We start from the raw sequence: 140,683 nt of genomic DNA on the forward strand, positions 1-140,683 counted from the left end.
TAAACACAAAAAGGTTATGATAGGACATACAAACTTAAACATTCTTATTATTGAAAGGAAAAATCCCAAGTTCTAACTAGCTTTTTACTAGGTTAATAAAATACAAACTAGCTTTTTAGATGTTATGTTAATAAATGCATTTACAGAACAAAAGTAAAAAAAAAAAGGTTAAAAAAGAGTTGGATATTTAGATGTTGATGTGGTAGTAATATCAATGAATATTATTCGAGAAGAGATGGCAGGTGGTGTGCAGAGTGTCACTCCCACCGTCACCGCAGCAGCACATGTGTGTGTTGTTTTTCCTACGCCTTTGATCTGCTCTGCCTTTTGCCTTAAATACAATACATTTTCAGAAGTTAGTATAGTGGACATTGGGTAATGCAATGACTTTGAAGCTCTCTTTTCTTGTATTATGCCTCTTTCTTCCTCTTTGCTTGGCGGCCAATGTCACCTATGACCGCCGTTCCCTCATCATCGACGGCCACCGCAAGCTCCTCATCTCTGCTTCCATTCACTATCCTCGCAGCGTTCCTGCCGTGAGTTCATAATAATTTAGTTTACTCTATCTACTGCTTTCTCCATTTTATAATTAACCTTTTCCTTCCTCTCAGATGTGGCCAAGTCTTATTCAAAACGCCAAGGAAGGAGGTGTTGATGTCATTGAGACTTATGTCTTCTGGAATGGTCATGAACTCTCTCCTGACAATGTAAGGCAACCCCCAAAATTACTTCCCTCATTTCTTCCATTACTAACTCTTACTTACTTTACTCTCTTCTTCCTCAGTATCATTTTGATGGTCGATTTGATCTCGTAAAATTCATTAACATCGTTCACAATGCCGGATTGTATCTAATTTTGCGCATTGGTCCCTTTGTTGCAGCCGAGTGGAACTTTGGGTAAACTTTACTTGAACTTCATCTTTTAACTAACCTTCAACAAATTCAGTTTTAGGCTTACCCTTTCTCTTTCCAGTGGAGTACCTGTTTGGCTGCATTACATTCCTAATACTGTATTTCGAACAGACAATGCATCTTTCAAGGTATGTAAACTGACCACTAACACCATTGATGTGTTCTGTTTTTAACGCGCTTCATTTAACTGTTTCTCTGTCATTGTGCCTCTCCTTGTGACTATGCGGGAGTTCAGTTTTATATGCAGAAGTTCACTACATACATAGTGAGCCTAATGAAAAAGGAGAAGCTTTTTGCTTCGCAGGGGGGTCCTATCATCTTGTCTCAGGCAAGTACTTTCGCTATTCTAGCCATAGATTGAGCTGGTTTTTATCTCATGCCTGCAACCAAGTGCTTTTTGATAGAATGTGAAGACTTTCTTATAATGAAAATTGTTTACAAGTATAGTGTAAATAAAAAGCTGCGTGCTGTACTTTTGTAATGTGTTATGTTTCTCATGTAGGTAGAAAATGAGTACGGGGATATAGAAAGAGTTTATGGAGAAGGAGGGAAGCCATATGCTATGTGGGCTGCTCAAATGGCAGTTTCTCAGAATATAGGCGTTCCATGGATAATGTGTCAGCAATATGATGCTCCTGACCCTGTGGTTAGAGTCCCCTTCAATGATAACTTCTTTTGTCTATTTAATTGGTTAATTCACCCTTTAATCTAAAGGCTTAGGTGGATGGTTTATGATAAATCTAATCTTATATCACTGTTTTAACATTTCCTTCACTTGTGGGTTTGAAAATTTGCACAATGGCCAACAAGTAATAAGTAGGAAATGACTTTTATGGAGCTTGAACATAGGACCATCCAATTTACTAACTTGTTTACGTACATGTTTTATTATAAGGGTAAATGATTGTTTTCCACATTCCAGAAGCTAAAACCAATAAGCTCAACCATCTACAATGAGCTTCATAACTTGTGTTCATCTTGCCATTATTTAATATTTCTGGTTTATGGCATGATGTTTCATATTACGTGTGTTGTTACATTGCAATGGAGTTTTTTTTAAAGGATACGAGTCTCGGTATTATTAATATTGAAAATAGAGAGACAAAACTTAATGTACATGAGGGTTATACATAGAGCAATAAGGGAGGAGGATCAACGGGCGCACCCAGGCATCTCAACTAGGTTGACACCCCCTTAGCGAAAATAAATGGCCACAATACAAAACGTGAAAATAAAAACCCATATACAAGGTTTCCAAAAGCAATACAATATCAAATCAAAGGCCAGAATACAAGGCCAAACATTACAATGGAGTTCCAGTTATGTTTTGTACAATAGCATAAGTATGTAGTATTTGTTAAGAATTTGTATGATGTATTCTTGTTTTATGCTGGCTGAACTTTGGCATGTGCACAATGTATAGCTTCATACGAATGAGCAGTACTAGGTTCTTACTTTCTATAATAACGATGTTCCTGATACTTGAGATTGTCCATCCATATACTTTAAACTAGTAACATTTGAATAATTGAGATTAACAATATTTCTCTGCATCAAGATGAATAGTTTTCGTCTGCCTTCCAGATTAATACTTGCAATTCATTCTACTGTGACCAATTCACTCCTAATTCTCCAAACAAGCCCAAGATGTGGACTGAGAACTGGCCTGGATGGTAATATAATTTTTATCACTTGATCGTTTAGTCTGATTTCATTCTTGACTAAGTAGTTTTTCTTATTATGCACTTCTTTAATATAATACATTCTACTTTGTATAATTAGTTGTTTTTAGTATAATCTGAAAATATTAAAATATTGAAATATTTAGAATAATTTAACTGTTAAAGTTAACCATACTAAATGATTAATTCTTACTAATAAAACAGACTGTAACTTCCACGGATGTATTTGGATTTTATATTTTACTTCTAGTTTTATTATTAGTAGTATTATCAAAGTTGATTGATATGAAATATTATATGCAAGCATCTGAAATATTTGTCTCAAAGATTTATTTAATGTCTTTTTCTGGATGATCTCCCCTCACGCAAATGAAACAGAAGAAATTCACATATTGCTTTCTGCTCCATGCTTTATTGATATAGTTATGGCGGTTTCCATATTTTCCAGGTTCAAAACATTTGGAGCAAGGGATCCTCATAGGCCTCCCGAGGACATTGCTTTCTCAGTTGCTCGCTTTTTCCAAAAAGGTGGTAGTCTGCAAAACTACTACATGGTAATTGACTTGTTTTACATTACTATTTATTAATTAGACCGTGTTCTATTACCATTGTCATTCTAGCAATTTAACCAGATCTCATAGAATAATATTCTTCTTTAGTATCATGGCGGAACAAATTTCGGTCGTACTGCTGGTGGGCCATTTATTACTACAAGTTATGACTATGATGCACCTATTGATGAATATGGTAAGATGTCTTCTCTACTTTTGATTAGTTGAAAGTTGAAACCAGGTAGTGCATCATGATTTACATGGTTTTTTGAACAATTATAGGTTTGCCTAGGCTTCCAAAGTGGGGACACCTGAAGGAACTTCATAGGGCTATAAAGTTGACTGAGCGTGTTCTGCTTAACAGTGAGCCAACATATGTCTCATTAGGTCCCTCTCTAGAGGTAATATTCTTCCATGCTGCTTGGTGCTTATTTCCATTTTTTGCACTCAATATTTTATTGAATGTTTAAGTTGGTCAATGGACTAATATATGTACTGGATAAGAAATATTCCAAGTCCAAGAGATCAGATGTGCGAATGCTGGGGAGAATGCATCTTCAAACTCAGAAGTCAAGCTAAACAAAATTGCTTAATTTAATTTATTTATTTTTATATTTGATTACAGATAATATTTCTGTTATGCATAACACAGCCTGAATGCAAGGGTGGAAAGAGAACTCCCTCCCTCAGAAAACAACCAAAACAGCTCTAAGAGAACTTTCTAGTTTATTTGGATTATGGACAAGCTGTAATTACTAAGAATTTACTATTCTTAGAGCACTGCGAAGAAACTATGAATTGAGTTTGCTACAAATAGAAGCACAAGAAGACACCCTATCCTAAAAAATACTGCAGTTTCTTTTGAGCCACAAGTTCCAAAGCAGTCTGATCGCCATGGCCCATAAAATCCTTTTACTGCTTCTATGGTTCCAATCTCCAAGGATCTCTTGCAATCTGATAGAACTCAAATCTATTGAAAGATGCATGATAATGAAAATACCAAACAAACCAAGTGTTTAAGGTACTTGGACCCTCCCGATCTTGAGATGCTCTCAAGCCTTACTTCTTATTCCAAATATTGCTCTTCCCTATTAACTTTGTATTTAAAACCAAACTTCCCTAACAAACTACTTATCTATTTACTAATATACCCTTAATGTCCCTCTAACATCATTCCTATCATAACTAATCATCGATTCTGTTTTTGCAAACAAAAGAAGAAATTGAATCCCTTAATTCTTTTTACCATCCGATTGCTTCGATCACAGGCCAAAGTGGCAAAAGAATGGTAAATGATCAAATGATCAAGCACTCCTTCAGCCTAAGAAAGACCACCTTTTTTGGAAGCCAATTCTTCCAGACAGTATTGAGAAAAAACGATTTTGAAGAGAAAAAATTAGAGTTATCTAAGGTTTAACTTATTCCTTCCCTCCCCCTAGCCAGATAAAATCAAACAGACCCACCAAACTGCTCTAACTTGGAATCTTCAATCAAACAACCCCCTCCTAAAGTTTAAATCCAACCATTGCCATCGGCCATCCAACAGTTCTCAACCTTAGCCTCTTGTTTCATGGAAACACTGAACAGATCCAGAAAAGAATTGGACAAAGAAGAGTTTCACACCCAAATATCCTTCTAGAAACTTTGAGACATTATGTATTCTCATATATGCCATGTTTTCTGCCTGAGTTGTCCTCCCTTTGATTTTGTGCTACCTAAAGTCTTTAAAATTGCAGTGACCACTTTGGTTATTTGGGTGAGACACTAGCAAATATTTTGGATGAATAAATGAGTTCTCTATACTATCTTTCCTCCCTCTAACATTGACAGTAAAGTCGAATAACCAGGTTATTTATTTATCTATTTATTTTCATCATCATTATTATTTGGAAGACCTTATTCAATATTTTACTGGTGAACTGTAGGCTGATGTCTACACCGACTCATCTGGAGCCTGTGCCGCCTTTATTGCTAACATAGATGAAAAAGACGATAAGACAGTCCAGTTTCGAAATATTTCATATCATTTACCTGCTTGGTCAGTTAGTATTCTGCCCGACTGCAAGAATGTAGTCTTTAACACAGCAATGGTATGTCCTGTTTCAGAAAAAGATCCTCTATGTGTCATTGCTTTCGTTCTATGTACTTTCAATCTGTTATCTGGACCTAACACTTTCTACAGATTAGGTCCCAAACAGCTATGGTTGAAATGGTTCCTGAAGAACTTCAACCTTCAGCGGATGCAACAAATAAAGACTTGAAAGCCCTCAAATGGGAAGTCTTTGTAGAGCAACCTGGAATTTGGGGTAAAGCTGACTTTGTTAAGAATGTTCTGGTTGACCACCTCAATACCACAAAAGATACAACAGATTACCTGTGGTATACGACCAGGTTTGTCTTTCTTTGAAGAGAGAACTAAAACTATATCTAATTTATTGATTCACTATCATATGAAAATGGAATAAGATGATAACGGAAGAGCAAATATTTGTCATTCATCATCATTGCTTGCATTGTTTCATACCATTATCTAAGCAAAATATTCCTCCAGGGTTTTCTTTTCTTCTTCTTCTTCTAATCAAGTTTTCCATTATCTTTTATATGTCAAGGACTGAAGGAAGGAAACTACTTTTAGATTATATTTATTTATTTATTTCTATTTTATTCATTGGTGTGGAAATTTTGTAGTTGTCTTTTTTTCCTTTGCCAGTCCTTCGAGTAGCCTGCTTGTAAATGATAAGTAACCTTTCTGAATCTTTGTTTTATTGCACGTTATTTGTGGTCTTGAATTTTGGGATCATAATTCATCAAAGTAAGGTATGCATGGACAAACATGGGAGGTTGTGTCAATCACTGATAATTTCCTTTATTGGCAGCATTTTTGTAAATGAAAATGAAAAGTTTCTCAAGGGAAGTCAACCAGTTCTTGTAGTTGAATCAAAGGGTCATGCTCTTCATGCGTTTATCAACAAGAAACTGCAAGGTGCTTAATTATGTATTGAATATCACGTCTTTAACTTCATATTCAATTACTGGCATTCTGATGCATGTTAACTAGTTTCAATTTATAGTCATCTGCCTCTTTTAAATCCCATTCTTTGCCTTCTATTTTGACTGTATCTTTAATAAATTATAGTGAGTAGATTTGGATGTCTGAGTTGATTAGTCATCACCTTTTAATTATGGTTTTATATAGACACAAGCTCTCAGAGGACATGTACATACTCTTCCTCAGCTGTTTCTCTTCCTTTCTTTTTAATCATAGTTGAAAACATGCATGACATGACAGTTATGGATTGTTTGGGGCCTTGAGTTGAGACAGAATGTCCAGAGTTTATATGTTTGTGTTTGGAGTGCAAAGTTGAGTTCATATATTAGAGGTATCCGGTACAATTTTTTGAATATTAAATAACATGTTTTTATACCTATTTTTTGTTTTAAAATTTTTTTATTGAATAATTTCTACCTATCTTTCCTTGAATAAAATATGGATTGCATTTTTTTCTTTTTTCTTTTTCTTTCTTTTTGGTGGTTTAATATGGTATCAGAGCAGGTGATCAAGGAGGTCTTGTGTTCAAGCCCTTGCATTGACGTTTCTTTCCCAATTAAAATTGATTTTCACTCGTTGGGCCTTCCAAGTCCACAAGTGAGGGGAGTGTAATGATATATAAGTAAATTTGCCTTCAACTACTAGCTTAAGCTTTTGGATAAATTGGTGATTTAATAAATATGACTATCGTACTAAGCTTCTAAGAGATGGGGCCCTTTCTAACTAATAATCGAACTAACCTTCTAACTAATAATCAAACTAAACTGAACAATGTTGTCCATCTCCAATAGGAAAAGAACCAAGGGTCATAGTTTATCCAGAACAGATCTTTGCAGGATTATCTTACTATATCTAAAAGTGGCTAAAAGAGAGAATCCTTGTCTACGCATTTTTCTCTCCACTTTTTTACATGCCCACATTGCTCACGACCTCTCATATTTCACGTGCAATGTACACAGTCAATTGTTAGTAAACTAAACATACTATAAATAACATATAGAGATTTCTACAGATTATTATTATTTTTTCTTTATTTGTATGGAAGCAAAGTATTAGAGTAGTTTATTTAAGAGATGCATTAGTAGTTCAAAATTTATTGACCACTAATTAAAAAGTTATTAGAAATAGTACTTTGTTAATTTTATTTTTCTTTTATCTCAATGAAATTAGTTATTTGTTGAATGATGACCCTTGACATGAAATTACATAAGTTGATATTTATCATGTACTTCTTCCCTTAATCTATTTTTTCATGTATAGCATAGATTATGGAGTAGATCATTCTAAAGTTTCCCATATAATATTTTGGATGCACGAATTAACATATTTCACTACCTTGTACAGTTAGTGCAACTGGGAATGGTTCAGATATAACATTCAAATTTAAGCAAGCCATTTCTCTCAAGGCAGGGAAAAATGAAATTGCTCTACTAAGCATGACTGTTGGTCTACAAGTGAGTTACTTCTTTTTCCATTATCTCGGGCTTTCATATTGTCTCTAACCGAACTGTACACAATTTTTAATTGAAATCATACTCTATTTTAAGTAGATGAGGCAATCGAGTGAAATTATGATGTTTTAAAGCTCCAGGGAGATGTTGTCTTTGCCTAAGTTGCACGTCTCTTTTTGGGGGCTCTGTTTCTGTACCCAACCTTTGAAGCCTTTTTGTGGTTTTCTCCTTTTGTAATGATTTTTTTTTGGTTGCATGTTTCTAATCTTTTACTGGTCCAAATGAAAAAGAAGACTCATCTGCACGATAGATTTTCTTTTTCTATTGTGAAAGAAAAATCGTAGTATAAAATTCAGGGCAGTTGGGGCGCTTCTTCACATTGATATAAGCAATAACAGCATCCTTGTATCTTTTAATTATAACTCTTGTAGAATCATGCTAATAGTGTAAATAGTTGCAAAAGTCGCACTAACTCTTAAACAGTCGACTAAACCTCATTCGAACTATATGGGGCTACTTTTTCACTTTTGATAGCTTATTGTTCTTTATCTATACTGCAGAATGCTGGACCATTTTATGAGTGGGTTGGAGCTGGACTTTCAAAAGTTGTTATAGAGGGGTTTAACAATGGCCCAGTGGACCTGTCTTCCTATGCTTGGTCCTACAAGGTAGCTCTCATTCTCTTATATTAGGTTGATATATAATTAAATTTACCTTTACCCATAAACTTAAGCTATTGGGATATTTAAGATGGTGTCAGAGTAGCGAGTTCGAGTTCATAGAGGTTTTGTGTTCAAGCTCTTGCACTGTTATTTCCTTCCCAACTAATATTCATTTCCGAATATCTACTTGTTGGGCTTTTCACTTATTTTAAGCCATGAGTGAGGGAAGTGTTAGATGATATATAATTAAGTTTACCTTCATCCATCAACTTAAGCTATTAGGTCAATCGGTGATTTAAGGTAGGTGCTTAAGGCTGAAAGTGGTTAAAGCACAACCATTTAGGAATCATCAAATGTACAACTTAAAAATTATGGATTGAACATGACATTTTGTCCAACTTATGTTATTTTACCAACTTCCCTACTTCTCATGCACCAGATTAACAAGCTTTCCATATTTGTGATGTAATATTCTTTTCTTAAAAAATTAAAGTTCACACCTTGAAATACTAAAGGAGGGGTGTTTGGGGAATTGGAATATAATTAGAATTACTGGAAATCAGAGTGTTGGAATGCTTGTCGAATTGAGAACGGAACATAAATGAAATTGTAAAAAGTGAGAACAATAGAAAATAGAGTTTAATTGAAAACTGTCGAAACGAAGTGACTTTAATATTACAACTTGGGCTCAAAACGCTCGATCAAAACATGAATTTTTTATTACATTGCAATCCATTCCAAATACATTATGGGAGTCCAAACACCCCCTAAGTGGGCCTGAAAGCTTTTGAAGGGACTTGGGAAACAAACATTATAACTTCTGCAATTTTTAGATTGGGTTGCAAGGTGAGCACCTTGGTATTTACAAGCCAGACGGGATAAAAAATGTCAAATGGTTATCATCCAGGGAACCCCCAAAGCAACAACCTTTGACTTGGTACAAGGTACGTATTTGACTTATGATCATACATTTTTCTGTGAGAAAAGGTTCTGTTGTTATCCATGTTTGGTGGAAAAGAGGAGTTATTCCTTTTCTTTTTGTTTTGTTTGTAAAACATATTACATGATAATCAATTTTGCAGGTTATTCTGGACCCTCCATCCGGAAATGAACCCGTTGGGCTGGATATGGTTCATATGGGTAAAGGTCTGGCATGGTTAAATGGGGAAGAAATAGGAAGATATTGGCCCACGAAAAGCTCTATTCATGATGTGTGCGTTCAGAAGTGCGACTACAGGGGCAAATTCAGACCAGATAAATGCTTAACCGGATGTGGAGAACCAACCCAACGGTGGTATGTCACGCAGAAAAATCCCCTTTCTTGAAATATTATAGATCAATTAATTTTTAAAAAGGAAATAATGCCAAAGTTTGTCTAACCTGACTTTGTAGGTATCATGTTCCAAGATCATGGTTCAAGCCATCTGGAAATATTTTGGTGATTTTTGAAGAGAAAGGTGGAGATCCAACACAAATCAGATTATCTAAACGCAAAGTCTTGGGCATATGTGCCCATCTTGGAGAAGGGCATCCTTCGATTGAGTCGTGGTCTGAAGCTGAAAATGTAGAGAGAAAGAGCAAAGCAACAGTCGATTTGAAGTGCCCTGACAATGGTCGAATAGCCAAAATTAAATTTGCAAGCTTTGGAACTCCACAGGGAAGTTGTGGATCCTATAGTATAGGTGACTGTCATGATCCTAATTCTATATCCCTGGTTGAGAAGGTAATAGTTTACTTTATTCTCATATGCAGTGGTTTTTATCTCTGTTAGTTTACAGTTTGTATTAATTAAAGATGTTTGCTCTTATGTGCAGGTGTGTCTTAATAGAAACGAGTGTAGAATTGAGTTAGGAGAAGAGGGGTTCAACAAGGGTTTGTGTCCAACTGCATCTAAGAAATTAGCAGTTGAAGCAATGTGCAGCCAGTAAGAAACGACACATTCATTCATACTGAATACGAAAATCTTATGAAATAATGTCATCCACGTGTTGCTTCCATTTGTCTTTTTGTTAACCATGTTTATGAAATATGAAAGAAGGTACTGCTTCCCTAGTTCCTTGTACTAGAAATATCAATGTCTATTAAATGTTTTTGGGTCAAATCCTTGTTCTACTGAAGTGGGTTCTGTAAGGAAATATGAGAGCTGAGAGATGTGTAATATTTAACGTTTGAGCTTTAAGTATGAGTTGCAAACAATTTTTAAAAACAAAATAATAATAATAATAATAATAATAATAATAATAATAATAATGGTCTTTCCGTTGATTCGGTTTATAAAAAATGCGCTTGCAGCAGAAATTCTCATTTCTAACCGTGCTAGTCTTGGAAACACACCTCCAAAGAAGAGACTTCACTTGCAACTACTACTCTAGCAGCCCTATCATTAGTAACTAGTTCAAGTTTAATTTTGGTGTATGATTAATAAGGGTGTATTTTGCACTTTTTACAAATATTTTTATAAGACACGTATTCAAGGTGTATTTAGAGGAATCTGTATCAGCTACATTTAATTTTAAACACAAATTCAGATTCTCTTTCCCTCACATAATGTATCCGTGCGTCAAAGTTATGTGATCTCTCTCTATATTTTGTTCTTTGTTGAATACTATAATTCTTTTTCTTGCCATTTTAGAGGCGGTGTCAAATATTAAGCATAGTTTAAACTTAATCTTAAAAGTGGGAGTAAAAAAAATTTATATTATTCCTGTCTTTTTTTTTATAGAGAAAGACCATAAACAAATAAGGAAAAAATATAAACATAAATAAAAATTAATATTACAAGAGATAAGAATTCAACTCTCCTCAAATCAGATTTGTAGATATCACCCATAACTAGCTTTAGTTAACATATTGGATTTGGAATCTTATAAAATCTTTTTTAATAAAAAAAGTTCAATTATCTTATATTATCCTTTGAAGATAAATATCGTATTTCACATTTGAAATTATTAAAATTGGTAAGTCATACCAAAATTCAATTTACATTAACATGTATATATAACTTTTATTTTTATTTTTTCTCGAATTTAAATCAAAGATGTAGTCTCAATTTTATCTCAAGATTGAAGGATCCTATTTATCTCAATTTAAAAATCGGTCATATTCTAAATTTTGGTGCATCCACAAACTAGACCTCAGCAAAGTAAAATTTCAAACTCATGTAGTAATTTCATAGTTTCATGTGTCAAATTGAGTAATAAAATATCTTTGATTTAACTTTATATTTTTATATTTTTCAAGATTCACATCTGCACAATCCACATGTATATGAGTAGATCAATCTTGAAAGGAGGCATACATTGAACAAATATTTGTTAACCAATAACAAATTTTTAGGTCATTTACCAAATTAATAACAAAAAAAAATACAAATAATTGAATTTAAGAGTAATTAAAGATTGATATATATTTTAAATTAAAATTAAAGACATAAAATTAGTCGATTACGATGATATCACGTAGTATTCATTATGACTATTACATCAAGTTAATTATTTTTATATAATTAAATATTTATTTAGACTAATGTTCAATTACAATTGTTTGTTTGGTCAGAAGAGTCCTCCGAATATTCGGGTCTTGGATTAATGATCCATATTTTTTTTTATTTTTCTTTGTGGAATATGAATAGAGAAAAGAGGATAGGCTCATTACATTCAAAAAGATATATGGGAATTTCCCAGAAATAATTGCAATAATTGAGCGTGAGAGCCAAATGAATCGAAAGATTCATGTTTGGTTCGGGAAGGGATCGTCGAAGTTTTGAAATGAATGGAAAGACAATCTACTTTCATTAAGTGATTTATTAGATAATCGAAAACAGAGGATCTTGAAAACAATTCAATCCAAAAAATACTCAAAATTTAGTCAGATGTTAGATCAACAAAGCCCACCGACCCTATAAATAGGGAGTTTTTCAATTGAACATGGACATAAAATACAAGAAAATTTTTCAGAACTAGAGCTTGAAGCCGACCACCACCTCAACGATCGAAGTTTCTTTGAGGTCGACCACCACTTTCGAAATTTGAAGTTCCTTTAAAGCCGATCACCACCTTCAAAGATTCAAGATCTTTTGAAGATACAAGTTTTCTTTCCAGACTCCAACTTTATCACGTACTTCGCTTTTTAAAATCAAGCATAGGCACAATCAAGAGAATTCACTATGTACGTTTCTCTGGCAACTTCATGCAAACATATCTTAACTACAAACTTTAATAAATTTCTTCATTTATAAAAATACACGTCGATATTGATATTTTATCGATATATAATATAGCCAAAATCTTGTTCACTATATTGCCATCCAGATTTTATTCCTTGGCTACGCATGAGCCTTGATAAGCATAGAGTTGGGACAAATTCCTTGAGATAACAACCGTTGTGTATTCACATATTAGAACCTAGCTTGCCAAGATATGACAATTTTTTTAAGGAACTACTATCTGTTTCACGTTCACGACTTCATTGGTAGCTTGCCAAGAGCTGAAATAATTCTCTCCTCAGTTATCGTTCTGTGGTTTTCATAGAAGTCCAATATCTCAATTGAGATATTCTTGACCTGCAATAAGAAAAAAAGTGAGTATAATGTTCCTATGCAAGAGCATTTATCAAATTCCATCTATTTTGTTGAACAAGATAACGGAAATTGAAGAAAATGGAAACAATTTAGACAGAATAATGATTGAAGAAGTATGCGATCACGTACGAATGGATTAAAAAAACATTAAAACCCTTCTTTCAATTGATTGCTTGGGAGCGTAAAGGAAGAAAACTTTAGTACTTCTAACCTGAAGATTGTGCGACCCAATCTGAAGCATGATGAAGAAGAAAGTGATACGCATGAAGCCCAACCCATGATTGTCTCAATCTATTTTGCTCAACCCACATATCCTAAACCTTCTCTTTTCCAAATAATTTTTAGGGGTTCTTTTATTCAAAATATTTTTGTTTAAGATGTAGGACGGCCATATCCCATTGAACGAGCTTATTTTATTCCTTGGATGTTTCATTTTTTCTAAAAACTCGAGGATGGGTTTTCCTTTTGGAAGGGTAGAATAATACAAAAAGAATAGGGGTTAATTGGATAATATTCTAGGTTTATTTCCCTTTTACCCCATTTGTAATAAAATTTTATAAATTCCTTTTTTTCCTACTACTAATAAAACTCTATAAACCCAAAACTTCATAAATGGGAGTATTTCGCTTTGGCATGAAAAAATTTAACACTTTAGGGTTTAGGAAATTAAGAAAATATAATGGTTGGTGGAAACTCTTTTCAATCTTTCGTGTGGCTTGGGCCTTTGGAGACACCTTCAGCCTTAATGAACAGCAGCTTTTATGGGAAAATCTAGGCTTTCATGGGAGAACATGGTTAAAGCTTTGCTTGCAGATTTGTGGTTCAACCAACCATGATAAAGAAATGGGTTGGTTGAACCGTTTTGAATCAGCAGCTCGCTTCAGCTTGGTGCACTCTCAGCAAGGATTTTGAAGACTTCAGCATTAGCTTTGCTTGAACTAGAGGGCTTCTATTTGTCCAGATAGCTTGAATTCGCTTTTGTTCCAATCTCCTCCACTTGTCCAACTTCTTGATTCATCTCCCTTCGATATCTTCCGCTTGTACGACGTATTCTTGGAGTCTTCTTCCACAAATGATCAACTCCACATCAAGGTTGCAGAATTGAGCAACTCCTCTTCAAGTTTTCAGAACCGAGCAATGCTTCTTCACTTCTTCAACAGATCATCCTATTCTTCTCCATTTGAACGTTTCTTTTCTATATTACTTTTTCCCTATCGGTTGGGTTTGTGGTCACCACCAACTGTGATAAGTTTTAATCTTTTTTTTAATTTTTCAAACTACTGACTTACTGATTTCATTTAAATGGTTTAGATGTTAATATTTTGTTGGTTTTCCTTTTTTAATTTTTGAAGAATGGTTTGTTTGTTCTTTTTGAAATGGAGACAAGCTTTTTTTATTAATGTAAAACTCAAAGTACAAGAAAATTATACAATAAGAACAATAGAGAAGAAAAAAAGAGAGGGGATCAGAAGACGTATCCGTACTAGTGCCAACATCTTAAAACAAGAAAAATCCAAAGACCAAAAGAAACTCTTGGTACAACAATTACAACCGTGCAAAACAGCCAAAAAAGCAAGAAAAATAACTGAAGAAAAAAAACAATACAAGAAATGAACCAAAAACAGAAAAAACTGGTTTCCCAAAACCAGCGGACCGGTAGAACTTCGGAATATGGAAGATGCTGGAGGATCAGTAACATAATAATCATAAAACTTAGTGGAAGAAAGCCCAGTTTATTCTTATCAAAAAAAGAAGACAGCCTAGTTTAAACTATAGAACTTGAAAGGAGTAATCATTAGATTACAGACTTAAAGAGCACCGGAAAGTACCAGCCAATGACCCTAAAGCTCAAATCTTTCCATTTTAGATTCCTTTAATTGTGGTAGTAACAAAATTGCAGAGATGGAAATACATCCTAAATTGCTCAAACCAGAATAATACCATAATCTTTGACTATGGACACCAAGTCCTTCGGAAAATCTAAGGATTTTAGAGGGGAAGACCAAGGGGCATCGACTAACGCGGCACAATCAGCTTCAAAAAGAACATTTAAATCCATCCCTTCAATCTCCGCAGCAGCCTTATGATCAGGACACCTCAAGCCCGTTGGCTCTTCACTACTAACACTGAAGGGTGAGTCTATCTCCAAATCTATCTACTTCTTGGTGGAAACAACAGAATGACAAGGGGAGCCTCGTAATAACGTTACCATTGTGTTGGGGTCCATGAAACTGGAGAAATTGAAAAAATTTGGAGCAGGAGAATCGGTTACTGACCTGTTGAGAGAATCAAAGGCTGGTGTGGAATTTTTAAAAATCACTAACCATAATAGTACCACCTATAGAAAAGAGAGGATTCAAATATTTGAAATCACCAAAGTTCAGAAAAATGTTTTCCCTTTTAGGTCAGTAATCTCAATCGTGGAAGGTACAAATCCACAAGATTCTACTTAACTTGAATCCTAGCTTCACTACAGTTGGTAAGAATTAAAGTGTCCATGGCAATGCTTTCAAGTCCCCAAAAATGATCCTCCCTAACCTCAAAGGTTCTCCCACTCCAATAATCCAAAGGGAGGTTCTTTATTTTGAGCCATCCTCCATAACCTTTCATGGTGAGCAACCCACTAAATTTGTGTTTATCTCATCTTTTGAATTTTAGATGAAAATAGTCCATCGCCTGCCATTTTCCTTCATTACTGATGAGATCCTTTATCGAGCCTTGGTCAAGACTAAAGAGAGCATTCTCATCAAATAAAAGGTTGATAACTATCTTTGCTAGAAAATAGTTGTCTAACATTTTTCGAATCTTCCTCCAATCGTTAAAGGCAAAGAGCAGAAACGATCTAGAGGTTTTCAAAATTAATTGGGATAACTTCAAAATTCCTAATTACCCATTGCTTCTGCTTTTTGGTATTCAAACTTGAGGAAGGACAAGGGCAACCTTTGCTACTTTTGTATTGGCCAGCGCTACAGAACTACTGCAATCCCCTGAAGCTTTCTTTGTGATAGACACGTTGCATTTTTTTTGTTTGGCTTTATTTGCATAACTCAGATTGCTTTCCATAATAGTGGGAATGTGCTTCAACTGATTTCTAGAAAACCATTTGACATATTCCTCCCTACGACAGAAATTGTCCGATCCCTCTCTTGACATTCTCATTGCTCTGAGAAAAGGTATCAGATCTTGTACTAAACATCTCATTTGCAACTATGTTTCTTATGATAATCTCCCTCCACATTTCAGAACTTTTACAGCAAGCCTTGACTCTACCATAATATCGAAATATATCTACACTGCTTTAGAGTGTCCTAAATGGTAAAATGTTGTCATGAAAGAGATGAAGGCTCTCGAAAAGAATAGAACTTGGGAAATTTGTGCTCACCCCAGGGACACAAAACTGTGATACAAATGGGTGTTCTCCCTCAAATACAAAGCAGATGGTACTCTTGACAGACACAAGACAAGTCTTCCAGAGCATGGTTTGACAAATTCACTACCTTTGTCAAGTCCCAAGGGTACAGTCAGAGGCACTCTGATCATACTCTTTTTACAAAAGTGTCCAGCACAGGGAAGATTGTTGTTCTAATAGTTTATGTGGATGACATTGTTTTGACCAGAGATGATCAGGTAGAAATCAGTCAACTAAAGCATAGAATGGGTGATGAATTTGAAATCAAGGATATAGAAAATCTGAAATATTTCCTTGGAATGGAGGTGGCCAGTTCTAAAGAAGGTATCTCCGTGTCTAGAGAAAATACACCCTTGATTTGCTAACCGAGGCAGATATGTTGGGATGTCGTTCCGCTGACACTCCTATTTAATTCAATTGTAAACTAAGAAACTCCAATGATCAAGTTCCAGTTGATAAAGTACAATATCAGCGCCTCGTGGGTAAATTAATTTACCTATCCCATACTCGTCCTGATGTTTCCTTCGCTGTGAGTGTTGTCAGCCAGTTTATGCAGGCTCCTTATGAGGAGCACATGAAAGCTGTCAACAGAATTTTGAGATACTTGAAATTTAACACATGGTAAAGGGTTGATGCTCAGAAAAACAAACAGAAAGCTCACTGAGGCATATACTGACTCGGATTGGGCAGGAACTTTTGTTGACAGAAAGTCTACGTCCAGTTATTGTACCTTTGTTTGGGACAATCTTATAACTTGGAGGAGTAAAAACTAAGTGTTGTGGCCGGGAGCAGTGCTGAGGTCGAAAACAGAGCTATGAGTTTAGGAATATGTGAAGAAATTCGCTTACAGAAAGCTCTGTCAAATCTTCATAAAAAATGTGAGACACCATTGAAGCTTTTTTGTGATAATAAAGTCGCTATTAATATTGCTAACAACCCTATTCAACATGATATAACTAAACATGTTGAGATTGATCGGCATTTCATCAAAGAAAGACTTGGCAGTGGAAGCATATGCATTCCGTACATCCCTTTGAGTCAACAGGTCAATGAGGGTGATATGGATGCATAAACCTAGTTGAAATATCCAAATGTATTTGTTGATCCCTAGCTTTCAAGTTTATTTTGTATCTCCTTGTATTTTGAGGATTAACCTCTTTTCATTGACATTTTCATTTTATCAATGAAAAGTTTGTTTTCGTTAACCTTAAAAAACAAAATAATAAATAAGTGGATTTTAAGGATAAATCTCTTCCATTAAGAGAGTGTTTTGATTTTGCTCAGGTCAGAGCTTCTTCCATTAAGGTCCTCCTTTAAGGATATCTCCTTCCACCCATATTTTTCTGTTCAAGATTTATGTTTAAGTTAGATTGCTTTCATTGTTGTTTTGTTTATTTTTATTTTAGTCTCATTGGACATTATTCTCTTTTCATTGATTCAATAAAAAGTATCACTTCATTTTCAGAAACAAAAAAAAAAAAGACAAAATCAGGTTTGAATCAACTAGACTCGAAGCTTCTCTATGGTGTTCTCTTACTAATCACTTTTTTGAAAAATTATCCCTAGGTTTTCCTCAATCAAGGTATAATCCTCAGTTATAAATAATGTGAAATTTCTCTCTAAAAATTACAGCAGCCAACAAACTCAATGCACGATCCTAACAACAAAAACTGAATTGACTCACCACGTTCACATAATTTAGCTTTCAATAGACTCACCACGTTCATATCGACATGAAGTTCTTCAAACCATGCAGTTGTGTCTTTCTCTCTTAGCACACTAGCAATATATATGCAAGCCAAAGCTATCAAATAGGGTGGATGAATAAGAATTAGATCCATCTTGTAGGTGTCGTTCACAAGTCCCCTATACAAATTGAGTGTTAAAAATCCTCAGTTATCAATTAAGTGTTAAAAATTTAAAAAGTACGTGAACAATTGGATAGTTACTCAAAAAGTTAAAAGCAAACAAAAATAACCACAATAAAACCAATGCCTTTTTTAGATTATAGAAACACTGCACTAGATTCCCGACGTTGTACAGAATTGCCCTTAATCGAAAAGGCTCGATTTCAGAACATTGGGACACTTCCACTTCCCCTACCTCTTGGTCTCTTAATTTCAGAAGATTGTTGGAGGTTGAAATCTCTAATTTCCAACCTCTCCTAGCATTGGAAAGGACAAGATTATCCAATGTTGAAGATAAAAGAAACTGGTCACGGGAAACTAATGGGTTTTTTTTTCAGTAAAGTCATTCCGTAAGCACTATTCTCATCTACATCTGGATAAATTATTGAAAGCAATAAACACGAAAACGAGGCTTACGTGAAAATCCGAGTATCGAAAGAAAAACCACAGTATTATTATTCATATTATTTTCTAATGATTTACAAAGGTACAATAGGGGAGATTAAATAGAATACACACAAAAAAGAAAAACTTTTTTAAAAAAGGTTTATGGTAAGTCTTTCCATAAATAATTTTTTCCATAAACACCCACAAATTCTAGCACTTCCCCTCAAATTAGGACATAAATATCAATGAGAACTTCACTCACATTGTCTCCCTAAAGATGGCTAGCGGGAAAGAAGGTTCGATCCTCACAGAAGGTAACATTCTTAGTAATAAAGAATTTTCTGGAAGGTGGATGAAATCATTTATAATCGTGCTAATGAAGGGATACTGAACAAACACACATGTATGAGCCCTAAAGGTAAATTTGGTCTAATTAGGGTTGATAGTGAATTAATTGCATGGGCATCTGAACAGTCTCCGTTTTTTAATGTTGCCAAACCCAAGATCTGTTGCAAATTGGCAGCAGGGCCCACGTCTGTTGATTATGCTTTTAAAACTCCAGTAGACGAAGAGCCACAAGTGAGAGGAATAAAGAAACAAAGGCCCACTTAATTACTATTAAGAGTAATTGTAATTCAGTTGCTGAAGATTTATTGAGAGAAAAAAAGATAAAGCTTCTTTAAATAGTATCATGAATAATTATGATATATGCTCCAAAGTAATTAAAGAAAACTTTTCCCCTCCCACCCAACGACTCTCTCCATTTCCGACCAACACATCTCCACTCCCTTCAGTTTCAAGATTCTACAAAAGGCCTATCAGCAAAATGTAGCAAATTTTTTCAAGCTTCGAAAATCCTCACATTATATTCGGAAGCAAACATCCTTCAATAACTTATGGACAGCCTTTGAGTTTAATGATGGTTGTGCTCTCAAAGTTCCACTTTTAGCCCCTTCTCGGATTCACCGTTCTTAGCCATCTATTTCATAATGCAATCCATACCTTTTGGAGGTATGCAACTCCCAAAATTCAGACCTCTAATTGCCTCATCAGGTCAGTAAACTCAGTTTCTCCTACCAAGCAATTCAATTATTTGAAACTTCCCAACTCTAACTCTAAAGTAAATTTGATGCAAGGCTCTCCTTGTCTTGCTACCAATTACTCTGAAAAGCTTCCCATTGAGACCTTGGATTCACCTTTTAGTGTCAACAGTGAGGAGCCTTTGGGTTTCTTTAACGTTTTTTATCACAAGTGTAATGCAGAAATTGAAGGGTTTTGATCACAAGGGTAATGCAGAAATTGAAGGGGAAAACCTCAATGCCTTATTTGATGAAGCCGTCACCCTTCCTTTCAAAGTACCTTTGGAATTGCCTAAGGATCTGCCATCCTTAGTCAATGATTGTGGCATCATCTTGGTTTAAAGAGACAGCTGACTGGAGGGTTCTTGACAGATAAACAGGCTGCATATGGACAAAAAACTAAAACTAGTGGAAGAGACAATCAATGGAAAAATTGTTTAGTAGAAGGCCATCTTATGGATAAAGGAGTGAAGGAACCTTACATAGCACTTTTGAAAAGCAAAGAAGGCAAATATTGGCCTAATTAGCCGTTCAGCCCTCCCATGTTGTTAGACTTCCAATATTATTCCAATATAGTAAGAGAAAGTAGAAAGAGAAGTCGGAGAGAATGTTAATGTTTCGTGCATCTCATCTTTGGAAGTCTTCATTGCAGAAATTATGGTTGCTCTTCTAATATTTCTCAAGTCTATTCTCTAAGATTATCTTGTTCATCATGAATCATGTTATGGTCGAAAAAGGTGTTGGAATCTATTAGAGTGGCTTACGGGAGAAATATTTTGGTGAATATTTTTAATACTTCTACTCGTCTGGGGGATGTGTTTTCAATTGGAACATCAAACTTTGTCTTTGAAGATCAACATGGGGTGTTGAGGTGTTGCAAAAGGAAGTACAACCTTTTGTTGATGCTGATATTTTGAAAGATTTTTTTGTGCCTTTTCTAGGTTTTGGACTACTTTGGCATGATAGCTTTGAGATCGCCGGTTGCATCTTGGAGTTATTTCGTTATGCTTTGTATTCAGATCTTTTCGTTTTGGTCCTATTTTAGTTTCATTTTTTCTATTGGTTATCATCTTTTTAGCTTGTTCTTTGCGATTGTTTGTTTTGGTCCTTTTTTTCCCTTGTATTGGTAGTTTGTTTGGATGCTTTTTTTCTTTTCTAATTTTGCTCTTAGTATAACTCTCTTGTACTTTGAGCATTAGTCTCTTTTTCCATTATTAATAAATAGGCTTGTCTCCGTTTCAAAAAATATAACCATTTTTTCTCAAAACATGAGTGAGGTTGCATCATATAGCGACACATGTTCACGACTTTTGACTTTTACTCGGCTAACATGCTCGTCGATTAGAGCGAGTTTTGCAAAATCGACCTTCCCGTACTTGAAAATTTGAAATTGTGAAAAGCACCTTTTGCGTGTGGCATGTGCGCACCACTTATTGCTCATAGCACATATGAGCCCGCAAAAATACTCATAAACTAAACTATTGATAGAACTACCCTAAAATAATTGGTAGTCCTAGTACATTTTAAATAATGTATATATGTTTTTATGCTTTTTTCTATCCGTAAGTGTTGGGGCCAACTTAAGCGCACCTCGACTAATCTCACTAGACAACCCGCCTGACCTAACAACATTTAGTTGCATACATGATTTTATGCTCAAACTTCTATAGCAATCACATAGTACTTGCAATTAATGGCTAAAACTTATCTATAAGGACAACAAAAGGAAAAAGGTTGTGGTACATTGCACATAAGAAAACCACGGTGGTCCAAGTTTTTTCACTCAAACTTCTATAAACTTTGAAACAAAGAAGTGCAAGAAAAAAAAAGCTAAATGATAAGAAGCATTAAGAAGCATTACATGAATAATGCATCCATAAAATCCTTACCAGGTCAATTGAGTCATATTTATGTCATTCAGGCCTGCATCTTGGAGCAACCTGCCATTTTTTTAGGGGGAGAAGGGTTAGGAACTAGGATAAACAAGAGCACGATTCTAAATATATATGAAAAGGCATACAGAAAGGGAAAGTTAACAAAAAGGACAAGAAAAAATAGCATAAACCAAAAAGATTGAAGTCTAAGTATGTGTTTTCTAAAAGATTTAATTCAGAGGTGCTTATTGGGCTACTCGCATTTGTCTTTGGTCAACAATCAACATACTAAACAGGAGGGGGAAAAACAAAAACAAAAAAGAGCAAAATGCCATGGTTTGACAAATTTGCTCTTTTGTGGGATTTCCTTGTGAGTGAATTTGGAAGAGTCTAGCCCTCTCGAAAAGCTAGGGGTTACATTATATTGTTGCTTGCTTACAATATTATAGCATATTTTCATATAATTCTATCTTTTGGTGTTCTTATTTGTTCTTTGTGTCTTTGAGTATTTCCTTGCTCGGTTGGGTACATAACAAATTGGTATCAAGGTTGTTCTTTCTTGGGTACTACTTTAATTTGTTTGGCAGTGGGGGAAGAAAAACCATGGACATGGGAGTGGCTGTGTAAACAGAATGCTGATCATAAACGTGAAGCAGCAAAAAGAGGAGAAACTCTATGGACATGGGAGCAAATCAAGAAATGGATGGCAGACTGCAAGCGAGAAAGAACGGGAAGAGAACTCTGGGAGAAGAAGCTGCAAGAATCCAGAGGAGAAGAAGAAAATGGTTCAAAAACAATTTGACAAATAGTCAAAAAGTTATCGCCTCTAGGATGGACAACTTATTTGTCCCAAGGAATATAATTTTAGATAGAGTCAACCAAGATTCATCAATTTCCCATTTGACCTGAGACCGCCTAAAATTTTTCCATCTTCCATTTGCAGCAAGTATTTATCAGCAAGGAATGAATTGTTAATAGAAAAAAAAAAAGCCTCAAATAACTTTCTTAATTTAAAACCAATCATTGCACGAAATTCCTATGTGTGAGGCTTCCAATGATCTATGGAAGTGTCGGGACCCCTATTAGATGCACCCTAGGTTTTTCAGACCAAATTCGTAATTCAACTTTTTCTATTCTATCAGTGAAAAAATAAAAAGTTAAGTTTCCTTCACAAATAAGGCTGCAACCAAACAATAGTCAACTGTGCATAACAATATGATTACTTACTGAGACAATGCACGATAAGGGTGGAATACCACCAAATAATAGTCAAGGGCTTCTAAAATTTTCATTTCCATTTCCAATATATGCTTGATCTCATACTTGTACTTTTCATCAGATTCTGCAGGGCAAAAACCACAGGTTATAGCTTTTCGCAAGCTACTAAGGACATGTTCTATTGAGTGGAAGCAAATAATTAAATTATAGCATGTCAGAGAAAAAATTATTACGTATTTTTTTAATGTAAAACACTAGAAGTCTAGCTTGCACTGTGCTTTCTTCTGCTTTTGAAGCCAAATATAGGCAGGTTGGAGTCACTAATCGTGGATCGTATTCTGTCATACTCTTTCTGGAAAAAAAAACAATTGCAAACAACTTCATTAATGTGCTTCATAAAAAATTGAAAGACTAAGATTTAGAAATTATATATGGATTTAATAAAATGGAAATGATGAGGGAATGAATTGGCCCATCCTTCATTGATGAATTGGTAATAATTTGTCCAGCCTTGAGAAATATATACACTATATATACATACATACATACATATATATATATATATATATATATATATATATATATATATTAAACATAGTTGTCAGCAGTTGAAAAGTTTTTGGAATGGCTCTAGAAGTAGCACTAATTGGCCAATGGTTAAGAGTTATCTATCATCACAGAAACATAAATTACCAAAAAACCAAAGGAAGGACAAGAGGCAGGTAACGAAACTCCCATGCCAGCAGAACAAAAACATTCCCATTCTGTAACAAAATTCTACTGTACTGTACCTGGTGTAAACACGTCTCATATATGTAATAGCAGTTGCAACAACCCTGAAAATATGATTGAAAGTCGTAAGAAAAACTTGCTTGTTGAGATAACTGTATAAAAATAAATACAGAATGCATAAAAGATCAAGAATACATATGCTGCTCCCTGAAGAAGCACATAAGCTAGGTGAATTTCTATTTGAATACGTGAATTAATTTGAAACAAGAAACTTCTCGTTGATGTAATGAAAAACTCTAAAAGATACAAACTTCCAAAAGAAGAGAAGGTACCAATTACAAATACAACCAAATAGAGATAAGCTTTCCAACAACTTCGACAGACATGCCTCCTTCAAATACTGAAAAAATAGTGGCTACTACAAAAACCACCAAAGAAAACCAAAAGTACAACCACCAACTAACTAAGCCCAACATCGAAGTTGTTACATTCTCTACATTTTTTACTTCAAATGAGGAATATCCATAACTTTGTTCAAAGATGGTTCACAAATTGCCGAAGGACAGCGACAAAATACTGGTCTTTACTTCCCATTACCTATTCCTGAAGGTATTTGGAAAGATTTATCTATGGTTTTCATACTTAGTCTTCCCAAGATTCAACAAGGAAAACAGAATCAAAGAGAAAGATAAACCAAAGTGGAAGAAAGAGAGAAAATGAGACTTGAGAGGGACAGAGAGATTCAGAGAAGAGAAAGAGTGACTGTGTGAGAGAGAGAGAGAGACAATTGAAGAGGCATAGGACGTGCTAATGGCGGCATTGGTGCGTTTGTGTTAAAAAATAATTAATATTTTTGAAGTAATAACCTAAATGCATGGTTTAGGTTAGGAGTTCGAAAATTAAAAAATAAGAACAAACGAAGTGCAGAGGGTGCGTTAAGCACAAGCCTCCGTGCTTTGGGAAGGCATGAACCTTCCAAACATGCCTCACATTGAAGAAGCAAACCAATGCAATTGAACCTGATGCTTCAATGTTAGAAACTCTACCCATCTCATAAAACATAAGACATAAATTATATTTTTATTTTGATATTTTGAGCACTTTCAACGCAATTGTAGACAAGATCCTATGACATTATGACAAAGAATGATATCATAAAAGAAAATGGGCAAATCATGGCTACCTTTGTCTAACTTTCACATTTTGGGCCAACTTCAATATATCTGAAACAAAAGAAAACGAGAATCAGAGAACAACCTATTCCCTTTTTTTTGTTTTTAGCAAGAACAAACTTCTCATCGGTAAATGAGAAGATGGAAAAATGTTCGTTGACAAAAACTTAAAGAGACTGAAAAGAAAAATCAAACTAATAAAGAAGAGATCTCTCCAAGGGATGGTTTGTCCACTAATCCTTCTTTGAGTCTTCTGTGTAACCCTTATCTGCCTACAAGAAGGTCAAATTCTTTCCATTTTAGGTCTTATGTGGGGTGTTAACTCTTTGGATCAGATTCAGAGACTATTATTTCATTTCGTGGCCACAGTGGTGCATTCTTTGCATAAGAATTCTGAACTAGGATAAAATATAGAATCTTTAAGAGTGTGGAGAGATTTTGATCCTTAGCTAGATTAAACGAAATGGCTTTTGGAATTATTCGATACAGAGCCATTTTCTTTCACAACTATGGAAATTTCATGACAAATCCCAAAACCAACATATGTCCACTTGCTTTATCATCAACGTGGTTGAATGCAAAGTCTCTGACTGTGTGATAATCTAGAAGGGAAATCCAATCTTGCATCTCCAAGCCACTGAGATTTGCTCTTAAATTAAGGTTCCAAGTAGCATTTGGAGGGTTCCAAACTTTACCAATAAAAAGGTTCTTGACCCTTGCTATTGAGGAATACATAAAGTCTGGGGAAAGTAATTGAAATAGAACCAATTTGCATCAATCAATTTTCCCAAATTTTGGTAATAGCATTATACATGAAAATGCTTAATTCTGGAAGTCAACACATCCTTAAGTTTGAGAACGTCTCTCCAAGGCTCTCTAGATTTCTTCCTATTGGGTAGGGACCATCAACCGCCTTCGAAGGCATTAAACTTAGCATCCACCACCTTCCACCAAAGAGCCTCCTTTTCTGCGGCAAACCTCCCAAGCTTTTTTTTTCTTTTCCTTAAATAATATTTTTTTAAAAAAAAAACCCTTTTTCTTCTTCTTGATCTTCTTATTCTTTTCTTTTCTTTTCTTGTTTTTTTTTTTTTTTTTTTTTTTTTTTTTTTTTTTTTTGTTTCTTTTGCCCCTACCTTTTGACATGGGTAAGTTGGGCTGGAGATAGATGGGGTATCGCCCAGTATCGGTTACATATTTCTCGAAAATGTCAGTCCAAAGAACAAAACTACTTTGAAATGAAGAGAAACTTATTGCGTATTTAACTTCAATTTCGAGAACCGAGGGAGAAAAAACACGGCAACCATTACGAGATAAGAGATGTGTTAATCAAAAAGAAAAGAAGACAGGAAAAGGGTAATTACAATTAGCCATATGCATCTTAATGAGCTTGAAGTCTTCAAGAGTGATGCCCCTATCTTTATCGAGCGATTGCACCACATCGACCTCCTCTTGGTCCAGGAGTTGTTTGCTGCAGGTTACATTCGCACAAAGAAATAAATAACAAAAAAATTATACAAAATATAAAAACTGTAAGAATCAGTTAAGCAGGACCATACTAGTGCGATGAAGTCCAGAAGTTAGCTGCCATGCTTGAACAAAATGCGCGAGTTCCGTCTTTTTGGCACCGCAACGAGATTTTATAGTAGTCGGTGTTCACATAAATTCATCAATAAACTTATAATTTAATAATTAATTACTTTTTATTCCAATAAACTTTTTATAATTTAATAATTATTTATTTATTTGAATATGATTCATATAAACACATAGATTATTTAATTTAAATAAAAATTCAAATTAAAAAACAATGAGATAATTAATTTATTTGAATAAGAATTAAATAGATAATTATTTGAATGAGATTAATATAATATTCCCTAAAATTTGTCAATTTATAACTCCATTTTTCATTTATACACACACTTTTAATTAGTCTCAAATACTAAATACAACTTTTAACTATCTCAAATACTAAATGCAACCAATCTTAATTTCATCATTGATTTGAAAACCGATGGAGATTGAATTTCTCAATCAACAACTCATATACTGAAAATATATATATATATAGAAAAATTTGCTTTTGTTTTTGAAAATTAACTCAGAAAAAATAAGCCAAATTAGGGCTGAGGTTTCGCCGTTGGTGGTAATAGATTTCAGATGCATGTTGAATCATTCTTCATTAGAACATATTTTCATGGTAACACCCCAGCAAGCTGAATCATTCGTTCATTAGAATATTTTGCATCTTATTTTACTTGTTACTCATTTGTCGTTCCAATATTGTCTTCATCACCAAATAGCCTCAAATCTAAATCTATATACTCTCTACAAGAAAGGCCTTCAGATGCATATTGAAGTCGAAGTTTTCAAGTTTTAAGCAAAGGTAACAGTGGTAAGCTATCTTGAACGTGAAACTTCCTCCGTGAATTCCCATCATTCCGCCAAGGATGGTTCTCTGGTTGCTTCAATTGTCACAGGCTCTAATTTCTCAGCTGTGCCATTTTCTTTTGGGATAATAAGTCCATATCCTCCATCCTTTCTTTTATATAAGATGTTAATCTCACCTGAGCCACAGATGAAGACATAAGCTACGATATAAACGGCAGAGTCCCATAAAACAACATTATTGTAATAATCAAACCAACGCACCAGTTTCTTCATTCCGGAAACCATAGAAATCATGGTCAATATTCTTGAGTTGTTCGATTGCTTCTTCAACTGTTAAAGGTGGCATATCAAAGTATTTTGTCCGAACAATCTGAAATCAAGATAAAAATGAGTAATGAGATACCAAAGAATAATATTGCTGGCATGAAAAGGAAAAAGTAATATTTTAACCATGTCTGCATAATATTCACGAGCTTCCAGTTTAAGACACATGATCGTCATCCAGAAAGGATGAATATCAAAAGTGCTTCTTCCAACCAAAATTGAAGGTAAACAAAATAAACAGTAAGTAAACCAAAAGCTATAACGATCAAGTACATTGGAATGGACAACAAAAATTAAGAGCAAAAGGTCGATAAAATAACAGTTGAACACAATGTCAGCTCAGTTATAAATAACAGATAACAGACTCCTACGAATCATGGAGGCCCACTTTCTTACAGTTGTAAGGTCCAAATTCCAATGTTTCAATGTTCATCTAGGATATCATGTTATGAAATAAAAGAACTAGCTTATCAATCCTATAATGTAAATAAAAATAGGATGAGTTTGAGCCAAATTCAGTTGAAAATAGCACATCAGAGGGAGGAAATCAGGATTGAGAATGCATTTCTTTCCACTCTTCACTCCTACGAGGAGTAAATTCTTGCACATGGTTCAAATACTGCATCTAGAATTTTCCAATATTAATCACTGGAAAGGAACAAGAAAATAAACTACGAAATTGATGTGGTTTTTTTCCCCTTAGAATACAAGGATTTCAATAGCTAAATGAGAAAAGATGTGGTTTAGTAATTCTGACACTAGTAATAAGCTTTGACATGTAGAAAACAATTAACAGGCATGGCATACATGAGCTTTATAAGCTAATATCACCTTAAATGATTAGTATATACTATACAGCAAAATGAACTCGAAGTAAAAACCCAAAGGTTGAAGGAATAACCTCGTCAATAACTTCTCCACCATCTTCCTGAAAAACTTCCTCTTCCTCATCTTCAACTACTATGGGTGCAGGTTCTCTTACTTTTGATCTGTCAAATCCTTTCACATGTCGGCCACGGTCTGAATCTTTCTCTTTAATCTTTCTCAACTTCCTCTGTATGATGGAGGATACCAAATCAATGCTTGCAAATACGGTCTCAGCATCTTCCTCTGCCCGTACAACTCCATGCTTCTTTGTGAATAAAGTAACCTACATAAACACAAACATTTTTGGAAAAGAACCAGGGTTCAATTCATATGGATAAATTTAAAATAAAGGAGTAATAGAGTACCTCGCATCTTCTAATCCTTGGACCCTTCCCAAACTCCCCCCCTCTAACTGAAAGTCTAACATCTACTTCTCTAACTAAGTGACTGTGCTTCTGGACTGCCTTGCCAACCTTCTCTTCCACGTGCTTCTTAACTGCTTCAGTCAACTAGTTTTTCGCACAATTAAAAATAAATCCACTCAATGTTTGATGTATTAAAATTTAAACATTTTTTTATGAAACAAACTGCTTTCATTGAGAAGGAATAGGAATTCAAGGCCATACAAAAAAATTAAAATTTAAACATTGAGTTACCATAAATTGAGTAACTGAAACTCGGATAATTTATAGAAATAGATATTAGAATTTATAGTTAGTAGGTGATCTTGTCACTTTGAAGCAACAGAGTTTGGACCATTAAGTAAGCAAGTATTAGTAGATAATTTCTTTATCTGCATCTAGTAGGCAAGTTCAGTGTGATGAGCACCTTATTAAACTTTGTTATCATTTCATTTTTTTGCATGTTTTCAATAGTATATTTCTCCCACTTATATTTCTTTGATAATTACTAGTATGCCCCTTCTAATAACCATACTAATAATCCTAATACTTCCATAACTAGGGGTAGACATATAGAGCCAAACTAAATTCCGAGGCAGCAGTCTTTTATTACATGTGTTGGCTGCTTTGGCTGTGTACAGGAAGTTAATTCCAACTAATGTAAGGGAAGTTAGGGGTTTCCTAGGTCTCATTGTGCAAAATTGTGGTCAGCCCCATTGACACAACTACTTAAAAAAGAAGCATTCAAGTGGACGGAGGAATCACATATGGCATTTGAAGCTTTGAAGAAAGCTATGATGACTTTGCCTATATTAGCATTACCCGATTTCAACCTTCCTTCGAAACAGATGCTTCAGGTTTTGGAGTTGGGGTGGTATTGATCCAAACACATAGACCTTTTGCTTATTTCAGCCATCTTTGTCATTAAGAGATCAAAACCAGGGTATGAAAGGAAGTTAATGGCAGTAGTGTTAGCCGTACAAAGGTGGAGACCTACTTGCTTGAGAGGAAATTCATAGTTAAAACAGAGCAAAGGTTCTTGAAGTTCTTGCTGGAGCAAAGAGTGATTCAACCCCAACACCAGAAGTGGATAGCCAAATTGCTAGGTTATACCTTTGAGGTAATTTACAAGCCTGGAAAGGAAAATACAGCAGTAGATGCTTTGTCTATAATGCCACCAACTGTGCATCTAAATCAATTTACAGCCCCTGATTAGATTGACCTACTGGTTGTTAAAGAAGAGGTGAAAAAAGATCCAAAGTTGAGTGAAATTGTAGCAGAACTGGAAAAGAATGAAGCTGATGTTTCAGATTTTACTTTACACCAAGGAATGTTGAAGTATAAAGGTAGGCTGGTAATTTCTAAATCATCCACATTGCTGCCAACTATATTACACACTTATCATGATTCTGTTTTAGGGGGACATTTGGGGTATCTACGCACTTATAAAAGGCTAATGGGGGAGTTATATTGGGAAGGGATGAAGCAAGATGTTAAAAAATATTGTGATGAGTGTCTCATATGCCAAAGGAATAGGTCTAACATTATCTCCAGCTGGGTTGCTTATGCCATTAGAGATTCCAGACAAGGTGTGGAATGATATTACTATAGACTTTATTGATGGGCTTCCCAAGACAGCAGGGTATGAAGTAATTTTAGTGGTAGTGGACAGATTGAGTAAATATGCTCATTTTATAGCTTTGAAGCACCCTTACACAGCCAAATCTGTGGCTGAAACGTTTGTGAAGGAGGTGGTTAGACTACACGAATACCCACAGTCAATTGTTTCAAACCAGAATAAGGTGTTTTTGAGTAATTTATGGCGTGAATTATTCAGCTTGGCTGGCACCAAGTTAAACAGAAGTTCATCTTATCATCCACAGATGGATGGGCAGACAGAGGTAGTCAACTGTAGTGTGGAAGCATATTTAAGATGTTTTTGTGGTGAGAAACCAAAAGAATGGGTGGAATATTGGTACAATACTACCTATCGTAGTTCCATCGGAATTACACCATTCCAAGCTGTTTATGGGAGCTCCCCACCACTGTTGATTTATTATGGAGAATCTGAGACGTCCAACTAAACTCTTGATCATCAACTCAAAGATAGGGCCATAGCTTTGGGGGCTTTGAAGGAACATCTTCGAAAAGAGAAGATGAAGAAACATGGTGTTTTTTAAGATACGACCATATAGATAAGTTTTCTTACAAAAAAAGAGGAATGAGAAGCTGTCTCCCAAGTTTTTTGGGCCATATGAAGTGCTGGAGAGAATAGGGGCAGTGGCATATAGATTGGCTCTTCTTGTATCAGCAGCTATTCATCCGGTATTTCATGTCTTTCATCTAAAGAAGGTGATAGGAGAGCATTCAACAGCACATCCATTTATCCTTTATATATCAGAAAATCATGAATGGATGGCCCTACCAGAGGAAGTGTACCAGAAGAATCCAACAACAGAAAATTGGGAGGTCTTAATCAGCTGGAAGGGACTTCCACCGCATGAAGCCACTTGGGAGAACTGTGATGAATTTCAACACCAATGTCCTGACTTTCACCTTGAGGACAAGGTGGTTTTGGAGGAGTGTAATGTTAGACTTCCCATAATACTGCAATATAGTAGGAGAAAGAAGAAATGGAACTCGAAAGAGAAGAAAGAGAATGCAAAAGTGAAGGGGTAGTTTTAAGTTAATGGGTAGTTACTGAATCTTATAGCTATTTAGGAGGGAAGGGGTAGTTTACATGGAGAGAGGAGAGTGTGAGTGGAGAGGAAAAATTCAATTTGTGAGTGTGATGTTCATGCTTGAGAGGAGGATAACAGAGTGTGTTTGTTCTTGTTGTTTGAGTGTGTTGTTTTGTGTTGTTCTGCTGTATTTTGTGTTTTATTTCTAGATTAATAATCTATCAATCTGTCTTTGTACTGAAGTATCTTTTACCAAGTTGAATAAAAAACATCTACACTAGTGTTCTATCAGTATCATGTTCAAGAACTAAGCAGGATGATACAGCTTGAGTTGTCTGGCTCGGATTAAGTGAAAAATATAGAGGCCTATAGAAATCGTGATCCAATTTTACAAAGGATTCCCTTGAGCAGATAAGGTTTGAAATTGAGAAGTATGAAGTAGCCATTGTGTGTTTCCTGGAAACTGATAATCATGAAAGAAAATGGTTGTGTTTGATGAGAATGTACAGAAGAATAAATTTGAAATTTGATGTCACCCATGGACAAGTTAAACTTTTGGCTCAATGGGTAATTTAAGATGGTATCTAATCCAGAGGAGTCTGAGTTTAAACCACTGCTATGTTATTTTCTCCTCAAATGCATCAACTTAAGCTTTTGAGTCAACCCGTGAGTTAAGATGCTGATATAGAAGAAAGTGAATGCACCCGATTCTCTGACCGAAAGAAAAATCTTCTAGCTGCAATAAGTGAAAATATAGAATATCAAAATTGGATGAGAAATTAGGAGATTCTGAAAAATGATAGAGAAATCCTTATGCGATGCGTTCACTTCAAAGAGGGTGTGCAGAGTAACAATTGAGAAGGGATATGAATGGTTGATATGGAAGATATTTGAAGAAATGAGGCAGAAATTAGCAGAATAACTTGGAGAAAATAAAATTACGGTTTGAGTGAAGAGATATGGTGATTGGAATAGCATAGAGAATGGGGTACCAAACAGGTAGACAGAGAGTTTTGTGGGGGCAGCCAAGTGACAATTATTGATTATGATAATAATTACTGAATCAAACTTGAGAAGAAATAGAAACTGCTAAAGACGCGAACAATTAAGCATAGTAGGAAGACAGATGAAAAGAAAAACTTGTAGAACAAAAATGAAGCTAAAATACCTCCAAGTTTTTGCCTTGAACAATTAATTTAACAGAGGAGAGGGGGCCGTCCCAGGTCATCCGAATACTGAAAGAGTTTGAGGCATGACGGTTACGGGATGCAGTCTCAATGGTTCCAAAGTTCTTGCAAGAGTTGAAGAAAGCAGAAGCATTGGAAGAAAGGGCATGAACTTTGAGCGCAGAGAAGTGAAGTGAGAAGGAAGCGGGAAAGTAAGAAACGGTAGAAGAAGAATGGAAAGGAGGAGATAAGGAGTGATCAGAAAGAAGATTGGCCTGCATGGAAGAGGTGAGAGTCGCCATTGTTGAGTTCAAAACTTGAAACTGATGAGGATAATAAGGGAAACAAGTGGATAAACAAACAGCGCGGCTTTTCTTTCGTTTTCTCTTGATGATGCGAAGCCAATGCCTTTATTAGTCTTTTTCTCCTTTGATATGTGTGGAAGATTATCACCAAAAAATACCAAAAACTTTTACGAAAATAGATTTCATATCGTTACATCTTTAAATTAAAAAATAACAAATTTAATCATTAAAAGAATGTTAGACTATATTTGTTTCTCAATTTTAATAAAGAATCTTTAACTCATATAGCTTAATTTACGGTATAATTTTACAACAAAAACACAATTGATCAAATTTTATATAAATGTACTAAATTGATCACAATATTACACAAAAATAAGCTTAATTTACATATATGCTCATTAGGTAGTTTTTCCAAGCAATATACATATTATATTAATATAACAAATAGGAAAGTTCTTTGACAGTTTTCTCACTTTCCATATTCAACTAAATCATTGTCCTTTCGACAGTCAAGGAAGTGATTCGAGTTTTTGGTTTTCGACTGTGAAGTTGAAGCGTTTAAACGATTTCGACGGTGAAGATTTTATAAAACGATCGACTAGTTCATCTATTTTCCGACGGCCGAAATATACAAAGTTAGCTTGTATATATTCTATACACAGTTTGCATTTGGTACATATATTAGAGATTTTAGTTTGAATAGGCAACATAATCTAATATGTGATTTTGCATGTGTTATATCTTAGGGTTTATTGAGGTATCAGATTGAACAATAAGTATTTTAGGAACATCACACGAGGGTTTTTCATAACGAGGGTTTTCATATGGATATTGGGTATATCTGAAATTTTCTTTGGGTATACGTTGAACGTTCTAGTTGTTGAGCAAATGCAAAAAGATAATTTTTTTAGACATACTCTTATTATAGATTATTATAAAGTATAATTGTAAATAATATATGATATATATCATATAAAACATAAACTAAAAGTATTATATCTCACGAATAATATATAAAACTAATATAAATGTAAATAAGATGTGATATATATATAATAAATCACATATACAAACTATTATATAATGCGATAATATTATAAAACTAGTATAATCATAAATAATATATAGTATATATTTATAAAATCAGATCAGAATAACATTAAAATAAGTGGTATATTGTTAATATATACTTATGATATACTCAGAATGAACTAATCATTATTTTAAATTTATTATTTTAGTTCGTTCAAAATTGATTAAAATTTTATATTATATAATTTTTTTGCTAAACTATTTATTTAGGTTAGATATTTACATGATAATGTAATTGAATTTAATTTGAATCAACATCATTTAAGACAAACAAATTAAATAAGAAGTAATATTTCAAATCAAATTTTAACAACACATGCTTAATAAAATCTTATTAATTTACACACGAAATTTAAGTCATAATGTTGATGTTTCATAATTATTTTGTATATATTTTAATGAATGTTATATATTTTAATAAATTTTATATATTTATCTTTTATATAATTAAATTATTTTAAACTAAAAAATTAAGCGAAAATATTAGAAAAAATAACAAAATAACGAGAAACAACAAATGATTATCAAACGCATTTGTGGTTCTGTTTGGTTTTTTCAAGAAACATAAAATGATAATAGTCATCAAATATGGTCTATTTATTGTTTTTAAAACATAAGAAACTAAGAACTAGAAAGAAAGAATATGAAATAGAAAAGAAAAAAAACTTTATAAAAAAGGCTCTAAACTTCTAGTCAGAGAGGTGAACCGGAGAAAGAAAATGTTGTTTCAAGCAGGTTGGCTAAAGCCCCCATTTGCCTCTTACATTCAGACAAAAGGACTTTCCCTTTTCAGGGCAAACAAAGATTTCGAACTTCATTTCTTGCTTTTTGCATTTTTAGTTTTAGAACCTTGAACTTTCTTCCTTGTTTTCTTCGGAGCCTGCAGCCTTCCTCCAGTTTTAACACGCTTCCGCCCCTAAAATGACATTTCCAGAGCATAAGCATGAACGAAAGATGGATTGTTAAGATACTACATGCAATTGGACGTAGGAACATACTGATGATTTCTCGGCTTTGTTTTTGGATTTTGTGTTGAGCCCTTCTACCGGCTCATTTTGGTCAGCTGGAGAAGCAGCTTTAGTTATTTTCTCAGCGTCGTCTTCAGAATCAAACGAGAATCCATCTAATGTGCCTACAGATGCAAAACATAGAATGAGCACAGAAACAAGCAACTTTGAAAAATTCAGAGAAATAGAAAGCAACTCACCTTCAACCATAGTTTCAGCCTCATCAACTTTGGACAGTGCCTTCAACTGAATGAAATCGTTCATGATAGATTCTATCTGATCAAGTAACATACGTCCAACAAGTCATGACTTCTATGGCAGTTCTAGGACATTGTACTAAAAAAATAACGCAAACCAAAACAAAACAAAGGGGAGTGCTTAAAATTTAAAACGAAGTGACCATCCAAAAACAGAATTGATAGTAGAAATTTCCAGTACTATATTATCATTAATATAAAATATAATAGTTGAATAAAAGAGCGACCTTAGCCTCTGACTGACCAAAGCTAACCTGGAAAAGATAAAATCTACATCAGCAAAACCAGAAGGAAATTTCTTAAATAATTCAATTTGGAACAATAAAAAGGCAATGAGAAAAAAGGCCTTTCATTTCAACGTTACTTTCAAGTACTGAGCTACTAATAATAATAAATGGATTCATTGGAGGGATCAGTTAAGTGGAGAGTCACATACGATGCAAAATGTCCTTGAAGGAACTATTACCGCTCTGTAAAGTGTGCCTGAAACAGAGAACCATAGACAAATAATTACCCCACAACTACTAGACATACAAATGTCTTTGAAATAGTCCAACATGATCAGAAAGAATGGTAAGAGAAAGTCAAACATTAACCACTAAACAAGGGAAAACAAACATTGGCAGATATGAATGTTAGAATTAGGGTGCTGGTTGTCTGTTGAGAGTCCAACGGTTTTGTAGTCTTTTATGCTGCCAGAATTAATTTTTATTCTTTTAGTTAAGCTTTTATTACCTATAAATTAATGCTCCTATGTCTCATCAATGATAAAAATAATAAGAACGATTTGCACCGTGGTTTTTCTCTCTGAACTAGGGTTTTCACGTAAAACTTGCATTTATTCTGTCTCTACTTGTAATATGGTATTAGAGCTTGATATTGACCGAACCTTAGACAACACAACTATTGATGGAAACCAATAAGGGGAGTCAGCCACTGGTAACAGCGCAGCTGCTGCCACCATCGATGCGCTGCCATGGATAAGTGGTTTCGTCACCTTCAGACAACGCCGGCCAACATGATTCTGTCACCCTTTCTGTTGTTTGCATCTTCACGTGCCGCTCACGTGTCGTCGTTGAGGACCCCGGATAAGCCCATCCGGTTAAGATCATACCGGCCAATCCTTCTTTGCCACCCTTGTCTTCATCCACGACCTATAATGTACTCCACGTGCTGGCACCTAATTTTGTCCAACAACCACTGCTTCTATAGTCAAATCTATATGTGCTATCACCCACTGATTCTGCTGCAAACCCTAGTTATCATCCCGAGATTGGGAATCCTCAAATTCACTCAACATTTGGAACTGGTGAATCTTCGACACATTCCAACCCTAACGTTCAAGTTTATGATGAAACACTCGAATTCCCAATGTGAAATACTGGAAAGAAAGTACTTACTATATTAATAGGAAATAAGAAGTTACAATATGATAAACGGATTGGCTAAGGTACCAATTCGTAAACTCTACTCTCCCTCTCTGTTATCCTTTCTCTCAAGAATACACAAAAATTTTCTTCCCAAAAAGCATACCCTCTCTATTCTCCTCTGTTCTATTTATTCTACTTTTCCCACTCACTGTGGTCCCCCCTAGGTTGTTCCATCCTCCACTATCTTCTTGTCCTTCTTTTCCTTCCAATCCTTCCTTCTACAATACTGGTACATTATCGGAGGTCTAACAGTTTCTTCTTCGGGTATAGCTCACCAGCAACTGGAAGGGCTTCGACAGCAGATTGCAGAAATTGAGGCTACCTTATGGGAGACATTCAAAACTCCCGATCATGGCCTTCATACACCTTTACCGATGTATTTTGAGAATTTGGTAACCTCATTCCTTACTTTATCCTCTTCTTATGTGATTAATGCAATCTACGGAAAAAATTGAACGACAATAACTATTTCTTAAGGTCTCAGTAAGGGAAAATGGTTCTTGAAGGACGGGATAAATTTGATTTTCTGATACAGGAAATACCTCATCCTCCATTGAGAGACCCACATGAACGGTACTAGAAGGGAGAGGACTTTCTTCTTCGATCCACATTGATCAATAGTACGAAACCACAAATTGGCAAATCCTTACTATACACTACAACTGCTAAGGATATTTGGGACACAACCCAAAAACTATATTCCAAACGTTAGAATGCCACTTATCTATACACACTACGGAAACAGGTTCATGAATGCAAGCAAGGAACCATGGATGTCACATCCTTTTTCAGCAAGCTCTCTCTTATCTCACAGGAAATGAACCTATGCAAAGTGTTGGAATTCTTTCCTATTTTTCTAGGCTTTTTCCTTGTTAGAATCCTAGAATAATTATGGAAAGATTATGGGAATGTATTCCTTATTTTCCTAAATCTTTCCCTTTTTTATTCCATTGTGTACTCTATTTATTCTCCCATGTACCTATTGTTTTATTCATTAGAAAATAATAACAACAAACAATCGTGGTTTTTCTCCCGGTACTCGGGTTTCCACGTAAATTGGTGTGAACTCGTTGTCTCTCTTTTCAATATGGTATCAGAGCGGGACAATGAAAACACCCTAGAAACCCAAAAAAACCAAACCACTTATGAAAATCAAACAGAAGGGACAGCCATCAATTTTAGTGCTGCCGTAGCTGCTGCCATCGATGCTCGGATGAGTGCTGCCATGGACGAATTATTAAGCCGGCTACAGAAAACGTCCGAAAATAATTTTTCGTCATTACCGCAGTCCGTCCGCGCCGTCACCGGACCACCACACGCCGCCGCCGGACCACCACGCGCCTGGTTTTCTTCCTCAGACGGCGCCGACCATCCCATCTGTCCAACCCTTTTCTTCGTCCGCGGCCTATATTGCTCCCCACGCCCCGATTTATGTTCTGCCATCTAATTCCAATCGGCTACCACCGCTTCTGCCGTCAAATCTGTATGGCCAGCCACCCAATGATCCTAGCTACCATCCCGATGTTAAAAACTCTCAAATTCACTCAACATTTGAGGTTGGTGAATCTTCGGCATATTCCAACCGTAACGTGCAAGCTTCCTCGGGAATAGTTCATCAACAATTGGAAGGGCTTCGACAACAGATAGCAGCACTTGAGGCTACCTTAGGGACGACATCCACTCTACCGATGTATTCTGAGAATCCGGTAAACTCGTTCCCTAATGTATCCTCTCCTTATGTGACTAATACGGTGGCTCAGTCTTCCATGTATCATCTTTCAGGAGAAAAGTTGAATGGCAACAACTATTTCTCATGGTCTCAGTCAGTAAAGATGGTCCTCGAAGGACGACAAAAATTTAGCTTTCTGACAGGGGAAATACCTCGCCCCCTACCGGGCGACCCACATGAACGATATTGGAAGGCAGAAGACTCTATTCTTCGATCCATATTGATCAATAGTATGGAACCTCAAATTGGCAAGCCGTTATTGTTTGCTGCAACAGCCAAGGATATTTGGGACACAGCCCAGACACTTTACTCAAAACGTCAGAATGCCTCTCGTCTATACACGCTGAGAAAGCAAGTTCATGAATGCAAGCAAGGAACCATGGATGTCACATCCTTTTTCAATAAGCTTTCTCTTATATGGCAAGAAATGGACCTATGCAGAGAACTAGTCTGGCGTGATCCCACTGATGGTGTACAGTACTCGAGAATTGAAGAGAATGACAGGATTTATGACTTTCTTGCTGGTCTTAATCCTAAGTTTGATGTAGTTCGAGGGCGTATACTAGGTCAAAGACCGATTCCCTCCCTGATGGAAGTTTGCTCTGAAATCCGCCTCGAGGAAGATCGCACAAGTGCTATGAATATTTCCGCAACCCCTACTATTGACTCTGCTGCTTTTAGTGCAAGATCTTCTAACAGTAGCAGTGACAAGCATAATGGAAAACCAATTCCTGTCTGCGAGCATTGCAAAAAACAATGGCATACCAAAGAACAATGTTGGAAGTTACATGGTCGTCCCCCAGGAAGTAAGAAACGCCCTTCCAACGACAAACAGAACACAGGGCGGGCGTATGTGAGTGAGTCTGCTGAACCTCCTCAACAATCCGATCCACACAAAAACCAAACTGATCTCAGTCTTGCCACTTTAGGTGCCATTGTCCAATCAGGTATACCTCATTCCTTCGGTCTTGTTAGTATTGATGGGAAGAACCCCTGGATTCTGGATTCTGGTGCCACAGATCATTTGACTGGGTCCTCTGAACATTTTGTATCTTACATTCCTTGTGTTGGGAACGAGACAATTAGAATTGCAGATGGCTCCTTGGCCCCCATTGCTGGAAAGGGGAAGATTTCTCCTTGTGCAGGGCTCTCCTTACATAATGTTTTGCATGTGCCCAAACTATCTTATAATTTGCTTTCGATAAGCAAGATCACTCATGAGTTAAACTGCAAAGCAATATTCTTACCTGATTCTGTCTCTTTTCAGGACTTGAGCTCGGGGAGGATGATTGGCACTGCCCGGCATAGTAGGGGACTCTACCTCCTTGATGACGATACCTCTTCTAGTAGCATTCCTAGGACTAGTCTCTTATCTTCCTATTTCACTACTTCTGAACAAGATTGTATGTTGTGGCATTTTCGTTTAGGCCACCCTAATTTTCAATATATGAAACATTTATTTCCACATCTCTTCTCTAAAGTTGAGATGACTACCTTATCTTGTGATGTGTGTATTCAGGCCAAACAACATCGAGTCTCTTTTCCCTCACAACCATACAAACCAACCCAACCCTTCACTCTTGTTCATAGTGATGTCTGGGGACCATCCAAGATAACAACCTCATCTGGAAAACGGTGGTTCGTAACCTTCATTGATGATCATACCCGTCTTACCTGGGTCTACCTTATCACTGATAAATCTGAGGTTTCCTCTATGTTTCAAAATTTCTATCACACCATTGAAACACAATTCCATCAAAAAATTGCTATTCTTCGGAGTGATAATGGTCGGGAATTCCAAAACCATAACCTTAGTGAATTTCTTGCTTCCAAGGGGATTGTTCATCAAAACTCGTGCGCCTACACTCCTCAACAAAATGGAGTGGCCGAGCGAAAAAACCGTCACCTTCTGGAAGTAGCCCGTTCCCTTATGCTTTCTACTTCCCTTCCTTCATACTTGTGGGGAGATGCTATTCTTACAGCAGCTCATTTAATCAATAGAATGCCTTCTCGTATTCTTCATCTTCAAACTCCCTTAGATTGTCTTAAGGAGTCCTACCCATCGACTCGTCATGTTTCTGAGGTTCCTCTTCGTGTGTTTGGGTGTACCGCTTATGTCCATAATTTTGGCCCTAATCAAACCAAATTTACCCCTCGGGCTCAGGCATGTGTGTTTGTTGGGTATCCCCCTCACCAGCGTGGTTATAAATGTTTTCACCCACCATCCAGAAAATACTTTGTCACTATGGATGTTACTTTCTGTGAGGATCGACCCTACTTTCCCGTTAGCCATCTTCAGGGGGAGAGTGTGAGTGAAGAGTCTAACAACACCTTTGAATTCATCGAACCCACTCCTAGTGTCGTGTCTAACATCATTCCTCATTCCATAGTCCTACCCACAAACCAAGTCCCCTGGAAAACGTACTACAGGAGGAATCACAAAAAGGAAGTCGGTTCCCCTACTAGTCAGCCGCCGGCTCCAGTCCAAGACTCTGAACCTCCTCGAGATCAAGGTATGGAAAACCCTACTGAACCCTGTACTAAGAATATGATAAGTGAGAATGACAGGTCTAATGTTGCTGTTCTTGAAAACGTGGAAGAAAAGGACAGTGGTGATGAGATTGAGGTCAGAATAGAAACCCGTAATAATGAAGCGGAACAGGGTCATACAGGAAAATCAGATGAGTATGATTCCTCTCTTGACATTCCCATTGCTCTGAGAAAAGGCACCAGGTCTTGTACTAAACACCCCATTTGCAATTATGTTTCCTACGATAATCTCTCTCCTCAGTTCAGAGCTTTTACAGCAAGCCTTGACTCTACCATAATACCAAAAGATATCTACACTGCTTTAAAGTATCCTGAATGGAAGAATGCTGTCATGGAAGAGATGAAAGCTCTTGAAAAGAATAGTACTTGGGACATTTGTACTCTACCTAAGGGACACAAAACTGTGGGATGCAAATGGGTGTTCTCTCTCAAATACAAAGCTGATGGTACTCTTGACAGACACAAGGCAAGGTTAGTTGCGAAGGGATTTACTCAAACCTATGGTATTGACTATTCAGAAACTTTTTCTCCAGTTGCTAAGTTGAATACTATTAGAGTTTTGTTATCTGTTGCTGTGAACAAAGATTGGCCTCTATATCAGCTGGATGTTAAGAATGCCTTTTTGAATGGAGACCTCGTAGAGGAAGTCTACATGAGCCCTCCGCCTGGATTTGAAGCCCAGTTTGGTCAGCATGTGTGTAAACTCCAGAAATCTATATATGGTCTGAAACAGTCTCCCAGAGCATTTGACAGATTCACTACCTTTGTCAAGTCCCAAGGGTACAGGCAGGGACACTCTGATCATACTTTATTTACAAAGGTTTCCAAAACAGGAAAGATTGCTGTTCTAATAGTTTATGTGGATGACATTGTTTTGACTGGAGATGATCAGGCAGAAATCAGTCAACTAAAAAGCAGAGAATGGGCGATGAGTTTGAAATCAAGGATTTGGGAAATTTGAAATATTTCCTTGGAATGGAGGTGGCCAGATCTAAAGAAGGTATCTCCGTATCTCAAAGAAAATACATCCTTGATTTGTTAACCGAGACAGGTATGTTAGGATGTCGTCCCACTGACACTCCTATTGAATTCAACTGCAAACTAGGAAACTCTGATGATCAAGTTCCAGTTGATAAAGAACAGTATCAACGCCTCGTGGGTAAATTAATTTACTTATCTCATACTCGTCCTGATATTTCCTTTGCTGTGAGTGTTGTCAGCCAGTTTATGCAGACCCCTAATGAGGAACACATGAAAGCTGTCAACAGAATCTTGAGATACTTAAAATCAACACCTGGTAAAGGGCTGATGTTTAGAAAAACAGACAGAAAGACCATTGAGGCATACACTGACTCGGATTGGGCAGGATCTGTTGTTGACAGAAAATCTACCTCTGGTTATTGTACCTTTGTTTGGGGCAATCTTGTAACTTGGAGGAGTAAGAAGCAAAGTGTTGTGGCCAGGAGCAGCGCTGAGGCTGAATACAGAGCTATGAGTTTAGGAATATGTGAGGAAATTTGGCTTCAGAAAGTTTTGACAGATCTTCATCAGGAATGTGAGACACCATTGAAGCTTTTCTGTGATAATAAAGCCGCTATTAGTATTGCTAACAACCCTGTTCAACATGATAGAACTAAACATGTTGAGATTGATCGACATTTTATCAAAGAAAAACTTGACAGTGGGAGCATATGCATTCCGTACATCCCTTCGAGTCAACAGGTTGCTGATGTTCTTACCAAAGGGCTTCTCAGACCAAACTTCGACTTTTGCGTTAGCAAGTTGGGCCTCATTGATATTTACGTCCCAACTTGAGGGGGAGTGTTGGAATTCTTTCCTTTTTTTCTAGGCTTTTTCCTTGTTAGAATCCTAGAATAATTATGGAAAGATTATGGGAATGTATTCCTTATTTTCCTAAATCTTTTCCTTTTTTATTCCATTGTGTACTCTATTTATTCTCCCCTGTACCTATTGTTTTATTCATTAGAAAATAATAACAACAAACAATCGTGGTTTTTCTCCCGGTACTCGGGTTTCCACGTAAATTGGTGTGAACTCGTTGTCTCTCTTTTCAATAGTTTTTTTAGTTTTGTTGTATTGGCTAGATCCTACTCTTATTGTAATAGGTCGGATTTTGTTCTCATTGTTGCAATAGGTTAGTCTTAATGGGATATGATGTTTTGGTACTAAGGGGGTGTCAACCTAGTTGAGATATCCGGGTGCACCTTCTAATCCCTATTATTCTTCTTTTTTCGCTTGTTTGGACTTCTTTGTTTAACTCATTGTACAATTCTCTTGTCCATTGAGCTCTTATTATTATTAATAAAGAAGTTTGTCTCCGTTTCAAAGAAAACAAATATAATTTATTGTGTTAAATAGAAGAAATGCACATGCATACCTTAATGCAAGGAGACATACATAAAAGTGAAGGCAAACATAGCAAAATGTGATAAATTCAAACAAAATAAATTAAACAGAAACAGAATCTTCATTGAAACAGTGAAAAAATATTGTCCTCACCCTACAACATTTGTATGCCAAGGAAACTCATAAAAAATTAATTTCTAAGTAGGTGGCCACGATGGATTGGAACTCATAACCTCTTGGTTAGTTAATGAGGCTAGTGATGGTGTGCAATACTCTATAATTGAAGAGAATGACAAAATTTATGACTTTCTTACTCGTCTTAACCCTAAGTTTGATGTAGTTCGCGAGCGTATACTAGGCCAAAGGCCGATTCCCTCCTTAATGGAGGCCTATTATGAAATCTGCTTGGAGGAGGATCATACAATAGCATACCAAGGAGCAAGGTTGGAAGTTATATGGTTGTCCCCCAGGCGGTAAGAAACGCTCTCTCAATGACAAACAGAACACAGGGAAGACGTATGTGAGTGAGTCTGTTGGACCTTCTCAACCACCTGATCCACTTGGAAACCAGACCGATCCTAGTCCCACTACTCTAGACGTCATTGTTCAATTATGTATACCTCAATCCTTGAGTATCAATAGTGTTGATGGAGGTTTGGATTCTGGATTATGACGCCACATACCATTTGACTGGTTCCTCTTAACATTTTGTGTCCTATATTCCATGTGCTAGTAATGAAACAATCAGAGTTGCATATAATTCCTTGGCCCCCATTGTTGGGAAGGGGAAGGTTTCTCCGTGTGCAGTGCTCTCCTTACATAATGTCTTGAGCTTGGGGATAAATTACACCTAAGTTAAACTGCAAAATAATATTCTTACCTGATTCTGTTTCTTTTCAGAACTTGAGCTTGGGGAGGATGATTAGCACTGCTCGACATAGTAGGGGACTCTACCTCCTTGATGATGATGCCTCTTCTAGTAACATTTCTAGGACCACCCTTTTATCTTCGTATCTTACTACTTCTGAACAAGATTGTATGTTGTGGCATTTTTGTTTAGGTCACCCTTATTTTAAATATACGAAACGTTTATTTTCTCATCTTTTCTCTAAAATTGTTGTGTTTGTGACGTATGTATTCGAGCAAAAAAGCATCGGGTTTCTTTTCCTTCACAACCTTAAAAACCAACTCACCCTTTCACACCTATTCATAGTGATGCCTAGAGACCATCCAAGACAAGCACCTCATTTGGGAAATTGTCGTTTGTAACCTTTATTGATGATCATACTCGTCTTACTTGGGTCTTTCTCATCTCCAACAAATCTGAGGTCAACTCCATCTTCTGAGACTTTTATCACATCATAAAACGCAGTTCAATGCAAAGATTCCTCTTTTATGGAGTGACAATGGTCGTGAGTTCCAAATTCACACCCTAGATGAGATGTTCTTCTCCAAATGGATTGTCCATCAAAGTTCATGTGCTTACACCACCAACAAAATGGGCTAGTCGAGCACAAAAACCGTCATCTTTTAGAAGTAGCTCGTTCTCTTATGTTGTTTGCTTCCCTTTTTTTCTATCTCTGTGGTGATGTTCTCACTGTAACCTATCTTATCAACATGATGCCTTCTCATGTCTTACATCTCCAGACCCCTTTAGAGTGTCTTAAAGACTCATATCCCTTTGGTCTCTACCTGTCTCATTTTTATGTTCCTCTTCGAGTATTCGGGTGCATAGCCTATGTTCATAACCATCGCCCTAACTCAACTAAATTTATCCCTCGGGCTTAGGTATGTGTTTTTGTTGATTACCCTCTGCACCAACGAAGCTATAAATGCTTTCATTCGTCTTCTCGTAAGTACTCTATCCCCATGGATGTCACCTTTCTTGAGAATCCTCCTTTCTTTCTCGTTTGCCTACTTCAGGGAGAGAGTGAGAGTAAAGAGTCTAACCGGGTGATTTCCTTAGAATCTACCAATCCTACTTTTGTTACCCTACCTAGCCCAGATCCTCACAACACGATCCTACCTACGAACCAAGTTCCTTGGAAAACCTACTAGGAGAAATCTTAGAAAGGAAGTTGGGTCTCCTACTATTCAGTCGGCTCCTTACGAGATCAAGGTATGACTAATTCTATTGACTCACATATTGACACTAAAATGAGTGAAAGTGACAGGTCCAAAACAACTATTCTTGAAAATATAGGTGAATAGGGTAGTGTTGATACTGAAGTCATTTCAAATTGAAAGGGCAGTGATGATGGGAATGAGGTCATTGCAAAAGTTACTGAGAATGAAATTAGGGAGGATCCTTCAGAAAATAACAATAAGTATGATCCGTTTCTTGATTTGCCTATTGCACCAAGGAAGGACACCAGGTTTTACATAAAGCACTCTATTGCTAACTATGTTTCTTATAAGAACCTATCTCCTCAATTCAGAGACTTTACAACCAATCTTGATTTTACTACAATACCCAAGAATATCTATGTTGCTTTTGAATACCCAGAGTGTAAAAATGTTGTCATTGAAGAAATCAGAGCCCAAGAAAAGAACAAGACTTGGGAGCTCTGCACTCTCCCTCAGGGACATAAAACTATGGAATGCAAATAGGTGTTTTGCTATCAAGTACAAAGCAGATGGTACTCTTGACAGACATAAGACCAAGTTAGTTGCAAAAGGGTTCACTCAGATTTACAAGGTTGACTACCCTCAGACTTTCTCTCATGTTGCAAATTTAAACACTATTAGGGCCTTGTTGTCTATTGTTGTGAATAAAGACTGACCTCTAATGTGATGTTAAGAACACGTTCCTAAATGGGGATTTAGAAGAGGAAGTGAATATGAGTCCTCCACCAGGATTCAAAGCCCAGTTTGACCATCATGTTTGTAAACTTCGAAAGTCCTTGTATGGATTGAAACAGTCACCTAGAGCTTGGTTTGACACATTTACCACATTCATCAAGTCTCAAGGGTACACTCTAGGGCACTCTGATCACACTTTGTTCACAAAAGTCTCTAAGTGGGAAAATTACATTTTTGATAGTTTCTATTGATGACATTGTTTTATCTGAAGATGACACCAATGAAATCCTCCAACTAAAACAGAAGATGGGGGAAGAGTTTAAAATCAAAGACTTGGAGAATCTAAAATACTTCCTTGGGATGGAAATTGCTAGATCTAGAGAGGGCATCTCTGTATCCCAAAGAAAATCACCTTTGATTTGTTAACTGAGATAGGTATGTTAGATTATCGTCCCACTGATACACCTATTGAGTTCAATGCCAAACTCAAGAATACAAGTGACAGAGTTCTGATTGGCAGAGAGAAATATCAATGCCTGGTGAGAAAACTGATTTATTTATCTCACACTAGGCTGACATCTCATATGTTGTGAGTATTGTTAGTCAGTTCATGCAGACTCCTAACGAGAACACATGGAGGTAGTGAACAAAATTCTGAGGTATTTAAAAGCAACTTCTGGTAAGGTGTTGAGATTTAGAAAAACTGACAAAAGCTGTATTGAGGCCCATACAGATTCTGATTGGGAAGAGTCTATTGTTGATAGAAAATCTATCTATGGGTACTATACTTTTGTGTGGGCAATCTCGTTGCTTGGAGAAGTAAGAAGCAAGGGGCCAGAAGCAGTTTTGAAGCTAAGTACAGGGCCATGAATTTGAGAATTTGTGAGGAAATTTGGCTCCATAAGGTGTTATCTAATCTTCGTCAAGACTATAAGGTGCCTATGAAACTTTTCTGCGATAATAAGTCGGCTATCAGCCAATAACCTGGTTATGATAGAACTAAACATATGGAGATTGATAAATACTTTATCAAAGAGAAATTGGACAGTGGTAGCATATGCATTCCTTACATATCTTCAAGCCAACAAATTGTTGATATTCCCACAAAAAGGCTTCTCAGACAGAGCTTCGAGTCTTGTGTTAGCAAGTTGGGTCTTTTTGACATATACGGTCCAACTCGAGGGGGAGTGTTAGAATTAACAGGGTTGTTGTATGTTGAAAGCCCAAGGGTTTTTAAGTCTTTTAAGTTCCCCTAATTATCTTTAATTTTTTTAGTTAGGCTTCTAATGCCTATAAATTAATGCTCCTCTGTATCATCGATTCATAGTGATATAAGAAAGATTTGAACCGTGGTTTTTCTCCCTGAACTAGGGTTTCCACGTAAATTTGTGTTTGTTTTTCGTCTCTACTTGCAATCAAGTAAAATGAGAGATAAATCCTGCTTCTCTAATTAAGATATACAAATCATACAAGTTACGTCTTAAAACTTCTAATCAACCACGTGTTATATGATTTTTTTAAGATAAGAAATACTTCATTGAATAAATGAAGTATCGGGTCACCTACTATATATTTAATATACGTTCATAATGCAAACAAAATGGAAAACCAAATACAGAAGTATACCTGAACATTTTTTAAACGGAAACATGCCTCTTTATTTATTAAATGAGACTTAAGCTCAAAATACAAGAGTGTTATACTAAGAGCAAGAAAATAGTGAAGATTTCACTCAATGACTACAACAAAAGCTAAACTTAGGAAAACAAAGGAAAGCTAATAATCGAATTCCAACATAAAAATTTAAGCTAAATAGAACCAACGGAAGAAATCTAAATACAAAGTGTAACGAAATATCTCTCCCATAAGGAACCCATTTGAATCTAAAGACTTGCAAAAAGATGCAATCGGCAGCCTCGTAGCTATCATGCCACAGTAGTCCAAAAACCAGAAGGCTCGAAAAAGCCCTTCAAAAAATCAGCATCAGCATAGAGGCTTTACTTGCCACCCACATGAAGAGAAAACCCAGAAAGACTGAAGTTGGGCCAAAATTTGAAATAATACATTTAGAGCTGAAGAATCATATTATAATAAATCCACAAGCAACTACTATTGAGTTTAAATGATTTGGCATTTCGCAAGACTGGGACAGGAGCAAGTTGCAGAAGGTAAATTAGCATATTTTGGCTCTTCCGCGCATTGAAACAGAGCATTGAGATATGTTTCTAGAGGGTCAAAAAAAAAATTCTCTTAAGCTCTGTTGACCTATCCAATTGCTCAACTTCCTCACTACTAATGTTGAAAGGAGAGCTGAAAGAATACTTGCCCTTCTTGCTAGAGTGAATGAGAAGGGTTTTACCTGAAGAGATCCTAAAAAATTTTACCTTCGAATTAGGCAGAGAATTCAAAGTACTTAAAAGAGTAGGGTGAGGATGATGAGAAACTGACTTAGATGAATGGGTTGGGGCATGAATTTGGTGCAACTTACTTCCAATAAATTAGAGACAGCTTGTGGTTGCTGGGATGGACTGATGATTAAGAATGGGTACGTTTTTCCTCTAGCAAATCAGGTACTCAATCTTGAATTATTTGGGCTTTTAAGAATCGTTTAGCCAAAATCTTCTTTGGTTTTTTCTTCCAGATGAAATACTTCGCAGAGTGAGGGAAGAACTTAGAACATCTCTGTCCTTTCAAATTTACTTTGGAACCTGACTTTGCTGAGGAATAAAGAGAAGAAGAGGAGAGGAAACTGAAGATGAAGGGTTGAGATGACTTTGCTGAGGATTTTCCACTGACATAAGAAGTAAAATATATTTCTTTGAAAAAGTACCAGCCAAATTAATCAGAGAGTTTAACTTCTTGTTCAAAGGGTCGGAGGAGAGTGGATCGACAAAAGAAAGGCTACTGACTGGTTGAAGTGACTTTCCAGAAGGCACAACCGAAATTAACTCTTTCTTCATTAAAAGATCCTCTTCAGCTTCCTCTTTCTTGTTCCTTTCAAAACTAAAATTCTTAATCTCTCCTCCTTAAATATGGCTCTTCGAATCCCGTAGACGCGTTCATACTACTTTCCTTGGAGTCCAAATTTAAATTCACTATCACTTCAATGAAGACAATCGGCACCAACCCTGGCGAGGCAAAATTCTGGCGGGCACCTTGTTTCAAAGCATCAAAGGGGTTTCTTGTACATGAAGGAATTTTTTGGATTGATCTTAGATATTCCACCCCCTCCGAGAAGAATGAATCTTCAACGACTCCTTCATCTTTCAAAGCCTGGTTTAATCTCATCAAGTCAAGTGGGATTGAAAAATCCTCTAATGACAAACGGCCCTCGGTTAATGGAGGAGGGCTCGATCGTGTCAAAAACACCAAAGTGTAAGAAAAAATTCCCTCAATTGAAGTCTATTATTTCTAATGTTGCTGGGATGAAACCACATATAAATATAAGCGTCTAATTGGAAGTTTTTTATTTTAATCCATCCTCCAAAGCCATCAATAACTAATGGTCTGCTATGTTTGCTTTTGCTCCATTTCTCAAACTTTAAATGAAGAGTATCCATTACTTGCCATAACTCTTCTTTTCCAACGAACTCTTCTAGAGAACCTTCAGCCAATTTAATCAAAGCATTCTCTGCAAACAATGGATTAATGATTACTTTTTATTGAAAAAGGTACTCCAAGGTTTTTCTAATCAAATAATCCATAGATTATCGAAGTCTTCGTTAAAAAATTTTGGATTTTTTTATCACCCAATGCCAAGTTGCACTCTGAAATTCTGAGATCAGAACAGGGGAAGAGTGTTCTATTTTACCAATTCCTGGATAGAGGATCCATTAAGCTTCATCGTTTCAGCATAACTTGCCCCTGGTGACTCAAAGGAAAGCTACAAGGAGGTCTAAAGATGTTTTCTGTACCAAATTGATAGACCTCCGATAGTCTACCAGTACACTAGGAGGAAGAAATAGAATAATAAGTTAGAAGTTAGTTAGACGAGCACATGTTAAGCACGTGGTTAATTAGTAGAATAATAAGTTAGTAGTTAGATGGCCACATGTTGAGCACGTGGTTAATTAGTAATCAATTAGACGTGCACTAGGGTAGCACGTGGAGGTTAGGAACGGGGGGGGAGCAGTTACGGAGATTTGAATATATTGAATGGGCGGGAGAGTGAGTTAGGTTTTGTGTGAGTGGAATCTTGCCGCTGTTCATCCTTGAAAGTTAGGGTAACAGAAGAGCGTTTTTTTACATTGTAACCATAGAACCATCTCGTTCTATATTCAATAACAAGTAGTAAATTCGTACCAATTGGATTCCATCACAAATCAAATAATCATGCTTCACCAAGAAACTTCTCAGCATTTTGTGAAAGGATTTTCAACCTGTCGAGAGACACTCGAACAAATACGAATGAAGGACAATTCTTTGTTCCTCTTTGATAGACCCCCAATTATACACCAGTACAGTAGAAGGAAGAAGAAGCAAGGTTAATCGCACGTGCTAGGGAGAATAGCCTTAGTTTTAATATTGTTAGTAGATGCTCCATAATAAAATAATAGAGCATAAGTAGGAGTTTGTTATGGAGTTAGTTAGAGTATAAATAGGAGTTGGGTATGGAGTATAAATAGGGGTATGTTGGGAGGGAGAAGGGTGAAGAATTAAGACTGCAATATTCCTTGAAAGGGAGGAAGGGCAAGGGGTTAGGGTTCTATATTTTTTTCTTCTTTTTTACTGCTTGATATTGTAATTCCGTTGCATATATCAATAAATAGAAACACTGAATTATCAGTGTTCTATCAAATTGGTATCAGAGCACTGTCGAATCTGGGCAAGGAGAAAACCATGGTTAACACGCGATCAGAAGAGAGAATGGAAGCTTACGATCAGGAAATGTTGCTGATAAAGAAAGAAGTGAGTAAAATTCCAGCGATCGAAGAAAGCTTAACAGCGATCAGTCATCAAACTGAAAAGACGCATCAAATGCTGATGATACTCATGGATTCCATTGCGAAAGAACGGACGACAACCAGTGAGAAGTTGGCAGACTACGGCGCACAAGAAACTGGAGGCAGAAAAAGTAATGAAGGAGAGAGTTCGACAAGTAGGAGAGGTGAGAACGAAACAAAGGAGAGGAGGACTGAGGACGAAGAGGGTGCGAATGAGAGAGACAAATTTAAGAAGGTCGAAATGCCAGTATTCAATGGCGAGGATCCGGATTCGTGGTTGTTCCGCGCCGACCGGTACTTCCAAATTCACAAACTGAGTGATGCAGAGAAGGTTTTGGTGGCGACCATCAGTTTTGAAGGTCCATCACAATCTTAAGGAGAGATTGCTGATGCGGTTTCGATCGTCGAGAGAAGGATCCATCTGTGGGCAATTCTTAAGGATTAAACAGCAGACCACAGTGGAGGAATATCGCAATGAGTTTGATAGGTTGATGGCACCACTCGCCGACCTGCAAGATCGTGTGGTAGAGGAGACGTTTATGAATGGACTGTTCCCGTGGATCAAAGCTGAGGTAGTTTTTTGTAAACCGGTTGGTTTGGCCGAGATGATGCACGCAGCTCAACTCATGGAGAATCGGGAGATCATTCGCAAGGAGGCGAACCTAAACGGCTATGCCAAGGGTAAATACCCCCCTCCAAACTCTTCAATCATCAGGAGTAGTGCAGCGATGAACCACAGTGAGGACAAAGGAAATACTATATTTCCAATACGGACGGTGACATTAAGAACAACGGCTGGAGAAGTTAAGAAAGAAGGCCCGACGAAGAGACTACCCGATGCAGAATTTCAAGCCCAAAAAGAGAAAGGACTTTGCTTTCGCTGTAATGAAAAGTACTTTCATGGACACCGATGTAAAGGAAGGGAGCAAAGGGAACTAAGAATGTATGTGGTGAAGGAGGATGAGGAATATGAAATTGTGGAGGAAGCGGAATGGGATGAGACAGAATTGAACTGTGTCGAGATAAATCCAGAAGATCAGGCTATCGTTGAACTTTCCATAAATTCAGTGGTTGGGCTGACGAATCCCAAAACGATGAAGGTGAGAGGAAAGATTAAGGATAGAGAAGTAATTATCCTAATAGATTGTGGAGCAACCCATAACTTCATCTCGGACAAGGTGGTGCAGGAACTGAGTTTACCGACGAAGACTACTTCACACTATGGAGTGATTTTGGGCTCGGGTGCAGCTGTGAAGGGGAAAGGAATTTGTGAAGGCATCGAGCTAGAACTGGAGGGATGGAAAGTGGAAGCAAACTTCTTACCACTTGAGTTGGGAGGAGTAGATGGAGTACTGGGAATGCAGTGGTTGTATTCATTGGGCGTGACGGAAGTGGATTGGAAAAACTTGACCATGACTTTTCTACACAACGGGAAGAAAGTGAAAATCAAAGGAGACCCCAGCTTAACCAAAGCCATGGTTGGCCTCAAGAATATGATTAAGTCATGGAGGAATTCTGACCAAGGATTCTTAATTGAGTGCCGAGCAATGGAGACAATGTATGAGCCCTCAGGAGATAATGGAATTGAGGAAGTACTAACGGTGGACGAGGCAGTTTCAGATGTCCTGAAGAAATTCGAAGGATGTTTTTACATGACCGGAGACTCTACCTCCACGAAGAAGTATTGAGCATCATATCTATATGAAACAAGGAACTGACCTGGTAAATGTGAGGTCGTATCGCTATGGATACCAACAAAAGGCAGAGATGGAGAGATTGGTGGAAGAGATGCTGAGTTCAGGGGTTATTCGCCCAAGTAATAGCCCATATTCCAGCCCGGTTCTGTTAGTACGGAAGAAGGATGGAAGCTGGAGATTCTGCGTAGATTATAGAGTCTTAAACAGCGTGACTATACCCGATAAGTTTCCCATTCCAGTTATTGAGGAGTTATTCGACGAGTTGAATGGAGCTAGATGGTTTTCAAAGATTGACTTGAAAGCTGGGTATCATCAAATTAGGATGGCAAGTGGAGATATCGAAAAGACAGCATTTCGTACACACGAAGGACATTATGAATTCTTAGTCATGCCCTTCGGATTAACTAATGCCCCCTCAACTTTCCAATCTTTGATGAACACGGTATTTAAGCCATATCTAAGGAAGTTCAAATTGGTGTTCTTCGATGATATTTTGATCTATAGCGAAAACTTAGAGGTACATCTCACACATCTTGGACTAGCACTGGAAATCCTAAGAAGAAACAAACTTTATGCTAATCGAAAGAAGTGTAGCTTTGCACAAGAACGCGTGGATTACCTAGGCCACATCATATCAGCTCAAGGAGTTGAGGTCGATCCGGAAAAGATAAGAGCAATTAAAGAATGGCCTACACCTACAAATATAAGAGAAGTTCGCAGGTTCCTGGGCTTGACAGGATATTACCGAAAGTTCGTCCAACATTATGGATCAATGGCAGCTCCTTTAACTCAGTTAGTGAAGAAAGGAGGGTTCAATTGGACTGACGATTCAGAAGAAGCTTTTCAAAGGCTGCAACAAGCGATGATGACCCTACCAGTCTTAGCATTGCCAGATTTCAGTAGCACCTTTGAATTGGAAACGGATGCATCGGGGTATGGCATAGGAGCTGTGTTAATGCAAGCCAATAAACCGATTGCCTACTTCAGCCACACCTTGGCAGTAAGGGACAGAGTAAAGCCAGTCTATGAAAGAGAATTAATGGCCGTAGTCATGGCTGTACAGAGATGGAGACCGTATTTACTCGGGAAATCATTCATAGTAAGGACTGATCAGAAATCATTGAAGTTTTTACTAGAGCAGAGAGTAATTCAACCTCAGTACCAAAAGTGGGTAGCCAAGCTATTGGGATACTCTTTTGAAGTACAATACAAACCAGGACTAGAGAATAAAGCCGCTGACGCCCTATCCCGTGTACCTCCAGCGATTCAATTCAGTAGCTTAACGGCACCAGCATTAATAGACTTATTAGTAGTCAAGAAGGAAGTGGAAGAAGATATCAGACTTCGCAAAGTATGGGATGAACTACAATCAGGGGAGGAGAATACTGAAAGAAAATTTTCTATTAGACACGGAATGCTAAGGTACAAGGACAGGTTGGTGTTATCTCAGTCATCAGCTTTGATTCCAGCCATACTGTATACTTATCATGATTCTGTGATAGGTGGACATTCTGGTTTTCTAAGAACTTATAAGAGAATTACTGGAGAGTTATATTGGGCCGGAATGAAAACTGACATCAAAAGGTACTGTGATGAATGTCTTATTTGTCAGAAGAATAAATCCTTGGCTTTAACCCCGGCTGGGCTATTACTGCCATTGGAAGTTCCCACCAACATTTGGAGTGATATCTCAATGGACTTCATTGAGGGGTTGCCGAAATCAGGTGGCTTTGAAACTATATTTGTAGTGGTCGATAGGTTCAGCAAATATGGTCATTTCCTTGCCCTCAAACATCCTTTCACAGCGAAAACTGTAGCAGAAATATTTGTTAAAGAAATTGTGCGTCTACACGGATTTCCTAAATCCATCGTATCGGATAGAGATAAGGTATTTGTGAGCAGTTTTTGGAAAGGAATGTTCAAATTGGCTGGCACTAAATTAAATAGAAGCACGGCATATCACCCACAAACAGATGGTCAGACAGAAGTGGTCAACAGGAGCGTGCAAACATATTTAAGATGTTTCTGTAGTGAGAAACCGAAGGAATGGGCAAAATGGCTACACTGGGCGGAGTATTGGTACAATACCACCTTCCACCGGTCATTGGGAATCACTCCTTTTCAGGCTGTATACGGTCGCACACCCCCTCCGTTAATATACTATGGGGATCAAAGCACATCTAACTTCCTGTTAGATGAACAACTCAAGGCAAGGGATGAAGTCTTGGAAGTATTGAAGGAACACCTTCGAGTGGCTCAAGATAAAATGAAAAAGAATGCAGATTTGAAGAGAAGAGATGTGGAATACAAGGTTGGTGACATGGTGTTTTTAAAAATTAGGCCATACAGGCAATCTTCCTTGCGTAAGAAAAAGAATGAGAAACTGTCCCCAAAGTTTTTTGGGCCATTTGAAGTTACAGAACGAATAGGACTGGTAGCATACAAGCTCCAACTACCGGAATCGTCATGTATTCACCCAGTCTTTCATGTCTCGCAACTAAGAAAGATGGTGGGAAATCACACCATGTTGAAACCAGAAGAAATGGCCTGTTTAAATGAAAACTATGAGTGGTTGGCTATTCCGGAGGAGATATATGGGTATTCGAAGAACAAGGAAGGAATGTGGGAGGTACTGATTAAATGGCAAGGGCTACCACCTCAGGATGCATCTTGGGAGGAGTATGAAGAATTTCAGAAGAAATTTCCGAATTTTCACCTTGAGGACAAGGTGCATTTGGAAAGGGAATGTAATGATAGACCCCCAATTATACACCAGTACAGTAGAAGGAAGAAGAAGCAAGGTTAATCGCACGTGCTAGGGAGAATAGCCTTAGTTTTAATATTGTTAGTAGATGCTCCATAATAAAATAATAGAGCATAAGTAGGAGTTTGTTATGAGAGTTAGTTAGAGTATAAATAGGAGTTGGGTATGGAGTATAAATAGGGGTCTGTTGGGAGGGAGAAGGGTGAAGAATTAAGACTGCAATATTCCTTGAAAGGGAGGAAGGGCAAGGGGTTAGGGTTCTATATTTTTTTCTTCTTTTTTACTGCTTGATATTGTAATTCCGTTGCATATATCAATAAATAGAAACACTGAATTATCAGTGTTCTATCACTCTTCTAGGCTACAAACCTCATAACTCAACCTACTTTTGACAAAAAAAAAATTAAAAGCTTTGTACTTCCAAACTCATCAAACCTATTTCAAAGAAGAAAATCATTCTTGGGGCCACGCAAGAATTCTGAAATCTCCTTCAAGAACCATCTAAGTTGAGTGTCTAACAACGTCAAGATCTTTATGAGCTTCCATGTCTTCAATATGAACGCATTCCTTGTCGGACCAAATACAGTAAAGAGCATTCGCTACTTTGCAGCTTTCTACTTCCATTATCTCCAAAACCAAGTTGGCACTTAACAAGGATGGACGAGAAGAACAGGCTTTAGAGGCTCACCGGAGAAGAAAGAGAGAACAATGGAAGAGGAAAAGGGGCCAGAGTGTGGTTAGGGAGGGGAGAGGAGAGAAAAACTTTACATTCAGCTAAAACATAACTTTGGGGTTTTAAGTATACTTGAACTTTTGGTGCCAAAACATAGCATATTTGGATGAAACTTACCTTTCAGATCTAGGCAAAGTTCATTTTTTGCAGATGAGGAATCTGAAACAACAACACGTCCTACAGCACCCATGTCACCGCTCAAATCTATTGAAGTTCCTTCACACTCAACAAGCGCCTGCATAAGATAAGACAGTAGCTTTCAAAATCTCTATTCGATATTCTTTCTCTACTTCCCCTTCCCTCAAAAACCTGAATTAGAATGATGCATGCTGTTATTGCTTTGATTAAAGGATTTAAGAAACTAAAAAAGTAGTACACTAGGTCCATGCAGTTCTTGAACTCTCATCTCTTTTCACTCTAGGAAGCCACCTATTTCTCTTCCACGTTATGTCACTATATATATATACAACCCAGAATGTATTAAAGTCCAAATCAAGACAAAAGGAGGCTGCTAAAAGATCATTTATTGCAAAATTACCTTCAACCTATGGGCTTTGTCAGACAACACCAATGGCAACCTTGAGGAGGAAACCTGTAAATTGAATTTTGCTAAGGCAAATGACTGAACAAAGAGTGTAATGAACTATAGCCATCTTTCTTTTAGCATTAAATCTTACAGGAGGTCCGATGCAATCATCCAATGCATCCTTCTCTAAAATTTCCACATCACCATTTCTTACATGGCCTTCAGATCCTGAATGGATGGAAGATTTTCAGAAAATATTCTAAAACAAAATCATACATAGCAGGAAACACCTTTCATGCAGAGAACAAGATTAAGGCTCCAGTAATTTAATGCACTCTCTATAAGTCACTAAAGTTTCTACCTTTTAATGTTATGTACTATTATACTACTTTCTCACCTTCCATCGTAGAACCACCTTTATTTGTACCAGAATTCATTATATTCTCTTTTGCTGAAGTGCAAACTTCGGATTTGACCTTTTTTTTGGGAGACATTTCATTTGATACTTTCCTTGATTTAGATTTTCCCTCCGTGAATCTGCGACCTGCATTTTCATCCTTCCTTCTCCCTTGGATCTCAGATGTTGCAAGTTCAGCTAATTCTTCATGATAACTGTAATCCTCCTTAATAAAATTATTATCTGAACATGACTCTGAATCCAATGATAACATCCAAACAGAGTGCTTTGAGTTCTGATAAATGAAAATAAGATTCTTCCATCAGCAAACTAGATTTTACTACAAATACTTCAAACTAGAATATGAATAAGCTATGCCTACCAACTCATATATGTATAATTCTCGAAATAAGTAAGATGAAGGTTGCTAACTTACTAATGTCCTTAATAATATACACACTCACAAAAGTAAAAATCAAGAGGTAAAGTCTCTCACTTCATGACCTGTATGTCTGTCGAGTTTCACTTCCTTCGCCAAATTATGGTTGCCACAATCCCCTGCAATAAAACAATATGACAATAAAGTTATCCAGCCAGAAAGCATATATAGTATCATTAGAGATGATAATCCAAGTCCTAGTAGCAGTCAGGATTCAAGAAAAAGGTGAAATTGTAAGTCGTTCAAGCTTTCGTGGTTGAAAATCAACGGTGTAACACAAAAATAGAACCCAAAGCCATTTAAAATATGACTTCTCTCTTGCCTTTAATCTCATTTCCTCTTGTGTGCAGGACTATGTTCACGTTCCTACTAGAAAAGAACATAAAGTTTCAAGTTTAACTTCAGCATACCTTGAATCTGATCTCCATCTAAATCCTGTGTAGTTTTATGTGAAGACGGATCCCTTTGATCAATTGCATTGTCCATTGATGAGCTACCATTCTTTGAAGATCCAGAATTAGAGGATAGAGCAACACCAGTTGGTGCCTATTCAACAAAGTAAATTGTTCTCTTTGGCATCAATAACTTTGAAAGCGATATCTCAAAGTGCAAGATTAATATAATAGATGAAGACATACATTAGTTAATAACTCAATAGTCATTTCCTCGCAATCTCAGACCTCCGAAGACAATTTAAATTTAATACAAACTGTAGAAGGTAAATCATGACTGCAAACTTGTATCTTTTTCTTTTTCTTTTTGGTTGTGGGGTGTGTGGAAGAGCTTGTATCTTAAATTGTTCAAAGGACGATCTTTTAGCTTATTCAATTAAGTTTTGTTTTGTTTTGGTACAAAGAGAAAACCTACAGTTTCAGTCTATTTCAGTGAAATTTGAGACCACTATACAGAATCATTTGTGAAAGAAAAAAAAGCATCAAGGACTCCAATCAAAATAAATATACAAAAAATTGTTGGGAGAAGGCAAGGATGAAAAGAAAAAAAGTTATAGATGAGAGAGAGTGTATATGTAACTGGAAATTAATGTGTAATATTGAACATTCCAAGTTTGAGGAACAATCAAAACACAATTTTATTTCAGATTGTCATAAAATGAATGGTTTTCCTCTTTTTACGACCAACTGTTTTGATTGTTTTTGGAGAAAATAACTATGATACCACTCACAACAGAAGATCCTTTGGAAAAGCAAGAATGTAGAGTTGAAATTTCTGGGCAAGGTTTTTGAAGTTTATATTGCTTTATGATCTGATTTGGTTAATATAGTTGTAAAGAAGTTAGTCAATTAAGTTATATTGTTATGAGGCAGTTGATTAATCTTTTATTTCTCAAGCCTTTTATTTAAGCGAGTTAACATCACTCTCTTTCGAACTAAAGGACAAAGTTGCACAATTTATTGTCGATCCTGTTTAAATGTACAAGAGAGCTAACATCAACCTAGAAATCTATTCTAAATACCCCAATAAAATACACTAACCAACAGATTGGCAGTTTATTATATTATGGCTAAATTATTGAAAATATCTGATTTTCGTACTTTGTTTAAAAAAGACCTCTAAACTTTCAAAAGCCTTGTTAATACCTTAACTTTCAAAAAGAAAATCAAAATATGCTTACCATTAGCTTTTGATAAAAATGGTTAGTACTTTGAGTCAAAAAATAGCCTTAAACTTTCAAAAGTTTCATAAATACTTTTAAACTTGAAAAAAATATAGAAAAAAATCCAACAATTAGTTTTAGTACCTTTTTAAAAATACCTCTGAAGATTAAGGGTATTTTTTCACATTTTTCATAAGTGTCTGGGCCAGCTTACACACACTTGAACTAATCTCGCAGAGCAACCCGCTTGACCCTACAACATTTAGGTGTCAAGGACACCAGTAGAATATTAAATTCTAGGTAGGTGACCACCATGGATTAAACTCGTGACTCCTTAGTCCTTTGGTCTTTTTTTATGTTCCCGCTACCACTAAGTCAGCCCATGACGGTTAAGATTAAGAGTATTAATGCAACATTTTGAAGTATCAAAGTAACTATATTTAACCATAACTTAAACTCATGTTACTTCTCAAGTTTTTCCCTATATTAACTATACATAATGCTTTTGAAAGTTCTTAGATATTTTTTAAATAAAAGTATATTTCACGGATATTTTCTATTATTTAAACAACTAAACTCATGTTATTTCTCAAGTTTTTCTATTTATCCATTCTTAACATACCACTAAATTATAAAAACATTTTTAAAAATAACAAAATAAACTAAAATATTTATAACATATAGCAAGATTTTGGATTCTATTGATGATAGGCACTGATAGACTTCTATCGGTGTCTATCAATATATCTAATAGAAGCATATCAATGTCTATCATTGATAGAATCTGAAATTTTGCTATATTTTGTAACTTTTTTGTCAAATTTGTCATTTTTGACAATTTCCCTAGATTATATTACAATCACATTGTTAAGTATACATAGGTAAAGAACTTAAAAAACTAAAATCCCCCTAGATTGTTCTATAATCGTGAAACAAAACCGTCAAGTAGACAAAATTACTTGGAAAGATCGCATCCAATCTGGAGACTGTTCTCTCGAACTGCTCATTTGAGCTTTCGTACAGATTCAGAAGTATTTTGATCCTTCACTGCACAAGCAGCTAACCAACGTCCTTGCCTTAAAGATCCACACCTCTCTCACCTGGTAAATGAAAAACAAAGTTCTTTCCCAAGATTCTCCTTAGATCTTTTTACAAGATAAAAAATTCACAACTTGTCCTATCAAATAAAGGATGCGCATGCTGAGAGCAGAAATAGTTTCCTAGAGTGCATAATGTTTAATGAATGCAAATGTTATTATACAAAATAATTTTCATAATTTAATTCTTCATCTATAGATACAAATACTTGCCCTCCAATCACAGTAGAACCTACAGTTTAGAGCAACTGTCTTTTTTATTTATTTCTCATTTTCAATAACCTTTCCGTTAAAAAAAATTTAATCAAGTTTTTGTTTTATTTTTTACAATTTACAGAAGAAAAAATTGCAGACATTAGTATAGAACAAATTACACATTTCTATTTATTATTCAATAGAAAAAGAAAGACCAAAAGCACAAGAGAAATTTACCAATTAAGAAGCACAAATATACGAAGAAGATGAATGCAGTGGGGCGTCAGGCGTGAAGTCAACGAAGAAGCGAAAGGCTGAAGGCAACGAAGAAGGCCCGCAGCGCCCTTGGGTGCACGCCGGATTGCCGGTCGGTCGTCGGAGAGAAGAAAATGAGAGGGAAAGACGAAGGAAGAAGACCCAGTTGGGGAAAGGAAAGATGGTTTGGTTTTTATTTTTTGCTTTAGTTTTTGGGCTCTCGAGCCTTGTGTGAGTACTGAAGTTATTATATAAATTTGGAAAGTAGATTATTTTAGTACGAAAATGTAATAAAAAAATATATTATCTAAAATAGTAAAATAAATTAAAATATTTACTCCAAAATTTTGGATAATAACTATCAATCACTATAACATATCAATAACAGAATTTGTTATAGTTGTAAATATTTTCTAAAATCTACTATATTAGAAAAAATTCTAAAAAATACTTTAACAAATAGGTAAATAAAATATGTCAAATAGTAAAAACCATAATGAAAAATTTTAAACAATGTTTAGGGTAGTTAATTAATATTTATGATAGGTATGAGTGGTTTTTTATAATTTTCGTTAACTTTATCTAAAAAATCCCCTTAAAACTTAAATGCATTCAATATTACTTTTCTTTTCTTTTGTTCATTTGCAACTTTTTGTTAGTTTTTCTTTATTCTTTTTTGACAAATACTTTACTGTACGTTTTTTCTTTCAATTTCTTCTTCCATTTTTTTCTTTTGCGACTTTCTTCTAAATTTCTTCTTGCATTTCTACTTTTACTTTTTTTTCTTGTGTGTTTTTGTAAGCATCGAGCATCAACTACAAATATGTATAATACAAAAAAAATGCGTAGCATCGAATATGGAACTTGCACAAATCACCGTAACAAAAAGGATGGTGGTTTTAAGTAGGTCAAATAAAAAAAACAAACTATTTATCTTTAATAGTAAAAACAAATATTGAGTACACTATTATAAATATTAAGAGAGAATATAGATGCACATTCCATTATCCATTTGCTTGTTTAGTGGTCATAGTCACACGTCAACAAAACATAGTTTTTTAGTGTCCACCATATGTCAAGCAAACATGGCCTCTTAGTGGCATGTCATGTCATATCATGCTTGCCAAATTGCCTATAAATTGTGGCCGTTAGTGGAATTGTTAGATACACATTATAAGGTTTTTCAAATAAGTTGAAGAAAGTAGAAATTTATGAGATTTCTTCATTTCTTATTTCTTTAATTATTTCATTGATTGATTTATTTATATTATATTATATTTTCTCGATTTTCGTATTTCGGTTGTGTCCTGTCTTCACAACACGTTATCATCTCGAGCTTCGATCGTCTCCTCTACCACAGGTGGGTCGTTTCCTCTGATCATCCTAACGGTATGTCAATTTTTCCTACTCGTTATAATTAATATAATAAATATTATTTTGCATGTTTGATATATATTAAATTTATATATTATTTGATTTTAATAGTAAAAAATTTTATCAAGAAAATTTGATACATTTAAATGTCATTAAGAATATAATCATCATAAAGCAATTATCTTATATTTCGGATATGCTCATGCACTAACAATATCGAGAGAATTATTTTGAAGAATATTATCTTAATTTATTCTCGTGGTTGAATGAGATAACAAATTATTGATTGAAAAGTCATAAACATCAGTTGACTAAAGAAACATTTTCTTGAAGTGAATGTTGTAAATTTTAAATAGCGGTCGATGAAAATTAGAAACGTAAGAATATGGGTTGAACCCAAATAACCCACACTACCCAACCCACCTTATAAGGGTTGGTTGGGTTGGGTTGAAAATTTTGATTTTTTTCAGGGTTTGATTGGGTCTCGAGTTGGAGGATTGAAAAATTCGATTCAACCCAACCCAACTCGAATTAATAATATATATACATATATTATTTAAATTTCATTTAATATTTAAAAACAATTAGGTTACAAAAATAGTACAACACCATTCATTTCTACTTTCCCTTTCATGATTCCACTCTATATTTCACGTTTTCTTCTCCTATCCATCGTTTCTCATCTAAAATTTCACTATTTCAGTTCGTCTTCTTCCTCTCCTCTCCGTCGTATGTCACCATTCATTTGACTTTCGCCATTCGTCTTTGCCATAAGTGTCCTTCATCTCCTCATATTCCGACAAACATTAGAAATTTGGAACGAAAAAATAATAATAATACAATCTGACCGCTCAACCCAACTCAACTCATATTTCAAGGGTTGGGTTAGGTTGGAAACTTAATCCGGGTTGTCAACCTAAATAATTTGAAAATATGGGTTGGGTTGAAAATGTCTCTTAACTCAACCCATCCCAACCTGATTACACCCCTAATGAAAATAATCAATCTTGACCAACTAAAACAATTACATTACATGAAGTGAATATTGTGAATTTGGCCGTTGTTACAAGAATTAATTATTTTTCGTGTTTGGTCGTTATCATCATCTAAATCTCAAAAGAACCACATGAAATGATAATCATAAAAACAAAAGTTCCACAAAAAAAAAAAAAAGAAGGAAAATGTGGAAGCATATCAAACTGGTAATATATTTAGCTCATCCAGTATGACAGATTTAGATGCAGTAAAGTTCTAAATCTTCTGAAGAGATTATCATGTTTGATAAAAAAAAATAGTAATGAAGTTGTATGCACACAATGCTGGCAAGTAAAAAGTATTTTTTTCAAACTAACAATATTGAAAGCAAAAATCAATATAATATTAGGTTGTACAAACTTGATTGAAGGATTTGGACAAGCAAATATTATTCTGCCTAGAGGAACAAAATTCACAATTTTATAATGCATTATTCTCCAGTCAATCGAAGGGAAATCTATTGAATTTCAAAGACATGCGTTGCAATGGTTATCATATTGAGACCTGTAGAAAGAATGGAATATAATCTATTTATATTATATATATGATTTCAAATGAAAAACGTATATTAAAAAAGTTGTATGTTTTATCTTATGGATTATATTATACTTATATACGAGTAATTGAAACATATGCAACAATGAACCTAAAGTTAATAGATCCATACTTATTTGCAATTTGGCATAATCGATTGGGTCATCCAGGATCTATAATAATGAGAATAATTATTGAAAATTCACATGGACATCCATTGAAAAAACAGAAGATTCCTCAATCTAATGAATTTACATGTGATGTTTGCTTTCTATGAAAATTAATAACAAAACCATCACTAGCTAAAGTAGGAATCAAATCACCTACATTTTTTTTGACAAATTCATGATGATATTTGTGGACCAATTAACCCACAAGGAGTCTGATCCAATTTGGATATTTATAGCCTATTTTTATATATTATTTACAGGAGGCATTACAAAATAATGACCCCAAAACTGTTGGCTCCAAAGAAGAAGAAAAGTAAGTAGAGGATGTTGATGAGGGATGGACACTAGTAACATGTCGAAAGAAGTGCAAACAAAATTTTGTTAAAAAATAATCTTGCTCGTACTAAGAGTACATAATAAAGGGTAAGTCCTAGAGAAGAAAGACAAGAAAGAATGCAAGAAGTTTCAACCAATCATCGAAGAAAGTGAGAAGCTTCCTCAAGCATGACAACCAATAACTCTGAAGGACTTCTTCCCTAAAAACTTTCCAATTGATATCGCTTTATGTCATGCGGTCAATACGACGCTTCTCCCTCATATCCTGTCGAAGCAGCCACCAAGCAAGAAGAATTGCCTTCTTTTGGCATAAATAATCTTCTGTCACTCCCGCGAGAAATCAAGGATACAATTATTGAGATGTTAAAAAATGATGATGACTCGACTATTTATGCATCACAAACAAAGGCATGTGATTCTTTTTGACGTCGATAGCATTTAGTGATGAGGACTTATTACATGAGTCAAAGCTTCATAATCAACCCTTATTTATGTTCAAATATGTTCCAAGGCAAACGCTCAATCGAATGCTCATCAATAATGGTTATGCCATAACATGATGCCAAAATCAACCATTAATCAATTGGGTATCTCAATTAATGAGTAAGCAATAAATTGGTGATTCATAGCTTTAATCAAATAGCACAACGGGTGATAGACACTATTCATTTGAAAATCGCCATAGGGAATTTGCAGGCAAGCGCAATATTTCATGTGATCGATTTGAGGACCACTTATAAGATGTTGTTAGGACGTCCAGGAATGCATAAAAATGGATTTGTAACCTTCACGCTCCATCATACAATGTTTTAAATTTTACAAACAGGGAATTAGGAAGGTTGATGCTAACACTAAGTCATTCTTAGAGGCTTAGTCACACTTTGTTGATGCCAAATTTTATACAAAAGATGATAGTGTAAGTGAAGTCATGTCATATGAAGTTCCTGTAGCCAAAGACACTTATAAGCTCGAGCAAATAAAGATCACAAGAAAGAAGTAAGTGAAGGGGATGCACTCAATGGTCAAAAGAATGACATCAACAACTTGGGCTAAGTTTGAAAAGATGACAATCCTACAAGAAAAAATCGCAAAATTTCCTATTTTACGGTGTGTTCCTTATATCGACGTAAGAAAGGAGAATCATTGTTCGCATAATATTAAAAAAACTTGACGATCAAAAGCATCAAAATATTAAAGGAAATCTTTACCACACCCCTTATCAAAATAAACAAATGAGAAACAAAAAGATTTGAGGAAAAAGGACGTAGAGGCATTCCTTCCAAAAAGACGAACAACTGAGAGGTTCGACCCAAAAGCATATAAGTTGATGGCAAAGGCAGGTTATGACTTTACAACTCACACTGAAAAGGCGTTAAAATATTTGATGAAAGGCCTGAACTTTCTCCTACGCAAAAGAAGCTTAAAAAGCAAGGAATTCTATACCTAATTCGATAGTTGAGGTTGGATATAAGTCTTATGAACTGATTCAAATATCAGGTAAAAAAAAATAAAAGTTGCAGACACATGGCACATTACTATTGAAGAAAATAAAGATTTTGAATAAGGCAAAAAAAGGTCAAAGTTAAAGGAGTTATGTTTTTTACCGCATCACTTCTCCTACTGCACAATCTTTAGTGTTCTAGAGATTGAATACACCGACGGTGGAAGATAAAAGTTAAGGTTCAACTTCCAGTTTCACTTGACTATTTGTCTTTCAAAGGTTAAATACAACGTCAAATAAAGTACAATTTGCAAGCCCAACTCCAGACACAAGAAAATTTGTTTTCAAAAGGTTAAGTGTGTCAATAACAATAGGCAAAAAGAAAACCTCATGTAGCTATCTCAAGCAAACCTATTTTCGCAACAGGGAACGAGAAAATTCGCAGTGCAATTCTATCCATAATAAAGAGAAAAATGTTAGTCTCAGTAAATACAAATGGTTGATTGAAAATAAAATGATATGATGTTTTTACTCGACCATAAAATAATGAACCAGAAGATAAAATAGACGTGGTAGATTGTGGTCATGTTACGATAGAAGAGACATCCAACTATAAGACGTTTGAAGAAGATGTCGAAACCGCTCATTATCACTTGAGGACGGGGTCAATCAACAACCGATGAGTTAAATGAAGTCAATATTGATACGATAGAAGAGCCTCATCCAACTTATATAAGCGCCCAACTTTATAATGATGACGAAAACAAGTATGTGAACTTACTAAAAGCATACGAAGATGTCTTCACATGGTCATACAAGGAAATGACTGGACTCGATCCAAAGGTGGTAGTTCATCATTTAGCTATTAAACTAGAGCATAGCCTGTCAAGCAAGCCCAACAACGATTTCGATCCAAACTCATTTCTCAAATCCAGAAAAAGATAATGGATAGTTGCAAATTTAGCAATTAAATTTAAATTAATTAAGTATATATCACAATTTTAAAAAATTTGTAAATATAACAAAATTTGTCAAATTCTATCAATGATATAAGTCTATCACTGATAGACCATGTTGTAAATATTGGTCTATCACTGATATATCATATGAAGTCTATCAGTGATAGTTTTGCTATATTTTCAATTTTTTAAAAATGTTACTATATTATTAATTATTATTGCTAAAATAGTTTGCAAATTTCGAAAAGATAAACAACCCATACAGGAACCTAGCCCATCTGGCGTCCCCCGCATCCAAGCCCAGCCCAGCCCGCCCCCTCCCTTTTAACTCTCTGTCGTCTCACTCCATCGGAGACCTTCCGAATTCAAATCAGAATGGCGACCACAGCTTGTTTCATCATCGTCAGTAGGAATAATATCCCAATTTATGAAGCTGAAGTCGGATCTGCTGTTAAAGTATTTTCTTCTTCTTCTTCTTCATCGTTTTCCATTTTGTTTTTCATGTTTAGGCTGAATATTTCCTTCACAAGATCGCCAATAAAAGGTGATATCGTTAATTACTCTAGTTTTGACTGTCATTAGTCGCTCATCTTTTTGGCATGACATGAAAGAGAGAGGATTCCGCTCAGCTGCATCAGTTTATACTGCATGCGTCCCTCGACATTGTCCAAGACCTGGCATGGACTACTAGTGCCATGTGAGTTCGTATTCCTTCTAGTTCTTTATTAGATCATCGAGACGCCTTCTTTATCTTTTTTTTTTTTTGTTCTTTTCCCCTTTAAATTTCGGCTTAACTCCCTTGTTGGATTTTATGCAGGTTCTTGAAAGCAGTCGATAGGTTCAATGATTTGGTGGTGTCTGTATATGTAACCGCCGGTCATATCCTTTAATGTCGAGAGGGTTTGTCAAGCACACTGTGCTGGAAATTATGTCAAATTTCATTAATGCACTCACTCGTAAAACTCAACTCTAAATTAGTGGAAGTTTTATCTTTGAATCTTTTGCATCTGTACCCCACCCCCCACCATTGCATTACTTATATATTGACTGATAGAATCTGCAATCAAACCTTTTCATTATACGAGACACATGTTTTCCTATGATTCAGGCATTCTAAATACATTCGAGAGATTAATTTCAGTTCATAATTCATATTGTTGCCTTCTTTTACCAATATTCTGATTTTCCTTTGACTACTCACTACATACGCGATTGATGTTACTTCACGACTCTCGCAATGATGATGGAATTAAGAGCTTTTTTCAAGAGGTTCACGAGCTTTACATAAAGGTAAGTTGGACATTTTTTCTTATGTATCACTATTGTTATTGCTTGTGGTGCTTAGTGTGTGTGTGTATTTCAACAACACACGGGGGAGTGTTGTGCTTAATTTTGCTATGTTATGTATATTATACGGGTTGATTGAAGTATATCTTAGTTGATTAAGTTACTTTTCCAAAGCTGGGAGACATACTTTGATTCGGTCTGTTATGAGTGGCATTCCCATTTACTTATTTTCTTTGTTTAGAACCTGAGTAAAGTTTGCAAGGACATTGAAAAACTGATGTGTAACTTTCTTTGGGAAGAGGTGGAAAAAGGAAATGGATTGCAACGAGTTAGATAGGAGATCGATGAACTCGGGGAATTAAAAATTGATTATGAAAGGACTCATAACAAAGCCCTATTAGCTTTGGCATTTTGCTCTTGATTCTGTTACCTTTTTGCACAAGGATATTGCTTGCAAGTTTGGGCCTCATCCCTTTGAGTGGTTGTCAGGTGGGCGTGGGATTAAAGGCATCAACTAGAATTTGTGGAAGGATATTTCTAACAAGCTGCCCTCTTTCTCCCATTTTGTCTGTTGTGTGGTTGGGTAGAGGAGGGTGAGGAAGCATAGTTCTGGGGTGATCAGTGCTTGGGGATAGACCTCTCTGCTTCCATTTCCTCATCTGTATCATTTATCCTTCTCTAGAAATCATTTTGTTTCTGACTTTTTTATTTGGTTGGGGAGCCCGGTTTCCTTTTTCTTCGGGTTTAATCGCTCTTTGACTGATAGGGAAGCTACAAATGTCATCTCTTTGCTGTCGTTGGGGAAGTTTAACTTTAGATATGGGAGAAAGGATCTACTTGTCTAGAATCTCAACCCTCTGGAGGGATTCTTTTGTAATTCCATTTTTTGTTGTCTGGTGAATCCTTCTCCTTCTCAGTAGTATGTTTTTCAGCCCTTAGAGGATTAAGATTCTTGAGAAGGAGAGATCTTTACCTGGAAAATTTTACATGAACGTATGAACATTTTGGATATGCTCTCAAGGAGGAAGAGGTTGTCCTCGTTAGGGGGCCCTTTTTTGTATTATGTTGGAAGGTGGGTAAAGACTTGGATCACATCCTTTGGAGAGTTGCACACTATGTCTAGAATTTGGTCTTCCATAAATTTGGTTTTACTTTGTGTTTATCTCAATGAAAGTTCTTGCATTATCTAAAAAAGAAAAAAAAAGTTCTTGCTTAATGGAGATATATATATAGAAACAGAACAGTCCAAGAAAGAAGATTTGGGGCTCAAGAAAGGAGACCAGTCCAAGAATATCAATAACCTTTTCCAAGAAACCAAGATTACTATAAAAAACTTCAAGATTGGAGTTCTACCGATGATGAGCTGCAAGAAAGGATAGTAAACAATCATAACAGAAGGTTCCGACCACATGCTGATGGTAGGAGAAAAAAAACCAGCAGTTGGTATAGACAAGAAAATCAATTGTACTTCCATAAACAATGTTGGAGTTCTGATTCAAGTGATTCGGAAGAAGAATTTCAGCATTCAAATTTTGGCCATGCTCGATTGTCTCGAAAAATCTATTGTCATCCAAATTGGAAAAGTGATTCTAGTGACTCCGATGATGTTTCTAAAACAGTTTGGGAGAGAATAAGAAGGTGACAATATCAAAAAATGGCCCAACGATCCAATCAAACCCATTTTCCAAGAAATCAACTTTCATTGGGGAAAATGACTCAACATGTAGATCAACCATCAATTTATTTGCAAGAGTCCAATGACATTGGTTTCATATACAGAAGAAAAAACAAAGAAATCACAGTTGGGAAATTATCAAATAGAAAATCATGAAGATAAAATTGAAGAACAAGAATCTGAAAATGTTGATTTGGAAATGATCATAAGTGATGAAAAATCCAACGAAGAAGATGAAAAAGAAGTATCAAACACCAAGCAAAAATCGAACAAGAACAACGACACATTGATTGCAATGGAATTGAATCTTCAAACTGTCGAAGAACTTGTAGTGAATAATAAAGAAAATATGATTCTTGAAGGATTTTCTTTGAAAGTTAATTCTTTTGAAATTGCTTATTTGAAGACGGTTTTAAGTGAGATTGAAGGGAACATCTTTTTCGGGTTTACGGCTGATGGAGTGATTCATCATTTAGTGGCGATGTTTGATTTTTTTTGTCTCCATTTTATTCCTTCAATCACATTATTTTTGTCCAAAACGTAGGAGGTTGGTTTGGTCATACCCATTGTGCTTGATGGATTTCATCTCTCATACCAAACTCGGGACAAGTTTGATACTAGGGTAGGGGGTGGAATGATGTAAACTGTCTTTACTTACTGTTATATTTTCACTAGTCGTTTAGCAACAATTACTGTTATGCTTTTATTTATTGTTAGTTAGTTAAAACTATCTTAGTTACTTTGTAACCAACTACTTCTACATTTTCCCTATAAATAAAGCAACTCCTCTCACATTGAGAGGCAGAACATAACATTCAAATAAAAGACTCTTTGGTTTCACACCAGCTAGAGTTACAAAATATTGTTAATTATTTGGTAGTGGTACGTTTTTAATAAGTTTTAATAATAGTGATTGAGTTGTTGAATGAACTATTTGTAGAAAAACTATGTTTATGACATACCAAGATTATTTCCCTCCGAAGTGTTCTTTAGCGTTATCCTTTGACTTGATCGCACCACACAAACAAAATGGCCTAGAATAAGTGATAACAATTTCATGGCAAAAAAAAGCATAGCTCATCTAACATCTATTTGTATTGGTGACCACAAACCCTGGGGTTTTAATCCCCCAAGTCCCTCTTGTACTCAAGTGTTAAATATTCATGTTAACTTGTCTCTCATCCTCTCCTGATTTTTATATATATATTTTCACTCTCTATTGTAGACTTTTTTCTTCCATTAGCCAAAAAGACTTTTCCCCGTCTATGAAACCATTAAGTGTTTTTGTTTGAATAGAAGAAAAGTGGTGTTAAGACCGGAGTGTAATTGTTGTTCTGCTTATTTGTAACTGCTATCATATAGTAGGTTCCTGAGGGCCTCCCATCCCCAGGCATTATTTACGTTCTATCGGCAAAATTTCCCAATCAATGTAGGCTATTCTGCAACTGAAATTTAACTTTTCTTGATGATTCTAGTTTGATTTTACCCATACGAAAACTTCTGTGACTGCTCTCCTTTGTTGATTATTGTACTCTTTTGGATTTTAGCGCATTATCTTAGTTAGTATTCCTATCAAATTTTGCAAGTTTTCATCAAGCTAGGATTTCAAGACCTTAAATTTCAATTTTCATGTTTGCCATAACAGTAGATAATTAAAAGGTTTGGTACTTTGGTTGATCACCTTCAGTCTACTCTCTAATTTTTGGAGCTTCATGAATGATGCAACAGTGTTTTTGCAAAGATTTTGACAAGAGTAATAAATAAGTTTGAGGACTACTTATCATATAATTTCATAATATTGTCCATTTCATTTGATAGGCAACGATGACTAGGGGCCTAAGCTCTGTATATAATTTTTCATAGTTAAGTATTTCCATGGATGTGATTTTTTGGCTTTGAATCAAACTTACTTGATTCTCATCTATCGGAAGAATTATAAGTTAATCAATTCAAGACAATTAAACGCTGGGTACCTTTTGGTTAGTTGGTGGGCTTTGGTCTCCTTTGTATTCCCCATGTTTTCAATGTATGGCTGTGGCATGAACCTTGTTGCGTTTCAGATATTTTTTCTCCATTGTTGCCCTTGATAATGCACATGACTGAAATTGGCTTTGTGAATTTGCAGACCATACTCAATCCCCTCTACTTGCCTGGATCACGTGTCACGTCTTCACATTTTGACACAAAAGTTCGTGCACTCGCAAGGAAGTATCTCTAGTGATCACCTTCATTGCAGACCAAATGTGCTTTCGTGACAATGCTTCAAAGTTCATAGCAGCCCTGAGTTTTCTTTTAACAGTACAACATTTTAATCTTTGCTATTTGTGGCCCTGACATCAATCAATTCAGTAGTTAAACGCCCCTCAATGTGTAATATTGACTTTGGAATGGCTTGGTCGCGAGTTGGAATTGCACTTTACAGTAATGCGTTCGCTACTCCCTTTTTACTCATCTTTTATTGTAGGGAGTAATATCATTATTTGTTATATTCTAGAAGGCAGTGGATATGGGATATTAAAGTTATGTAAAATATGCATTTTTTGAAAAGCTCAAGAGACCAGTCCTTTCCTTTTCAATTTTTTTGGTTATTGGTCCTTTCCATTACCTGTACTTTTAATGAATGATTATGGCGCAAAGGAATCTTAAAGATCTCTTCAGCAGATTTCCATCTTTCATCCAAAACGTGAGGAAAAGAATAAGAATACTTCTTAAGTCTCCACCTCAGTGGAGGCAAAGAATCACAAATTAACCAGAACGTCGAGAATAAAGTACAAGGAAAACTAAAATTGTGGCAAAAGGTTCTGTAATTGAACCCTTGGAAAAGTAAGGTGCTTGGTTAGTGTGAATCCATGGTTTCCTAACATTACTAAGGCCTCTTAAACTCCAAACCTCCACCAAGAATAACAAATCGATAACAGGCATTTTTTGCCCGTACGTAGATATTTGTTCCATTCCCATAGTACCCAAAGACAGAGATACTGATTTTATTAGCCTTGGCTGTCAAATCATGGGCAAAAGGGTATTGGTGGTACTGGTTCTGATGGTGGCCTCCATGAGTTGTTTGGCTCCGTGTTCAGCTTCGTCGTTTTTTAAGGATAAGCCATGGGAGCGAAAGAGGCCAATCCTGTCGGTTCCGACTGCATCTTCTTCGTTTGCTTCATCCTCCATTGTATTGCCTCTTCAAGGGAACGTCTATCCAAATGGGTAAGCTATAACTCTGCTCAAAGATACGACGATGTTCATCTTTTGTTTCCCCCTTTCAATTTTACTCTACTGTTATATAGTACAAAGTCCAACTCCCAATATACTTTTCACATTGATGTATTGTAATAATCTCAGTTGTCCTTCCCCATTATTGACCTTTTATTGTATCTTCGCTTGCGTGTGAAAATTAGAGAAAAGATGATTACGAAACTGTGTTCTCTCATGTTTGCTTTTGAGGAGTGTCTTTATGAGTGATTTTTTTCTCAACTTTGTAGCAAAATATAACATCCCCATATCAAATACTTTTAAAATTTTCATACCCATTTTACCGAATGTTTTTATTTACAAACAGTTTGAAAAATATATATATATATATTTCCTTGTTCTCGTCGCAGGCTAACTTTTTTACTGTCAGATCGTAAATACCATTTCATCAATATGTTTTGAGGTTACTATAATCCGTGTCTTTTTTCAGGTTCTATAACGTTACTCTTTATGTAGGACAGCCTCCAAAGCCTTACTTTCTAGATCCCGACACCGGTAGTGATCTCACTTGGCTTCAATGTGACGCTCCATGTCAACAGTGCACTGAGGTAAACTTTTCTTTGACGCAAATTTGGAGATTCTTTTAAATATGATGAACTAAACGATGTAACATAGTTATTAAGATACAGCTTTGGCTTCAGTTAAATTAATTTTGATCACAAGTAACCCAAAATTAGTTAATTTTGATCATAAGTAACCCGAAATTTTATTCTTGAATGGTCTATTTTGTTCTTTGTTCCCGCTATATTTCTTCTTGGTGTGCTTAGTGTTTTTTTTCCTTCTTTCCCTCAGTCTCTCACTACCCTTTGCATTTCTTTTGGGGTTGAGAATTAAGGTTGACTGCTTCAAACTGATGGCCTTGTTTCCTTTACAGACACTTCATCCACTTTATCAACCAAGCAACGATCTTGTCCCGTGTAAGGACCCTCTGTGCATGTCCTTGCACTCATCTATGGACCACAGATGCGAAAACCCAGATCAATGTGACTACGAGGTTGAGTATGCAGATGGTGGTTCATCTCTTGGAGTCCTTGTCAGGGATGTATTTCCTCTCAACTTAACCAATGGAGACCCAATTAGACCCCGTCTGGCCCTCGGGTAAACTGCTCGACATCCTTCAGTAATTCATCTCAATTCAGTGTACTGATGAGTTCCTAGCTCTCTAAATCAGTCTTGCTACTTCCAATTACAATGTCACACGCGAGTCTTGAAAAAGAAACATCATATAATGCTGTCATATCTTATGTTTTGCACTTTCCTGATATTGCAAGGTAATGATAGCATGAATGTTAAACTAGAGTATATATTGAATAACAAACGTGTGCATTCATGTGATGGGTTACATCAAGAAGACACTTAATTAAGATCGCAACGGGCACTAGAATTTGTGATGGGCATAATGATTCTGATTTGTAACTTTTATAGTCATCAAGAAAGAACATCTTGGACCAGAGATTGATTCACTTTGCTAATTTCTCATCCTTCCGAACTGCAGTTGTCAGCTCATGTGGGTAAATAGCATGCATGTGTTTTTAGCTATTTGAATCTGGAGTGCTAAGTTAGTTTTCATTTTATTACTCAGATGTGGTTATGATCAAGATCCTGGATCGTCATCTTATCACCCCATGGATGGAATACTGGGCCTTGGAAGAGGAGCAGTAAGCATCGTCTCACAACTGCATAACCAAGGCATTGTCCGTAACGTCGTTGGTCACTGTTTCAACAGCAAAGGAGGAGGATATCTTTTCTTTGGGGATGGCATATATGATCCCTATCGTTTAGTTTGGACGCCCATGTCACGGGACTACCCGTAAACAACATGCCTTGATCATATATATATATATATATGTTATTTTAATGATTCATGTTAGCTTCTGTTTTTATAGAACCTGCCCCTTATGTGACTATCAGGAAGCACTACTCCCCTGGGTTTGGAGAACTAATTTTCAATGGAAGAAGTACTGGACTCAGAAATTTGTTTGTAGTTTTTGACAGTGGGAGCTCTTACACATACTTCAATGCTCAGGCTTATCAAGTTTTAACATCATTGGTAAATCATCTGTAAAGGAAACTTGACTGCCTTGGAAGATTAGATCTTTCTCTCTCATGAAAACTTTGGGAATACGCAGTGATTCTTCAATTCATGTGGCACTGTTTTTGTAGTTGAATAGAGAACTAGCTGGAAAACCGCTAAGAGAAGCCATGGATGATGATACGCTTCCGCTCTGCTGGAGAGGGCGGAAGCCAATCAAAAGCTTACGTGATGTGAGAAAATATTTCAAGCCATTGGCCTTGAGCTTTTCCAGTGGTGGAAGAAGCAAAGCAGTGTTTGAAATACCAACGGAAGGTTACATGATAATATCGGTAAAAGCTCCATATCTTCAACTTCAACTGCTATTAACTTGTTTTCTTTGGATTTTCAAGTTGAACGACTTCAATTATATAAGATAACTTTGGAATGGCAGTCCATGGGAAATGTTTGCTTGGGAATTCTGAACGGCACCGACGTTGGTCTTGAAAACTCGAATATCATCGGTGGTACGTTATTTTAATTTATTGCATGCACATGTTATATTATTTTCTCGCAATGACTTCGAAACCATGCAAGAATATTCTTTTATTAGAGAGAGAAAAAAAAGAATCCCCATCTTCTGTATGCTTTTGTTGACAGATATTTCGATGCAAGATAAAATGGTAGTATACAACAATGAGAAGCAAGCAATTGGATGGGCTACTGCCAACTGTGATCGGGTTCCCAAGTCTCAAGTCTCGAGTTGGTAGCATGCAAAAGATATATACATCCATACATACGATCAGAAAGTAGTTTAGTTTGAGGGAAAATCCTTGCATATGGCAATAGGGTAGGAGAAACTTGCAATGACGCCATCGAAGATGTAACCAATGCAACTGAACAAGTTACTGTATTGTAACATTAACATTATAAAAAACAGTTTGTACCAAATGAAGTAATAGAATTAGAAGTGACATTTTTTTATATCAACTCTGCTTTTGGAATTACAAAGATGAGATGAGTTAGACTTCACATCCATGACTGGTGCAGCACTATTTGGTTTCGTTGATTGCAGGCAGCGTTGGGAATATACAATGCTTAAATGACTAGTGGGTCGTGGTGTCAGGACTAAGGCCTGTGTTGGCAAATTGTAATGTCTCTACCATCGCTCCTCTTGGTTTTGTGTTGAGGAGGATGAATCGAAGTTCAATCAACTTTGGAAGCAGAGCTCAATTTTCTTCTAATCAACTACATTCTTCATTACAACAAAGGAAGAGAAGAGGAGAGACCCACACAAACAATACTTTCTGGGCATATTGGTTTCGGCTTATCAAAGAATTTGCTAACCGTTGTATAAAAATATGAATAATATGTTTTATATATGGTAGAGAGATGAAGCCTGGCGACGGGGTTGAATGCATCCCCTTAGTCTATGCCTTTACCGCTGCTGCTTCTGCGGCGGCGGCGGTGGTTAAATCTGCCTCTGTAGATAAGAAAACATGTCCTGTAATGGCGACAGATGGTCCATCTGGAACTGAACCTGGCTTCCAAATGGAACGTCCTCTGGCATAGAGAACGAATCCATGTAATTGAACTCAAAGAAGTCGAAATCAGCTACTGCTGCTCTTTCTCCTCCTCCTTCTCCTTCCCATTTGGATTGACTTTGGACCTCCTTATCCCAGGTGAGCTCCGGCGACGTCACGGGATCCGAGCCACTGGAGGATTCGGTGTGCATTCTGGGGACGGAGTCGGAGGTCTCCATTTGCAACTGGTTGTGGATAGGGAGTTGTACCATGTCGTTGTTGGTGGTAATATTGGGTTTCTCATCCTCGAAATCAGGGAATTCGGCTGCCTTGTCGTCGGTGGATTGGTAATGTTTTTCTATACAACCTTTCTTGTTGTAGATACGACATAGCACCCAGTCGTCCAACTGCATATTCATTCGATTTAACCAACCCAATCAGACAACCAATAGGTAGATAATGGATTCATTTGAATAGAAAACATAGGTTGTTACTTACTCTCAAGTTGTTGGTTTTGTTGGCAGCCGATCTATCGACGTTAGCAAGGCGATACTCGTGCATAATCCAATTGGTCTTGACGCCCCTGGGGGCCTTTCCGGCGTAGAAGACGAGTGCCTTCTTGATACCAAGAGTTTTGGGGCGGCCGATGGGTTTGTCAGCACCGGTGGCCTTCCAGTAGCCGGTTCCGGCGGCGCGGTTGGGGCGGGAGCCGTTAGGGTATTTACGGTCCCTGGGGGAGAAGAAATACCACTCCTTTTCACCACAGACGGCCAATTCTGGAAAAGAGAAAAGAAAATGATGAGATGAAAGGAGAAGAAGATGGAAGAGAAGAAAAAGGAAAATAGGAAAGGTAAAATGGAAAATACCAGGGAGGTGCCAGGGATCGTATTTGTAGAGATCAATCTCCTTGATGATGGGAACGGCGATGGGTTGAGAGGAGCACTTTCTGCAGAGGTAGTGAAGGACTAGCTCCTCATCAGTAGGGTGAAATCTGAAGCCTGGAGGTAACACGAGCCCAGCTAAGGTCATTTGCTAGCGCTTTGCTCTGCTGTTCTTTTTACACTTGGCCTCAAAGCCTATATCTCTTTCTGTGTTAGTTGATTTACGGTGGCGGTGGAAGAGGCTAATCTTGATCTACTCCGATGAGCGGCGAGTGGGAATTGGGGAATTTTGTGAGAGAGAAAGAGAGATATTTATAGAGAAGAAGGAAACACGTGGGGGAGGTAGTATCCATTCTCCATCTTCTAGAAGGTAAAGGTAAGCATCAGATCATATTATTATATTTAATTAATGGAACGCCATGGGGGTGAAGGAAAAAGAGAGATCCAATTAAGGAGAAGAGAGTTAAGGTGTCACTGCTCGCGTCAGCATTGAAGAGGTGGTGAATGTCGGCTAAGGGAAAAAAGGTTGGGCTCAGCTGGTGCAGTCATAAAGGAAATTGACGGTCGACAATATGGTCAGCACCTGGACCCTACCAGCCGATCCTATCCATAAATCCCCACCCCCACCCTTCTCTTTCTCCATCTCTTCCCGGTCTCCCCTTTGAATTCTTTAAATGAACTTGTGTTTTGGTCTTTGACCCTCCCACTTCTGCACGTGCGACCAGTAATACACACTTTCTTACACTTCTCTTTAAATCTCCTTTTCAAATCTTTAATATACTAAACTTCATTCAAATTTTAAGGAATAAAACTTCTTCTTTCTTTTATTTCTTTTTTTCCGTCTAATAATGTTGATCCACTGTCTACATTTCCCTAAAATTGTTGAGTTTCTTCGCATAATAGATCAAGATTATAATAATACGTGTTTGTATTGTAAATTATTTTTGTTTGAGAAAAAAATATATTAAAAAAATGACAGTAAAGAAGAACTTTTAAGGTACTGTTTATTTTAGTTAACTGAGGATATTAAAAGAATGAGGCACTGATTCTTATTGTTTTGCATACCTATGGTTTGAGTATCCTTATAGTTAATGAGCATTTACAAATATGTGCGAATGATTACTATGATTTTAGAAAGTAGGGTTAAAAGGTTTTTATTTCATTTTGATCATTATTTTAAATTACTTATCTAACATTTTAAAATAATAAAAAGTTAAAAGAAGAAATTTCTCTCTTCTCTCTCCCACCCTCCATCGTCATTTCTCCGGTTCACGTATTTTATTAATAAAAGTGAGTGAGTGAAGTTGAGTTATTTAGTTCAATGTATAATTAGTTATTTATTTTACCGTCCAAAATTTGATGAGCCAACGTCACCTTTTCTTGATTCATGTAGAAGTTTAAAGTTCAATTTATGTGATTTTTAATTAACATTTTTATTGATACGCTCGTGGAGATGTAAATTGACTTATATTATATATATATATATATATATATATATTAAAGGTAGAAGATGAAGATGTGTGACCCAGTCATTGGTTTTGTTTGAAACAAAAACACTAGTGGAATTATATAATTTGTGATGTGTAGGGAGTCCGCTTGGCATTAGGGTTTAATTTAATATTTATAGTATCCACAGATCAGCTACCAACTCTCACATTGACATTATGTCACTGATGACTTGGGGGTTTGTCACAGTACAGTTTTAAAGCCATAAAATATATAAAAATCAAAGTGGTTGTGCTTGCATTCCAAGTAAAGGATTCCATAATTACCATTCCCACAACACAACAATACAAGAGGAAGGATGCTTCCTATGCATTTTCCTTTTCATTCTACCTTTATTTTGCCTTTTGCCTTTTCTATTATTATTTTCTTTCCTTACCATGTGTTTATTCAATCTCCAACTTTTTTCAGCCCTTCCCTTCACTATTCTTTCTGAAAATGACACAAACATAAGACCATTTTTTTCATTAGATTTGATCCTCTCCTCTCTCTCTCTTTCTTTTAACAGCTACTCAAATCCTCCAAACCTAAATATTGTGCTATGCTCTAACCTTTTTATTTTTTTCTCATTGTTATTTTAAATTTCAAACTATGTATTATACACCCGAGATTCCACCTCAATTTTTAAATGTTAGAGTAGATTCCTAAGCTAATGAAAATTTGTTACCTCATTCCTTGATCTGACATATTTTGCAACTCCATTTCCCACTTTGAATTGATAAAAAATTCTTACATTTTGATACCATACCATCCCTTACCTATTGCTATTCTTTTCCTAATAATGGTTCACGTGCACATAACCAATTGGATGTCTGAAAATACATGTTCAATGTAAATCAAGTTATGCTCAACATCTTTTCTTAATCCACGTTGCATTAAGCTTTTCTTATTTAACAACGGTAAAGACATGACTTAAAAAAAATACATAACAAATAAAATTTAAAATTTAACAAAAAAAAAAGTCGTAAAATAATCCAATCGTAAGAGATAGGCATGTTTTTAGCCAAAATTTTAAATTTTAATTATTTCAATTAAGTAGTACTGATTTATCTTATTATAACACACACCAAAACTGATTGCATTCTGGTAAATCGTATTAAATGCTATATATCTTAGGGTTAGAAGTTTAATCTTTCCTCCATACGTAAAAAGAACTCATTCCAATATATTCCATCATAGCTAAAAGCCACATGCCTCCAGAAGAGTGGAAATATCTTATTCAAGGAACCATTTTGCAGACCAATCTTTACTCTAATGATCAAGTAAAAAGAAATGAAAAAGAAGGAATTAGAAAAAGGTGTAAGGGCAAGGATCGTCGGGCACGTGGGAAGGAGATTTGGTGACTAGGATTGCAAAGGTTGAAAAGGGGTTTCCATCTGTGCGTGTGTGTGTTATTCTATTCTGGATAAGGGGAATTGAATTATACATCCATATCCTCTCTCTAATCAAAGACACAATCATCTTACTAAACATCTTATTTGAATTTATAAACAGCGCCCAACAAGAAAGAAAACATCTGAAGTAGAAAAAAATTGTTGTCTTGGTTTGTTTAATTTTTCTTTTCTTGGGGGCGTTGAGTTGAAGGTGACGCCATGGGGATGTTCCTTTCAAAATCCGCAGCCGTTTAGTGAAAAGGAAAATAAATGGGTGTGGCAACTGGGGTTCATGCATCTCACCAAAAAGGGTCGCAATCAAAGTTGGAAAAAAAACACACATCCAGGTAAAATGAACATGCTTAGCTGCTTTCCAGGAACCTTCTTACAGCCCCTCAATCTTGACTATTGACTCAATGGATCTTAATGCAATAATTGTGGTCTGGGTTTCAAATTTCAAGTTTCAAAGCCAATGGGACCTCACCTATTTGGACCATAAACTGAAGCCCAACTCATCAATCCCAAGCCCAATAAACCCTTCACCTACATTTCCTACTTCCTAACTTAAGGAAGCATCTACGAGTAACAGGAATATATTCTTTTTTAAAAAGTCCACGTCACATCATCAATGACTATATTCCTGACCCTGGCACGTGTAGATAGATGAAGTGAATACGTGAGTGGTAGAGCCTCCTTTTTGTGTCCATCTGGTTTTGCTCCTGTTTCTCAGAAAACAGAGGAACATGCGAACTCCTATATCACCTAATATGCCATTCATAGATTCGTAAGAAAGCAGAAATTCAGTGACGTTGGGTGCCTGCTGTTTCCATACCCTTCCGTCTTTTTTTTCTTTTCTTCTACCATGGCGCCACATGTTTCGTTAGTGTACTTCTTCAAATAGTTAATACTCATAACCCAGACCATAGGGGAGAAACTTAAACACAACTTTAACGTCTAAACAATCAATCAAAAAATGGTAACAACAACCCATATCAGCATGAGAGGAACTTTTAATGTCTGCTTTAACAAATGTCATTAGTTCACGTCTCGAGGATAACAATTTTAATCCGGGGATGCAACATAAAAAGTGCATCATTCCTTTCTTACCATATCTTTCTCCTTTCTATCATATAATGAAAATTACGAATTCTTACACAACTTTTACTGTCCAATCATCTGAAATCAACAAGTTGGGCTTCCGAATTGTAAGTACTGATGAGCCACGCCCTCTTAGGAAGTGAAGTGGACCAAGCTCAATATCTACCTTTCTATTTTCGGGCTCAACTAGAGCAGACTTTGCTCCAGAGTGTCCTAGCAGTATAATTCTCTCAATAACACAGTTGGAAGAAAACTTGGTGCTACTAGAAGCTATTGGTCCCACGTTCAATGATGTAAGTTTGCCGTCTGAGAACACAAATCGGCGGTGAATGAAAGCCCCTTGCTTAAATTCGAAGCTTTTACCGTCATCAATATAAAGTTCGCCTTCGGCTGCTTGTGAACTATTAAGAGCTACCACCTATAAAAAATAAAAGAATATGTCAAACCACCGAACTTTATGTTTAGTCCATGTCCAAAAAGTGAAAAAGAAAAACTTGGGACTCGAAATATACTTCTTCCACCTAAAACACTAGCTGGTTAAATGACGGAAATATGAAATTTAGGCATTGCCTGTTTGTTGAAGAGTGCCTCTAGGTAAGGTAGCAAATACATACCAGAGTGTAGGGGTCATTCACCATCTGTGTAGAGCTCCGCCGAGATCGGTCCTTTCTGGGTATTATCGTTCCAGCTTTTTGGAAAGTAGGGATGCTTTCTTCAAAAACCTCTAGCTGGTGGGTAATACCACCCTTATATATAGTTCCAGTTCTAAAATCATACCAAGACTGCTTCCCAGGCAAATACACCGACACTTTTTTAGCTTCCTACAAGTGTGACCAACACCATGACATTGAATAAGAAATCAACCATCAATGAAAATACAACGGGATTAAAACAAAAAGTAGATAAAGCTAAGGATAAGGGGATATAATAGATTATAAAATGTTAAAAGAAAGACTAAAATCTAAAAAAAACTCACTCTAACTCCTAAATTTAACAATGTGACATCTTAATTTGTTAGGTTAAGGATACAGTTTGGATTGGTTCCTAAAATCAATGCTCCATCACATACAAGTAAACAATTTGGATCGACTTTCAAGGAAGTTGCGCTCATTAGTTGGCAAAGCGAGAAGGGATGGTTTAGAATAGCCCAAAGAGATGCTTGATTTGTTCCTCTATTTTATTGTATTCTCTGTTAGAAGGTGGAGGAAGACTAGGATCATATTCTTGGAGATGTGAGTTTGCTTGATTTTAGGGAATCCTTTCTTTTAGAGATTCGACTTCTTGCTATTTGTTAGGACTCTTCCCCCGGAACTCAGAAAATCCCAAACTCTAGAGAAACAGAGACAGTACTTTGTGGATATATATATTGCAATCAAAACAAAATAATGTTCACAATGTAACTCAAGAACAAAAGAAATTAAAAACAGCAAGGTACTATCAAGGTTGGGTGAAACGATTTTTCAATGTTTTTCCCTCCCTGACTCTTCAAGCTATCTCGATTCTGAATATTAGCCATCACTAAAGGAGGCAAAGGAAACAAAATAAATGCAAGAGGCAGAGTGAGTTAGGGTTTTTTTGTGGAACAAGAGCAGAAATTCTGCTGGCTAAGATAGATAAAGGGAGAGAGAAGACATGATGGGAAAGTAAGAAAGGGATCCATCAGAAGTGTATATATTTAAAATAAAACTTGCCCACCACATAAAAACAACCACATTAGATATACAACTTGAGTACTTAACTTGCTCAGTCACTACTCACTAGATCATCCATAGCACTAAAAGAGCAGTATGTAGGGACTAAAAGAGCAGTATGTAGGGACTAATATTATGGGACTGAAGTAAAACAAGTTTCAAGCTAGATGTTCCAAGAACCCTCATCTAAAGCTTTAAGAAGGTAAACATGTATTTTTTTCTCACTATATGTTGTTGAAAGAATTACCTAGGTAATTGATATTGTTTCGTGTTTATTCTTTTTTAAAAAAAAGAAATTACCTTGGTATATATTCCTTGGACCAAAAGAGCGCTCCCAACCATAAAAGCTTCATCATTTTTAAATGTAACTTCATCAGATGGAAATTCCATCCACAATGGACGTACAACAGGAATACCAGTCATATTTGCTTCTCGAAATAGAGTATAGAAATACGGTAGCAACACATACCGAACGCGTATAGCATCTCTCATTAATTCTGTATTCCGTTCCCTGTAACAATGCAAGACAAATAACACAAGTTGTTAACCACAAAAACCATTATTTCTATCGCTACTTAGTTTCTTCTGTTTTTATACATCTTTTAGAAAATAGAAAGAGCAATTATTGAATATAGAACTGATAATAGAGCAGATACAGTTGATTCCATATTTTACAACATAAACTTTCTACATTGCACATAAACATTTAGTATTGATGTCACAACCATAGCTTGATATGTTCAAGTAAAAACTTAGGCGCGAACTGTACTAGTTAAATCATAACCATCACCATGAGACACTCAAACAAAATTAGCAAAATCAATGGGGCTGTGGACAGGGTGTTTAAATTGAAGAAGTCATGGTGTTGCATCTTTGTGGAGGCAACTAAGGACTTTGATGGTATGCCCTGGAGTCCCAATTTATCTCATACAATTTGGAACCAGTTCCTTGAAGAGTTCGGTCTTGACTTGGCTAGGCATAGGGGTAACAAAAAGATGGTTGAAGAGTTCCTTCACCATCCTCCACTTTGCAAGAAGGGAAAATTTTCTTGGAGGTAAGGGGTACATTATCTTGAGAGGGCTTTAGGGAGAGATGAACAACAGAATTTCAAGAGGGATTGAGAGATCTCTAAGCGATATTCTATGTCTATTAAACAAGATAGAGTTCCACCTCAAAATCAATTGGCTAGAGAGCAGTCTACAGTCCATCTATCTTAGTCCTTGATTTATCTAATGTTAGATCTTCAACACGTCCCTTCAAGATGGTGCTTCTTTGAGCTTACCATTCTTGGACTGGATCCCAATTTTTGTTGTTGGATCAAATGCTTGATTATGCTACATGGAACTTAATACCATATTAGTTATCACAGGGCTCCACCTCAAAACCATTTCGCTATGAGAGGAATAACCAATCTATCTAATTAAAATAGTGAGATCTCTTGATTTCTTCAATGCAGGATCCTCTACAATGTATATGTATCTGTAGACTTAGGCAGAATGTTTTTGTAATTACTAGTCAAGTCTAATTTTAATGGATTGGAGTCCCTTCTTGTATTTTACCCCTTTTTGTGGTACATATATAGATACATTCCCTCTTATTCTTCTGTTTTTCCACAATTGAAGTCAATTAATCATCAATAGCAAAGTAGCAAAATTGAGTAGATTACTCCAAACTTGAAATGAACAAACAGATGAAAACCTTGCAAACAGATAAGTTTTGTGATGGTTGACGAGATGGAAGATTAGTTAAGAATGTTGTCAATAGGTCTCTTAATTATGTATTTTTTTCAATATTTTATTTTACTAATAAGAAACAGAATATGAAAGCATAAGGGGTACATGATATCCTACCCAAATAACCAAGGTTCTCTCCTTTTGGTGTCATGGTGAGCATGGCCTCTAAAGAAGGGATAAAAGGCACCTAGCTGAAACCAACGCACTAACAGCTCAGCCTCAGGATTTCCGAAAAATCCACCAACATCAGCACCTGTTCAAACAACTTAACCATAATTATCAAAGCGATATGACTTATAGTTCAAACATAAAACAGAGGGAATCCTTACCAGAGAATGACAATCCAGTAAGTCCAAGAGTCAAAACCATCGGAACGGAGACCCTGAGATAATCCCACTCAGCTGAACTGTCTCCTGTCCATACTGTTCCATATTTTTGGGTTCCAGCAAAAGCTGCTCGTGAGAGCACAAAAGGTCTATCATTTCCATCACCCCGCTTAACTAGCCCCTCTGACGTGGCCATATGAAAGTAATATCCATAGGCATTATGTAATTCCCGATGTTCTACACCTCCATAATGTAGAGCATTTCGAGGCATTGTACCCTACATAGAGACATCAGTCAACGGAATATTATAGCAGAAGACCACAACTTGTTCCGAACCACTTTTCTAATACAAAACAATTTATTTAATATGATAAATGAGCCATAGATATGATAAGTAACAAATTACAACGAAGTAGACATTATTGAATATGAACTTGAAGGAAAAAAATGCCTGATGCTTTGAGATTGCTAGGCCAGAAAGTATTCTCAAAAACTGTCTTCAGTTTTCAACAATATCATGAAAAGAAAATCCTCATACTTCTTTCCAGCGAAGCACAAGCACCAAAAGGAAAACCCAGGCTGATGGGTTAAAAATGACCTTCAACTTATTTAAAAAAACTATTTTAAAAGCCCACCAATGGAGATATCTCAACTAATGAAGGAGCAAAAAAGGCAGAGAACTTTCATAGTTCAAATACAAAAGCAATTGTATAAACTGCTAGCAAAGAAAAGATCAGCGCTTTAAAAGCACCATATGCATGGCAAGGTTACTTACCCTACCATCTTTTGAAAACGGAGACAAGCTTCTTTATTAATGTAAAACTCAAAGTACAAGAGAATTATACCGTGAGAAAATAGAGAAGCCGGGGGGGGGGGGGGGGGGGGGGGGGGGGTTGAAGGAGGCATATCCGTACTAGCGCCAACAACTTAAAACAAGGAAAATTCAACGATCATATTAAATCTTTCCATTTTAGATTCCTTCAAAGGTGGCAGTAACAAAATTGTAGAAGTTACTTACCCTATCATCAAATCTAAACAACTACCTTACTACCTACCAATTAATCTATTAAGGACTATTGGCTCCCACCCTAGGTTACTCCTCATCTCAAAACTAAATCTTTTGATCCATAGTAGGCATCACTTTATGCAGTTGATCCATTTCCTTCCTAAACACTTCTTTAATATTGCTAGTAAGAATTCCCAATCAACCGTACTGTAGAGATCGATTGTCAGCACCTATCCCCAAAGTCCCCTTCCTACATTCTTCCACTAAATAATTTGCAACTAGAATAATACACGGCTCCCCTCTAATCATTTTGACTTGTTGATATTCTGGAAATTAATATCCAAAATCTTACCCAAAAAAAAAAGTTAATATCCAATTTGAACTTTCTGACAAGTTTCTTCCACTACTCTGATACCAATATGATGTAACCAAAGTACTGAATTTTTTTTATTATTCAATTGACCTCTCTAAGATAACTCAGTATACACTAAAACAGAGACCAAGCCTTACAACACTTCGGTAACAAGGTTTATGCAAGCCCCTAAAAAAAAACATTAAAACTAAACTACATCAAATCCTAACGCGTCTAAAGTTTCTCATTCTATTTACTTTTGGTTTTGAAGAGATTATATATTATCATTGAAAAAATAATAATATTAAATAGAAGGCTCTAAATCCTCAAGCCGAGACCTTTATAGCCGAGCATGTGATGTGAGTACACGATAAAGGCATGCCAGTGATGGATACTAGACCAAGAAATAAATGTAGACAATTCAATAAAATACCTCTGGACCACTGAAAACAGAAGGCTCGTTCATATCATTCCATATATATAAGGTCGGGGTAGAACCAACATAGTTTTGGAGAGAAAACTTCTCTCCCCACCATGACCTAACCTCTGGACTTAACGCGTCCAGGTAAGATGATGAACCTGGCCAGCACCACCCATCATAATCATTTCCGGCAGCATCCTTGACATAATATCCTTTCTTGCTTGCTTCCTTATGCAATGTAAAAGAATCCTCCCGCTTGACATGTGGATCCACTACGGTAACCATGTACCTTCCTTTGGCAGCCAACTTCTTTTGCATCTCTTCCGGATTGGGAAAAAGCGACCTGTCCCATGTCATATACCTTTTCCCATCTGTGTGGTCGATATCAAGCCACAAGACATCGTAGGGAATATCATGTTCATCAAATTTAGAATCGACATGTGCAACATCCTCTTCATCCCTATAATTCCACCTACATTGATGATATGCTGTTGCAAAGAGCTGGGGCATTGCTGAAGTCCCCGTCACACTGGTGTACTGGCGAACAACATCCTTCGGCCCTGGACCGACAAAAAAGAACGTATCCACAATGCCTGCCTCACTCATCCAAAAGGTATCGATACTACTTTGAGATGAAGGAAGAGAAATCCCAGATTCAGCATCCCAGCCAGATCCAAGAACATCAATTTGCATTTCAGCAGCATTCAACCAAAAAAACCCAGAAGTCCCCCGCGATTTCCCGTGTGAAATCATGAAGGGGATTGACCCGTAAAGCCCAAACGGAGAGTCGTGAAGATATTCGAAAACATCCAAATTGAACAGCCTGTAAGGTTCTGACTCCTCGACGTCGGGTCCTCTGGTGGGCTTTAGAGCGAGGCTAGTTGCATGCTCCGGTATTCCATAAACAAAATCAGCATCATAAAACGAAACGTCGAAACTAATGGATTGGGGACCGAACGGTCTGGTATCAGTATGTCCTCTGAACTTCTCCTCCCAGTCCTCGCCTTCATCCTTAACCCTCAATTGCTCGAAATCGAATAACCCATGAGAATTTAAAGATAAGACGCGTTTACCCGACTTCTCCCGCACGAAAACCTCAAACGGATCCTGGCGAAGAACTGCCTCGTAACCATCGGACAAGTAGACGATCGAAGAGGGGCGTAAATCGGATCCGATTGTCTCGGTTGAAATTCGCTGCAACCAAAGCTTTTGGCTCAAAAACTCGTCCACAATCACATTGGGTAACTGGAATCGCTTTTTGGGTGGACCAAGAGAAGGATCCTCGTCGATCCTAAGGCGCACAATTCCGTCTTGATACACGGAAAGAACAAGTAACAAGGGGTTGGGTGGATGATCTGGGTCCTGATTCCTAGGGAGGAGCTTGGCAGTGAGGTCCCCATCGTTAATAGAAACGTCGTGAGCAACAAGAGAGCAGGATCCACGCTTAAAGGCGCGGGCTCGCTTGCAGAAGGGAGTCTGGTTACAGTTTCTGAATTCGTCCTTCTTCCATGGGAGGACGAGTGTCAAGTGCAGAGATAAGAGTAGTAGAAGGAGAAGGTAAGGAGCTCTCATGCTAGCTTTCGTCAGGTGAAACGAAAATGAAACGGTGAAAAGTCGACGTAGGGTTTTGAGGATTCATTTGGGTGCTACATTTAAAATATATGGATTTTGGAGGCTAGATGTAGAAAATATGGATTTTGGGGCTCATTTACAAAATAGCCAAACAAAAAAAAAAAAAAAAAAGGAGAAATTGGGAAGAAAAAGAATATGATAAATTTGAGACTATTTACAGAGTTTAGGGCTCTAAATTTAAAAATAAGAAAATTGGGACGAATGAACATGAGAAATATCCAAATTACCTTTTAATTGAAGAGGAGTTATTATAATGCATGTTATTATAGTCTGAGTTATTATAATTTATGTTTAAGAAAATTAGTAATAGTGTAAGGAGAGTAAGAAATAGTAAGATAGGATAAATAAAGAAAAATAGAGAATAGTGTTAATTGTATTAGTTGGATTATGATAATCCTCAAGGTAACATGGAGTGCTCCTCCATCGCCCCCAAGGTGTTTACATGTAAAAAAATGAATGTCATATATTAATTTTATACTTTTCCAAAATACACACTCAAATATTCACGTGATCCACGTCCATCAGCAGAGACAAGTATTTTCACATCCATTATCCACGACAATTTCCTATCATGGTATTCTTTTTTTTCTTTTTCTTTTCCTTCTTCTATTCTTCTTTCTTCATCTTGTTTGAGTTTCCACATTCATCACCCCCGTCAAATATCCACATATCTTCCTTTTACGTACATTCCCTTTTTCTTTTCCTTCTTCTTTTTCTTACCGTTCTTTTATGTTTTAGACTTTAATTAATTGGTGCTGTGTTTTTAATCAAATTAAGTTGGTATACTTTGAAATTAAAGTGTTTTTTTGTGAATTAATTTAAATTTTATGGATTATTTTCTGTAACTTGTTTATGTCTCAAGGATGTCCATTTTTATTTGTTTGTGATTCATACATATAATTAGTTATCATTGGCTTCAATTTATTTGTGCACTGGTTTACATATAATTTGAAATTGGTTTATTATCACTTATACTTTATGTAAACGTGTAGTGATCAAAATTAGTTTGCGATAGTTTATCATTTTCTATCACTATGGACTGCGATTGAAGAAAACTAGTTTGATAATCAAAACAATTTTAACCTCTTGGGCTAAAAATATATTACGCAAGCAACATGATGAATCAAGAAGTTTCTTGGCAAAAGTTCTCTTTTTTCATTATTTTTATTTAGATATATCATATTGATGGAGAAAAGAAAAGGCATCTATCACTATCTATTAGTGATATATGATAGAGCTATGGATGTTTATTAGTAAATGTTGAGTTATTTTTCTATTTTCATTTGTTAGGTTAATCCTATCAACAATGTTTAATACAATGTAGTGGATAGTGATCAACAATTCATAGTGAAGTTGAACTTAGGATCTTGTAGCAGTCGAGTATCGAATTTTCATGAGATCATTATTTGTTCTCATGCTCTTGTTGTTGTTCAGATGCTTAACCTAGATACTTATTCTTACATATTTGTTTATTATCATTCACATACACTGTTGTCAACGTATTTGGGTTGTGTGCAACAAGATGTATTGCTTGTCATGGCATGGATCATAATTCTAGGACTTGCAAACTTCGTCAAATTAATCAATAATGTAATCATTATAGTTGCATTTGTATGTTGTATCACCAAATGGATTTATATTGGAATCTATGAGTGTTATCTTTTCAAACTATTTATATTTTTAAAAACTCGTCAATGTCTTTGTTTGTAGTCATCTTTGAATTGAAACATGTGGTGTATAAATTTATAAAATTATATACATTGACACCTTCATATTGGTGTCTACCAAAGTTATCACATTGAAACTCCATGTATATTTTCTTCAAATTAAATCCTATAGAATTGCTTATATCACAGATAAAAACGAATACATTCATATCAATGTCTATCACTGATAATTTTCTATCAGTAATAAAACTGAGATAAACCAATAGAAAGAAACTCCATATATCGATTATAGGCTATCATTTATTCTATTTTTAATTATTTGTGCATAGGAAGGGGCTAATACATTCTCAACCATATTAAACCAAAAAGACCAAAATTTCACTCTCAATCATTATTTTGAATGGTAACCTCTAATCCTCTCACTTGACCTCTCTCTTCTCAAGTTATGTCAATCCTTGTCTCTCTTTTGAAGTCAAGAAAAGTCAAGTCAAGCTTCGTTACATTACGTGTGATATATAAACTTTGATACAAATAGATATATTGGTTTGTATCACTGAGAGAAAGATATAAATTTATATCATTGATAGAACTGATAGAAAGATATCAATTTCTATCGCTTATAGAATTGATAGAAAGATATAAATTTTTATCACCAATAGAAATATACGCTTTATGTGCCAAGTATGGAAATAATTTTTTTTTATTAGTTTTGGTTGATTTAGGTTTTCATGGACCTTTTTTTGGTATTTCACCTTATGTGTTGGGCTTGGGTTAAAATGTTGCTTTCGGCGGTACAAATTTTGCCTAATCATTATATTTTTAAAACCCCTCTTAATTGAATAGAAACCTTAACATATCGAAACCAAACAACCATATAGGCCATCTGGTGACCTCTTGCATGCGACTCCATCTGCATGGTCAACAACTTTCAACCAATGGACAACGACACACCATCAGATGAAAGTGGCGATGACTTGGGCACAACGACGAGTTCATTTTTGGGATTTTGGGCACTTGGAAAGTGGCAAGAATTTTATCTGTTTTAAAAAAATATATGTTGTTGCACTTTGCCAAGAAGGAGTAATGCGTTGAGAAGTCCTAACCCCTAAATTGCATACTAGGCAATACACATGCTTCTTTGCCTTGAATTTCGCTTGGTGAAGCTTGCATTTCACCTTGTTTGGAAGCTTAATGTCTCACCTTGTAATATGATCAAGTCGCCTAAGAATCAACTCACAGGAACTTGTCACATTCTAATCAGTTTGCCTAATTGTTAGATCGCCTGGTCAAAATATAAATTAGTTATGAAAGAAGGCTGAGTCGCGAATCTCACTTTCTTTAAAATGTTTCGCGGCTCTACTTCTTTGTGCAAACATATTTCAAATGTCTCATCATCTCCAGGATAAAACAATCGTGTTCTTTAATTAGTTTTGTTCCAAAACTAATCGGAATCTCAACATTCAAATGAACACTTTGTTTGCATGAAAAGCTCATATAAAGAAGTTTTGAAAGATACTTTCTTGCTTGTAATTTCTCACTCACAAGATAAAAGAAGTATAAGTGTTTATACAGTGTGAGGAAACAAATAGAGACGTTGAAAATTAATTTTGTAAATGTTTGTAGTTATGGGAAGATTACAAAATACAATGTTTGATTCTTTGATTATGCGATAAAGATAATGTCATTTATTAAATCTCATCTTTCTTGGCCATCTTGCCTAGGATGTCAACCTGTGAGGTGTGATATTCTAGCATTTTGCATAGTTAGCACTATCACTTAGTTATGATCAATATCACACAATTGAAACCTATATCGTGTAGGACTCTCAATACTATTATTCATATAGTTTAGTCCTAACACTTATCGTATAACATAGTGCTATCGTGTGTAAAGAATTGTTTTATGGAAGGAATTTTTGTTTTTATTTTTAACATTTGAGTTTAATGTTTCTTTGGAGTATTAGTTTTGATGTTTTTTCTTTTTAAAAAAATTTAATTCAGGTCTAAACAATAAGATTGCTTATCGAGAATATTGTTTTGATTTTTTGTTCAAAGAATATTGTTTCCAAGAGTGCTCAACGTTTACGTTTGTGAAATGTCGCGAAGGTAGGACTCATTTTCTAAAAAGGATGTGAGAAACAAGAAAATTTTAATTTTAAGATTGCCAACATGGGTGTGAGATGTTTTCAAATCACTTGAAATCCACATAGGGTTGGAAATTTCAATTCTAAAAGCATCCAGATGAAAACTTGGTAAAAGGACGTTGTAAAACCAATAATAAATTGATTTTATACCCTTTTCAAATGATCTACAAATGTCTTGTATATTTTAAACAAGTTTTTAGCTTTTTTTTCTTTTCTTGCAAAGATCTAGCTCATGACATTTTGTAACTTCCAAAATTTGAACGTCAAATCCCAAAGTAATGATATAGTTGTTTGATGTGATTTAGTGTGATCCTACATCTGTCTTAGAGTTTTTAGCTATTATTTTTATATTTAACATATTTTTCGCATACATCTCTTACAAATTTATTGCAAACACTTGTAATTAAAAAATTTCAAATATGATTCTATATATATTTTAAGAAGTTTTTAGCTATTGTTTCTGCGTAGTAACTCTTAATTTTTAAATATTCAATCTCAAATCAATTATTTATGGATTGTATCGTGATTTAGAGTAGTTTTACCTAAGTTTCTTTATTTACTTTTTAATGGGGCAGATATCTCACACAAATACTTGCACACATCTCACAAATTCTATGCAATATTCAAATTTAAAAATACTCAAACTTCAAATAATTTGCATTCTCGAATGATGTATTGTGATTTAGACTAGACGGTTCTCTAGAAATACAGTCAGCCGAGCCGCCTAACTTCCGAGAAGAGCAAGCATGGCGTTGTGTATCTCTATTCCTTCCTTCTCCGATTCTGCTACCGCTCCTTCCCTATCTCAAACATATTTCAGTCTCAGTCGCCGCCGGCCTTCCAATTTCATCCACTTTCTTAATTTAAGCCTTCCCAACCGCCCACCACGTCTTTGCCGAGCTTCCAATTCTCAGCCTGGACCGTTCCCCAAACAGTCTGCTTCTGCTTCTTCTAAGAAAAGGAAGAAAAAGGATAAGGGAGATTCCAAGGTTTTTAATCCTACCCATATCGAAGTTGTGGATGATTTTAGCTTCGATGACGCTGGACCCTCTAGCTCCACTTCCAATTCCACTTATTCGTCGTACCATCCTTCGACCTTGCCCAAACCGCCAGCTGGTTTTGTACTAGACGACCATGGAAAGGTCCTCATGGCTTCAAACAAGCGAATTGCTACCATGGTAACATTTCTTTCTCAGTTCCCTCGTGGAGGATTATTTAAAATTTGTATCATTTTAGTGCTTCCCTGTTCACCTAACCACTAGTGCCTTTTGATTTTCATGTATGAACGAGAAGTTCAGTTTACGTTGATAATGAATACATCTGTAATTTATAGGCACTCTCAGTTACTGAATCTAAACTAATCAAACTAAAAGTATGCAGTTAATAAATTTTTCTTATTTACGTTCATCCCGTTTTCCTCTTTACAGCTGGTTTTCTCATTATTCATGGGTTGTTTTATGTATTTGGGTTTGCTAACCTTTGATCAATTCTACTGCCACAAGTGTATGACTGGTTTTTTCATGTATTCAGTTTATTGGTCTAGCTTTCTTTCATAGATATAATGAAAAGATACTGATTCTCGGAAAAATAGAAGAGACGGTCACCAGTGATTTAATACAGTATATAATCTCCAGTTGGAGTATTCTTTCCTGGTTCTTTTCTTGTAATTATACTATCAGATCAACCTCAATTGGGGAATCGCCTTCCCCTAGCCTTAGGGAGTGATTTATTATTATTATGATTATTTTACGAATCCTGCTTGTCCTTATCAAAGAAAGGAAATTATATCATTTACTAAATCCTTTACAATTTTTATTATTGTTACAGCTGTTCTTGTATTTGTGACTTAATTAAATTCTTACTTTTTTTTTCTTTTCTTTTTGATTTTGCATCTTCAATCTTTTAATTTGACAGGTCGATCCTTTGAACAATTTGCCTCTGGAATGCGTTATAAGAAGAATTTTTAGAAGTTCAAAAGGGGATGATTGCATGCTTCTTTGCCCGGTGGACACGTGAGTGTTGTTTGTTGCTACCAGATCATTATGCTATAGCCTCGACACTTCGAAAGTTTGACCTTTTTTTGATATTATTTACCTCAAAATTGCTGCAGGCCTGTTCAAATACTAAAGAGCAAGAATATTGATGGATGGTCAGCTGTATGCTTTCTTTTCATATGGTTAACTTCCTCGCTAGTTTGAGTTTGTTCATGAACTTGAGTGCGGATGGTTTTACAATATTTAATTCACATCACGAAACTTTTATATTTCACATTTCTGTATGCTTATAAGTAAGAAGTTCATGCATGTATTGTTCATTTGTTTGTCCCTTTTACCATATTTGTTCTACTTTTTTTGAAAAGGAAACAAGTCTCTTTATTCTTACAGATGTCATATGAAAGGGACTAATGTTCTAAGTACATGAGGGTTATACAAAAAGCATAAAGCATAACTAGGATCAGTAGGCGCACCTAAACATCTCAACTAGGTTGACACCTCCTTAGTGCCCTCATCGTATCTTTAAAACATAACATCAAAAATTGGCTGAGGCTTAAAAATTCGGCCATTACAGATAGGACAAAAAGACTATTGATCACTAGTCTTACAAAGGATTTAACAAAAAGCATGCAGAAGGCTTGAGACAAAAGTTTAAACCAAAAATTAAGCTGAGAAGATAAAAGCTCTCCAATTTGAGTAGATTTCTTGAATGTTGTAGCTTTCAAAAGCCTTGGAGAAGGAACACCACGAGAAGACATTCTTACGAGTCAAAAAGATGGTTGATCACTAGCCTCAAGAGTATTTTAAGTTTATTTCCTTTTTTGTATTTGGGCTTACTAGAGCCTTTAAAGTTGTCTTCTTTTATAACTCTTAGTGTGTGTGAAAATAATAAAAGAGACTCTCTATCGTAGTTTTTTCTTCTTGTTTTAGAGTTTTCCACATAAATTTTGTGTTCTCTTTTTTACCGTTTAACATGGTATCAGAGCGTGGTGACAAAACTCTAATTGCCATTGACAAAAACCAACCGGTGCAAGATACCCTTAGTTCTGCACCGGTCTCGCTTCAACCACATTAGAGTTGTTTAGGCGCACCCAGACGCTTGCCTAAGGTGAAAGGCGAGACAATGGGAGGCCATACTGCCTTGCAATTACCCAAGGCAAGCACCTTCAATGAGGCACTCGCTTTTTACAATTTTCAGTCTCCTTGAACATTTGTTCAAGACGACATAGGCGCTCGACTTTCTTTTTTTATAACATGTTTCGTGTTTGCTGTTTTCTTCAAATTTTCTTTTGAAGATCGAAGGTTTAAACAAGACAGTTAAATAAAAATCAAAGAAATGAAGAAAAAGAATAGCAGAATTAGTAGAAGAAAGTGGAAGAAGTCATCTTTTTGCTTAGCCATCCATCGGTTGCTTGTCAAAAATGATGGAAAGAAAGAAGAGAGATTGGCAGTCAGAACGGAAGAAGAGATATTATGTTCTCCTTTTATTTTTAAATTTCCTAGAAGAGAATTGAAGGGTTGACTGCCAGAATTAAAGTAATGTTGGATGCATGCCAACCCAACTGCTAAATGGCAAAATTTCTACCCCATTACTCAAAGAACTAATTATTTACCCATTTAAAAAACATTTATTTTTCTATATTTGGTTAGATATTCTTTTTCAATATCACTTTAGTTAATTTTTCTTAATAATTTTGTTAAAAGCGGTAAAGTAAAGTAGACACCGAGTTATGTGGAAACCCGAGTATCAGAAGAAAAACCACGATCGACTTTCTTATTAATTTCTCATACTAGCAAAAGATACAAGAGGGAAGATAATTAAGTTACAACTTATGATAGAAAAAGGGAAGGATGTAGATATCAATGAGACCCAACTTGCTAACAGAAAATTCAAAGTTATGTTTGAAAAGCCCCTTGGTGAGAACATCAGCAACCTGTTGTTGAGGGAATGTATGGAATGCATATTCTACCGTTGTCCAATCTTTCTTTAATGAAGTGTCAATCAATCTCCACATGTTTAGTTCTATCATGTTGAGTTGGATTGTTGCGATGCTAATAACTGCCTTGTTATCACAAAATTCTTAACATCTAGCTGATATAGTGGTCAGTCTTTGTTCATAGCAACAAATAATAGGACTCTAACTGTATTTTGTTTAGAACCTGGGGAAAATGTTTCCAAATAACCAACATCATAGGTCTGAGTAAACCCTTTTGCAATTAACCTCACCTTGTGTTTGTTAAGGGTTCCATTTGTCTTGTATTTAAGTGTGAGCACCCATTTACACCCTACAGTTTTATGTCCCTTAGGGAGAGCACAAATCTCCCAAGTATTATTCTTTTCAAGGGTCCTCATCTCTTCCATAACAATAGTTTTCCACTCATAATACTCTAAAGCAGTGTGAATTTTTTTGTATCATGGTAGGGTCAAGTCTAGTGAGGTCTTTGAATTGTAGAGATAGACTAGTGTAGGAAACATGGTTACAAATGAGGTGTTTCGTGCATGACCTGGTACTTTTTCTCAGTGTAATGGGAATGTCCAGAGAAGGATCATACTCATCAAGATTACCTAAATGACCCTATTCAGCCTCATTACCATCAGTTTCTGCTCTGACCTCAGCCTCACCAACACTGTCCTTTTCTCCCATATCTTCCAGAACAACAATACCAGACCTGTCATTCTCACTCATTTTACTATCAACACATGATTCAATAGGATTAGTCATACCTTGATCTCAAGGAGGTTTAGAGTCTTGGACCGGAGTCAAATGATCAGTAGGGGATTCAATTTCCTTTCTCAGATTTCTCCTATAGTAAATTTTCCAGGGAACTTGGTTTGTGAGTAAGACCATGGGATGAGGATTGGAGTCAGGTAAGGTAATAGGAGAAGGATTGGTAGACTTTAAGGTACAATTAGACTCTTCACTCACACTCTCCCCCTGTAGATGGCTAATGGGAAAGAAGGGTTGATCCTCATAAAATGTGACATCCATAGTGACAAAGTATTTACAAGAAGAAGGATGAGAACATTTATAGCCCTGATGATGAGGATACCCAACAAACATACACATTTGAGCTGGAGGGGTAAATTTGGTATGATTAGGACCAAAGCTATAGACATAGGTTGTACACCCAAACACACAAAGGGTAACCTCAAAAGTTAGATGGGTAGAGGTATACGACTCCTTGAGACAATCTAAGGGAGTCTAAAGGTAGAGGACATGAGAAGGCATCCTATTGATAAGATAAGCTGTAGTAAGAACAACATCTCCCCACATATATGAAGGAAGGGAAGTAGACAGCTAAAGGGAATGAGCTACTTCCAAAAGGTGATAGTTTTTTTTTCGCTCGGCAATCCCATTGTGTTGAAAGGTGTAAGCACATGAGCTGAACTATCCTCTTGGAGGCCAGGAACTCAATAAGGGTATGGTTTTGCCATTATCACTTTAAGGAATTGTAACTTTTGCATTAAACTACGCTTCAATGGTGTGAGAAGTTCTGGAAAAAAGAGGAAATCTTGGATTTATCAGTGATAAGAAAGACCTAGGTAAGGGTGGGTATGATCATCAATAAAAGTCACAAACCACCGTTCCCTAGAGGAGGTAATGACTTTGGATGGACCCCAAACACCATTATGGATGAGGGTGAACTGGTTTATATGACTGTGAGAGGAAGCAGACCTAATGTTGTTTGGCCCGAACAAGATAAAAAGGAGACATCAACTTTAGAGAAGAGATGGGGTAATAAATACTTCATATATGTAAAGTTTAGGTGACCCAACCAAAAATTCCACAACATACAATCTTGTTCTAAAACAGTAAAATAGGAAGACTATAAACTAGTCCTAGAGACACTACTGGTAGAGGTATCATCATCAAAGAGATAGAGTCTCGTGCTATGGTATGCACTGTTAATCATCCTCCCTAAGCTCAAGTTCCGAAAAGAAACAGATTCAGGTAAGAAAGTAACTTTGCAGTTCAGCTCACGAGTGATCTTGCTTATAGATAGTAAATCATAAAAAATCTTAAGCACATGCAAAACATTATGAAGGGATAGCTCTTCAAAAGAAAAAATTTACAACTTCTCAGCAGTAGGAGCTAAAGAACCATTAGCTATTCTGATCTTTTCATTACTAGCACACAAAATATAAGAAACAAAATTCTCATAGGAATCTGTCAAGTGATCTGTAGCCCTCAAGTCTACGATCCAAGGATTCTTCCCATCAACATTGATAAGACTAAGGGACCGAGACATATCTGACTGAGTAATGGCTCCTAGAGTGGACAGTGGATTGGGACCATTCTGGTTTATAGTAGGGCCATATGGTTGAGAAGTGCTAGCTGACTCACTTATATAAGCACGCCTTGAATTCTGTTTATCATTGGAGGAACATTTCTTAACTTCGGGGGACGACCATGAAGTTTCCAACATTGATTTTTAGTGTGTCATTGTTTCTTGCAATGCTCACAAATAGGGATTTGTTTCCCGTTATTCTTCTCAATTAACTTTCTTATTAATTTCTTGTATTAACAAAAGATACAAGAGGGAAGATTAATAGGTTACAACTTATGATAAAAAAAGAAAAGGATATTAGGGTAAATTCTTCCTTGGGCCAAGCCGTCATTGATAGTTATCTTCAGTCCTTCTATATCCATCCAATTCTAGCGCCATCACAACCTTTTGTGGAAACCCTAGCTGAAAAATACACCATGAAATTGAGAGTAGTGAGTCGTCCACCTACCACAGGGGTAAGTTTCCTATCGTGGCAACAAGCTTCTCGCAGCAACCGAGTCTTCCTCATCATGCGTTGCCTAGTTATGAACATCAAGGTTCGGTTGGTTTATCTTTGGTAAAGGTACAACAACAATTGGCTAATCTTTAGATAAGCTTTCAGCAACAAATCGTTGCTCTTGGGGCAGCCCTAGGTACTTCCACAAACATAAATTCCAGTACAATGAATTCTGACATTTCTTTCGGTCTATTGTTGTATCCAAAGGATTCGGTATCCTCTATTCCTACTTTAACTACTGCAAAGTATTTGTCTGCTTCTATGGAATATTCCACAGGGTTAATTGCAGGAGAGAAGTTGAATGGTCATAATTATTTCTCTTAGTCTTAGTCCATTAAAATGGTCCTTGAGGGGTGTTACAAGTTTGGGTATCTAACCGGTGAGATACCAAGAGCTAGACCAGGGGCTCCTCAGATGTGCATTTGGAAAGGAGAAGACTTCCTGCTTCGATCACGATTAATAGTATGGAACATTAAATAGGGAACCCGTTGTTGTATGCTATGAATGCTTGAGATACCTAGGATGCAATCTAGAAATTATATGCTAAAAGACAAAATGCGTCTCATTGCGTAAAGAGGCTCACAAATGCAAACATCGTGTTTATGATTTCCTTTTCAGTCGTGGCACTCTTTTTATTGAACAAATTGTCCTTAATATGGCAAAGGATGGATCTATGTCGTAAAATTATCTAGGATTGTCCGTGTGGAGGTGTCCAGTATTCCAAGATTGAGGAAGTTGATTGTGTTTATGATTGCGCAGCTGGTTTGAACACCAATTTCGATGTAATGTGAGGCCATATATTGGAACAAAGGATTATACCTTCTCTTATGGAAGTGTGCTCTGACAAGAAGATAGGGTCAGTGCTATGAACATCACGTCTGTTCAGCTACTAATTTTGCTGCTTTCAGTGCGGAATTATCTGATTCTGATAGTGACAAGCAAAATGGGAAGCAGATCCCGTGTCATGCCCAAGGAAATATTGTCCGTTAGTGCTCCATCGGCTATGGTCCATGGATCTAAATCGACACATGCTTGAGGTACTAGTGGCTCTGATAGTACTAACTTGTGTATTGAGAATGATATTGTTGATTTGGCTAAAAATGACAAGACAAATATGTTAGTTCTGGAGTATAATGGGGTTGCAAGTAGTGATGAAACTTCGACAGAAACACATGAGGGTGAGGCTCTTCCTCAAGCTGGAAAAGGTAATAAAAAATTTGTTACAGACGAGGAATCAGACAAATCAGGGGATTATAATATCTCTCTTGACATGCCCATTGCATTGACAAAAGGCACCAAATCGTGCACCAAGTACCCATGTATAGTTTCATGTCTTACAATAATTTGTCTTTTGAGTTTAGGGCGTTCATTGCCAACCATGATACAACAATAATACCGAAATACATATGACTATGGAAATTCATGAGTGGAAAACTGCCATTAGGGAAGAAATGGGAGCTTTTAAAAAGAATAATACGTGGAATCTTTGTGCTCTTCCTATAAGGCATAAAATAGTTGGGTGCTGGTGGATTTTCACTCTGAAGTATAAATCAGTTGGAACTCTGGACAGTTACAAGGCCAGACTGGGACTATAAGCATAGCCAGTAATCCTGTACAACATGATATAATGAAATTGAGGAGATTTACAGACATTTTATAAAAGAGAAACTGGACAATGGCAATATCTATATTCCATGTATTCCATCTTGTCAACAAGTTGCTGATGTTCTCACCAAAGGGTTATTCAGACCAAGTTTTGACTCATGTATTAGCAAGTTGGGTCTGATTGATATCAATGCCTCAACTCGAGGGGTAGTGTTTGAAATATATGACTTTGTTGGTAGTTTATAGCTCAAGGGTATTTTAGTATTTTACTTGACCCTAAGTTTATTTCATATTTTGTATTTGGGTTTTGCTAGAGTAGAGTTGTCTTCTCTTGTAACTTTTAGTGTGTGTAAAAATAATAAAAGAGACTCTCTATTGTGTTTTTCTCTCCCTATTCTAAGGTTTTCTGTGTAAACCTTGTGTTCTCATCTCTACCGTTTAACAAAATTAAATTAAGAAAGAAAAGGTTAACCTAGTGATAAATAGCAGCAGATGGAAATAGTAAAGATCCTGACACTTTAAAAAAAAGCAATAAAGTACGGCACATTTTGTTGCTACTCTTGTCTCTTAGATGAAGTATCACAAACAAAAACAAATTATTAGCTTGAAAATCATTGCCCGACTCTCCTTGCTACCCAAATCATGGGGCAGCCTGGCCAATCGCTCATTCTTGATAAGTATCACAGACAATTACATTATGGGGAAAAAACTTGTTCTCAAAAAATCTTCAATGCTTGCCTAGTGTTAGAATCGATATCCTTAGTAGTCTTCTTGCTTTGTAGACTATTTGAAGAAGCCTGGGTGAATTTGGTTCATTCTTGGCTCTGGGGGGAGGATGTTTATATTCTGAACGTCAGTTGTAAACCTTCTGTAACTTTTCAGTTTTCATAGATTCAGTAAAAATTCTGTTTCCTTTACAAGAAGAAAAAAATGGTCTCCATGTTCTTTGTGGCAGGTGAGTGATGATGAAGTCGAATCTCTTTTGCCTGCTGCTGCTTATGCTCTTGCCAAAATACACATGCATTTGGTCCACAGCGGGTATGATTTATTTTATACCTTCATTTAAACTTTATGAAAACAATTGGTCTACTATCTTGGTACATAATATTATTTCTTGATATCTTGCTAGATTTTGCTATACGGCGAGGGGAGCATTTTGCTATTCAGAAGATGACATTTTTGATTTCCGCACAGGTACTGATATTAGGTTCCTAAATTTAAGTGATCGTTTTTAGCTTAAAACTATACAAAATACCCTCAACTCTAGGGTTGGTTTCACTTACTCTTGAACTTTCAAAATTTGAATTTTACCCTTAAATTGCTTCAAATTAATCCTTCAGTTAACTTTTTACTAAAATGAAGACAGAATCTACTAAGCGAGTTCTAAAATTAGAGGTTCACATGGACGTTGGTGGCTAGTGGCTAGTTTCAATTATTCTGGTGAAACGTTGGGATGTGTTTATGCTTCCATGATTTCAAAAGTTATGTCTTCATCCTTAACCAAATTGATTCAAAACAATCATTCAGTTAGTCTTTTTTTTCTCTTTGCATTTTTTTTTAATTACAAGGTTTTTTGGAAGGCTTTTCTATTTAAAATGTGTGAAGGCTTGTTTGATTCTATTTTGTAGCATTGTTGTGTCAAACTAATTAATTACTTATTAGAACTATTGAAAGCAATAAACACGAAAAACTAGGCTTACGTGGAAACCCGAGTACCAGTAGGAAAACCACGATACTGTTACTCTTATTATTTTCTGATAATTTATAAACGTACAATGAGGGAGATGAAATAGAATACACAAAGACATAAAAAAGAAAAAAAGGTTTATGGTAAGTCTTTTCATAAATGATTTTTTCCATAAACACCCTACAGCCAAATCCACAAATTCTAACACTTTGCCTCAAGTTGGGGCGTAAATATCAATGAGGCCCAACTTGCTAACACAAAAGTCAGTTTGGTTTGAGAAGCTCCTTGGTGAGAACATCAGCAACCTGTTGGCTCGAAGGAATGCACGGAATGCATATGCTCCTACTGTCAAGTTTTTTTTTGATTAAATGTCGATCAATCTCAACATGTTTAGCGCAATAATAGCGGCTTTATTGTCACAAAAAAGCTTCAATGGTGTCTCACATTCCTAATGAAGATCAGACGTAACTTACTGGAGCCAAATTTCCTCACATTTTCCCAAACTCATGGCTCGATATTCGGCCTCAGCACTGCTTCTGGCCACAACACTTTGCTTATTACTCCTTTAAGTTACAAGATCATCCCAAACAAAGGTACAATAACCAGAGGTAGGCTTTCTGTCAACAACAAATCTTGTCCAGTCCGAGTTAGTATATGCCTCAATGGACTTTTTGTTTGTCTTTCTAAACATCAAACCTTTACCAGGTGTCGTTTTCAAGTATCCAAGAATTTTGTAGAAAAGCATTCTTAACATTCAACTGGTATAAAGGTCAATCTTTGTTCACAACAACAAATAGCAGAAAAAGTTTTTGAATAGTCAACTCCACAGGTTTGAGTAAATCCCTTTGCAACTAACATTGTCTTGTGTCTGTCAAGAGTTCCATATGCTTTGTATTTGAGAGAGAACACCCATTTGCATCCATTGTTTTGTGTCCCTTGGATAGAGCACAAATCTCCCAAGTTCTATTCTTTTTTATAGCCTTCATCTTTTCCATGATAGCATTCTTCCATTCAAGACACTCTAAAGTAGTATAGATATTTTTGGTATTATGTTAGAGTCAAGGCTTGCTGTAAAAGTTCTGAACTGTGGAGAGAAATTATCATAGGAAACATAGTTGAAAATGAGATGTTAAGTGCAGGATCTGGTACCTTTTCTCAGAGCAATGGGAATGTCAAGAGAGGGATCATACTCGTTAAGTTTCCCTGTATGACCTTGTCCAGCTTCATTATTACTGGCTCCTGCTCTGACCTCAATCTCATCCCCACTGTTCTTTTCTTCCATATTTTCAAGAATAGCAACATGAGACCTGTCATTCTCACTCATCTTATTATCAGTACAAGATTCAATAGGATTTTCCATACCTTGATCTCGAAGAGTTTTGGAGTTTTGGACTGGAGCCAGCGACTGACTAGTAGAGGACCCAACTTCCTTTATGAGATTCCTCCTATCGTTTTTTAGGGAACTTGGTTTGTGGGTAGGGCTATGGGAGAGGATCGACGTCAGACACGGTACGAGGAGTATGTTAGATAAATTTGAAGGTGCTGATAGACTCTTCACTCACACTCTCTCCCTGAAGATGGCTAACAGGAAAGTAGGGTCACTCCTCACAGAAAGTAACATCCATAGTGACAAAGTATTTCTTGGACGAAGGGTGAAAACATTTATAATTGCTTTGATGAAGGGGATACCCAACAAACACATATGCCTAAGTTTGAGGGGTAAATTTGGTCTAATTAGGGTCAAAATTATGGACTTAAGCGGTACAACCAAACACACGAAGGGGAACCTCAGAAATTAGATAAGTAGAGGGGTAGGACTTCTTAAGACAATCTAAGGGAGTTTGAAGGTGGAGGATACAAAAAGACATTCTTTGATTAAATAAGCTACTGTAAGAATAGCATCTCCCCACAAGTATGAAGGAAGGGAAATAGATAGCATAAGGAAATGTTCCAGAAGCTGACGTTTTTTCGCTCGGCCACCCCTTTCTGTTGAGGAGTGTAGACACACGAGTTTTGGTGAACAATCGCCTTGGAGGCTAGAAATTCACTAAGGTTATGGTTTTGGAATTTCCGACCATTATCACTCCAAAGAATTTCAGTTTTTGTATGGAATTATGTTTAATGGTGTGATAGAAGTTTTGAAAAATAGAGGAAACCTCAGATTTATCGGTGATAAGGTAGACCTAGGTAAGACGGGTATGATCATCAATGAAGTTTACAAACCACCGTTTCCTAGATGAGGTGGTGAATTTGGAAGGACCCCAAACGTCACTATGGATAAGGGTAAACGGTTGTGTGGGTTTACATGGTTGAGGAAAATGAAACCCGATGTTGTTTTGCCCGGATACACATGTCACAAGATAGAGGAGACATCAATTTTAGAAAAAAGATGGGGAAACAAATATTTCATATAATTAAAGTTTGGGTGGTCCAACTGAAAATGTCATAACATACAATCATGTCCAGAAGTGCTAAAATAGGAAGACAGTAAACTATCCCTAGAGATACGACTACCGGAGATATCATCATCAAGGATGTAAAGTCCCCTGCTATGCCGGGCAGTGCCGATCGTCTTTCTCGAGCTCATGTCCTGAAAACAAACAATTCAAGTAAGAAGATTGTTTTACAATGAATCTCACGAGTGCTCTTGCTTCTAGATAGCAAATTGTAAGACAGTTTGGGCACATGCAAAACATTATGGAGAGCAGAATCGTCAAAGGGAACTATTTTTCCTTTGCTAGCAATCGAGGCTATAGAGTCATTAGCTATCCAGATTTTTCATTACCGGCACAAGGAGCATAAAAGATAAAATGCTCTGAAGATCACTTGATTTGTAGCCCTTGAACTTAAAATCCAGGGATTCTTCCCATCAACACTAATAAGCCCAAGGGACTGAGGAATACCTGACTGAGTAATGGCAGCTAGAGTAGGAGTCTTGGTCTAGCTTGGAGCTGCTAGTTGACTATGAAGTGCGGGCAATGGTAGTCTTACTAACGTGGGCACGTCCTGAGTTCTGTTTCTCGTTGGAGAACTGTTTTCTTACCACTTGGGGGATGATCGTGGAGTTTCCAGTATTGATCCTTGGTGTGCCATTTTTTCTTGTAGTGCTCACAAACAAGGATTGATTTTCCATTATTTTTGTCATTATTCTGAGTCGAGGATCGGGCACTAACGGTAGTAGAGTCAATGGCAAGGGTAGTCAGTATACCCATGACATTAGTACGAACTTGTTCAAGACAGACTTTAAAACACACTTCCATTAGGGAAGGAAGGGGTTTTTGTCTAAGCATACGGCCACAAACATTATCAAATTTGGGATTAAGCCTTGCAAGGAAATCATAAATACAGTCAGCCTCCTCAAGTTTAGTGTACTGTATACTGTTGTTTGGTGTGTCCCAAACTGCCTCCCTGCACAAATTTGTCTCTTGCTCGAGGAGAGAGAGCTTATTGAAATAGGAAGTCACGTCCAGGGTCCCTTGTTTGCAATCACGGACCTGTTTTCTTAGTGTATACAATCGAGAGGCATTTTGACGCTTCACGTAAAGGGTTTGTGTTGTATCCCACAAATATTTTGCAGTGGCTGCATACATTAGAGGCTTGCTGATCTAAGGTTCCATACTATTAATCAGGATGAACCGAATGAGTGAGTCCTCCGCTTTCCAGAGTCGTTCCAAGGTGTCACCTGGTGGAGGACGAACCGTCTCTCCAGTTAAGAATCCGAACTGGTGGTGACCTTCGAGGAACATCTTTACTGACTGGGACCATGAAAAATAATTTTGCCCATTTAATTTCTCACATGGAAAATTCCTTGTAGAGGATTCCAAACAACTAGTTATATAATTCGAAGGCAAATTAGGGAACAAAGTTACTGAGTTCTTGGAATACATTGACAACTTGGTTGGTTTGGAATGCGCTGAAGACTCGTCCGCTTCAACCTCCGATCTGTTATAGGGTTGGCCAGTTTTGTTACCATAGAAAAAAGGTTGTTGTAAAGGGTCGATGGATAGCAGAGCCTTGCTGTACAGATTTGACAGATTTGGGTTGCTGTCTGGAGGGCATAGGCCGCACGTGGGGCTGCGGCTTGCTGGAAGGCTAACGACTGTTGGGAATGCCGATGACGTGTAGAGGAGATTGGGCTGGGCGGTTAGTTGAAACGGCGACGGCGTGTGGGCCCACGCGCCTGACAGGGGCAACGCTTGATGTAGTTTCTGGTCGGACGGTGGTGGGTACGGCAGTGAGGTTGGTCCCATTGTGTAGATCGATGGTTTTTGAAGCTGTTGGAGTAGTTTTTACATGGTGGCGGCGATCCCGACGGCTGTAGAAGCTTCTGGTTCAGTCTGGGTTTTAGACTATTTTCTAGGGTTTCATTATTGTTTGGCTCTGATACCATATTAAAAGCTATAAACACGAAAAACTAGGCTTACATGGAAACCCGAGTACCGGGAGGAAAACCATGATATAGTTATTTTATTATTTTCTGATGAATGAATACAATAGCTACAAAGCGGAAGAATAAATTGAATACACCAAGGAATAAAAAAGGAAAAGATATAGGAAATATGGTAAATCTTCCCGTAATCTTTCCATAAATTCTCCGAGGGCCAAGCCCACTAATTCTAACAAGAACTTGAATATTATTGTGACTTGTGACGTTGGATCATTAGTTATCTTATCAATTGCCTTTTTCATGAATTGTATGGTTGTCATTTTGATGGTTTTAAAGAAAATATTTCACAATAAGCATATGAACAACATATATTTATTTCTATAAAGAAAAAGATATGAGTCCTTGACGTTTTGTGTCTTACTTTTTTGTAAATTGACGTGTTGCTATGTCAGTGTGATATCGTATTCGTATTGCGTGTCAGTGCTTGTGCTTCTTAGCCAAGACCTATGCCTAGATAGTTTTGTCAAGTTTAAAGGATTCCAAATTAGTACAGCAAGAGAATCCAATCGATGAGAAGATCAATTTTGTGAGGCATGGTTTGTTCTAGGTTAGAAAGGTCAATGAAGTGGTTTCCTTGGACTTTAACCATTTGTTGGTTGTATCCAAATTATTTTCACCCAATATATCTTTTTTGGAAAGTTCTGCTTGAAAGTAACTAAAGAACATTTCACAATATTAAGCTTCCCTTTGAAGTGTCTATTTAGACACACCAATATACAATTTTAGAATTCTCTCTTTATTTAATTATTAATAATAGATCTTCAAAAGAAAAATACTATTTAGAATTATCTACTCATTTTCACAGAAATAAATATATTGATACTTAGGTAATAGATTTCATTTCTTCTGACTGTTTTGTATGTAAAAATAAGGGATGCCGGACTGCCGAACTACAATTTAAGCTCTATGTTCATTCTTTTGCAGATGATGGACAAGATGTAGATGGCTTGCCTAATGAGGGTGTAGAGATCACTTGCTTTCATATGGTAATGCCTAATTTAAGGATTTAATTATAATAATGGGCCTGGACTTCTCTTGAATGTCTCTTTTTTTGTAGCATATTTTTTTGTTCCTTATTGGTTTTAGAATCTGTTTATATTGTCACTGAAACATCAAATTGATGACATTTCAGTAAACAGGTAGTAGTGTCAATAACTTCTTTCTTTCTAATAGGTTCGTATTTTCATTCATAGCACTCAATGTTTCATCTTGGTTTTGTATTTTAACCTGGGCTTCCATTGGTCTTCTTCATTTGATGTAGTAGATATTGTGCCATAAATTTCTTATGAGCAGCACCTCCCAACCCCCTAAAGATAAAGAAACAAGAACCGAAGTTGATACTTGGGATAGGAAGCATTTTGTAACCTTTGCCTTGACGATGTTCTAATCCTTTATTCTTTTTCAAGTTCTGGTAAACGAATAATATATATTCCAAGAATAGAGCATGCCTATGTGGTTACAGTATCTTCATATTGCTTTTTAGTTGATTGTCTATTCTACAAAATACATCTTGCAACTTTTTTAAAAAAAAGTTATTTCCTTTACCTTGTGATATATAAAAATCAAGACAACCATTCTATGGATAATAACATACGTTTATGTTATGATGTGAACATTATTTCTCTAGATAGCTGAAGTTCCTCAGCAGGTCTCCTCTGTTTCAGATGGTTGAAATTTGTGATTTTATTGCCTCATGATTGCTACACTTTTTGTGGGGTTGTAGGATGGAGCACATTACATGATTTATACGCCATCTGATCCACTTCTTTTTGTTGCTATCAAGGTACCTATGAGTTAGCTATACACTGTGCGATATTATACTTCAACTAAAGCACTGATATTTTGATTAGGATCTCCCTTTAAACACTATGTTGGTGATATATAATTAAATTTGTCTTCAACCACCAGCTCAAGCTTTTGGGTGAATTGGTAGTTTAATATGGTATCAGAGCAAGAGGTCCTATGTTCAAGCCTCTGCATTGTCGTTTCCTCTCCAATTAAAATCGATTTCTACTTGTTGGGCCTTTCAAATATTTCAAGCTCACAAGTGAGGAGAGTGTTAGTTGTTGATTTTATGGAATTAATCTATATTTCATTAATTACTTAATAGAGATACAAGCCTATATATAACCATAGAGAAATACACTTAAGGAAATAATATCAAATAATATCTCCAGAATAATATCTCCTAAGAATAATATCTCCTAAGAATAATATCTCCTAAGAATAATCTAATTATATTAATATTAGTGATGTATAATTAAATTTGTCTTCAATCACCAACTTAAGCTTTTGGGTGAATTGATGGTTTAATATGGTATCTTAGTAAGTGGTCTAGGAAGGTCCTGTGTTGAAGCCCCTGCATTGTCATTTCCTCAATTAAAATCAATTTTCACTTGTTAAATTTGTCTTCAACCGCCCGCTTAAGCTTTTGGGTGAATTGGTAGTTTAATACACTAAAATGTTAAATCTAGGGTGCTGGGTATCATTTTTCCGATTGTTAGGTGGCTGGTGCTTCTATTGAGCAATGATTAATCAAGTGTATCTACTCATTTGTTTATGCAGGACAAGCTTGGTCAACTAACAATTGCTGATGATGTAAGACATGTCTTACGTTTTATGAACACTTTCTTGGAAGTTCTTTTAAAATCAAATTAGAAACTACTGCATATGGTCGGTGTGGTTTATACATCTTTATTGAAGAACAGCTATGTTTTTTGTTATTGTGATTGGTAAAAGGTAGCTTCAAGGTTGGGTGATTCTTATCAAAGAACAATGATTTCTAGTTTAAGAAATGAATAGATTTATAATAATTGAACACGTATAAATTTGTAGATCATATAAATTTGTAGATCATATTTGGTGAATGAATGCTCAAGGGTTGAGGTAAAAGTGGGAACAGGGAAAGAGTAAATGACCAATTGACAATTCATTTAACTGACTTTACTGAATATTGTGAAAACAGGAGCTGTTGGAGGACCCAGCAATTATAAGTGCCATTGACGAAGAGACTGAATTTAATGCACTGGTGGTATGTGATTTAGTGTAAGAATTCAGATGTTTCTAACGTAATGTAATGGCTTCTTTTGTTATATCTTCAGGAGGAGGAGGCTGCTCTTCTAGAATCAGTTTTAGGGAAAGAATAGCCCAACACAAGCTGCACAGCTTTAGTTTGGAGAACACTACACTAGGTAGAGCATTTTGTAATATATGTTAAATTGGGTTTAGAAGTGCATGTTCTTCCTTTACTTCGCCTCATTTGAGTTTCTCGCTGTTGGGGGAAACACATCAGTTGTTGAGGACTCTATCTAATAAAAGCTCAGGGCTGCCATTTCATTTTCATATGGGATAATTTATAACATTTTTCCTAAATCGTTAAAGTCATTTCAACAAATGGTAAAGTAATAATACCCACTTCAAAAATGTGTTCTTTCCTTTCACCACACGTTTTTTTTTTAAAAATCTAGAATAGCTTCAGCTTAGCAATGGTACTTTTTATTTTTTTTATGAGTTCAACCATATATAGAAATCAAGATTCATATCAATCACATTTTTGTCATGATTGTTAAGACAGCCTGCAACTTTCAAGAATTGAAAATTAGCTCTATGAGCACATCAATGATAGAAAGAGTTGAGATCAATAACAACTCAACTACTCAAAATTCATGTGTTGCCCAAGTCATAGAACAACCACTAAACAGACACTCAAAGGAAGCCGAATAAACCAATAAAATGCATAGTAGGCCAACACCCCAAAAGACGTTAGCAACTTTGAACAGAAATAAGCTCTACATTCTAAGTTCTCTCTTCTCCCTGATCCAGCTTTTTCCTCCGAGCGGCCTCCTCCTTTTGTCTCTGGATCAGCTCCAGCTCACGATATCGTTCTTCTTCCTTCCGCTGCAGCTCCAGAGCTTCTCTTTGCTGAGCTTCTTCTACCCTTCTCCTATTCTCCTCTAGCATTCTATCTAGCTCTTCTCTCTCTTTTCGGGCTTGTTCCTGAAAATGTTGGCAATCAATAAGATCATAGGTAAATTTGACAGAAAAAATAAGAGAAAATCTTCACAAAAGAGGGTGTTTATAAACATTAATATTCGGATTCCAATCCATCACTGAACTTCTTAAAAAGTAATGGTGCTTGCACTAAATATACTATGTTTTAGACATGATATGATTAATCACTGAAAATTCAACCAAATCTAACTAAAACTATTCAACTGGCCTTTCTTTCCAATAAATTAGTGTCCATAGACCATAATCACTTTCTAAGATTCAGCGATTCGCATTCCTCTCCACACACTTGGACTGAGAATCAGTACATGTGCCAGCATACCACTGATTATTCCTGTGACACCAGGCCTAGTCCCACTAACAATGGCCAGTAATAATTACGAAGGGCCTACACGGAAACATCGCTATCCCAAATAAAAAAGCAATAAGGTGCCCTTTTCATATCAAATGACTTCAAGTAAAGGGTCTTAACTATTTAAAGAAGTATAAGCATAAAGTACTGGAGGAAGTAGTCAGAGATTCGGTGATAAATGGAAGGTCAGAATTTTTTAAAGAACTTGTATTTTAAAATCTTTAGTGAAGCAAACAATCCTATAGAATTTCAATTTGGATATTGTGTGATCACAAAACAATTCCTTGCATTTACTCTCTGCTGAACAACAGCCGCTCGTGACAATGTTTCACCCAATATCAAACCCCTTTAGGCAAATTACATTTCTTGAACAAAAATGCGAGAAAAAATTTATTAAAGTGGCTCTCATAAGCTACAAGTGTACGTTGAGACATAAGATTGTAAGTAGAAGTTAGAAGAAAATATCAAATGCTCAAATAGACATAATGTAAATGACTAGCAGCAGCAAACAACATCCGCAAACTTTTGATGCGAAGTAATTGCTCTACTATACATGTGATGGCTATCAATGTGTTTTGGAGTTAACATAACCACAAATGTAGCAAAAAGTCTAGGAAAGAAAATACTTACTTCTTTCTGTCTTGCAGCAGTAAGAGCGGCTTCTTTCTCTTTAGCAAGTTGCAAATCAACAGCATCAAATAATTTCTTGCGTCCTTCCTCTACTCGCCTCTCTATTTCTAATCTAGTTTCTTCAGATTTTAAGATTTCTTGAACATTCTTCTGAATCAATTCTTCCAGTCTCCTAGCTTCATCTTCTTCTAACTTCTTCAACTCTGCTTCACGCCTGAAAGAAAGGCGGGTTAAATGCCCATCATAGAGCCAACATCTCATTCAGGAGGTCAGAAACAACAAAATCAAGAGACCAAAATCCAAAGTTTGTCACTTCTACCTATCTTCATCCATATTGCTGTACGTAAATGATTTGCACTCATTCAGCGCATAAAATTGTACTAAACTATTATAGGCTTAGAGCCCAAGAAGTTGGTATGTTTAACATTGCACCAATAGCTAGGCCAAGAAGACACTCAAAGATTACAGCCAAGACAATTAAAACAAAGAATCAAATGCACAAGGAATTACGGTGGTTCGGGGACCCGGCAGCTTGGAAGTTTTATTAATGCAGGAGGAATACAAGATGATCGTCCAAATCAGAACCAAGAAATAAAAGAAAGAAAGCGTCAAAATTCCTCTCTAATTGCACCAGATTCCTGTTTATTATTCTGTTAGAGAGCCAACTACCGTAAGTTAACTCATATTTTGTTTGTTTCAACTGCTTATATAAACCATGTTTTGTCATATTCAAGACAGTTTTCAAGTATTTCAATATGTAACCGCCTACGGTATGAATCTAAGAAGCAATTCGAATTTAGAATTAAGACAGCCCAACTGGGATATGAATTTAAGACAAAGAAATGGAGGAAGTACCTTTTTTTCTCTTCTTCCTCTTTCTTAAGCTTGTCTATGGAATTTTTGCGATCAGTGGATGCAGGGCTAGGACTGGAAGTAGGGGATTTGGAGGAAGGGGATAAGGAGAAAGACCTAGTTCTGCGTCTGCGGCGTCTTCGTGGAGTGGGAGAGCGAGTTCGACGACGACGGTAGGATGGAGAAGGAGTTCGGCGACGGCGGAGAGAGGTTGAACGGCTTCTTCTCCTGTAAGAAGATTGAGAAAAAGATTATGGAAAAGCGTAGAGGAGAAGAAAAGGATGAATTTGTGAGTGATGATGAAAACCTGGAATGAGAATTGGAGTAATAGGGAGAAGGAGTTCGGTCCCTTCTGCTTCTCCGACTATGGCGATGAGAACTGGAACGGTGAGTGTACGACGGAGACCTTGAAACACTTCTCCCCATAACTTTAAATTGAATTAAAGGGAAGGAGAAGAACGAACCCTATGGTCGAATTAAAATTCATATTCCCAACTTCATCACCTTGAGGAATAAGGATCGCCTAAATTACAAATACATGTTTAACAAAGAATTGATTGGGGTTAAGATTTTAAAATATCAAACAATTATCAATCCATACTTTTATTTTTTTAAAATTAAATCTATTTTCTTCTAATACTTACCCTAGTTTTCATCTTTCGTTAAGTAATAGTATTCAAATTTCTAAAACAAACCAATTTTCTAAAGCCTTTTCAAAATTCAAATTTTTAAAAATAAAACAATTTAGAGATTAAAAGAGTGTTTTTATAGGGCTACTTTTTAAAAACAAAAACTAAATGGTTACTTTTTAGTATTGGATTGAATTAACTCAGTCCATTTAATTCATCCAGGAGAATTTGTTTTCCTATCAATATTTTCATGGTTATCCCTGAAATAGTACTAGAACGCACTTGCTACATTTCAAGTGTGATAGTTGGAACTTACACTCTTGCCATTCTTGAACTACAACCTAAAGCAATGGAAAGATGCCTTAAACCTTGATCTACACATGACAAAATATAACTCAAAAGACTTCTCATTCATACAGTTCACAATGCAATTAAGTATGTACTTTTTCCTCCAAAAATAACTGAAACAAGTTTTGAAAGGAAATACAAACAAGTATTGTATATGTTAAAACAGCAACTGCTACTTTTAGCAGCCTTAAAAGCTCACAACATCTATATATTGTATCCTAAAGCTCTTGCCATCACAATTCACAATCAAATGGTCATCTGCTCTATTTTTTTTCAGAGACGAACAACACAGTGACAGAGCTAATCAGTCCTAAGTTTCCACCTGCATGCTCCCAACAACCTTATACACAGAGATTCAGAGTAAAATATGACTTTTCCTAAGAGCTTAGCTTCAAAATTGATGAATGACAATGGTTTCTTTCTTTTTCTATCTGGCTTTAGACAATTGTATGGCTTCTTGATCATGACTTGATTCCTCACCCCAAACAAACTGGTGACACAAGAGGGACACTTCCTGATCTCTTACCTCTTCGAGCTGCATCCACTCTGCCCACCTATCTGCCAGTCCTTCTCCATGTAGCAGATTCACAACTTCAGCCATTGTCGGCCGGTCCTCTGGTGAACTTTGAGTGCAAAGCAGTGCCACCTGAACTATGTTTTCGACTTCTTTCTCGTTATAGCTCTTTAAGTTCTTGTCCACCACATCTTCAAGCCTATTCTCCCTCTGCAGCTTCTTTATCTGTTCAGTTCAGTAGTGTATAAACACACAATTCACATTATTTCAGCATATCACTAAAGGATTTCTCAATTAGACAATTATCTGGTAAGCTAAGGATGGTAAACGAAAATCTTACATGATCAAGTAGAAGAACATCTTCCTCCTCTTCGAGACGGGAGAAATCTATTGCTCGCTGGCCAGTAACAAGTTCAAGAAGGGTGATACCATATCCAAAAACATCTGTCTTTTCAGATGACTTTCCTGTGGACAGATATTCTGGGGCAATGTGACCCATCGTACCACGCACTTGAGTGGTAATATGAGTCACTTTAGTATCAACTAGCTTAGCCAGCCCAAAATCTCCAAGAACAGCTTCAAAGTCATCATCTAATAAGATATTCGCAGCCTTCAGATCGCGATGAATGATCTTAGGACTGCAGTGCTCGTGCAAATACTCCAAACCATGAGCTGCCCCAAAAGCAATTCGTTTCCTTGTGGCCCATTCCAAGCTTCTTTCTCCAGGTTTTAAATCTACAGCATTTTCAAATGGTCATGTTAATCTCCAAAGCTTGGTCAACCTATGAACAAATCAATTGATGAAAGAGAGAACGAATAGGTGTTAATTTTAAGTCAGCATTCATTATTCTCCTTTTTTATATGACAAAAACTATACATCTTTTTTGTTGTTGGAACTTCTTTGTCTTGTAGCTATTTTGTTTCTATTAGAGACAACGACTTTCATATATCTCCACAATGGAATGACATTGTTCACTTTTGACAAAAACTCTCATGGTTATTTCACTCAAAATGTCTTGAACCATTGGAGATAGTTGTTCTTCCTTGTATATCCATATGACCGTTCTCTTATCTAGTTAATGTGAGACTTTGAGCGCACTTCCATCCATCTCTTTAGTTATATCGTTTTCATTAAACAAGAAAGTAACTTATTTCAAAGGAAAAAAAGTATATTCTTGAGAACCAGTTTTTTGAACTCAAAGACTGGGGACCTAAGCATTTCAACATTTTCATGTCAGGATGAGCTCTGGTGAGAAGAATTTTCTTTGTTTTATGGCCCTTGTTCCATTTTTATTCCAAAACAAACAAAAACAGTCAGATTCACAACAAAAGCTTGCTGCAATTAAGGCCAACTGATGAAAAGAGCAAACAACCCAGGTAAAGCAAGAGAATGATTGATGTAATGTATTATGTAGGACGTTCAGCAATTTGTAATTCTTAATTTGAATTTCTTTAGTTTCTTTATTGTTTTAGTTCCTGGTAGTAGGCTTGAATCTTCTACAAATAGAGGGGTACATTTCTCTCCTCTATGATGGAAAAGTGTTTCAAGATTGCAATAAAAATAGAAGAAAATAGAACTTATTACCTCTCAAGTGATGTGCCACACTAAGATTCTGCATGAATGGATAAACAAGGATTCTCTCAGATGTGGTTATGCAAAACCCGATCAACCGTAGGAGATTTCTATGCACCGCAACACTTATTAGTTCAACTTCTCCTAGGAATGCAGCCTTCCCGCCAGGACTATTGTAGTCTGTTAACCGTTTCACAGCCACCTTGGAGGCATCTGAGAGGATGCCTTTATATACTTTTCCAAAGCCTCCTTGGCCAATGATGTTCGCTTCATTAAAGTTAGCGGTAGCAAGTTGGATTTCCCGCAATGAAAATCTTCTGATTTGCCCAAAGCAAAGTTTACATTCATCTTCATCTAATATAATATAGATGATGTTATCTTACAAGACTTCATGCCAATAAGATGTTAACTCTTGTAAAAAATGAATCCTATAAGCATCCATCATTTTGATCATTCTTGACGTAGAATTTCTAGTGCTTTACTCCAGGATTATATTGTTTTATCCTTGATGGAAACGATAAACAAATGATGGTAGAAATATGAATTAGATGATAAGAGTTTTCCTTTCCCACCAGAGATTTCCATTGTCAAGCTCAATCGTAAGGGTGATGATTCAAACCTCTAATTTTCAAGTCAAAAGTACAATGGCTTAACTGATTAAACTATGGTCAAGTTTGACATTTTTATCAAAGAATTGTAACTTGAATTATTGGTAGAGTATGGTTTCATTGACCAAACTACTTCAATAGTATTGTCAATAAAATGGGAAACACATTTAAAATGATTGGAAAGTTAAGCAAAACTTTACCAGCAACATCAACAAACATAGAATCCTTAAGCTTATGCATGTAGAAGCATCTGTAAGCAAAGAAGGCACCAATCGATAGAAGTATGAAACCTCCACAACTTGCAGTACTTGCCACTACCCCAAACTTGTAATTCTTAGCAGAAGCTGTTAAAATACAAAGTTGAGGCTGTCCCTGAATAATTCATATGGTGCAATAATAGGACATAAAAAACCAACCTCGATGGGGAGATGTTGAAACACAAGGTTTATCCAACCTAAATCCACAAGGTAAACCAGTTCCTGAAAAGCTGAAAAATGTTTCCAATCTAAGTGATCATCTCGAACACATTGGATTGAGTGCTTGTAAGTTCTTCAACAGGGATTAGATTGATTTGGAAAATAGTTAAGCGTTTACTTCTACTGTAAAGCATCTGATTTCATTTTATACATGATACAAAGCCATTCTAGTTAGAAAAGTCAATACTTTAAGAGGTGAAAGTTTGCAATTCACTAGCATTCCAACAAAAATCAAAAGTAATTATTGATGTACAACGCAACTTCACATTTTCATTAACAGATAGATAAGTTACCTGACACTGACTATTATAGTCTGCTTCCAATAATTCAAGCAGAAAAAATAATACATTATCGTTAATTCTTAGAGATGAGATGAAAGAGGTTTTGAATGAGTATATTTACTTGAACATTGGAATTGAAAAGAACTGCGCTGGAACTTCTCCTGTTAAATTGTTATCTGAGAGATCCCTGCCACCAGCATTTTGGGGAAGCGTGTAAGAAAGTCAAAAGTCTGGTCAGCTAGTGACTAATAAATTATAAGTTTTGTGGAAAATGGTTGAATTTAATTCCAATGACCCACAGAGGTTAATCAGTCCATTGGACATTCATGGGTTGATTTAGAATGTTTAAAAATGTCTGATTACGCCCAACCCAACTGAAATGTTTAAAAATTATATGCTATATCTGTTTCTTATCAAAAAAAAGAAGAAGAAAGAATTCAGTTATATGCTAAACCATTCCACGTAACTTTATAACTCAACCTCACATGACACTTTTCTGGTCGTCATCCTTTGATAATAATCCCCCCAGAATGTACTAAACCGAAATAACATGGACAATACGCAAAATCAACATTTTTTTAAGATTTAAGAAACCAAGGGAACAAACAGCCTTACAGATGTTTTAGACCGACAAGTCGACCCCACGCCACGGGTATAGGCCCATTGAAGTTATTATTACCAAGATTCAAATTCTGTAGGTGGGTCATGTTAGCTAGATAATCTGGTAGAACACCAGCTATATTATTGTTCTGCAAATCCCTGCATGAATTTAGTGCAAACATCACATTAACAAACTAGGTTTATAGGCTAACAACAATATGAGGGAAAGGGGTAATGATAATGCTCCAACCAAGGAATATTTACTTTTGGACGCAATGGAATGTTTAACTTGATAATTTTTTATACTTCACGAGAATTACTACAGTTCATAAATTTATCAAAACAGTAAATTCATCTTTCTTTTATTCTGAAATGAAAATTGAAATTAAATATCAACATAATTACATCCTTATAATTTAAGATAGCGCATGGAAGATTGTTAGCAGTAACAGAATCATACCAGTGGTTTGATTATCAATATATCCGACCATAGTTACCAACAATGAAGTTCAGTGAAATAGTATCATTCCAAGAAGTAGAAATAGTTTAGGGAGAACTGGGAGCTAAGTTTCTCTACCATATGTTTATTTTGTTCTTGAATGACTGCGTCACCAAATTTTCATATCTGTTTTTTACAGAATTGGTTTTGGTAAAAAGGTCTACTAACAGGATTTTCATAGTAGATTATTAAATTGGAAGAATATATTCAGGATAAACCCAAAATAAAACGAAATAAGCAAAAGAGAGAACAAATGAAGAATTAAATTCTATGCTAAAAAACGCTTCTCGACTGAAGTTTTAATCAAGCTAAACAAAATCTACCCTAGATTCTCTGTTCTCTTTAATAAGAATTCTATTACACAGCATTTTCCACAGAAATGCCTGGTAGTAATAATAATAGAGTTCAGTAATATGCAGAAGGCAGCTTACAGGCTGGCCAAATACTTCAGTTTGGTAATTGAGGGAGAAAGAGATCCTGAAAAGCCTAATGAACCCAAGCTCCTGCAATCAGGATAAATTAAAAAAACTAAATCCATTACTGAAAAAATAAAATCAAGTTGAAGGGGGAAAACTCAAAGGCAAAGTCACTGAAAAAGGAAAAGGAAAAAAAAAAAACGCCAAAACTGATTCAAATTTATCTCAAGGCAAAAAGACTTACAAGGATATGACATTTCCATTTCGGCAGGTAATATGCGACCAACTAAAGCAAGGGCTTACAAGATGGTAATTCCAGTCAGTTATCTGATGATTGGAATCATTCAGTGCCCCTAACAAATCAACCAAAGCTTCTCCTACACATTTATAAAGTAATATCAGAGCTAATCATATAAAGACCAAAAACATAAGCAAGATCAATTCTTTTCCCTTGAACATAATCTTGTAATATTAATATTATTGATATTTGTCATACGAAGAGGAAGATTCATCTTAAGGTGAACAGTGCTACTCTTCAATATCAATATGGTTTGGAATATTAGAAACAGTGAGGAATAAAGTGAGCATGTAATACGTATACATATACGTATATTTGTGTGTGTATAAGAAGAATTTTCCTGGTAACTTGAATTTGAGTGTACCTTCCACATCAGGATCTGTTGACCCATAATTCAACCTCAACAATGAGAACAATAGCAGCCCCTGAATGATCAATCTTAAGGGGTTCCATCTACAGAACATTGAAAACATGGGAGTATCTCCTTCTTCACACAAAAATTGACAACAAAAATGTCAACCATGTTAAGGGCATTAAAATTAACACAACAGAGAGAGTAAAGAAGAAAAACTAATATATTTGAAGTAAACAAAGAGGAAGAAGTGGCCATCTTCTCAAAACAAAGAAGATATCACAATTCAAGATATCATATACATGAGTGCAACATCTCAAGCTTCAAGATACTTGTTTCTTCAACTTTTTTCACATGGATACACACACACATATAAGAAGAAAAAAACATACAAGCAAAACATTATCAAATAAAAGTTATGATTGAACAGTCCTCAAAGTTTGTTGTTGGATTTTTCTGTTCCCTCCATCTTTCCTTTATTCCAGGAACAAAAAGAAGATATAAAGGTTTGCAAAAAGAGAAATGTTGTGAAGGGAATAGCATAAAGAAAAGAAAAATGAAGAGGTTGGGGAAGCTTAATTTACTCACTAGAATGAGGCATGGCTTCCGAGGCTGCAAAAGCTGCAAACAAGGAAGAATGGATCATGCTAGAGAAACAGAAGCAGGAGACAATGTTAAATAAACTAATCCAATCATGGGAAACTGAATGATAAGAGGAAAAACAAAGGTGTAGTGCAAGTGCAAGGGCCCACAAAGCATTGAGAATGACAATGCAAGGTGGGATTGTGAAAAATCCTGAGAAAAAGCAATAAGAGGGAAAGAGAATAAGATGGTGATGAGGATGAGTCGCTTCTTCCTTCGGCCAATTGATGGTGGAATCCGAATGAGAATGAGAATGAGCATTAGAATCTGTGTTCCCATCGCACCTATGGGCCTCTGCTTTTAAACATCATTGATCTGTATCATTCAGTAATGAATACAAATTAGCACCATCTCCACCTTTGCTTTACTTTCCCAAAACCCCTTTTCCTTGTATATGAAAAAGAAAAGGTTAAAATGCACTTTAAAAGAGTCAAAGAAGCTTCCACTTCTCCACTGGAAATCAATGCACTATTCATATTCCCTGTTTGGATGACAACAAATCTTAGATTTTTCTGAAATAAAAAAGGCAAATGAAAAAGTTCCATTATTGGGAAAAGGATGCATCACTCAGCCAAAACAAGCAGAGATACCACTGCTCTGCTTACTCTGCCTTCTCCTTTCCTATACCTCTAAATCAATTCATGGTGTTAATGGATGCTTTAACCAATTCAAAATAATGGGCTTTTGCAATCATTGAAAATTAAATGGGGAACACATTGCACAAAATCGATTGACATCCGATGAAATAGTGGATTTTGTTCCATTTCTTACACTCTACTAATTAAACTCAGAAAAGGGAAAGACCCTTGTTCTTGTTCAGGAGACATCTTCATATTGACTTATTTATTTATTTGGATACATGTATTTTGCTTAATTTTCATATATGTATATGGCAAATTTGAGAGAGAGAGGATTGAGAAACAATTGTTGACTTGTGGGGTGACTTATCAAGGTTAGATTATAAGTTTAATCTCTATGTTTTCAAATATATAAATAAAATATTTACAATAGTTTTAGCATTTAAAAATAATTATCCTTTTCTTTCCTTAATTTTTTCCTTTAATTTTCTTACTCCCTTCCGATAATTTGTTGTGTGATTTTCTCCTTATTTTTCCTGAATAAATAATTAATTAGTAAAGTGAAAATTGGGCATGTTTATCCACTTGTCGTTGCAATATGCACTTCTATTAAGTTGTATAGAATTTCGTTCATGTATCAATTATAACGAGAGGTGGATTTATTAAGGGGTCAGAGACTGCCCTCACATTCCCGAACTTTTGTATTTTAATATTAATTTTAAAGTGTTAGATTACAGTATGTATTAAAAATTTAGAGTATTGAGGTCGAATCTTGTCTACTACATCCATTTTCCACTAATCGTAATAGACGGTAATTGGCTATTATATTTTAAATTGATTTTATTTATAATGTGGATTTAAAAACGAGAACATCCTCCAATCTTTTTAGGTGTGAATTTTTTCATCAAATTAGGGTTTTGTTCTACCTTTGGAAGTTTACCTTCGACAATAGTTTTGTAACAAGCTTCTCACGTCATAAGCTATTTTCTCATTCTACGTGAAATAATTCATTCCTCGTGTGGTTAAACTTCATGTGGTTCTCAAGTTTAATTCACGAGGGACCTCTTGATTTGGCTGTTGACCAACAAAATGGATGGTTCTTGTATTTTGTACTAATGAATTGGTTTTATTATTAATGTTTGTCAATTATTTTTTCTTTCAAATACACTACAATTTAAGAATATTTGAAATATACAACAGTGTTTTTAGTTATTTCTTTCGGTATATGGTATTTGTGGATCTTAAATATGTGACTAATAGTTATTTTTATAATAAATACAAGATATTTATGATGTGTTTATCATTTTGAAAATTGGTTGCTCGATTTTTATGAAATCTTATTTGACAGTACACGTTTTTTTCTTAAGACACTGTATTTGTGGTAGACATTGTATTTATAGGATGGGGTAGGTTTTTTTAAATGTAATTTAAGTTTAATTTGAAAATATTATGTTTTTCTTCAGTTAATTGATTTTTTTAATAATAATTGTTTGAGTATATAGTTGAGATTTGAATTTTAGATTTTTTTTAGTTGAATTTGAAGTAGGGATATTTTGATAAATTATTAATTCATAATTAATAACTCTAAAAATCACTTTCTCATTTTTCTAATATTTTTCAAAATTAAACGTTTTATTTTGATATTTATCTATCAACCATTTTTCAAAATTGATTTAACCCAATTAGGGCTGAAAATAAAGCCCATAGAAAAAAGATTTTTTTTTAAAGGACAAGATTAAATCTCAATCTCGTACTAACCGTCAGATCTAGGGCAGGGCAACGAGGTTAAAATCTCAATCTCAATCTCTGCAGCAGCCCAGAGCAAAGAAGAGAAAATGGTGCAGCGTCTTACATACCGCAAGCGCCATAGCTATGCTACCAAGTCTAACCAGCACCGCGTCGTCAAAACCCCTGGTAAACTATCGGATTCCTTCCCATAGCTATTCTATCAAGTGTTTTTTAACTTCAATGTCAATCAATCGGTTTTCGTATTTATTGTTTCTGCTTTTATCATCTCCTTCTATTTTGTGTTTAGGTGGGAAGCTTGTGTATCAGACTACCAAGAAAAGAGCTAGCGGACCCAAATGTCCGGTTACCGGCAAAAGGATTCAGGGGGTATGTATTTGATTACTCTTATCTGCTTCTTTTATCACTTAATCTTATTTGTGTTTTGCTTTTTTTAGGATGGTTATATTATCTCTTTGTACTTTAGATCTTTGCGGTAAATACCTTTGAAACTTGTTTTGTTGATAAGGAAAGATGAAATAAAAACTGATGCAGAAAGTTTGTTCTAGTTGCCGCATTTGTGTTGCATTAGAGAAAAAAATGGTTTCCCCTTACTGAAATTTTGGATTTTGGTTCTTTGTGATCGTTACACACCACCTTTTACTGAATATTTTAGTTGTTTTTTTTTCTCAGTTCATTTGTACTTTTTGTTTCCCTTTGTAAAAAAATAACTACGGCAGAGTGGTTTCTGATTGAGTTGTTATTAACGAATATTAAATGAATCTTGATTGGTTGATGCATGCATGTAAATTCTTGCATATACTGCTCTTATACCTTTGTTTGAATATCATATTTTTCACAGAAGGGTAAATTTATATTACTTCTCTTTAATGGTCGGAAGGATTCTTCACTGACCTAAACTTGTTTCAGATTTTTTTTTAAAAAAAGGAATGCATTCGAGAACGTGTAGAACCGTATATTAAGTTGATTCAGAAAGTTCAAATCTTCAGTCTTTTAAACTGCATCCTAATGACACTCCTGCGGAATGTGCTTTCATTTTATATGTTAAGATAAGATAGCTGCATTATCTTAGGTCTGTCTTCCAAAAGTTGTGAATGGTTTTTGGGTTTTCAATTTTGCAAATACATATATTAATATGCACATTTTTGCACCACAGCAACATGTGTATCTATACTAAATTGGATCATTGTGGATTGGTTGATGCATGCATGTAAATTTTTGCAAGTTACATTCATTGTTTATATGCTGGTAGTCGCACATGCATTTACATTTGGTACTTTGGCTGTATTTTGAACTAAATGATAGTTTTCTAAATTTAAGTTTGTTTTTTAGAAGAGCGATATTTGTATTTTCGTTCATTTCTAATAATCTGACATAAACTCGGAATTTACGTGAAGATGGTTCAATCCCAATTTTGTGTTAAGTTAATCTGTGTAAGTTTATGATTATTGCAGATTCCTCACTTGAGGCCAGCTGAATACAAGAGGTCTAGACTAGCTAGGAACAGGAGGACTGTGAATCGTGCATACGGTGGCGTTTTATCTGGCAGTGCTGTGAGGGAGAGGTTGGCTTCCCACTCTTTCTCATCACTTGTTTTCTCATCTCTTTGATTATATTTATGGTAGTTAAGCATTGTGCTAATCCTTATTTTGGTTTGGGATAGGATCATCCGGGCCTTTTTGGTGGAAGAGCAGAAGATTGTGAAGAAGGTATTGAAGATTCAGAAGGCGAAGGAAAAGCTGGCATCAAAGAGCTAAAGTAATTGTGTTGAAATTTTGACTTTTTTTGTGACGTGATGTTGAATTTTAGCAATTACTATTTAAAGTTTGTTTTTGGAAGAACGAGATTTTAGCTCCGGAGTTCCCTTCAATGATATCATGACATTTTTTTCCCTAGTTTTTATAATGGCATTTCTTCAACAAATTTCTTCAAGACCGTTTGATTAAGTATCTCCTTTCCCTTGTCTGCGGTTTTCCTCGAATTAAAATGTGTTCTGCTTATGGTGTTTTTGTGGGAAAAGCGACGACCATGAAATTTGGTTTGGCATCCGACCCTGTTTGTTTGTTAGGTCGGTTCGTATATACTCACATTATGGAACACCTAAACCTAGTTTCAATGAATGAGGGTTAATCCTATCTCCCTTCTTCCATTTATGCACAGTGTTATGTTTATGATCCTAGGCAATTGGGATAAAGACATTGCTGAAGGGGATGTAGTCTCTTCATAAAGGGAGAAGTGCGGCCTCATAATGAGTGTATATTTGAAGAGGAGAGAAGTGTAGCCCCAATTATGAGTGTATATTTGAGGAAGAAAGACTAAGAGATGTGGATTTTCAAACCATCTACAAGGTATTTGCTAAAATAAAGAATTTTTTATTATGTTTATTGTTGCGTTCAACCAAACCAAAACATGCAAATCAAAAGAAAACATTGTAATTTTTTAAAAAAGAATTATCATTCTCATAATTTTGGAGTCTCCTCTCTAAAAATGGAAACCATTCAAGCTCATCAGGTTTGAATTTCTAATTTCTTCGTCAAATTTGTTTTTTGGATCGAGGGTTGATGTGTTATATTCTACCTTTTGAAGTTTACTTTCAATTGTTTTGTAACAAGCTTCTCATGTCATAATTTGAACTAATTCTTTTCTCATAAGGCGATTTCATTTCAAGTGTTGTGCCTACCTCTTAATTTGACTGTTGATCATGCACCAACAAAACTAATCATTAAGGTATTTTGTACTAATCAATCAATTTTATTCTTAACATTTGTGAAACGTTTTTTCCTTTCAAATACACTATATTTCAAGAATATTTGAAAAATACGATGTAGTGTGTTTAATTATTTCTTTCGATATAAGGTATTTATAGGTTTTAAGTCTATATGACTAATAGTTACTCAATTTCAATCAAATCTTATTAGCCAATATACACATTTTTCTCCTAAGACACTTGTATTTGTGGTAGAGCATTTATAGGATGAGGATTAATAGTTATTTTAAATGTTGTGGTTCATAGGATGAGGATTAATAGTTATTTTAAATGTTGTGGTTCATAGGATGAGGATTAATAGTTATTTTAAATGTTGTGGTTCATAGGTTTTCTTAAACATAATTTAAGTTTTATATATTTTGAAAACATTATGATTTTTCCATAGGCAATAGAATTTTTAAATAATATTTGTTAGGAATATAGTTAAGATTTGATAGTTAGGATCTGAATTTTAGATTTTTTAATAATACTTGTTTAGGAATATAGTTAAGATTTGATATTAGGATTTGAAATTTAGATTTTTTTAATTAGTTATTTTTTTAATAGTATTTAAAAATATCCAATGTTTAATTACAAAGAAATTTTGGTAAGTTATTAATTATATTATTAATTCATAACCAATAACTCTAAAATTGGCTTTGCCATTTTTCTAATATATATATATATATATTTCAAAATAAAAGTTTTATTTTGCTATCTATCCCACTTAATAAATGGAATTTTTTTAGAAATAATAACACGAGCTTACCTCAACGGACACATATATGTTTATGTGGACAAGAGAGACAAATTTCTATCGGTCTATCCATACCCCATATAAAAGAATAAAGATATTGATATTTATTACTAATAGAATCTGAAAAATTTGTTACATGTTGTAAATATTCTTGTCAAATTTGCTATTCTTAACCATTTTTCCTTAATAAATTGGTGCATAAAATAACTACATATTTTCTCAAAAAATTGTCTTGCATTCTTTTACATTTTAGTTTAATTTTTTCAAAATTATCTTTTTTTTTTTAATTTTAATTTTTTTTTGCTTAATTTCTTATTTTATTTTACTCGAGTCATTTATAATTCTAAACGAAACTGTCTTACTTTATTTTATTTTTAAATGTTAGGATATATTTTGGAAACAAGTATTAGGATATATAGGTTACCAAACAAGTGCAGTGCTTTTCAAGAGAGAGAAGAATGTTGTCAAATAGGTTAGACCAAATTCTAACACATAATTTTTCATTTACTTTATATTTTCTTTTTTTAGTACAAAAAATAAGATCAACTTTGAATCACCAATAATATAACAACGATTCAAAGAGGATAATTTTTAATCTAGACTTGATTCTTGTAATTAAATAACCCCATGCAGGATCATGAGCTTCAAATCCTTTTGTCTTTACCTCGTGGAGGATATCATCAACTCGTATTTGTGCGTCAATGTTTCATATTGATCATGTCCTAAGAGTATTTGACACATAGAATAAAAGAATAATTTACTTTCGGCCATATTGCACCCAATAGGGCTTTAGACGATCCATTGTGTATGGCTTATGACAGATATTTTTGCTTCCCACTATCAATCATCTTATCTAATATTTACAATTTCCATTAGATTATATTGGATCTTCAGTAAATAGAATATGCTTCATCATCAATTGATAGGTAAGAATAAAAACTTGTTGAATGTCATTTTGTGAATCAAATATAACCTATAGTACTATACCAATCTAAACCACTGAATTTTGATATTAGTAGTTGTTAGATCGGGTTTGAAAGAAGCAAAGCGTACAATCGAAAAAGTTTCGATAACTAGTAGACAATAGAGCTAGTATGATGATGGTCGTCATCTATATGGAGCAAATCACACATATTTAATGTCGAAATCAAAAAGTCAATTATCGTTGTACTAGAAAAATCCACTACTTTAAACGTAAAATTTGACACAACTTCGATGCAAAATTAATTGTGTATATCAATCGCTCGATCTTCAAAATTAACACAACTTTCAAGCTCAAACGTGCCTTCGTTGAAGATGGAAATAGAATTGTTGAAAATTATGGTCAAACCATGTAGAAATAATAAAAAAAGTAATTGAGATGTGTCTCAATTTTAGAGATAATAATAAAGTTTATAACGATATTTTAAAAGTCGTATATAGCCAAAATTGAAATCCGATAAACTTTAATATATGCAATTTTTTAAAAACTTTGTTATATATACTAATATTTTGAATTGTGATTTTTATATTTGCAAACCTGAATGCCAAAAATGAGTGTACTCTCAATAATACAGAATCCGAGGGTCCTTAAAATATCAGTCTACCCTAAAAGTGAAAGGGTTGGCCTGTCCATACAAAATCCACTTTTGTAATAATAATAACAACTCAGTAATATTATAGGCTGGATGAAAATAAAAATAATTTTTTTTAAATGGAAAAGTGGGATGATGTCACGTTGAGATGATGGAAATTGGAGTGGACAAAAGCATAAAATGGAGAGGAGATATATATATATATAACCTATATGTATCTATAGGAGTCTTGGTTTCAAACGGGTTTGTGATTTGTTTACTGATAAATGGGGCATGGAATAAGCCTTTTGTCTCTGAAAATTTTCTCTCCAGTGATCTAATGAATATTCTGAGTATCCATGCCAGGGGCTGTGTGGGGGAGGCGATCAAATTATTTGGAGGTATGACCCAAAATGCATTTTCACGATAAATAGCGCGTATGAGCTTGCAGTTATGTTGAGGAAGGTGTCTAAGGTCTACCGGCCCTTAGATGAAACCTTTATGGAAATCTATTCGGAAGCTTAGGTGCCCCCACACTCACCCCCAAGGGTGAAAGTCATGGAAGGTTGTATCCGACTCCCTTTCTACTTTTGCCAATATTTGTTAAAGGGGAATCTCTACTAACCTGCTTTGTTTGCTTTGCAGGAAATGTGTGGAGACGATAAGTCATGCATGTTTTATGGGGGTGCAAATTTTCCAGGAGCATGCATTTGGTTATTTTTCTTCCCCTCCTTATTTGGGTTTTTTGGTGATTTCAGAATCTGTTGAGATGGGGTGGTTTTTGCGATCTAGGTGGCGGATCAGAGATTCAGCTATCCTACTATAGGATGTATCGAATTACAAAAGTATGGTAAAGCGTAGGGGGTCTGGAGCAGATCGTGAGGTTCTACTAAAAAGAATTTCTCTACACAGTTGGAGGAAAGTTCGGTTGAGGGTGGTTGTGACTCTACCTCCTTAGGAGGGAGAACCTGAGGAGTCATGCTTCCTGGATCCAACCTGACGATGGGGTGTGGAAACTCAAAGCCAAATCCTCGTGGTTAGACGATGCTGTGGCAAGTGGGGTTGGATGGGTTGTTCGTGACTCCTTAGTGTGTCTCCCATCTCTGCTGGTTGTATATGCTTGTCGTGTGAAAGTGGCTTGTAAACCTTTTAGAAGATTTTGCTCTTGTCAAAGGGCTCGAGTCCCTATTGTCTCCGTTTATGCTAATTTATTATTATATGTTTATGTAGATCTTGACTTTAGGTATAAACTGACTTATGTGAATTATTGTTTTAATGAATTTTTGGAGGAAGATAGTGAAAAAAATAGACGAATAAGGTTGAATAAGCATTTCGTCGATTGTGTGTGATGATTATTATATGAGAATGTCAACGTCAAAATAAAAATATTCACAAACACAATCATGTACTCCCATCGAAGGATTTATGTTTCAAATTAAAGTCAAAGTGAAATGTCTTCTATCTCATCTAGTGGATCTTATAAGGCACGTGCTGCTGTTCATGATAGATTTAAACAAAGCAACAAAACATGTATCGATGATGCTAAAACAGAGGTGGCTCGTTATCTAGATGAGTCTCGTATAGAAGATGAATATTTAGACTTGCTAAATTGGTGGAAGATAAGTTCTTCTCGATTTAAGATCATTAGTAAAGTAGCCAGGGACACATCTATAGTATTCATATATCAACTGTGCCTTCTGAGTTGGCCTTTAGCACTGGAGGACATGTGTTAGATTCTTTTCGAAGTGCATTAACTCCTCAAACTGCAGAAGCACTCATTTGTGCTCAGTATTGGATTCAATCTAAACCTTTGGATGACATGACTCAAGAAATTGACGGAGCTCAAGAAATTGATGAAGGTAATATTCTTTTCGAAGTAAACATTTAAGATTTAAAATTGTCTTATTAAGCTAACATGTCATTTTTGATCTAGAATTCATAAACATAGGAAATGAGATGGAAGCTGCATTTAAGAATCTGAATCATGACTATATGGTACAAATTCTTACTCTCAAATCTATTTACATTTTTTTTTGTTTTAAATTGTTAACATCTTTGAATATTGTTTATTTAGAATCTTGAAGCACAATGATGTATAAACTTTATACTTCTCTAGTCCCATCATAGTAAGTTATTTGTTTAACTTATAAATTATTCTTTAATTTTTTTTTTCTAGATAGTTCACTAAATTAGTAAATTCCTTCTCTATGCAATAGGAGAGAAGGTGGAATGTTGGCTAGGTTTGTGCTAATAGACTAATAGGTGGAAAGTGAAATGTTGGATACCCACGTGGTTCTTTTGTTCTTTGTTCTACTCTCAAATTTGATCCATCAAATTATAACATACTCCACCAATTGCACTATTACGGTGATTTGTGATGAATGTGTATGAAAGTCAACATTATTAAATTTGGTTATTTTGCAATCAACATTTGGGAAAAAAGACCCGACCCGATCTGATCCATGTTGATCCGACACGAAGTCAGGTAAGGTCACAATGGAAAAAGAACCCGTATATTTGGGGTCGGGTCGGGTTTAAAGAAAACCAACCCGACCTAGCCCAATTACACCCCTAGTTTATGGTGGTGTCATTCCTTTTTTTCCGTGTTCAACAATTCCAAATTAAATATTGAAAACTTGTTGAACCATGACTTTAAGCCAAAGTATTGTTTATAGTTCCATGCCACCCTAACAAATCTCCTCACATCAACCACCTTTTGTACATTGTCCTTGTCCTCACATCTACCTTTTGTACATTGTCATTGTTTTTAGATTCTATCACTTATGTCCTCACATCTACCTTTTGTACATTGTCATTGTTTTTAGATTCTATCACTTAATTAAAGTACAAAAACTAAAACAAACATTTAAAAAGTGCATGGATCAAATTGAATAAATTTTGAAAATACGTGGACTAAAACAAATATTTTGAATGTATAGGAACCAAAATGACATAAAATAAACTGTCACTTAGCTTAAATGACATTTAAGCAAAAATTAATAGAATATATAACACAATTTAAAGATAAAATAATAGCATGTATGACACATAAATGAGTAAAAAGACTAACAAAATCCACGTGTAGCCACCATTTTGACTAATTTTTTCCAAATTACTTAAATTAAGCCATCACTAGTAGCAACTCATCACTACTAATGGCAACTATCAATGATGACAACTATTGCTGACAACTACAACTAATGAATATCACTAACAACTGCTATTAACTACTATCACCGATAGTTGCTATTAATAATAGTTATTGTCAATGATAATTTTCTATTCGTCACTATTAGGAGTATTGCTTTCTAGTTTTCATAAACTGGAAGATATCACTAGTAGTAGCTACTAGTGCTAACAATTGACATATTGTTATAAGTTGCTATCATCGATAGTTTTCAATTAAAAAATGTGCAATCGGTTGCTATTATTGATAGCGATTATCTCAATGATAACTTCTATTAATGATAACCTACAATCAATATACTTAACATTTAATTTTTTTACTAGTTGATTGTTCAACATTTTTTTTTTCTGTAAATATTTTATCGTTGTGCTATATTTTATCGTTTATTTTCTATATTGTGCTATATTTATTATATATTTTCAAAACTAAAACTACATGGACTAAAATAATAAAACAGTGTCAACATGAGCTTAGTTCAACTGACACCTGTATGTTTCTATGGACAAAAGGTCCCAGGTTCAAGCATTTAATACAATACCTTTGCAAAAAAAATAAAAAACAATGCACACTTACGTGAGTGCATTCTTTCTATCTTCTATCACATTCACCTTTCTAGTATAGAAATGGTAACGAGAGAGAGCTCGTTGAGGCGGAGCCGGTTGAAGCCGAGCGGAGCCGAGACATTCAAAGTAAACGCGAGAAGGTTTTTTCGGTTAAACAATTAATATATAATAATAATAATAATAAACATAAAAAATACAAATGTGAGAAGAGAACCGCCCTCTCCTCTCGTTTTCTCCAAGCTCTCTCTCTCTCTCTCTCATTCTATACTCCGTCTGTGTCGCTCTTCTTCTTCTTCCAGGGCTCCAGCGCTCTGTGCATTCCTCCGCCATTCCTTCTCTATTCAGCACTGTAAGATTCTCTTCCTTTCTCATTCTTTCTCTTGCATTTGACTTCACCATTCTACCCTCCTTTTCCCAATGCTCCTTCTCCCCCCTTACCCAAACTCACCAATTCTTACGTTTTCTTATTTCCATGCACCTCTCCCCATTTCCTTCGCCTTCTTCCTTCATCCTATCCCCCCCCCCATGCACAATGCTCATTCTATTGCTGCTTTAACTCCTCTCCACCTTCATATTTTATCATTCTTTAATTCTATTCCCTTGCTTTCTTTCTTGGGTTTTCCCCCTTTTCATGCCTCCAACTCAGCTGCTTCTAGGGTTTCTCTTTTGCCTTTATTTCTTTTGCTTCATACTCTGATTTTCTTTTTACTTTTTAGATTAGCTGGGTCATTGCCATGAACATTGTTTTTTCTGTTTCCAATGTTGGATTACTGAATTTTACATCTCCTTATTCAGAATCACAACTATGACCTGCTGGGTTTTTCTTTTCTATCTTCCACCCTACATTTACTTTCCTTCTTCCAACCTCCAACCTCCAATCCCCAACGTCCACACCAACAAATTCCAACACTTGCCCGCTCCCTTTTTAATTAATGTAAATTTGTTTTCTATCCTCACTGGGTCTCTCAATTTTTGTGTGCATTGTCTGTCTTTAAGTTATGCATTCCATCCGTTAACGTTTGGGTTGATCTTGGTTTTTTTGTTTTTGTCACCTTTCTTAATTTTTGATTGGTTAGACAAGAGGAAGACATAAGGAAGTTCGAATTTTTAGTGTTAACTGCGTTTTTGTGTTGTTTTTAATGGAAAATTCGTTTCTGCTAGACATGATAAGCTTCAATTAGGTTCTTGATTTTCACTTTTGTTTTTGTTTGTTTGTTTTTGCATTGCTTAGATTTGGAGAAAATTTTACGTTAATAACTAATATCTGATCACTTATTCAACTTGAAGTGTTGCAGGTAGAGAATCTGTGATACGTATTTAGTGGCCAGGTACTAGTTATGCCCCTGTTGAAAAGAAAGCCTTTTCAATTGGCTGACTCCCCCAAAGATTTGGAGAATCATGAGCTTGTGTATCAAGTTCGGTTCACTAAAGAGATTTTCCGCGATTACAAGTATCCTATCATCTATTATACTCAATATTTTTAGTTATTGTTGGTTATAAGGTGGAAAGTTTAGGAATGTTAATTTTCTAGAAATCTATATTGTTTTGGGGTAACAAAATTTTAATTGTTTTTATTCCTCAACCTGCACCAGTGAGTATCTGGGTAGGATAGATCTATATCGTCGAAGAGTTTGGATGTGTAAATTCACTGGAAAAAGTAATTTGACATATGAGGAGGCTCTGGTTTCCGAAAAATGTGCTGCAGAGAAGGTTCAACAGTTCCCAAAAGATCTTATTGTCCCTGCTCTACAGATTATCCAATATAGTAAGAACCAACTTGCTAGACTCAACAATTCCGTGTGTGAATGTGCTTATTTTGGTTCACTTGATGATAAGATGTTTAAATATTTGCAAATTGGAAACATAGACACATTGTCTGAAATTAGCCTTTATGAGTTCTTTTGTGTTTCAATGCAATAATACGCAAGTCTTCATTTTTTTCCAACCTTAATCTTGATTAAGAATTTTATGAGCTGAATTGGAAAAAAATTAGTGTGGTATATATCTAATGCATGATTTGTAACACAGATATGGGTTTCTGTTTTAAACCTGAACTAAATACGCATGAGTTGTTATTGGAATCAATGTACTTTTGTTCTTCTTCCTCTTTGCTTGTTTATCATTCTTGTATTCTTGCTCCCTCCAACTTATCAATTAGATCTCAGTGTTTAATCTGGTACGGGTCTCTCCATATGTTTTCCTTTTCTCTGGTGTGTAGTACCTTCCTTTATTCATCCTCATTACCTTTTCATTTTTTTTCTCCACCCCCAAGGGCGGGCTTATTGTAAAAACTCTAGAAGCCCTAACAATTTCTGCTGGTATCACCCATTTTTCATTGCCACTTCATTGTGAAGGTAGAACTTCACGGGCTGTATAATACTGTATGGTGTTCCCCCAGTCTATTGTGCTTGGTTGTGAGTAATTCATGTGGCATTTGGAGTTAAGTGTGAAATAGTGAACTCCAAAAAGTTATGAAGTTTGAGAAGTAGTGAACTCTTGGAGCCCACCGTGTAAGGAGTTAATTAGATATAAATTGATGTTCTTTTAGTAGTGGGACCCTTGAACTCCTTGGGCCAAACAAGGAGCGGAGTTCACAACTCCACTTCCTCCATCTCCCACTTCCCAACTCCTTGGACCACCTGCAGTCACTAATTCAAGCAAAATGTATTGGTGGTGTTATTAGTACTAGTTCAAGCAAAAAGTATTGGTGTTATTAGTTATGGGAATGGTGCCATCAATGGCTTTTTGTGGAAGATGTTTCTAGAGAACGTAAGATTCTTTGAGAGGTGGGGGTATTTTGGATACCATTCAATGCAAGGGTTCACTTTGGAGTTTTTTCTCTAAATACTTGAGATTGTGAATGTTTTTTCACTTTTTTTTTTCTTACAAGAAACAATTACATATATTGACGAAACTATAAAAGGAGGAAGGGAGATCCCCAAACCAAAGGAGTTACAATAAATACTTCCAATTGGACAAAAAAGAGGAAGTAAAGTAACAGGAGAAAAGAGATACAAGTTACACCAGAAAGGGCATTGTAAAGGACATTATAAAAGAAATTCCATTAGTAGTCACCTTAGAATATTGTAAGGCAATTTACACCAAGAGACTGTGATTGTTGATTGGCTGATGTTAATTGAAATACGTTTTTTTGTATCGCATTACTTTTCCCTGTGTTTCTCTCTCCCACATTATTTTTGTTGGAGAACTGAACTTCTTCAATTTTATACTATGAAGAAGATCATTTCATTGAAAATTGATTTTCTTTGGCCAGAACTTCTGTTTGTTTTGATCCCATCTTTAGCTAACGCCAAAAATGGGAAGACTTTGAACGTGTATAGAAGTGTCTTGTTTTTCCACTCTATTTTTAAATTCAAACAATTGACATTTCTAGTAGAAAAGAAAACAGAAGAAAGTGGAAAAAGGGTATAAATCCATTGACTATCATGTCAGATTCTTTGATTTTTATGGTGTAATCTCACCAAACCCTTTATAATTACTAGCTAGTTTAAATTTCCACCAATTGGGAGCCTTTCTTTTAACCGTTTGGTGTGATGAGGATATTTCATCTCCCATTTGTTTGTTTCTCTCTAGTATTATATTTTCATGTTTCCCATAAAATTGTGATAGTAAGGACTAAAATCAAAGCAGTTAATAAAATTATGTGGTCAGACAACATGTCCAATGCTTGCAAGAAGTGTCGGACTATGTCTCTCTCTCTCTTTTATTTATTTACTTTAATTCCTGACATTTTGGCAACACAGTTAAGACATGCTTTGGACACATATAGGACACATTTAAAAAAAGTTAAGAAATTAGACCATTCTCTAGATTAAAAGTCTTATTACTATTGGAAAGTTAAGGAAATATAAAAGCTCACTTAGAAAGAAACCTACACAAAATACAAACCTAGTGTGGTTTGGTCTTTGGTGATGTTTCATGTTTTACGTTGGGCTTTGGTTTCAAAGGCTTTTGGTAAGTACACTCTAGGCATCATCTTATCTAGTTGGAAACCCTTTCTTCAGTGAGGTTTTTGTAGGCTTGTCTTTTTGTATGCCCTTGTGTCTTTTCATTGTTTCTCAATAAAAGCAGTTGTTAATGTCAGAAAAAAAAAAAAAAAATAACAATTTGCCTCATCATCAAGTCTATAAAGATTGAGTTGTGACAATTTAAACATTTACTACGTTTAATGACTTTAAATGCATTGGTGATAAAATTTATAGTAAGTCAACCCAACTAATGATTAAGATGATAATAGTACTGAAGTAAAAGATATTCTTTTAGAACTTTTGTTATCTTGTTTAAGTTGGAATTGACGGGAGGACCCGTACCGATTTAAGATTTATAAAATAACTTTTATTAAATATGAGGCTTGCGCTTCGTACTACTTAGATGCGTCACCCCTTCAAGAAGCCTTTAGCATTTTAAAACATTATTTGGATCCCTCATAATGATGATATGATGTGAAACAATGGTGTATTGTTTGTACTTTATTATAGTAAACCTGGAACTTTAGTTTTGGGAAATTTTGGTTATGCTAAATCTAATTAGTTTCAATTTGCGTAGCTTTAGTTCAAGGAATGCTATTTCAGATAGTTCTTGCTGTCACTTTCAAATGGTACATTGAATGCTGGCACCCTCTCATCGGCTCCCTTCATGTGAATGCTTAGGATGTTTTTCTTAGCATCATAGTGTGAATGTTGTTTTCTGGTTGGAGTAGTTTTGTTACGTATAATTGAAATTGTTTGGGATTTTTCGTTCAGTATTTGGTTTCCAATAATACAATGATTTTTGGCCATGAATGATGGAGTCCTACTCTCTTACTTCATTTACAGGCATGTTGTCACTGAAAGATCTTGCAAACACAGTTGCAGTGAAGTTACAGAAGTGTCTGTTTGTTGGTACTGAATTGTATGGAAGGAAAGATGATCAGATTTATCCATGCAAAATATTCAAAGTACTTGAGAATGGTGCTGACGAAGTACAATATGAGGTAGTTTGGCTTGACAAAAATAAGAAAGTAACAGAAACTTCATTACTCAACGCAGAGGATTTAGTACAGAAAAAGCCTCCTTTGAGCAGAAGGTTTTTGAAGTCTTTCATTCGGGAATCTACATATCGCAGTGCTCCTTGGGTGCTTCATGATAAATTGGCCCAAAATCATGGAATTTCAACTGCACTTCCCCAAGAACTAAGAAGCAAGGCCTTTTTCCGTGATGGGCTTTTAATTTGCAACAAAAAGAGAAAAACAAATGACATGGTAATTTTTGAAGCTTGAATTTCAAGTTCCTGAAGTTAATGGTATTCTCCTGTTACTTTTTCTCATATTTTTCATTTATAGGAAACAAGTGATCCCAAAAACTGTAAAAGGAAAAGCATGGAGAGGGGGAAGATGAATGGCTCAATTGCTGAAAACGGTGCAAAGAAAGGTCTATCTAGAACTAGCACTACCTAGGACAGCAGAATTTCATCTTCTAATTAATCTTAAGCCTTAGCAACCAAAATACTTGAGATGTATAGCCTTGTCTTTTATTCTTAGTCATCAGCTTTCCTTCCAGGAAGCACATTTCCTTGGTTCTACTTAATGAAACTCTTCTTGGCTTTTAGTCGTCCATTGATTTTGTCACTTCTATGTTACAAATTTTCTATTCACCATTTTTGCTTTCTTGTATCAGGAGAAGGCGATCTACTTGATCAAGACATCAAATATCCAATTGACGATCTTTTAGTGCAGCCTGGTCCAGATGATCCAGTTTTCTTGGAACGACCTTCTGCTTCAAGGGAATTCAATGTTCCAATGAACTGCGTAGGAGATCTTTTGATGGTTTGGGATTTTTGCTCATCATTCAGTAGGCTTTTGCACTTGTGGCCATTTTCTCTTGACGATTTTGAACGTGCTATCTATCACAAGGAAAGTACTGCACCTCTCCTCGTGGAAGCACATTCAGCATTTTTCCGTTTGCTCTTAAAAGATGAAGGAGAATATTCCTCACTTGTTCAAGGAAAAAAGCGAAAGATGAAGGTTAGTCTTATAACATCACATTGTCTATTTATATTTATCGATTTATCTATTTATTTTTTTCTGTTTTTTAACCTTTTTGCTTTTCCTCTGAACATTTTTTTACTCCAGAAAAAAACTAACACATACGTATTTTTTTATTTGCAACTGTTCTTTTGAAAAAATAAACCCAGATCACATTAATTAATTGGACAGAGTACCTCTGTGACTTCCTAGAAATGATTGGGAATGCTAAATTATGTGCCAACACAGCAACTATTAAGCGAGGTCACTATGGCCTTTTGGCTACTCATGTCAAACTGGGAATCTTGTGCGAGTTGGTTAATCATTCGCTGGAATCAAATATATTCAGGGAAAAGTTAGATGAGATTATTGAACAGAGGCAGGCACTCGGAGCTACCAGGAGAGGGGAAGCCTTGGAAGAAGGCCGAAAGAAAAGAGAAGAGAAAGAACGCTTGAAATCAGAGCCCATGTCCAATGGACATGTAAATGGGCATCTTATGGACAAAGAAAAGAGTGAAATAGCCAAAACTGATCATGGTAGACGGAGTAAAGATTCATCAAAAAATAGGAATGGGGTGGTTATATCATCCCAAAGTGGTCTTTCCCCTGTAAAAAGGTATCACTTTCTTCTTTTTCATGTTAAAATGGTCACTTTTCTATAGTTAGTGGTGATATTTGAGTACTTGACTGTTTTATTTCTTTATTTTACCCATTTAGTGAGGATGATCATCCTATCGCTTATTTGAAGAAAATGGCAAAGAAGCGGAATAGTGATGTAACAGCTGCTTCTGCAAATTCACCGAAGGAAGCAAAGAATGATAGGATGGAATTCAATGATAGGAAAACCAAAGAACAGAGGGTTTGTTCATGTTCCTGCTTTGCTCACGAGAATTTTGTTTTTGATAATGTGGAAGTGCATGTTAGTACAACTGTTTATAGCTTCTTTCCTAAACATGTGTCATTATTGTGCACAGAGGGAATATTATGAGCGGGAGTTGGAGAAACGATCAATAAAAACCAATCCCTTGGGTAAAGACCGACATCATAACAGGTATTGGTGGTTCCGTCGTGATGGAAGAATTTTTGTGGAGAGCTCAGACTCTAAGGAGTGGGGATATTATAGTAGCATGGAAGAGGTATCCCAGCTCTGTACTGTACCTAGTTGCTCTAATACTAGTGGCTGTCCTATGACCTCTTTGTTTGATGCTCTGTTCTACACTTGACTACTTGACTTTTTGGTACAGCTTGATACATTTATGGGCTCACTGAATTGCAAGGGAGAGAGAGAGAGAGCACTTAGCAAGCACCTCGAAAAATTTTATAGTAAAATTTGGTAAGCTGGCCATTAATAGTCTGCCATTTATAATACATTTGCTTTGCCCTCACATAATCATGATGATGTTCATTTAAGAGGTCATTTCCATCGTTTTACTGATGTGCTCTGCTATATACTGGAATAGATTAGAATGCAGCATGCAGTTGCACATTCAAAGAACTATCCAGTATCCATCCATAGACTTTACAATGTTTCACTTCTGATCTAGGATATCCTACGTATCCTTTGTTGACAAATCAAGTTGCTTGCTGTTGTTGATTTGAAGTTTCATTTTTTCTTCCAGTTATGTTATATGCTTATATTTAATATTATGATGGAGTTGGATCTCCTGTCTTTTGGTAAAGATGTTGACATAATTATGGTTCAAATTTGCATTGGCAGCCTTGAACTCAACAAGAGATCGAAGGAATTAACTAACCAAATTGCAGTGGAGGAGGCCGTGCTGCGACGATCCACTCGCGTTCGTGCTCCTCCCAGGGAAAATCCTGCTACTGCCTATCTCAGATATGTTAACAGGTGGAAAGAGGATTGACTTGAAGCTAGTTTGCGTCCAACATGATACAGTCGCATCTAGTTTCCTAGTACAGAGCATTTGTTAGGTGGGAAATGGAGAAGTTTGTTTCGATTTTGTTTTTCTTATTTTGATTTCCTCAATTTATCATTGGTTGGTGGAGATGCCATATAGCATGGTAAGTGGGTGTGTGTGGGGGTGGGGGGAGAACTAGAAGGGATGGAGCAATTTTTTTCTGCAGCTCATTCCATTTAAAAGCTTAACCACATGGTTTTTTTTTTTTTTTTTTCTTTGAGAGGGAGGGATGGAGGGATGGAGGGATGGAGGGATGGAGGGTTAAAAGATGGCTCTAGGCATTCTTTATTTGTAGCATAAACAGCTAACAAATTACTATAACATGCAAAACATATTCTGTTTACTCCATCTACATCCACGGACACGGCTGGTGGGCGGCCCCAGGAGAACTACTTGAGTTACATGTTAGGTCTGCAAATTTAGAGTTTAAATTTTCTGTTGCAAGTCCAATTTGATATATATTTTTTTAAAATATTAGAAACGAAATTGAAGAATTTAAATTGCATTAGATAAAAATTTAAATTTAATTTCTAATGTATTATAGAAGTCTATTTAGATCAAAATTTTATTATATTTGTAATTTTTTTTTTAATTGTACTATGTCTACTATTATTTTGAGCAGTATTTTCGATTGTTCCTTCAATCAATTACCCAAGATTGAACAAGTAATCAACTTTACATGAAAGGAGAGTGAAATGGTAGATGGTGAGAACTTGACCGGCAAGGTCATCAATGAAAAGTCACCAGGTTCTCATCTTCTTATCTTCCTTAAACAAATTTACAGGATTATATTGATGGAGTTTTGAGCTTGGGGGCAACCCTTCGTCCTCCATCTTGTCCGTGTAAGAGTTCACTCTACAAAAAACACATTTACCTGTGACTATTTTATTTATTCATGTATTCCATTATGAAGGTAAGTGTATAGATGATTTGGGAAGAAAATATCATATTTGGTTGTTTCATGGCTTACAAACTCAATCAACAATAATCTTTTATTGACATATATTATTATCTATTCCAATAACATTTTTTTGTAACAGTTCATCCTTGTCAATAAATGACGAAAAAATGGACGTTTTCTATTAATTAAACCTTTAATTTATGTTGACATTAAAAATCTATCACAAAACATTAATAATGTCTCATTTACGTTATCAATAATATGTCACACTTTCTCAGCGTCACTGAATTACATACAATGAGTTTTTTTTCGTAAAAAACTGTCATTAATTTCGAAAAATTTGAAAACTTCGTTTCTCCGCGGAAAGAAAAGTGTGAGATGAGCTTTTATATTTGACTCATTTTCCACTTTGTCCCTATAATTCTGCTGGTGTTCAAATTTATAAAAGGTAAATTTGGTTGTAGTGGACGTAGATAACAAAAGAAATAGAATGAGTGTCTACGAGTTTAATTAAAAGAAGCAAATGATTTAAATTGGGGTTACACGAAGAACTGGTTCTCATGACATTGAAAATGTCGTTAACAGATTTCGTGACTTTTTTTTTCTTCTAACCTACTATCAACACTAGTCTATAGATGACTCTTTTAGAAAGTGTCATAATTAAACGTTTTCAATCAAGATTGCTTATTTAAGGATACTTATTTTTACACTGTAGTATAAAAACTGATCCGCGATGCTCCATACTTATTGTTTTTTTTTTATTTATATTTTTGTACCAAAACTTATCTTCGAAGGGTTTAATTGTTGTGCTTTTATCTTGCACCTCTTTAGCTCAATGATTGTGGGCTGATAAGTGTCATATCATATCTTTTGCATACTCTATGACATAGAAAAATAGCCTAAAGGTCGGGATTGGTGCTTGTTAGTGGTGTACTATGGTAGCACACCAAAACGTTCGAAAAATAGCCATGATCATATAGCCAAAGTTACAACA

The 140,683-nt window shown here is 35.8% G+C and overlaps 13 protein-coding genes and 2 long non-coding RNA genes across 27 annotated transcripts; 8 read left to right on the plus strand and 7 right to left on the minus strand.

Annotated features, from left to right (window-relative positions):
• The first annotated feature begins 257 nt into the window (after positions 1-257).
• Positions 258-10,513, plus strand: LOC101210129 (beta-galactosidase 10). Its single transcript, XM_004147284.3, has 19 exons — positions 258-536; positions 612-707; positions 785-897; positions 974-1,040; positions 1,148-1,240; positions 1,415-1,558; positions 2,497-2,585; positions 3,043-3,148; positions 3,254-3,341; positions 3,428-3,546; positions 5,071-5,235; positions 5,328-5,536; positions 6,022-6,128; positions 7,539-7,648; positions 8,206-8,313; positions 9,141-9,251; positions 9,390-9,601; positions 9,700-10,030; positions 10,122-10,513. Exons 1-19 carry the CDS (start codon positions 384-386, stop codon positions 10,233-10,235), a joined length of 2,535 nt encoding a protein of 844 aa, XP_004147332.1. The 5' UTR covers positions 258-383; the 3' UTR covers positions 10,236-10,513.
• Positions 10,514-12,134: 1,621 nt separating this feature from the next.
• LOC101209882 (cyclin-C1-1) lies at positions 12,135-26,371 on the minus strand. Of its 3 annotated transcripts, none has more exons than XM_004147283.3 (9): positions 26,221-26,371; positions 26,026-26,132; positions 24,676-24,715; positions 23,552-23,596; positions 22,994-23,112; positions 22,770-22,884; positions 21,558-21,608; positions 18,014-18,161; positions 12,135-12,868 (listed from the first exon to the last, which is right to left on the minus strand). In XM_004147283.3, the coding sequence occupies exons 1-9, from the start codon at positions 26,250-26,252 to the stop codon at positions 12,764-12,766; spliced, it is 762 nt and encodes a 253-aa protein (XP_004147331.1). In that variant the 5' UTR covers positions 26,253-26,371; the 3' UTR covers positions 12,135-12,763. The 3 variants fall into 3 exon arrangements, with proteins under 3 accessions (XP_004147331.1, XP_031736853.1, XP_031736854.1); XM_031880993.1 differs by having other exon boundaries at positions 17,980-18,161; positions 26,221-26,289; XM_031880994.1 differs by lacking the exons at positions 24,676-24,715; positions 26,221-26,371 and having other exon boundaries at positions 26,026-26,138.
• A 454-nt stretch (positions 26,372-26,825) lies between these two features.
• On the minus strand, positions 26,826-32,915 carry LOC101209143 (ribosome-binding factor PSRP1, chloroplastic). The gene is made up of 5 exons (XM_004147280.3): positions 32,497-32,915; positions 28,612-28,755; positions 28,281-28,529; positions 27,317-27,425; positions 26,826-27,231 (listed from the first exon to the last, which is right to left on the minus strand). The coding sequence occupies exons 1-5, from the start codon at positions 32,794-32,796 to the stop codon at positions 27,101-27,103; spliced, it is 933 nt and encodes a 310-aa protein (XP_004147328.1). The 5' UTR covers positions 32,797-32,915; the 3' UTR covers positions 26,826-27,100.
• Positions 32,916-34,395: 1,480 nt separating this feature from the next.
• Positions 34,396-60,931, minus strand: LOC101208657 (DNA-binding protein BIN4). 5 transcript variants are annotated; one of them, XM_004147278.2, is made up of 13 exons: positions 60,680-60,931; positions 60,110-60,250; positions 57,946-58,081; positions 57,593-57,654; positions 57,097-57,391; positions 56,851-56,927; positions 56,712-56,765; positions 56,291-56,408; positions 35,595-35,641; positions 35,386-35,412; positions 35,102-35,177; positions 34,893-35,026; positions 34,396-34,810 (listed from the first exon to the last, which is right to left on the minus strand). In XM_004147278.2, exons 2-13 carry the CDS (start codon positions 60,155-60,157, stop codon positions 34,709-34,711), a joined length of 1,176 nt encoding a protein of 391 aa, XP_004147326.1. In that variant the 5' UTR covers positions 60,158-60,250; positions 60,680-60,931; the 3' UTR covers positions 34,396-34,708. The 5 variants fall into 5 exon arrangements, with proteins under 5 accessions (XP_004147326.1, XP_031736566.1, XP_011649447.1 ...); XM_031880706.1 differs by having other exon boundaries at positions 35,625-35,641; positions 60,110-60,272; XM_011651145.2 differs by having other exon boundaries at positions 60,110-60,272.
• A 5,912-nt stretch (positions 60,932-66,843) lies between these two features.
• On the plus strand, positions 66,844-72,084 carry LOC101209636 (transport protein particle 20 kDa subunit). The gene is made up of 5 exons (XM_004147282.3): positions 66,844-67,002; positions 67,158-67,243; positions 67,364-67,425; positions 67,751-67,836; positions 71,634-72,084. Exons 1-5 carry the CDS (start codon positions 66,922-66,924, stop codon positions 71,724-71,726), a joined length of 408 nt encoding a protein of 135 aa, XP_004147330.1. The 5' UTR covers positions 66,844-66,921; the 3' UTR covers positions 71,727-72,084.
• Positions 72,085-72,243: 159 nt separating this feature from the next.
• On the plus strand, positions 72,244-75,752 carry LOC101208901 (aspartic proteinase Asp1). Of its 2 annotated transcripts, none has more exons than XM_031880496.1 (8): positions 72,244-72,712; positions 73,219-73,305; positions 73,632-73,855; positions 74,340-74,567; positions 74,669-74,807; positions 74,921-75,121; positions 75,223-75,295; positions 75,429-75,752. In XM_031880496.1, exons 1-8 carry the CDS (start codon positions 72,611-72,613, stop codon positions 75,536-75,538), a joined length of 1,164 nt encoding a protein of 387 aa, XP_031736356.1. In that variant the 5' UTR covers positions 72,244-72,610; the 3' UTR covers positions 75,539-75,752. The 2 variants fall into 2 exon arrangements, with proteins under 2 accessions (XP_031736356.1, XP_004147327.2); XM_004147279.3 differs by having other exon boundaries at positions 72,247-72,712; positions 73,188-73,305.
• LOC101209392 (NAC domain-containing protein 2) lies at positions 75,720-77,987 on the minus strand. Its single transcript, XM_004147281.3, has 3 exons — positions 77,158-77,987; positions 76,790-77,067; positions 75,720-76,698 (listed from the first exon to the last, which is right to left on the minus strand). Exons 1-3 carry the CDS (start codon positions 77,318-77,320, stop codon positions 76,240-76,242), a joined length of 900 nt encoding a protein of 299 aa, XP_004147329.1. The 5' UTR covers positions 77,321-77,987; the 3' UTR covers positions 75,720-76,239.
• Positions 77,988-81,022: 3,035 nt separating this feature from the next.
• Positions 81,023-88,308, minus strand: LOC101208414 (probable glucan 1,3-alpha-glucosidase). The gene is made up of 6 exons (XM_004147277.3): positions 86,688-88,308; positions 84,900-85,173; positions 84,688-84,823; positions 83,138-83,348; positions 81,761-81,967; positions 81,023-81,564 (listed from the first exon to the last, which is right to left on the minus strand). Exons 1-6 carry the CDS (start codon positions 88,245-88,247, stop codon positions 81,199-81,201), a joined length of 2,754 nt encoding a protein of 917 aa, XP_004147325.1. The 5' UTR covers positions 88,248-88,308; the 3' UTR covers positions 81,023-81,198.
• Positions 88,309-92,771: 4,463 nt separating this feature from the next.
• LOC101207357 lies at positions 92,772-110,008 on the plus strand. 2 transcript variants are annotated; one of them, XM_011651149.2, is made up of 10 exons: positions 92,773-93,295; positions 94,032-94,129; positions 94,228-94,273; positions 101,458-101,540; positions 101,632-101,696; positions 107,561-107,622; positions 108,360-108,419; positions 109,202-109,234; positions 109,602-109,667; positions 109,738-110,008. In XM_011651149.2, the coding sequence occupies exons 1-10, from the start codon at positions 92,864-92,866 to the stop codon at positions 109,780-109,782; spliced, it is 990 nt and encodes a 329-aa protein (XP_011649451.1). In that variant the 5' UTR covers positions 92,773-92,863; the 3' UTR covers positions 109,783-110,008. The 2 variants fall into 2 exon arrangements, with proteins under 2 accessions (XP_011649452.1, XP_011649451.1); XM_011651150.2 differs by lacking the exon at positions 108,360-108,419 and having other exon boundaries at positions 92,772-93,295; positions 109,738-110,007.
• A 149-nt stretch (positions 110,009-110,157) lies between these two features.
• On the minus strand, positions 110,158-113,161 carry LOC101207603 (uncharacterized protein At1g10890). The gene is made up of 4 exons (XM_004147273.3): positions 112,786-113,161; positions 112,482-112,706; positions 111,627-111,840; positions 110,158-110,632 (listed from the first exon to the last, which is right to left on the minus strand). The coding sequence occupies exons 1-4, from the start codon at positions 112,902-112,904 to the stop codon at positions 110,432-110,434; spliced, it is 759 nt and encodes a 252-aa protein (XP_004147321.1). The 5' UTR covers positions 112,905-113,161; the 3' UTR covers positions 110,158-110,431.
• Positions 111,809-112,436, plus strand: LOC116402110. Its single transcript, XR_004214541.1, has 2 exons — positions 111,809-111,930; positions 112,021-112,436. It is a non-coding gene; the product is annotated as an uncharacterized LOC116402110 (long non-coding RNA).
• A 327-nt stretch (positions 113,162-113,488) lies between the features above and the next one.
• Positions 113,489-120,319, minus strand: LOC101206877 (probable LRR receptor-like serine/threonine-protein kinase At5g63710). 2 transcript variants are annotated; one of them, XM_004147270.3, is made up of 11 exons: positions 119,661-120,317; positions 119,085-119,207; positions 118,667-118,799; positions 118,438-118,509; positions 117,523-117,666; positions 117,029-117,094; positions 116,567-116,637; positions 116,351-116,494; positions 115,555-115,896; positions 114,310-114,704; positions 113,489-114,194 (listed from the first exon to the last, which is right to left on the minus strand). In XM_004147270.3, exons 1-11 carry the CDS (start codon positions 119,716-119,718, stop codon positions 113,883-113,885), a joined length of 1,860 nt encoding a protein of 619 aa, XP_004147318.1. In that variant the 5' UTR covers positions 119,719-120,317; the 3' UTR covers positions 113,489-113,882. The 2 variants fall into 2 exon arrangements, with proteins under 2 accessions (XP_004147318.1, XP_011649453.1); XM_011651151.2 differs by having other exon boundaries at positions 113,497-114,194; positions 119,085-119,204; positions 119,661-120,319.
• Positions 120,320-122,045: 1,726 nt separating this feature from the next.
• On the plus strand, positions 122,046-123,970 carry LOC101207848 (60S ribosomal protein L34). The gene is made up of 4 exons (XM_004147274.3): positions 122,046-122,206; positions 122,328-122,407; positions 123,493-123,602; positions 123,702-123,970. The coding sequence occupies exons 1-4, from the start codon at positions 122,128-122,130 to the stop codon at positions 123,793-123,795; spliced, it is 363 nt and encodes a 120-aa protein (XP_004147322.1). The 5' UTR covers positions 122,046-122,127; the 3' UTR covers positions 123,796-123,970.
• A 3,392-nt stretch (positions 123,971-127,362) lies between these two features.
• LOC116402095 lies at positions 127,363-128,358 on the plus strand. Its single transcript, XR_004214501.1, has 2 exons — positions 127,363-127,659; positions 127,740-128,358. It is a non-coding gene; the product is annotated as an uncharacterized LOC116402095 (long non-coding RNA).
• Positions 128,359-131,032: 2,674 nt separating this feature from the next.
• Positions 131,033-139,140, plus strand: LOC101207113 (DDT domain-containing protein DDB_G0282237). Of its 4 annotated transcripts, none has more exons than XM_011651154.2 (11): positions 131,033-131,193; positions 132,132-132,294; positions 132,437-132,609; positions 135,680-136,104; positions 136,186-136,273; positions 136,520-136,866; positions 137,037-137,482; positions 137,584-137,725; positions 137,841-138,002; positions 138,111-138,199; positions 138,584-139,140. In XM_011651154.2, the coding sequence occupies exons 2-11, from the start codon at positions 132,182-132,184 to the stop codon at positions 138,732-138,734; spliced, it is 2,136 nt and encodes a 711-aa protein (XP_011649456.1). In that variant the 5' UTR covers positions 131,033-131,193; positions 132,132-132,181; the 3' UTR covers positions 138,735-139,140. The 4 variants fall into 4 exon arrangements, with proteins under 4 accessions (XP_011649456.1, XP_011649454.1, XP_031736847.1 ...); XM_011651152.2 differs by having other exon boundaries at positions 131,043-131,193; positions 132,140-132,294; XM_031880987.1 differs by lacking the exon at positions 131,033-131,193 and adding an exon at positions 131,220-131,778.
• The last annotated feature ends 1,543 nt before the right edge of the window (positions 139,141-140,683 follow it).

The sequence above is a fragment of the Cucumis sativus genome, chromosome 2 (assembly GCF_000004075.3).
Source record: "Cucumis sativus cultivar 9930 chromosome 2, Cucumber_9930_V3, whole genome shotgun sequence".
NCBI lineage: Eukaryota > Viridiplantae > Streptophyta > Magnoliopsida > Cucurbitales > Cucurbitaceae > Cucumis > Cucumis sativus.

Bases quoted from the DNA above. Each gene is read 5' to 3' on its own strand.
- LOC101208657 (XM_004147278.2), bottom strand. From the start codon at position 60,157: ATGAGCAGTTCGAGAGAACAGTCTCCAGATTGGATGCGATCTTTCCAA. The intron at 35,413-35,594 runs GTATGTGACTCT...TATCTTTTCCAG, and splicing joins CTTCAAGGACATTTTGCATC to GTTAGCTTTGGTCAGTCAGA. The intron at 35,178-35,385 runs GTCGCTCTTTTA...TTACTTGATCAG, and splicing joins TTGGTCAGTCAGAGGCTAAG to ATAGAATCTATCATGAACGA.
- LOC101208414 (XM_004147277.3), bottom strand. From the start codon at position 88,247: ATGAGAGCTCCTTACCTTCTCCTTCTACTACTCTTATCTCTGCACTTG. The intron at 84,824-84,899 runs GTAAGGATTCCC...TTGTTTGAACAG, and splicing joins TACTGGATTGTCATTCTCTG to GTGCTGATGTTGGTGGATTT. The intron at 81,968-83,137 runs GTAATTTCTTTT...TCACACTTGTAG, and splicing joins TCCAAGGAATATATACCAAG to GAAGCTAAAAAAGTGTCGGT.
- LOC101207357 (XM_011651149.2), top strand. From the start codon at position 92,864: ATGGCGTTGTGTATCTCTATTCCTTCCTTCTCCGATTCTGCTACCGCT. The intron at 101,541-101,631 runs GTATGATTTATT...ATATCTTGCTAG, and splicing joins ATGCATTTGGTCCACAGCGG to ATTTTGCTATACGGCGAGGG. The intron at 101,697-107,560 runs GTACTGATATTA...ATTCTTTTGCAG, and splicing joins CATTTTTGATTTCCGCACAG to ATGATGGACAAGATGTAGAT.
- LOC101209636 (XM_004147282.3), top strand. From the start codon at position 66,922: ATGGCGACCACAGCTTGTTTCATCATCGTCAGTAGGAATAATATCCCA. The intron at 67,003-67,157 runs GTATTTTCTTCT...ATGACATGAAAG, and splicing joins AAGTCGGATCTGCTGTTAAA to AGAGAGGATTCCGCTCAGCT. The intron at 67,837-71,633 runs GTAAGTTGGACA...GTGAATTTGCAG, and splicing joins TTCACGAGCTTTACATAAAG to ACCATACTCAATCCCCTCTA.
- LOC101207113 (XM_011651154.2), top strand. From the start codon at position 132,182: ATGCCCCTGTTGAAAAGAAAGCCTTTTCAATTGGCTGACTCCCCCAAA. The intron at 132,295-132,436 runs GTATCCTATCAT...AACCTGCACCAG, and splicing joins GAGATTTTCCGCGATTACAA to TGAGTATCTGGGTAGGATAG. The intron at 132,610-135,679 runs GTAAGAACCAAC...CTTCATTTACAG, and splicing joins TCTACAGATTATCCAATATA to GCATGTTGTCACTGAAAGAT.
- LOC101209882 (XM_004147283.3), bottom strand. From the start codon at position 26,252: ATGGCAGCTAACTTCTGGACTTCATCGCACTA. The intron at 22,885-22,993 runs GTAATAATTTTT...TTTGCCCTGCAG, and splicing joins GTTTTACATTAAAAAAATAC to AATCTGATGAAAAGTACAAG. The intron at 18,162-21,557 runs GTAAGGATTTTA...CAATTTGTATAG, and splicing joins AATATGACTCAATTGACCTG to GGGACTTGTGAACGACACCT.
- LOC101208901 (XM_004147279.3), top strand. From the start codon at position 72,516: ATGGGCAAAAGGGTATTGGTGGTACTGGTTCTGATGGTGGCCTCCATG. The intron at 73,306-73,631 runs GTAAACTTTTCT...TTTCCTTTACAG, and splicing joins CATGTCAACAGTGCACTGAG to ACACTTCATCCACTTTATCA. The intron at 75,296-75,428 runs GTACGTTATTTT...TTTTGTTGACAG, and splicing joins AAACTCGAATATCATCGGTG to ATATTTCGATGCAAGATAAA.
- LOC101207603 (XM_004147273.3), bottom strand. From the start codon at position 112,904: ATGGGGAGAAGTGTTTCAAGGTCTCCGTCGTACACTCACCGTTCCAGT. The intron at 112,707-112,785 runs GTTTTCATCATC...ATCTTCTTACAG, and splicing joins TACTCCAATTCTCATTCCAG to GAGAAGAAGCCGTTCAACCT. The intron at 110,633-111,626 runs GTAAGTATTTTC...CAACATTTTCAG, and splicing joins CTGCTGCAAGACAGAAAGAA to GAACAAGCCCGAAAAGAGAG.
- LOC101206877 (XM_004147270.3), bottom strand. From the start codon at position 119,718: ATGATCCATTCTTCCTTGTTTGCAGCTTTTGCAGCCTCGGAAGCCATG. The intron at 116,638-117,028 runs GTAAATATACTC...AACATTTTTCAG, and splicing joins TTTTCAATTCCAATGTTCAA to CTTTTCAGGAACTGGTTTAC. The intron at 115,897-116,350 runs GTAAAGTTTTGC...ATATTATATTAG, and splicing joins TATGTTTGTTGATGTTGCTG to ATGAAGATGAATGTAAACTT.
- LOC101210129 (XM_004147284.3), top strand. From the start codon at position 384: ATGACTTTGAAGCTCTCTTTTCTTGTATTATGCCTCTTTCTTCCTCTT. The intron at 708-784 runs GTAAGGCAACCC...CTTCTTCCTCAG, and splicing joins ATGAACTCTCTCCTGACAAT to TATCATTTTGATGGTCGATT. The intron at 6,129-7,538 runs GTGCTTAATTAT...TACCTTGTACAG, and splicing joins TATCAACAAGAAACTGCAAG to TTAGTGCAACTGGGAATGGT.
- LOC101209392 (XM_004147281.3), bottom strand. From the start codon at position 77,320: ATGACCTTAGCTGGGCTCGTGTTACCTCCAGGCTTCAGATTTCACCCT. The intron at 77,068-77,157 runs GTATTTTCCATT...TCTCTTTTCCAG, and splicing joins CGATCCCTGGCACCTCCCTG to AATTGGCCGTCTGTGGTGAA. The intron at 76,699-76,789 runs GTAAGTAACAAC...ATGAATATGCAG, and splicing joins ACAAAACCAACAACTTGAGA to TTGGACGACTGGGTGCTATG.
- LOC101207848 (XM_004147274.3), top strand. From the start codon at position 122,128: ATGGTGCAGCGTCTTACATACCGCAAGCGCCATAGCTATGCTACCAAG. The intron at 122,207-122,327 runs GTAAACTATCGG...TTTTGTGTTTAG, and splicing joins CCGCGTCGTCAAAACCCCTG to GTGGGAAGCTTGTGTATCAG. The intron at 123,603-123,701 runs GTTGGCTTCCCA...GGTTTGGGATAG, and splicing joins GGCAGTGCTGTGAGGGAGAG to GATCATCCGGGCCTTTTTGG.
- LOC101209143 (XM_004147280.3), bottom strand. From the start codon at position 32,796: ATGGCGACTCTCACCTCTTCCATGCAGGCCAATCTTCTTTCTGATCAC. The intron at 28,530-28,611 runs GTACTCTATTAC...GTGTTTATGTAG, and splicing joins CAAGGATTAGAAGATGCGAG to GTTACTTTATTCACAAAGAA. The intron at 27,232-27,316 runs GTGCGTTGGTTT...TCTGTGGCTCAG, and splicing joins TTTCCGGAATGAAGAAACTG to GTGAGATTAACATCTTATAT.